General features: G+C 40.3%; 4 protein-coding genes and 1 pseudogene across 10 annotated transcripts; 2 read left to right on the forward strand and 3 right to left on the reverse strand.

Moving 5' to 3' along the window:
- Positions 1–8,176: 8,176 nt before the first annotated feature.
- Positions 8,177–32,250, reverse strand: C8H6orf52 (chromosome 8 C6orf52 homolog). The gene is made up of 7 exons (XM_077801551.1): positions 32,228–32,250; positions 31,914–32,022; positions 31,669–31,811; positions 29,925–30,020; positions 17,851–17,941; positions 13,774–13,819; positions 8,177–8,382 (listed from the first exon to the last, which is right to left on the reverse strand). The coding sequence occupies exons 1-7, from the start codon at positions 32,248–32,250 to the stop codon at positions 8,240–8,242; spliced, it is 651 nt and encodes a 216-aa protein (XP_077657677.1). The 3' UTR covers positions 8,177–8,239.
- A 12-nt stretch (positions 32,251–32,262) lies between these two features.
- Positions 32,263–44,336, forward strand: Pak1ip1 (PAK1 interacting protein 1). Of its 2 annotated transcripts, none has more exons than XM_026384600.2 (10): positions 32,263–32,395; positions 35,380–35,548; positions 38,020–38,140; positions 38,216–38,290; positions 38,773–38,825; positions 39,185–39,330; positions 39,415–39,512; positions 41,840–41,939; positions 42,854–42,977; positions 43,134–44,336. In XM_026384600.2, exons 1-10 carry the CDS (start codon positions 32,312–32,314, stop codon positions 43,328–43,330), a joined length of 1,167 nt encoding a protein of 388 aa, XP_026240385.2. In that variant the 5' UTR covers positions 32,263–32,311; the 3' UTR covers positions 43,331–44,336. The 2 variants fall into 2 exon arrangements, with proteins under 2 accessions (XP_026240385.2, XP_026240387.2); XM_026384602.2 differs by having other exon boundaries at positions 35,383–35,548.
- Positions 44,337–55,290: 10,954 nt separating this feature from the next.
- On the forward strand, positions 55,291–62,130 carry LOC113179854 (transmembrane protein 14C). The gene is made up of 6 exons (XM_026384607.2): positions 55,291–55,412; positions 56,391–56,456; positions 56,786–56,862; positions 57,788–57,889; positions 60,694–60,781; positions 61,665–62,130. The coding sequence occupies exons 2-6, from the start codon at positions 56,434–56,436 to the stop codon at positions 61,717–61,719; spliced, it is 345 nt and encodes a 114-aa protein (XP_026240392.1). The 5' UTR covers positions 55,291–55,412; positions 56,391–56,433; the 3' UTR covers positions 61,720–62,130.
- An 11,389-nt stretch (positions 62,131–73,519) lies between these two features.
- Positions 73,520–121,083, reverse strand: Mak (male germ cell associated kinase). Of its 6 annotated transcripts, none has more exons than XM_077801912.1 (16): positions 120,983–121,083; positions 110,919–110,973; positions 110,149–110,270; positions 107,882–107,961; positions 105,388–105,520; positions 98,126–98,297; positions 96,649–96,816; positions 94,943–95,254; positions 90,831–91,003; positions 90,502–90,525; positions 89,860–89,878; positions 87,082–87,187; positions 81,114–81,245; positions 78,088–78,090; positions 77,876–77,980; positions 73,520–73,674 (listed from the first exon to the last, which is right to left on the reverse strand). In XM_077801912.1, the coding sequence occupies exons 1-16, from the start codon at positions 121,081–121,083 to the stop codon at positions 73,520–73,522; spliced, it is 1,860 nt and encodes a 619-aa protein (XP_077658038.1). The 6 variants fall into 6 exon arrangements, with proteins under 6 accessions (XP_077658038.1, XP_077658037.1, XP_026240389.2 ...); XM_077801911.1 differs by lacking the exon at positions 78,088–78,090 and adding an exon at positions 79,328–79,402; XM_026384604.2 differs by lacking the exons at positions 78,088–78,090; positions 89,860–89,878; positions 90,502–90,525 and adding an exon at positions 79,328–79,402 and having other exon boundaries at positions 87,082–87,230.
- LOC113179840 (10 kDa heat shock protein, mitochondrial pseudogene) lies at positions 102,873–104,136 on the reverse strand (annotated as a pseudogene).
- Positions 121,084–144,179: the final 23,096 nt, after the last annotated feature.

Here is a 144,179-nt window from a genome sequence, read left to right on the forward strand (position 1 = left end):
AAAAAATATAAAAAAGACTGGGATGTAGCTCAGTGGGTAAAGTACCCCTGGGTTCAATCTCCCCAGTGCCAAAAATAAGTGAATTAATAAATACACATATGAATTATGATGATGCTTTCACTCATTCTTCACTGAGTAAATGCCTTATCTCTTTCTAAATCCAGATCATCTTGATCAAAGGGGGTTAAACTGCAGTTCCATAGGAGAAAGAAGCTCTGGCATGGGATTGCATGGTAGGGTGACTGCAGATAACAGCTATGTGCTGTATATCTCAGAATGCTGGAAGGATCTTGAACATTTTGATCATAAAAAAATGACAGATGTTTGAGGAGGTAGATATGTTTAACCTTATACAACATTAACATTATAAAACATGTACTTGCATCAAAACATCACATGGTACCCCATAAATATGTATATTTTTATTTTTATGTATCAGTTAAAATTATATATATATATATATATATATATATATATAATAATCAAGTGTCACCAAGTTCTGCATGTCATGTGACATATTGTCCCAACAAACCAAGATTAAATTATAATTTTGCCTAAATCTTTAGAAGCAAGCCCATCACTTGCCAACTTCTCACTATTCATTCTCATTAAGCCACATTAGGTGATAAAATATTTCTTAAAGATCGGACACTGTGTTTTATGGAATTCAAAATGCCACTAAGACCCATAATTTTTTGAATCACTAATACAAAGCTTTGCAAATTAATAAATTAATTAAACAATCACAATGCTTTTGTACCAATGCCTTTTTCAGTTCTTAGGTAAAATTGTATAATTTTTACATAAAACTCTTTAAAAGGGGATTTTCTGTACCAGGGGCTAGCAAGCTACTGAACATGGGCTATCCAATGTGTTCTTGTAAATAAAGTTTTATTGTAACACAGACAAGCTCATTCATCTACCTGTTGTCTATGGCAGCTTTTGCTCTTCAATATTGGAGTTGAACAGCTGGTACAAAGACAGGATGGTCTTCAGAGTCAAAAATATTTACCTGGGTAACTACTGTTCCAGCTTCATTTAGACACATTTGTTTGTTTGTTTTAGTTGTAGATGAACACAATGCCTTATTTAGTTTTTTTTTTTTTAATTTTTTTATGTGGTTCTGGGGATCAAACCCAGTGCATCATGCATGCTAAGCAAGTGCTCTACCACTGAGCCACAACCCCAGTCCTAGATATATTTTTTAAAAATCACCTTTTTTTTCACTTACACACAAGATTGATGTAAATGTGTGTAAATGGGTTGTTTCTTTTAGCATCTATGCAAGAAAAATGTCTTTTCTCTAATAACAAAGATTTGCTTCATTAAATTCAAATTTTTGTGCCACTGATTAGTTTGGGGATCCTTTTAGTTTCATTGCCAAATCATAGTGGAAACTTTTTGAAGATTTGTTAAATAGGATCAGCAATGAGAGCTGGGCTTCCTCAGGCACTACCACCCTTGGTCACCTGGGATCACTCTAGGGCTAGAGTCATTTGACAGTTATGAAAAGCAGCAAAAATAACTTTTCCTCTATCCTTCATAGTTTGTAGGTGGTCCTCCCTGGAATAATAGATTAACAAGAGAAAACAGTTTATTAACATGTATGACTGTGTATACATCCATAGGAGATATCTAGAGAAAAATGAGTATGTTTCAAAGACTCAGGATTCAGTCTTCAGTATCATCTTTAGTTCAAAGGAAGAAGGGTATGAGGATAGATCATGGGGAGGTAACCAGAGGAACAACAACACAGGTAAGGTTCATCATGCAGATTGAGGTACCTTCTCCACTGGAAAGAGAGACTCTTTCTATCCTTCTATTTCTGGTTCAGAAACAAAGATACTCTTATACATGTAGATTTTCTTTATAGTTGTACCATGTTAAAAAAAATAAAATAAATCAAGCCAGGCGCGGTGGCACATACCTGTCATCCCAGCGGCTTGCAAGTTCAAAGCCAGTCTCAGCAAAAGCAAGGCGCTAAGCAACTAAATGAGACCCTGTCTCTAAATAAAATACAAAATATGATTGGGAATGTGGCTCAGTGGTTCAGTGCCCCTGAGTTCAATCCCCAGCAACCCTCACCCCAATAAATAAATAAATTAATTAATTAATTAATTAAATGGAGTTCAGAGCCCATTATTAGTCAGATCTCAGATATACCTACAGCAATATACTGGGCTGCAAACATGCCCGCCCCTGGATGAGTTGACCTTTGAGAGGTTGTTAACTTTTGCTACCCTGTACAGCCACGGATCCCTTCTCCCAAACTACTCAGAGATGGAGACCCTACCTAATCCCTTCTCTACAAGACAGCTTAACTTCTGCCAGCACTAATCATGATTCTTCATTAACAAATGATATAATTACCACCCCCACCCCCACCCCTGTGCAGTTTAAACCTATAAATGCGGTCACATTTTGTACAACCTTGAAGCACATTTTCTCCTTTCCCTCTTTTTTATTTTTTCTTTTTGAGATAAAGGAAAAAAGAAGGTCTATACTTTGCTAGCAAGGGAGAAACACAAGGGACTCCTGTCCCAGAGGCTGTGATTCTGCACAACAGCAGGAAGAAGGGGCTTTTAAAGAGGTGATTCAAAGGCTACATTCTATGCGTTCTCTGTTGGAGTCGTAATTCACTTATTTCTTCATTTGGGAGATAGATAGTCATTTTTTAGAATGAAGCACATTTTTAATACTGCTCACATCAGTGTTTTCCCAATAACAAACCAATTAGCCCTGGAGAAATGCAATTTTCTTTGTTGTCAACCAGATTGATCTTATTCTCCGTCGACAGAAGACGGAGAATAACAGGTATCTTCTGTTTTTAGAGCTGCTTCTCTATCTGCTGTTTCACAAAATAATCATCTCAAAATAACCCTTTGGCCAAAAAGGCATCTTTGGGGTATTTTCTGGTCCCCTGCAGTTGCTGAGCTCTTCATTCACATGTCTATCAGTGATGCTGGCTGTCACCTCAGTTCTCCTCTATCTGGCCTCTCCTACTTCAGCTTTAAGGGGGCTTCCTTATGTGATGGCAAAGGATTGCAAAAGAGCAAACTCCAGTGTGAAAGAGTTCATCAACCCTCTGCTTGCGTCACATTTGCTGATGGCCCATTGGTTAAAACAAACCTCCTTGTCAAGCCCGGCATTAATGTGACAGGGGCATAGCCACTCAGAAGTGATTCATTTGGGGCCACTAACGTAACAATCTATAATAAGAACACTGGAGTAGGAGGTTCCATCCTTTTCTTTTTGGAGTAGGCCAAAGAGAATTTCAGCAAGAGAGTTTAGGTCTCCCATTAGTTGTTATAAAAACCGAATTAGACCAGGCACAGTGCACACACCTGGGATCTCAGCAAGTTGGGATGCTGAGGCAGGAGTATCACAAGTTCAAGGCCAGTCTTTTGACAATTTAGCAAGACCCTGTCTCAAATAAAAAATAAAAGGACTGGGGAGGTAGCTCATTGATAGAGTACTCCAGGGTTCAATTCTCAGCACCATTAATTAATTAATAAATTAATACTTAGGGGAACAGAACAAGCATAAACCATTACCTAGTTCTTGGTATATCCGTGTGTGTGTGTGTGTGTGTGTGTGTGTGTGTGTGTGTGTGTGTTATTTTTTCTTTAATATTAATACAAATACATCCCCATTGTTTTGGAACTTTGAACTTCAAGAACAAAGGTCTAGGCTAGGTGCAGTGCATAATTCCAGTTCCATGGGAGGCTGAGGTAGGAGGATCGCTTGAGCCTGGGAGTTTGAGACCAGCCTGGGCAACACAGTGTGACCCTGTCTCAAGAAAAATAAGTAAATAAATAAAAATAAAAATAAAGATACAGGACTGGGGTTGTGGCTCAGAGGTACAGCGCTTACCTAGCATGCATGAGGCACTGGGTTTGATCCTCAGCACCACATAAAGCAAAATAAAGACATTGTGTCCACCTATAACTAACTAACTAAATAATTAAATAAAGATACAAAGACCAGATAGTGTTAGTAAGATCCATATTCTTCATGGTGACCTAAAAGCCTTGTTTGAACTTATTTATGGCCATGATGCTGACGCATGCATTCTCAACAGGTGACAATAGCACCCCATGGAGGTGATAAATGGCTCTAGAGGGGATGAGATAAAAAAAATTCTGGCTCATTCTAATGTATAAAGGACATAGAGTAGATGTATCTATGCAATGAACATTTCGTGGAGGGAGGGGAAAATTAGGGGAAAAGTCTAAATAAAGGTTGAGAAATGAACCTAACTGTTCTCCTCCTAAGGGCACAGTTTTTATTGTATGACACTGGCCTGTGATAGAAATATTCTACAATCTGTGCTGCCTAATTTGGTCAAATATATGGCTATTAAAATACTGAAATATGGCAAGTGTAAATGAGGGAGCAGATTTTTCATTTTATTTTTATTTGTTTTAATTAGTTACACATGACAGTACAATGACCTTGACATATCATACATTAGATTTTTCATTTTAAATTTAGAAAGTTTCAACAATAGCCCACGTGGTTAGTAGCTGCCATGTTAGACAACACGCTCTGTCCATACTGATGGGCGTCTTTTGGACTTAAGGACATCAAATTCTTTACACATTTTATCTGTATCCATTAGGATACTTTTGCTACAAATAACAAAAATTCAGAGTGGCTTAAAGAGAAGATACAGACAGCCCCAACTTACAACAGTTCAACTTAACTGGACTTTTACAGTGGCGTGAAAGCAATACCCATTCAGTAGAACTGGACTTGGAATTTGGTACAATCCTCTCTTGTGATGCTGGACAGTGGCATCAAGCAACAGTTCCCAGCCAGCCACGTAATCCTGAAGGTAAACACTGATATTTTAAAGCGAACTATGTTGCCCAGCATTTTTTGGATGTTGTGTTTTAGCCTCTGTTATGGTTTGGATATGAGATTTTTCTCTAAAAAGTTCCAGTGTTAAGGAATTCAGGAATATTCCAAGGTGAAGTGATGTAATTGTGTGAGCTATAATATCATCAGAGGATTAATCCACTTGATGGGTTAATCATTTTTCTCATATTTTTATTGGTGTATCTAAATTATACATAGTAGTGCAATTCATTGTTACATATTTATACATGCACATGATACAACCATATAATTTGATCAATATTGGTTCCCCAGTACCTCCCTTTCCCTACTCCCTCACTCCCTTGTCCCTTTTTTTTTACTCTAAAACTGATCTGCCTTAGATTTTCATGAGCTACTCCCTTCACCTTTCTTTTTCTTTTTTCCCTCTCTTTTATATGTGAAAGAAAACATGGCCCTTAACCTTCTGTTTGACTTATTTCACTTAACATCATGCTCTCAAGTTCCATCCATTTTCCTGCAGATGACATAATTCCATTCTTTATGACTGAAGAACACGTCATTGTGTATATATGCCATATTTTCTTTAGATGGACTAGTAATTTGAATGGACTACCAGGAGGTGACTGTAGACAGGTGTGCCCTCGGGGATTAGATCTTGCCCTTGGATCCTGCACATCTGGCTTCCCAGCTGCCATGGGCTGAGCAATTTTCCTCCCCATGCCCTTCTGCCATGATGCTCTGCCTCACTCAGGCCCAGAGCCATGGAGCTGGCCAACCATGCACTGGACCTCTGAAACCATGAGCCCCAAGTAAACATTTCCTCTTTTAAGTTGCTCTGGTCAGATGAAATCAGTCACAGCAATGAAAAGCTAACACAGCTTCCCATCATATCTTCAAAATGCCCATCTGTGTGTATATACAACTATTGGACTATTATAAAATGGGCTTTGTGATAGACAATTTTACCCAGCTATAAGCCAAGTGTTCTGAGAATGTCTAAGGTAGGAGAGGCTAAGCTATGATGTTCAATAGGGTCATTGTGTTAAATACATTTCTGACTTAGCTTTTTTTTTTTAATGGACAGGATTTGTGGTGGCATAATCTCCACCGGAAGTCAAGGAACATCTGTAAATTATACACAACAAGTTTCAAGCAGAGAGACACTAGGGTTGGCTAATCAACAGCACAAGGCCACTATTATGATCATAGATGTCATCACTGTCTTAAGTGTACCAGCACTACCTTCAGGTTGTACCCTAATGGTTACTTGTTGGCTTCAGCTGGGCCAGGTATCACATCTAAACCTGATGCTCAGAAAGAGATAGAAGCTGCCTCTTGGTTTTCCTTTTTAAAAATTAGGAAAATTTGTCCTCAGAGCTCATGGCAGATTTTATCCTGTTTCCACCAAAACAAAGGTCTTACAAGAGGAATAGGATCACTACCCATGGCTCAGACTTTGCAAGAGCCACTCCCTGGAGATGGACCTGGTGCTGGTCCCTAAAACACGCAGCTGGAGAGGGGGAGTGGGTGCCTGAACAACTCAGGGCCCTGTGGGAAAGCAAGGGCCTTGTGCTGGGAGGGGAGTGAGAGGAATTCTTCACCCTTGGTTCCAGGAAGAACTAAACTGAAGCGGTTAGGAAAGTTCCTGAGCTGGTAGCTTTTAGAGGTGGTTATCTGTACCACCACCAGAAGTTTTACCTAGCAACTTCTTAGAGAATTCAAAATGTTCAGGCCTGATATGGTTTGAAGTATCCCCAAAGACTCGTGTTGAAGACTTGGTCCCCAGTATAGCAATGTTCAGAGGCAGGGCTTTTAGGAAATGATTGATTGGTTCATGAGACTCTAACCTCATCAGTGGATTAATCCATTTGGTGGATCAATCATTTGAATGAATTATTTTGAAGTGGTAGATGTTGGAGGTAGGACCTAGTTGCAGGAAGTAGGTCACTGGGGCTGCACCCTGGAAGGGTATACTTTGTCCCCAGCCCCTCCCTCTCCTACCTCTCTGAGCTGAGCTGCTTTCCTCTGCCTTGATGTCCTGCCCCACCTCTAGCCCAGAACAATGGAGTCAGCCAACAATGGACTGAAACCATGAGCCAAGAAAACCTTTCCTCCTCCGTTTTGTTCAGGTGTTTGTCACAGCAATGAGAAGCTAACTAACATAAAGTTCCACCCTGGATCTACTGAAATGGACTGAGGATGGTATACAAGAATTTGAATCTAAAATAGCCTACAGGCGACTCTGACAGACGTTACAATTGGAAAAACATTGCCCTTTCCTAGTGGTTCTAAATCAGGGCAATTTTGTTTCTGGAGCCATTTGACAATATTCAGAGACATCTGCGTTGTCCCAAGTGGGGTGCAAGGGTGCTGCAGGCATCTAGTGGTAGAGGGCAGGATAAGGCACAAGGCAGTCTCCCTAGCAAAGAAGTGTCCAGGACAAAGTGGCAATAGGACTGAGGTTGAGAAGCCCTGCCCCGGGAGAGGCAGTGCCTTCATCCCAGGCGCAGACTACCAGGCCTTCCACTGGGGATTCAGGTCTTTGAGCCTAGTTGGTATAAGACTTAGCATCTGTTAAACACCTCTAGAGTAGAAGGGATCTCAAATTCCCTTTGTCCATAGTCTGATCAACTCTCCTTCTACAGCATACACCTTCTGGCCTTCAGGTCAGCCACCTCAGTCCAAGGGGTCTCCGTGCAAGGTGGGAAGCAATAAAACAGGACACAATGTTCAACTTCAGGACAAAAAAATATTGTTTTAAATAAGGAGCACAGTCAAGACTCACTGAAGTTTCTGCACTGACTTTTATTTATTTATGTTTCAGAACTGGCTTTTACAAAGGCCCAATTCTTTCCTCTTAGAAAATCAACAATCTGAAAAAGGCAATTTTTTTTCCATGCTTAGGAATCTTTCTGTTCAGTTGAGCCAAGTTCATCTCCACTGTCTTCCACCATCACACCAGCTTTCTTACAGAGCACCCGAGGGTCAGTGGAGAACAAACATCTAGTTCTAATTGACATTTTCTAGACAAGATACAAATGAGAAACCTTGCATGAAAATTTAATGTTACAGGAAGTCCACAAAACAGAGTAGCTAATGTCACCATCAGTTAAATTTAAGCCCAACTTATATTAAACCTGTTTTCCTCTGTCTTGGAGAACAACTTGTTCTACCAAGATAGTCATAGCATCTCTTATGGCATTTATTTAAAGTAACACACTTTCAGGAATGGAGGTGATGATGAGTTAGTGTACCTCATAATCCATCATATCAATAACATTTAGGTACTATAAGTTTTTATTTACATCCAGAATCCAGAACATTCATGGAAGATGTTTTTTTTCTACAAAAACAAAAACAAATGCAGTTAATCTGGATAGATACTGAACACCTTGCTTCACTTTGGGGTCTCATTTGGGATGTCCGAGTGGACTGTGTCCAGAGGCTGCCAGTGACAATTCATGAGGGAGTCATAGAGTTCTTCACTTCTCAACATAAACTCCTTGTTTAATTCTTCAATATTCAAATGAAGATGTGAATCTGCAAGAAGACAATAATAGACACAAAGAAAATAGAGTTTTACAGAACACGTATTGGAAAGGGCTGGAAACTAGAGAGTTTGTAAAAAGCACAAGTAGGAAGAATTACACTAAAGGTTGACTTTTTAAAATTCCATGTGATCTTTCAGTAAGACGTGAAGATAGAAAGTTAAGTTATAGAAGCAGTAATATCATCAAACTCAACATAAACGGTGGAGGAGAAAAAGGGAGATTCAAGAGATATTCTAGAGATGAATTCCATTCGGAGAAACAGGGAAAGAGAAGGTCACGGGTAAGCCCCGAGTTCCTGGCCTAAGCACAGTGAGCCGAACCGAGGGTTCCTAGGATCCTGCTTTGAGATGCCACTTTATTTGCTTATTTCACAGATGAAGTGAATAAATTTTATATAGTAACTAATTGAAAAGCACATGAAGACCTGGGATGGCATGATGTTACCATGAAGGCATTAGATCTGGGTTTGCAGTCCAGGTTGTCAGATTTCCAAAGGTATCTAAGACTTTCAATGTTACAGATTTTTTTTTTTAACATTATCCTTGTTTTATTTTTTTGTCCTTGTACTAAATGTAACTAAAGAAGCCCTTTCTGTTTTCCTTTGTGCGTTTTGGAAGTCTAAATGCATTCCAGGACTATCCTTTGTGTGCCTGATAGGGACTGAATGCCTGTGTCCCCACTTCCTCCCCAATTCATATATTGAAGATTTAATCCTTGATAGGGTAGAATTTGGAGATGGGGCCTTGGAGAGATAATTAGCATTTGGTGAGGTCATAAGAGTAGAATCCTGGTCTAGTGCCATTAGTGCCTTTATATGGAAAGACACCAGAGAGCCTGCACGAAGCAGGGGTCATGTGAGAGGAGTGTCACCTGACAGCCAGAAGAGAGTCCTCACCAGAAACCAAACTGGCCAGAACCTGGACTTCCAGTTTGGAGAGCCGTGAGGGAGTGAACTTCTGTTGGTTAAGCCACCCAGCCTAGAGCTGTCCTTAGCTGTGATGCAGCGCCCTGAGTTATTAATCTTTTTATGACAGAGATCATCAAATAGGCATTGGTGACTGTGTTGTCTGATTCTTGATTTTGGGAGCTTCCTAACATTTTTGAGTCCTGTAACCTTCGAGAGTTTCTAGTTGTGAAATTATGCTTCTATTTTTAACCCCTGAACTTTCTGAAATTTTCTTTCTAAAAGTCATGCCTTAGGTTCCATTCCTTCAAGTTAAAGGCACTTCTCTCTCCCTCCCTCCCTCCCTGTCCCCACCCTCTTCCTCTCCCTCTCTCCCTCCCTCCCTCCTATAACCTGTGGACAAGAAAACAGACACAGTGTGGTCAGCTACAAACCCCATATTCTGTGGTCTAGGTGTTGGCCACAGCTCTAACAGAAGTCTATGAAAGCAAAATGCTTACATCTTCCCTAAACCCGTGGGCCTTCTAGACCTATGCTGCTGTGAGGGGGGTGGGAAGTAAAAAAAATTCCCTCTACTTCTGAGAATTTGATAATTGAACCTATGAAGGAAAACAACAGTAGGCAGATTAACAGGAGAAAAAGCATACAAACGGATCACGTGCATGTGTGGGGCATCATATCAAAGAAAAGTGAATACCTGAAAACACAGTGAGATCTAGAAGCTTTTTTATATGCTTTTTTTTTTTTTTTTTGGTACTGGGGATTGAACCCAGGGACACTTAACCACTGAGCCATATCACCATCCCTTTTTTATATTTTATTTTAAGACAGGGTCTTGCTGAGTTTCTTAGGGCCTCGCTAAATTACTGAGGCTGGCTTTGAACTCGTGATCTTCCTGCCTCAGCCTCCCAAGCTGCTGGGATTACAGGCGTGCACCATCTCACCCATCTATATACCTTCTTTATAGGGGAGAAAAAAGGAAGTAGACAACTTAGAGGAAATTAAATAATAACTGGGAAAGATAAATGGGCCCTTAGAAGAATGTCTGGGTATGGTGTCCGTCTTCAGCCTCCCTTCCTGTAAGCTTCTTTGGTTGATCAAATTCCTGGGGAGGGGGGTTTCAGGAAAACCTTTTCCTTTGGAGGATCTGTCCCCAAGCAGATAAAGGAAGTTCAAAGAAAGCCTTTCCCTGCACTTGCTGCTCCCCAGGTGCCCTTGGCTTGAAGTAACCAGCTCAACAAAGCAGCATATTTACCCAACTCCTTCAGTGTTCAACACAATAGCCACTAACAACAGGTGGCTACGGAATAAGGGACACAGCTATCCATGCATGGGATATGAGGATAAAATGCACACCTCGATGAAAGATGATAGTTTCCAGGGGTTAGGGGAAGGAGGAAAGAAAGATTATCATTGGATTTGCTTTCAGCTGTACAAGATGAAGAGAGCTCTAAAGATGCAAAGTAGTAATGGTTGCACAAGATAATTAATCCACTTAATGCTTAAGAATGTTTAAGGTGAAAAATGTAATGTTATGTGTGTTTTACCACTATAAAAATTTGGAAAAAAAATATATTACATTTCAAAGACTTGGCAGAAAAATGTAAAAGTCTCCTTAATTCTTTGTATTTTGACTACACATTGAAATAATATTTGGGATATTATCCTACTCAGTTTGAGCTGCTATAAAAGAACCATAAATATGGATGACTTATAAACAACAGAGACCGATTTCTCGCAGTTTTGGAGGCTGGAAGCCAAGATCAGGGTGCCAGAATGGTCAGGTTACGGAGAGGGTCCTCATCTTAGTGGCAGACTGCCAAGATGTCATGTCCTCCCATGGTGGAGAGCAAAGAGCCAGGACCCAGGCTCACTAGTGACTCTTATAGGGGCACTAACCACATGACCCCATCCAAACCTAACCACCCCTAGAAGGCCCTGTTCCCTAAAACCATCACATGGAGGGTTAGGGGTCCCTAAAAGAATTGGGAGGAGAGACACAAACATTCATTCCATGACATATGTTAAGTAAAAGAAATATCATTAGACTGGGTGTGGTGGCACACATTTAGAATTCCAGCGATTCGAGGGGGTGATGCAGGAAGATGGCAAGTTCGAGGACAGCCTCTGCAACTTCACAAGACCCTGTCTCAAGTAAAAAAAAGTTTTTTTAAAAAAAATGACTGGGGACACAGCTGAGTGGTAGAGTGCCCCTGAATTCAATCCCAAATAACAAAAGGAAAGAATAAAAAAAGAAATATTATTAAGTCTACCTGTCTCTTTAGTTTTCTTAAAAGTTCTAGGAGATTTTAAATTATCTATCTGGATGGCTTGATGTTTCGTGTTATATTTCTACTGAGGTAGAATAAGAAACCGGTATAAAGGAGACATAAAGGAAGGACAAGAAAATAGGATGTTTTAAAATATTTTTTTTAGTAATATCTTTTGATCAGATAACAAAGACCACTTCAGCCTGGGGACCCTGAGAACCTGTCTTGAGATCACTGGACTAATATCACTCCCACACACCTTTCCGTACCTACTCCTCATCGTTTCCTTTAAAGAACAGCTGGGAACCCCCAAACCTCACCTCTCTCTTGAAATAGCCCACAGTCTCACTTGCACATAGATTCCTTGCTTTAACCCAAAGGTCTTTCTCTCTCTTGACATTGCCCTTATTCTCTCTTAATTATATGTATCTGCTTTCCTAAAAAAACCTCTGTCTATGCCTTTGACTGGCACTTGCTGAAATGTTTTTCCATCAACTATGACAAGAACACTGCTATTTCTGAGTTGAGCTCCACCTTGTTTCTGAGAACTCTTTGGACCTTTCTTTAGAGACATTTCTTGTCTTTTTTTTTTTTCATATGACATCACTGAGCCATGCTACTTTAGATCTATGACTAGCTAACAGTTGGTCATTAGGTACCAGCTTCTGCTAAGACACGATTTAGATATCACACATAGTGCACGCCTATAATCCCAGCTGCTCAGGATGCTGAGGCAGGAGGATGGAGAGGTTAAAGCCAGCCTCAGCAATTTAGTGAGGCCCTAGATTATTTTGAGACAGAGTCTCATTAAGTTAAGAATAAAAAGGACTAGGGATGTGGCTCAGTGGTTAAGTGCCCCTGGGTTCAATCTCTGGTACAAAAAAAAAGAAAGAAAGAAAGAAAGAAAGAAACCACACTTAGCTACCCTATGAGAGGGGTATGAATGTCCCTGCTTTAAAATAGGGGAAACCCATACACTGGAGATTTGGGGGGATTACAGAGCTAATCAGTGGGATCTGAGTCCTGGCATTGTGGATTCAGAAAGCTCACTCTTCCTATAAGCTCTTCTGCTATTATTTTTAATGTCTGCATAGCTAACGAAGGCATGGAGAATAGCTCATACTTTAACCCCAAAGAGACCCCCAGCAAGCTAAATAAGTAAATATGTAAATTAAAGTACTAAAAGCTAGAACTGCCCAATAGCATGTAAAGATTTATTTTAAACAACTATTTCCTGTCCTTAAAATAAGTACTTTGAGTACCCACTCATCTGCAAATTCTGTTTGCTCCCATCTTTGATGGGGATCACAAAGGCAGTGTGTGGGTTTGTCAGGCAGCAGCTCACGTAGGAGAAAGGGACCAGAGAGACATGTGACAAGAATCGGGCAACAGCGTTCTCTGTATTTCTCCTCTATGTCTCTTTCCCATTACTTAAAATCCAAGCAAAATATTTTCTTTCCTTCCTCAAAAGGGACACATTCAGAAAACTGGGTCCTTCCCTGAGTAGAAAAACTTTGTTCTTTTCAAAGTAGAATGATAGAAACCATCACCTGCCTGTCATTTTAGAACCACCTGTCATGCTCCATTGTGTGCTGAGACTGGGTGATTTATAATCAACAGAAATGTATTTAGCTCATTTTCTGGTGACTGAAAAGTGCAGGATTGAGGGGCAGCACCTGGCCAGGCTCTGCTTGCAGCATCATCCCATGGCAGAAGGACAACAGGTGACAAGGATTGGCTCATCCTTTTGTCATGAATCCACTCCCACAGTAACTGCATCAATCTTTGCAGGAAGACAGAACCCTCAGGATCCGGTCACCTCTTAAAGGGCCCACCTCCCAACACTTGCTTTGGAATTTGGGTTGCCAATGCCTAAACTTTGGCAGACACCATTTGAACTCAGCAGAACGCAAAGTCTAAACATATGGAGGGAACAGATCTTAAACTACACACTGTTGTCTTAGTTTTTGGAAATGTCTCCATTCCCTCCATCCTTCAGAAACCCCCTCAGGGGTGGATCAGCTGACATTGCTCCTATAAAAACAGATTCTCCAAACATGACAAATTACTGAAGAGAAAGGCATCAGCAACTTGTGCTGGAATGTTCCAGGAAGATCTCACAGTTTCCGGCAAGCTGAGTGGGTGAAGAAGCAAGAGACATGGTTAAGTTTTGTTTTCAATCATGGTGACACAAGGTTCACATTACCTTCTAGTGGACCCTCATCTTGGTGTTCAGATGCAGCTGTGGTCTCCTACAAAGAAAAATGGGTATCTTAAGAAAAAAAGAAAATTATAAAGATTGAACATCAATACATGCTTTCTTGAGAAAAAATATTTAGCTCTCAAAAATAAAATTTAAAAGACTAAGCTCCACTAAGCACATTTAGGTTGAATTTTGATCAGAAAAATCTTTAAATATTGTAACACTACAATTATGAAATGAGTGAACTGAGCCAACAGAAGAAAAGTCACTAAGGAGGGACATGCCTGGCAGAGGCTTCTGGCCTGTCTGTAGCTTCTGAAAACTGACCTTTTAGGTCTTTGGCTGGATCCCTGGGCATCCTGACTTCTTATTCCTGAGCTAGATGGCACTCTCTGCACCTGTACCCCGACTTTTGTTCCAAAACACAACCTGCAGTCTCCACAAACACATTTTCCTCATGACCCAGACCCACGGTTCAGCTAAGTTTGGGGACATTAAAGTTTTCAAGGAAATGCAGAGGCTGCAGAAGAGCAGACCAATCAATCATGGTTTTTACCTGAGAGAAGTAAATTCCAGAAGCACTCCTGAAGTCAATCTCTGTTGGTTAACTCAGACTCTATTGGCGCTTCTGGAGCAGCACAAATGTTAATGACCCCTTCTACACACCTGCTGGGAACTTTCATTTTCAGGCACGTGCAGCTGTTCCAAGGAACTGTCCTAACCCAGAAATTAACTCCTGTAACAATGCTTAATGAAACCTCCCTTGCTAATAAGAAAAAGATGATATTGAGAGCCAAAGATCTCTCTCTTCAGTGCATGTGAAAGTATGTCACGTCTTCACTCTGAAATATGTCTTGGTTTGGAAAATAAAAGATATAGTTATCATAAATCTAATCACATGATCTGTGTCTTTTTTTCTTTTTGGAAATGGCCAATATCACCAAAATCTGCTTAAAGGAGGTCTTTCCTAAAATATAAGGTCCAGGTCTCACATGTCCTCCTTTTCAATGTGTGCTCTGGTAAACATGAATCCTAAATGGCCAGGGATAAGCAGAAACTACCTGGAGACAGAGCATTTTTCCCATCCAGGTCATCCTTAAAGAAAAATGCCTATATAAATGGTTGGATTGGGGCTGGGGATGTGGCTCGCCTGGCATGCGTGCGGCCCGGGTTCGATCCTCAGCACCACATACCAACAAAGATGTTGTGTCCGCCGAAAACTAAAAAAATTAAATATTAAAAATTCTCAAAAATAAATAAATAAATAAATAAATAGTTGGAGGTAGCCTAAAGATGTCATGCTGATGGACCCCAAAGACCTGAGAATCATTCTGAACACATTACTTCCTCTGATCTTGGGCAAGTCACCATGTCAAAATGTAAAGGAGGGGCCTCTTTGGGGTGTTGGACTAACCCATGAATTTGGGGGGCTAAGGACCAGGCAGAACATGGTGGGGAATAAAATTATAGCATCTCGTGGAGAATACATGTCATCAGACAAGACCAAAATAAGGTCTTGGGAGTGAGAAACCCACCGCAGAGCCTTCCAGCTTCCCCTCCAGGAATACCCACGAGGATGACTGGCAGATGGCAGTGTGGTAACTAGTCACTGACAGTATATTTATAATAATTAAAGGAACAAGTGCATTCTATAAGTAATAATTCAACTAGACAAAGGGATCAAAAAAATCCAGAAGGGGATCAAAAACTCTAAAATGGTTAGAAAAATGGAGGGAAGGGTTAGTAGGGTGAGAAAAAAAGGATGTTAATTTTTTTTTTTTAAAGTTCTCATGATTGGAAGAGAAATTTTTTAAAACAATTTCTGAAGCTGATGATATACTCATACCCAGATCTCCCTATTTAAAGATACAAAGGGTAACCATTAAGAGGAAAAGAAAGGAAGATGTGAAAGAAAGCGCACTACACTTAAAGTGATGATTTTTGTTTTTTTGTAAAAAGTGATGCAATACTGAACATCTGCTAAAAGGGAGAAACCCAAACTGAGGTTAAAAAAAGAGATGAGAAATCTAAAGAGAAAATTTTTACATAAGAGGCGCCTAAAACAGACTAAAAACAAAATTGAAAATGAGAGTTTGGGCAAAAAAGATGCAAAGCAAATGTAAATTTTAGAAACCAAGGGTCTAGATAGATGTTAAATTCAATTTTGATGTTAAGGCCAAGGCCATCACACAATCACCACAAACCCAGAAGGAAAGTCCATAACCTTTTGAGTGCAGAGTGTGAATTTCCCCAAGTAACTTATGCAATCAAGCAAAGGGGACACCCCTCAACCAGAAAAAATAGATAAAGGACAGCAACAAGGTCATGGGACACAGATACCAGTGAACATTATAAAAGATGTTGGCCCTGAACAGTAGGCCCTGTTTCCCTTGCCTGTGAGACTGGCTAATCATACACAGATCCAGGAGAAATAAGCACAGCCCACCACGGTAAGGGAAAGGGAAGGCTTTTTCATGGCTAATCTCCTGTTTAACATTTTGAATGTTATATCCTTTAGTCCAGCCCTTCCTCTTCCAGAGAAGTTATTCTTAGCGAAACAAAACATTCAGGCACATGTTTGAAGATAGGTTGAAGGAAATTTTTTGAAGCACTGAAAACATTTCCAAAGTCAGATAAAGGATGAGATAAAAACACAGAACATCTAAATGGGAGATTTTAGGGTTTTTTCTTGGTGCTGTAGATTGAATTGCATGGTAAACACAAGCTCTACCACTGAGCTGTACCCCAGCCCCACAAATGGGGATTTTTAGAAAATTTTAAAGAAAGCTCTCTGCAAACAACGTATAAACAGAAGCCAGAAACAAGCCAGATGTATACTGTATTCTTAACCAAAGCACCCCACCTGACCCCCAAACAGAAACAGGGCCTAACCTCACTGATTCAGCAAGAGTAAAGGGGAAAGATCCAAAAGACTTAGATCTACTCCAACAGGGCTTTTTTTTTTTTTTTCTTTTCTTTCCGAAGTGGAGGGAACGAAGAAGAGGGAGGGTATGGGGGGTATGGAGAAGATTGGGTAGAGTGGAGTGTGCTTGTAATTCCAGCAGCTCAACAGGCTGAAGCAAGAGGCAACTCTTGTGAGTTCAAGACCAGCCCCAGCAATTTAGTGAGGCCCTAAGAAATTTAGCAAGACCCTGTCTCAAAATTAAAAATAGAAAGGGCTGGGGATGTGGTAAGTGGTGAAGTGCCCCTGAGTTCAATCCCTGGTACAAAAAAAAAAAAAAAAAAAAATTACTCTAGTAATGGCAATATTAAAATGTTTCTAAAGGGTGCTCATGTTTTCTGTTATAGTCAAACAAATCCCAAAGCTACTTCTTATCCTTGTTTAAATGTGAAAAGAGTAAAAATCTATTTGGGGATGATAATATACAATTTAGAGGGCTTGGGTTGTATGTAGTTCAACGGTGGAGTACTTGCCTGGCATGTGCAAGGCCCTGGGTTCCAGCAACACACACACTTTAGTACCAAGAATTTAGGTCAAGAGTTCATCAGCTCATTATTTTGTTTCCAGAAAAGAGCTTTCTTTTCTCTTAAATCACTTGCAAGTCAAAATTTCTTAGGTTATGCATATGGCCAAATATATCAAATATATACAATTTGAGGAACATATACAGATCAATATGTGCAGAAGTTTTCAGGGGCCTTTTATATCAATTATACCTCAATAAGCCTGTTAATTTCTTTCCCCTTAGGTCATCAGCTTTACTGTCTGGTATTAAAACAGAGAGCCAGTCAGGCACCATAGCACGTCTATAATTCCAGCAAATTGGGGAGGCTGAGGCAAGAGGATTGCAAATCTGAAGCCAGCCTCAGCAACTTAGCAAGACCCCATCCCAAAGTAAAAATAATAAAAAGAACTGGGGATGTAGCTCAGTGGTAAAGTGTCCCTGGGTTCAAGTTCAAGTCCTAGCACCAAAACCAAACCAAAACAGAAAAAAACAAAAACAGAGAGCCAAAGTCATGGGTGTGAGACTTTGAGAGGACATGAATGTGTCAAGAAGGAAAAATGATGTTTACACCATTGCGCACACAAATGACAAGATCCATTTCAGGGAGGGTTACCTGAGGCATAAGTGAATTTCCAGCTGGGTGTTCAGGAATCTTGGGTGCAGGATAAAGGCTGGGTCCATTCCCCTTCACTGTGCAGCTGTAGCTGTAGCAGGAAAGAGGATAAGAGAGCTGTGGCTGCTCATATCAGTCACCAATATGGTAACCCTGGCCAGTGTGGGATTCTGGCTGCCCACTCTAATAGCAGAGGAATGACAACCATGCCAAACCTAGGCAGAATCACGCACAATGCCTTTTTCTTTCAAGGAAGTTTCAGGTAAGAATGATTTCTACTTCAATTGTTCAAAAACACCTAACGTTCAAAGCAATTAGTCTATCAGTGGCCAAAAGTATTATATTAGTTAGAACGTAAGGGCCTTCATTTCCATTTAAAGTAGGAGAGGGGAGAATCTCACTCACCTTTTCCAGCAGCAGTAATAGTTATTTTGTTGAGATATGGCAAAACTTGCAAAATTCTCCCATCTGGCCATTTATCTAAAAACTTGACAAAGGAAGATGGAAATCCACAGTTTGATTCCTGTGTCAAAAATGTCAGCATGTGCTAATCCTTACAAACAGTTTTTACAACCTATGAGTCATTACATTGAGTGGCAATTCCTGCAATTAATTGCTTGACTTTCCTGACAAGGGGGCAAGGGTGTGGTAGAGGCGGGGTGCACTGGTGTCAGCTGGGGATACTTCTGCAAACTTCCTCAATTCCAGCAATCAGCCCCCTTCCCAAATGGCAGGCCTGGGAAGCCAGCAAAAGTGTGAGTGGGGGGGGGGGGAGAGAGAGAGAGGGAGAGAACTATAGAGAACCTAGACGTCTCCACAGCACCCTTGCCATAGGTAAGAATCACTTTTAATAACTAAAACCTTAAGACAACTACCAGAATCTGATATTCTTTCCCCAAGTTATCTTCGATTAGAACTGGCACTAAATGATCTTTTTAATCCCCTGCAGGTTGAAATCATTATCCTAACCAGCTGCAAAATCAAGAGGCAGAGAAGTGTATATCACACACACACCCTACATTAATGCAGGGACAGGATAAAATTTTAAAGAGGCCAGTCATGGTGGTGCACACCTATAATCCCAGCAGCAACCCTGAGGCTGAGGCAGGAAGATCAAAAGTTTGAGGTCATCCCAGGGAATTTAGGGAGACCCTGTCTCAAAAGAAAAAATAAAAAGGGCAGAGGGTATAGTTCAGTGGTAGAACACCACTGGGTTCAATCCCAGAACTATTAAAATAAAAGGGTCTGGGGATGTAGCTTGGTGATAGCCTCTGAGTTCAGTCCCCAGTACTGCAAATTATTATTATTTTAAAAATTAGAGCAATATTTCTGTTGTTCAGTTTTTTTTTAGGGCTGAGGACTGAAGTCCAGGTCTTGTGCATATGAGGCAAGTGTTTGCCACTGAGCTAAACACAGCAATTTTTTTTTTTTTTTTGGTACGGGGGATTGGACTCAGGGGCACTCAATCTCTGAGCCACATCTCCAGCTGCTCATTGGGGGACTTTTTTTGGCTCTGCCCACACGACCCAGCCAATCGGCCTCAAGAGCAGGAGGGGTAGGGGAGGTTGAGAGGCTTGTGGGAAGCCGGTGGTGGCAGTTGGGCTCTGAGGGAATTCCTGAAGAGCTTGTGTGGTGTGGTGTGGTGTGGTGTGTGTGTGTGTGTGTGTGTGTGTTTTCTAAAAATAAAGTTTGTTTCTGCTTGACAAGTGGCTCGTGAATTGTGCCCAGCCAGACTGCAGCATCTCTCTGTCTTCAATATATTTTATTGATCAGCACCTGTGGCTGACATTGCTAGATAAAATGAGGTTTTCTTTCTTATTAAAAGAAAACTTGTTTTACTTGGGGCATAATAGATCCAAGAAATGCATATTCTTTCCTAGCTCCTGCCTTGAAGCTGGATATGGCCAGGTGGACTGAGGAAAACTATGTGGACAAAGGACATTTGCTTAGATGGGAAGTCTCTTTGTCCTCCATCCTATTCCCAGGCTTAATGCAGATATTACAGATATGAAGCTTGGAGCCAAAATACTTCTGTTTTGCTGTCTTGGGCCTTGAAGTGACACAAGGAGGAGTTATATTCAAGAACACTGGGTCCTAAAGGTTTATTATTATTATTTTTGGCTTAGTCAAACTTTACTCAGGCTTCTGGCCCTTCTCTTAGGCCTATTTGTACACACAATTATAAAATCCAGTGCTAGCAAAAGAACCCCACTAAAGCAGTTTAGCCAGAACCCCTCATCCTGGATATCTGATCATGTGCATTATCTGATCTGATTCCTCACCCTCCTCCATCTCCCAGATGATGTCTGATCACCCTGGCTTGTCTTCAGCTAGAATCCTGTTAGATGGGTTTAGCCAGAAGCCCCCTCACCCCTAATGCTTCATCTTAGTTGATTTTTCACCCACTGATCCTCACCTTGCTTCTTAACTATAAATTCCTACTTGCCAATGTTGAATTCAGAGTTCAGTCCAATCTTCTCTACTGCTAGACCAGGTTATAGGGGTCCCTATACTAAACACATAATCCTGAACAGTGTTTTTACAAGTATCAGTGAACATTACCTTTTAACAATCTGGAAGACATACAGGTCTGGCTCCCTAATGACTAAAACTGGTTTCTTCCACCATTGTTTTATAACATAATGATAAACAAAATCTCTTACTACAACAACTTAGATAACTAATAAAACATATTAAAGGTTCTTTCCTTAAAAAATTATTTTTCCTTATCATTTTAGGACTAGTCTTATTTTATAGAAAGAAAATCAGAAATGTGGCTATGAATGGTCAGAGTTGAGGCCACAGCTAGAATGTGGAAGTTGAACATTGATAAGGTGTAAGGAAGTTGAGGAAGGTAGAAGCCAACGTACAATGTTAAAACCACCCAAGATGACAGGAGCTGGGGAATAAATGACTGTGAGCAAGGTTCTATGATGAGAATAGGCATTTAGGGCCCCTGGAAGTGAGTGATAGAATACTCACAAATGTTTTACTCTTAAAATCCTCAACTGCAAACCCTGTGTACTCCCATGAAGCAGGTGAAATAAGGTTATATAGGGGTGGACAATAGACACTATTAAGTGTCCAGGGAAAGTTGGCTACTGTTATGGTTAGGATCTGCAATGTTCCTAAAGGCTCACATGTTGAAGATTTGGTCCCCAATGCAGTAATGTTCAGAAGTGGGACTTTGCGGAAGTGATTGGATCATGGGGCTCCGACCTCATCAATGGATGAATCCACTGATGGGTTCATAGCTGAATGGACTATTGAGAAGTGACAGAAATATAGGAAGTGAGACCTAGTTAAAGGGAGGTTCTTGGGGAGTCCTCACCCTGTTTTCTCTCTCTGCTTCCTGGCTGTCAGGAGGACAGCACCTTTCCTCCACCACACCCTTCTGCCAAGTTTCTGCCTTGCTATAGGATTAACAGCAATGAAGCCTGCTGATTATTGACCGAAACTCTGAATCCTCCCAAAATCTTTTCTCCTGTTTTCCACAAGTATATTGTCACAGCAATGAGAAGCTGACAGGCACTATCTCTGCTTCCTTTAGCTGTAAAATACAAAGATCAAAGTCCTCCGGAAATACAACCACAGGCAACCCCGAAGTCCTGCAATTTAAAATTACTACTTTTCACATCAAGAGAGGAAGGTATTTGAACAGGAATATTAGACTTTTGATATTTCTAAAAGAGCTGATTTTTCTCCACTCTATCCAGATTTTAGCCTAAGATATCCACCTTATCACCACCACCACCCCAAAAGGAAACTAGCTGGTTCCTTGCCAAATCAAAGCCAGGTGCTCAATATCTACCTGTTGAATGAATGATTGAACAAATCATTACATGACTCAAGTTGCAAAAAAACCTTTTTAATCAGTAATTTAAAATTTCGAAAAAATTTTTGTTGTTTTACTGTTGGTTACAGAACTTTCTATAGTTTGTTATTTTTTGGCAACTGGAAGCTTTCATGAGATTAGATTTTTTTTTTAACATCTTTTGGAAGAAAACAGGTTTTAAAGGAAATAAGCTCAGTTCAAATCCAGTTGAACAGATGTATAATTTTGCATTGTTCTTCTTCAGTGAATATTTTAACCTGAGCAAGTTATGAACATACTGCCATGGCTGTGGATGAAATGAAATGCTGCTGCTTTGTTCTCTGTGGAAGAGAATGTTCAAGAGAAGGACATGTAAAAAGCAGCAGCAGAAGCAATAGTGGCTGATACTTAGCTGTGAGGCCTTGAAAATGATTCTGGACATATTTCAGCATTTATCACCAAAGACTGAGTTAGGGTGTTTTACCCTTCAGGAGGCATATCTTTGAAAATGTGATGAAATTTTATCAATATTCTCCTCCTCAAATTTATAGGCACATTTTGCATTTAATTTCAAGGGATTCAAAACCCCTGAAATTTTTCCACAACCTCTTCCTGCCCACTATCTTTAGCATTGTGTTAAACACTAAGTTTTTTTTTTTTAATATTTATTTTTTGTTTGTAACTGGACACATATCTTTATTTTATTTATTTATTTCTACGTGGTGCTGAGGATCCAACCCAGGGCCTCCCCCTACCGCTGAGCCACAAACCCAGCCCAATGCTAAGTTTTTTGAACTGATAATTTTCATGATTCTCTAACAGTTTAAAGAGGAAAATCACTTTGTTGTGTTTATGATGCCTATGCTACAGTTTCCACTGTAGAACCAACTATATTCTAAGATTCCTGGTTGAAGCAAAAGTTGTTTTTTTTTTTTTTAAATATTTATTTATTTTTTTTGTTTTCGGTGGACACAACATCTTTGTTTGTATGTGGTGCTGAGGATCGAACCCGGGCCGCATGCATGCCAGGCGAGCGCGCTACCGCTTGAGCCACATCCCCAGCCCCGCAAAAGTTGTTTTTTGAGTTGTAACGTACTCTAAAACTTAACAAATATTTCTACAGGTAAAAATCTGACAGTAAAAGGTGCTACAATCTTAAAATTTGTGGGAGGCAATGGGTTTGAAGTGGGTACTTGCATTACGTCCCACAGACCAAACCAATAGAATTTAATCGCAGTAACCAAGTTTTGGTAATTGGAGGCCTTACAGTCAATCAACGGATTAAGTTAGGATAAACAGGCCAGTCAGTGGACGAACCTATAACTAATTAAGTTATTTTTCATGTCCCACAACCATTTTCCTATTATTGCTGTCTGATCACGTTGCTTGGAATTCTCAGAATTGCTCTAGTTTTGGGACCTGCCCTGCCGAAGCCAAGTGCCAATGACTCGGCTTGGCACAGAATCACGAGCCACCACACAGCTCTGTAGGTTCAAACAGCAATTCTTTATTCCGGATCTCACACCAGCCTCCACACACGTTCAGGGGCAGTCTCGTTCTGCCGCACACTTCACCTACTCCACGAGGCTTTTTCCAAAATCCCATTTGAATCTCACGAGAACTCAACGGGAACAAGCAACAGGAACACCCTAATCCCAGCAGCAATAATCTTCAACCTCAACTTCCCTAAAACCCATATTCTTAAACCGGGAAACGCCTTAAACCGGGAACACCCTAAGCCCAAGGACCGGGATACTTCCTCAAACCTGCAGGATACTTCCTCAAACCTGGATCCACCCTCGATCACCTTGAGCAGGGTCATCTTTCTCAAACACACAAGCAAGGTCGCAGCAAATTTCCAAGGCAAGTCCATTTAACATGGGGTACACTGGCAAGGATTACGATGCGTCAATACCTACTTGGTAATGGCCCTCAGCATCTCCCCCCTTCTGATTAATTAAACAACAAGCAATGTGGCTTAGGACCGTGCCTGGTAGGTTGTCCAATTCAACATGTGGTTCTTACCCGTCATGGGAGAGCTGACCTTTGGGCGTCAACTTCCTGTCTTAGGTTGAATCCACTGCAACCAGATCAACCCGTCACTGACTACCGGTCCAGCATTCAGCCATGCTTGTGGATAGGCCTAAGCACCAGTGGGGGGGTGAGGTTCTTGCCTCACCTCTGTTGGCCCCCAAATTTTAGACCATCACTAGTAGAAGGGAGGAAGACACAGAAATGCCAAGACACCAAGCCAATTGACGGCTCCTTTGGAAAAATTGCGTCACTGGTGACACCATCAGCAAAGATGCCAGTGTTACCACAATTAACATGGGGTGCGCTGGCAAGGAAATTGCATCACTGGTGACACCATCAGCAAAAATATGCCAGCAGTACCACAATTCGCTGCACCAGACGATAGTTCACAATGCATGCAACTGATATATAGTCCAGGCAAGTTCTGCAGGCAGTTCAAAGTGGAAGAGTCTATCAATATGTCCATTTCCTCCCAAAGTAAATCAAGTCCTTGATTGAGCATTACTTGTTGAGTTATATTCATTGATGCATCAGTTTATACAGTTTACTGTGATCATAGAAGCTGTAGTTTGGTTTTCTTAGTCTTCACAGGCACTGGGATGGAGATGGGAATTCTGGCAATGATGTTAAAGAGACATTATCCTGAACAGAATTATTAAATATAATGAAAAGGAAAAGTGAAAGTAAACAAACAGATCTGTTAATCACTTTTAAAAACAATAGCAAGCAAACAGATCTGTTAACCACCTTTGAAAACAATCATTAACAGCTGTTTACCTAATTTAGATTAAACCACTTAAATCACGTGAATAAAAAAAAAAAAATTCGGATCCATTTTTTCATGAGCGCTCCTCAAATAAAAATATGGACATACACACATACTGACATACAACACAAAACAGTACACACATAACATACAACACATAAGACAATAATAAGTAAAGGCCTTGTAGCTATACCTAAGTGAAATCTCCATTGCAATGTTTAAAAACTCCACAGTCAAAAAATAAAACACAGTCAAAAAACAAAACTGATCAGAAAAACATTAACCTAGGTTTGTATGAGCTCAAAAAATAAAATAGAACTTTATGATGTGGGAAAAATGCAATAATAAAATAGATATTGAAAAAAAGCACCGTGGTTAATCACTGTCGCAGATGTAAGAATAGCCAAGCTGGAGCTCTGGATATCAGCTGTTATGGATTTCAGTCAAATCATCTTCTTTTTCTGTAGAAATTGTTTTGGTTAACCTCTCTGGAATCCAAATCGGCTGCTGTTCTCCCTGTGGGAACACACAAACGGAACCCCGACTCCAGACAATAACTGGGTCGGGACCTTTCCATTGTCCTGTTAGAATATCTTTCCAAAGTACCTTAGGCTTATGTACATTTTTCGGATACATATGTCTTTCCGCAGCACTAAGTCCTGATGAATCCAAATTTAGAAAGTTTAGAGTAAAAAGGGTTATTTTAAGTTTATCTTTGGGGGATATATACCCCTTTCCAATTCCCTCTTTTTGCTTTAATAAGTACGTTTTAATAGTTTGATGAGCTCTTTCAACTATGCCTTGTCCCTGTGGGTTGTATGGGATTCCTGTTATATGAGTAATACCAAAAGATGAGCAAAATTGTTTAAAAGAGTTAGAAGTGTAACCAGGACCATTATCAGTTTTTAACTGTTTAGGAACACCCACAGTGGCAAAATTTTGTAAGCAATGAGCTATAACATCTTTAGTTTTTTCTCCGGCATGAAGGGAGCCCATCAAAAATCCGGAAGAAGTATCAACTGTAACATGTAAATATTTTAATTTTCCAAATTCTGGCAAGTGTGTGACGTCCATCTGCCAAATATGGTTAGGTATCAGTCCTCTAGGATTGACTCCAAGATTAACTTGTGGTAAAAAGGTCACACAATTTTGACATTGTTTTATTATATGCCTGGCTTGTTCCTTAGTTATTTTAAAACGCTTTTGTAAAGTATTAGCATTAACATGAAACCTTTTATGAAAATTTGTAGCTTCTTCTACAGTAGAAAAAATATGTATATCATGTGTAGTTTTATCTGCTAAATCATTGCCCAAACTAAGGGCTCCAGGCAATCCTGTATGTGCCCTGATATGTCCTATAAAGAATGGATCTTTTCTATCCCAGATTAGACTTTGTATAGTGGAAAACAAAGAGAAAACAGTAGAGGAAGGGGAAATCCTACCAGCATCTTCAAGGGATATAATAGCGTTAACTATATACTGACTATCAGAAAATAAATTAAATACAGAATCTTTGAACATCAGGAAAGCTTGTAAAACTGCATTAAGCTCTACCTTTTGAGCTGATTGTTTGGGAACTAAAAATGTAAAAGTTTGATCAGGGGTAACTACTGCAGCTGTACCATTATTAGACCCATCAGTGAATATATTTGGAGCATTCACGATAGGTGTTTTTCTTGTCATTTTAGGAAAAACTACAGGATGCTTAGACCAAAAAGACAACAAAGGATTAGATGGTAAATGATTATCAAATGAAACATTTGATTTACACATGATTATTGCCCATGTATTTAACTCATTAGCTAACTCATCAATTTGCTCCATAGTATATGGAGTAATAATTTTATTGGGAGAAATTCCAAACACTCCCTTTGCTGCTTTTATTCCTTTGAGTATTAATTGTCCTACAGCCTCAGGATACCTAGTAAGAATAGTGTTAGGAGAGTAAGATAAATGTATCCACAATAATGGACCTTCCTGCCAAAATACTCCTGTAGGAATATTTTGTTGGTAGTACGATAAATAATAAAGGCAAACTTATATCAATTCTATCTAAATGCATATTTTCCATATATGTTTCAATAATTTTTAATGCCTTTCTAGCTTTAGGAGTTAGCATTCGGGGTGAATTTGGATCTGATGGACCTTTTAGAATATCAAATAAAGGTCCCAACTCTCCTGTTGGTATGCCTAGATAAGGCCTTATCCAATTTATATCTCCCAACAACTTTTGAAAGTCATTAAGTGATTTGAGTTGATCTACTCGTATTTGAATTTTAGGTGGACGGACCATGGTTGAGGATAATAGAACTCCTAAATAATTAATTGGAAAATTTAATTGTACCTTATCTATTCCTATCTCTAGATTATAATTTTTTAACAAGTTTGTAAGTGTGGCATAACATTCCAGCAATGTGTTTTTATCTTTATGTGCTAATAATACATCATCCATATAGTGAAATATTTTTAGTTCAGGATTTTGATTTCTAAGTGGCTGGATTGCTTTATTAACATATATTTGACACATAGTCGGACTGTTAGCCATTCCTTGAGGGAGTACTTTCCATTCATATCTCTCATCAGGACCTTCATGATTTAATGCAGGGATAGTAAATGCAAAACGTGGACTATCCTCGGGATGAATTGGAATCGAAAAAAAGCAATCTTTAATGTCTATAGCTAAAACATGCCACGTTTTTGGTAAAGCAGACAATTGAGGAATCCCTGATTGAGCAGGTCCCATAATAACCATCTCATTATTAATTGCTCTTAAATCTTGTAATAATCTCCATTTACCCGATTTCTTTTTGATGACAAAAATGGGAGTATTATGGGGAGATACAGAAGGTTGTAAATGTCCTTCCGCTAATTGTTGTTTGACCAGATCATGGGCTACTTGTATCTTTTCTTTAGTCAGGGGCCACTGAGGAACCCACACTGGTCTTTCTGATTTCCAAGTAATTTTAATTGTCTCAGTGGCCCTTTCTGAAAATCCAACCCATGTCTGTCTGTTCCTTGATCTATTTGAATTGGTGCTGCTATACCTTGCTCTTGTTTTCCTAATCTTTTTTCTTTCCTGATACCTTGTCTAGCCCTAGTAGTGGGCGCATTAGGATTGATGTTATTTGTTAACATCAAACCTAGTTGATCTAGGACATCTCGTCCCCATAAATTAATAGGAAGGTGATCCAAAACATATGGCTGTATAGTTCCTTCACATCCTTCAGGATCCTTCCAATCTAATACCATAGCACTTCTATGGGGATTAGTCGCCACTCCTAGGCCTCGAAGCGTTTGAGTGGCTTGTTGTAATGGCCAATGTTTTGGCCATTCTTGAAGAGATATGATGCTAAGGTCAGCACCTGTGTCCAGCAGGCCATTAAACTCACGACCCTGAATATTTAGTTTTAGCATTGGGCGAGAATCTAAATTTAAAGACAACATAGCCCAATCTACACCTGTGGAGCCTAATCCCCTGGAACCTCTTTCTACATTAAGACTAGAGAACTTATTATGTAGGCTGGGTATTATTAACAACTGTGCTATTCTATCTCCAGGTGAAATTACTGATATACCTCCTGGAGAACTAGCTATAATTTTTATTTCACCTACATAATCGGGATCAATTACCCCAGGACTTATCATAAGTCCTTTTAATGTAGATGAACTACGTCCCAATAATAAGCCTACTGTTCCTTGGGGAAGAGGTCCTTTTATTCCTGTAGGAATGATTTGAACTCCCATCTCTGGAGTTAATACTGCTCTGGCAGAGGCGCAGATGTCCAACCCTGCGCTCCCTCGGGTTTGTCTGATGAGGGATTTAATGGACAATGTGTCCTGGGCACCACCCTTATGGGGTTGCTGGGTTCCTCCACTGCCCCGTATATTTGTGGTTGTGGGCCCCGGAGCATTGGGCCCCCCTGTCCGTTTTTTGGCAATGAAGCCTGATGCCTTTCTCCACGATATCTTGGGTAAATACCTGATCCTTCTCCGTTTTTTGATAAGGGAGTACCTTCTATGGTGGTTTGAGAACGGCATTCATTAGCCCAATGTCTCCCTCTACGGCATCGTGGGCAAATACCCGGTATTCTATTCCTTTGATTTCTAGTTTTGTTAAAACCTCCTCTTATGGGGCAACTCCTTTTAAAATGTCCTGTTTGTTCACAATTATAGCATGTTTCTGGCCTGGCATCTAAAGCCTGTTTTACTGCAGCTGCCATGACTTGCCCTTGTTCATTAACATCTCTACATAATTTAATATATGTGTTTAAATCTTCATGCCTCCATGGTCTAATAACCTCTCTGCAGCAACGATTTGCTTGGTCATAAGCCAATTGTTTTATTAATGGCATTGCTTGTTCTGTGTCACCAAAAATTTTGGCGGCCGTTTGAATAAGCCTATCTACAAAGTCAGCGTAAGGTTCATTAGGTCTCTGTAATACCTTAGATAGCTGACCTTGTAAATCTCCATGTCCTTGTAAAGTCTTCCATGCCCTAACTGCGTCTGCAGCAATCTGTGCATATACAGCAGGATCATATTCCATTTGTTGCCGCTGACCCTCATAATCTCCTTTTCCTAGCAGCATCTCTAGATTTCTTTGAGGGTAACCGGCTGCTGCATTTCGTCTAGCTGTCTCCCTGCAAAATTCCTCATTGGCAACCTTCCATAGCAAATATTGTCCTCCATTTAGCACAGATTTACACATGCTAGCCCAATCTGCTGGCGTCATGTCCAAGTTAGTAATGGACTCCACCATGCTTACTGTGAAAGGGGCTTGAGGACCATAGGTTGTTACAGCCTCCTTTAACTGCTTCACTGTTTTAAATTCTAAAGCACGGTGAATTCGCTGCCCTCCTACCTGTTCAAATACAGGGCATGCTAATCTTTGAGGTCCTGTCTCAGGATCCCATCTATCAACTACGATGGGGTTTGAGGGCCATTCAGCTGTCTCCATCGGCGGGGCTGATGGTTGAATTACACCCTCTGGTAATAAAACGGAGTTAGTAACAGCCTTTTGTTGTGGCCTTTTTCCTAATAACCCCTTTTCCTTTAAATTTTCTTCCTCTCTCTGACTAGCTCGAGAGACCTTCTCTTTTCCTTGATCTAAAATGTCTTTCTCCATGGTCTGAACCTCTAACAATTTACTTAACAACTTTTCGGTTTCTTTTTTACTAATTTCTAATCTTCTATAAAGATAACGCAACCCAATAAGATAACATAAGAAAAAACCGCAACTGAATGAAACAAAAACTGAATAAAAATTCGCTGTATCAATTTTCTCTTTCTCGGGGCTAACAAACTTCAAACCTTGAGCGAACCATTTTTCCCAGTTTGCCTGAGAAATTTCTAGGGACAGGCAACTTGAAACAAAAACGAAATAAATCAAAACAAGAACACATTGTTTTTGGAAATGGTCACCCATTCTCTCGCCTTCCCTCAGGGGCGAGCAATTTACTCACCTCCAAATTTCAGATGTTCCCCGTACGGGCCACCAAATGCCGAAGCCAAGTGCCAATGACTCGGCTTGGCACAGAATCACGAGCCACCACACAGCTCTGTAGGTTCAAACAGCAATTCTTTATTCCGGATCTCACACCAGCCTCCACACACGTTCAGGGGCAGTCTCGTTCTGCCGCACACTTCACCTACTCCACGAGGCTTTTTCCAAAATCCCATTTGAATCTCACGAGAACTCAACGGGAACAAGCAACAGGAACACCCTAATCCCAGCAGCAATAATCTTCAACCTCAACTTCCCTAAAACCCATATTCTTAAACCGGGAAACGCCTTAAACCGGGAACACCCTAAGCCCAAGGACCGGGATACTTCCTCAAACCTGCAGGATACTTCCTCAAACCTGGATCCACCCTCGATCACCTTGAGCAGGGTCATCTTTCTCAAACACACAAGCAAGGTCGCAGCAAATTTCCAAGGCAAGTCCATTTAACATGGGGTACACTGGCAAGGATTACGATGCGTCAATACCTACTTGGTAATGGCCCTCAGCACTGCCCAATCTGCTAATCACATAAACTACTACACTTATTGGTCTAAATAATTTTCCTTTTAACAACAGTAATTATCCTGTGTGCTAACTTAGTTTCAATAAATATTAAGGAGTACCATTACTTCTCAAAAAGCAGTTGAGACTTCTTTGGGGGAAATAAGGCAGGGTGAGGGACATTCTAGAAGCAACACTATAAAGTATGTGATATTGAAAATTTTATTAAAAGTTTCTTTTCCCTTTTAGAATGGGAGACTACTACTATTGCATTAACTGCCATAGAGTAAGATGCCAAAAGTCATGTTTAAGATAAAATGAGACTTCAAAGAAACATCCTTACTCATTATCTGTCCCATGTCAAAGAGACACTTTCCCATTCCTGGGATTCTAGTGGTGTTCTGGAGGATGTCATTACAGTAAATAGAAACTAAAGTCAAATAATTTGACTTTTTGTAACAGTAACATTAGTATCAACTCAAGGAAATGCTCTGTAACAGTGAACAGATTAGTTTGTTTATAGCATTTCAGTGTCTTGAGTGCTTACAGGTGGAGTAGCCAAAGTTGGCAGAATACAGGCCCTTCCTGGCCCTGCCATGACAAAGCATCTAAGCGAAATCGTTCCCACAAGACCCAAACATGCATCACTTAAGATTATGTACTGAGTTAAATAGGTATGGGCAATTCAGAACACCAGAGAAAACAAACACATTAGGAAACAAAAGGCTCTAAGCACTGAAGGATTTATTACCATGCAAAGGGGGTGGGGTTGAAGATTAGAAATGGACTTATGCAAGAACCCCTGTCAAATGAACCTGATATGGGAGTTAGGAGAACTGTATGATCTAAGATTTCCGCTAATGGGAGCTCGTGAGAAAGCTGCAATTCCCAACACATCCCTAAATCCTACTTAAACCTTACGATTTAAAACCTTAAATGTAAAATGCTTTTGTAAAACGTTTGCCCTTAAACTGGAAACAGGTGGGAGAGGGAGGTGGTAATTGAAATAAACGTCAGATTTCCTTCTTGACTCTTCACCAACAATGACTGTGCCCTTCTCCCTCAAGTCATCTGTTCTTGGTACCCTTCAGGTGCGGGGTCATCCACCCTCTCCAAGATGCGCCATAACGTTGGCCGATCTGACCCCGGGGTGAAGACGCGCGAAACAAGCTAGAAGGAAAGGTGTGCCTCGCGGCAGGACCCGGCCAGGGCCGGCAGGAACCCCGGAGGCCGACTTCTAGGGCCCCAAACTGAGTCCTGCTCGCTCACGCCTGTGGCTACGACCCCGGCGCTGGCACCGCCAGCTCCGGGAACCGCGAAGCTCAAGTCCCACTCTTTCTCGTCCTGTAACGACAAAAAAAAACCTCCCTCCACCGCTGCCTGCACAAAAACAAAACCTAACATCTAATCACAGCCCGTGAGGAAGCACCGAGATACTGATCACACCACAACATCTAACACGCGATCCCAGTCGCCCTCCCGCCCTGCAGGAACCGACTCCGCCCCTTCCTGAGAGTTGCGGAAGTGAGGGGCTTGCGCAGGGTACGCCCCGACCCTACTCCCCTAAGATAAGCCGGGTTCAAAGCTTCTTAGAATTGGCCTGCTTGCTCCTATTATTTTTATCCTTGCAATGAGAACAGTAGCACATGGCATCCTCCTTTATTCGTCGCTTGGAAAGGTCACGTGATCTCTAAACACGTCCAAGGATACAGGCGCTTAACAGGCAGCCCTACCATGTGACGTGTAATTGGAGCGCCTACGCAGGGAGGACCTCGCTTCGCATCCGGTTCCGCCAGCTTTCTAACGCCGCGCAGGGTTCCCGGGAAAGGCACGTGCGCGGCTGAATGGAGCTGGTCGCCGGTAGCTATGAGCAAGTCCTTTTCGGATTCACAGTACATCCGGAGCCTCGGGCGAGTGGCGACAAAGAGGTGAGATTCGGCTAGTGGAGAGACTGCGGGAGAGGGGGCGGGGAAGGCCAGGTTCCCACACGGCCGAGGTAAACATGCCCGCGCTTCTGTTGATCGTCTGATTTTCACGGATGGAAGCTTGAATAAAAGCCCATCTTTTAAAACAAAATAGACATCTTGCAACATAAAATAGCATTTTGTTATTATAGTAGATAATATGGCTAAGGGGGAAAGTAAAAAAGTTGATTTCAAAGAAACCGACAGTGGTTACCAGAGGCTGGGAATGGTTAGGGAGGGTATCGGGGCGGTGCAGGGGTGCGGTTGGGTGGGAGAAATGCCTTCCAATGTTTTTTGGTGTAGCAGGATAAATATAATTGACAACAATTGTGTACTTTAAAGCAACTAGTAGAGAGGATTTCGAATATTCCCAACACAAATACGTGATGCTTGATTTGGAGTATGCCATTTACCCTGATTTTATCATTACACAATGTATTCAGTATTGAAATGTCACACTAAGTTTTCTAAATTTAAAATAAAGACAGAATCCACAAAGGAAGGAAGCTGGTGTTTCTGTACGTGGTGAGTTGTAGTTTGTAGATTTAAGTTGACAACCAGTGTATGTATTCAGGATCCAGTGAAAGAATATTCTGCTCTTTCATGAACTTTCCTGATATTTTAGAAAATGTTAGGTCTGTGGGCTGGGGTTGTGGCTCGATGGCTCACAGCGCTTGCCTCCAATGTGTGAGCACCAGATGTTAATAAAAATAAAGGTCCATCAACAACTAAAATGACTAAGTAAATGAAATTTTAAAAAAATGTTAGGGCTGGATCAGGATCAGCTCTTCGTAGATTTTTTTTAAAAAAAGTAATACCAATTCCTTCATTTATTGGGTACTGTTATGCCAGTTTCATGGGACCCTAGTAGACCTCCAGGAGCTGAATCCAATGCAAGCACACAAGAGTCTTTATTGCAAGCCTGATCAATCATTCCCAACGCATTGGTCCCAGGGAGTGAGTCCTGGTCCTTTGTTCAGTGAGATTTTATAGGTTTTGGGGGAATACTCTGTGCATCACAACATCACACAGCAAATCATTCCATACCCAGGGAAAGTCAAACAACAACTCTTAACATTGATTAGCACATTCAATGGCGGGAACAATTTGGGTAGGGGTGATTGGTTAATACAAGAGAGGGATTCCTTTGAACTGATTGGTTTAGGCCACGAGGGGTGTATGTGGTTTCCCAACGTGTTATCAACCACTATAAACTTGGGGGTCATCTGGCATTCCAGGTATTTTCCCTGTCTCCTGCTGATTGGAGGTTGCTAGGGGGGTTGCTATGGGTCCTCACCTAGCCTAACTGAGTTAGGGACACCTGGTGCCTCAGATCTCTCCTGTTATTTACAGACAAACAACTCAGCAGGGTGGGTATGTGCTTAGGAGTGCTCTGTGGGTTTTTCCAAGGACAAGGGTCACACCCCCTTCCTTAGGACAGGCCTTGAGGTAGAAGCTGCTGTTATTTATTCATTTTTAAAAATGAAGTCACATTAGTTTCTCAGTACTTAAAGTAGGTAAGGAGGCAGTTGAAAAGATGCCAGAGGTCCAGATCCTGCTTTAGGGACCTTCCTGACAAGGAATGATAGAGGAGGGAGACAAATACATGGAGAGAAATTGTAGCAGATATATTTTAATAGATGTAGGAATAAAGAATTGCTAACACAGTAGTCAAACAGGTAGATAGGACTATGCCTGGGACTAGAAATCTGATGTCCTAACTTCTAGTCCAGAACTATTTTATTCCTGATGCAATTCCAGGTATCTCCTGGAACCCGTATCACCGAGTACTTCTTTCCTGTGTTTTCTTTGTAGTAAAATTGTTTACTATGTTCCAAATACATAATAGTCCTCACAGCAACCCTCAGAGGCAGATAGAGTTATTCTCATTTTAAGGGAAAGTTCCTTATAGATAGGTTAAGTGATTATTCAGGGCTACACAGCTAGTATGGCAGAGTTGACACAAAATGTCAGAGACCTCTATATGTATGATCCTGCATCAATCCCCTAATGGGGATTAATGATTCTAAATCTAGATAGTAGCCTATATAACTAGTATAATTTGTGTGATGCAAATAAATAAAGGTTATTTGATTTAAAGCCATAGTAGCTCCTCCTGGAGTCAGAAAAGGCCCCTTGGCCCTGACTCATGGAAGGAGTATCTGTTCCTTTAGGTCTTTAGGACTGATTTTGCAGTAATACATCTTAATCATGTACAAAGAAGTTTGGTGGCTTCCCCCCTCCCCCTTTGATTTGTTTTGCTAATAACCTTTTTTTTTCCCCCCTGATGTGACTCCTTTAAGAAGCATGTGTATTCTATCATTCTTTGATTCAACCAGCCACACTTCTCAACCCAACACATACATGGCAGGAGGCAATAAGTTCCTGAGACCTCATCACTGGCGATTCTCTAGGGCTTGGGCTGGTATTAATGGAAATGTACTCATACTGTTTTTCTCTTTCTAGGACTTGTTATGGTACTTATCTTTATGTAAAGTTGTATTAACGTGTTTACGTCTCTCCCACTGAGGTAGAAGCTCTTTAGTGTAGGGACTTTTGTTCACTGCTAAGTTAACTACCTAAAGTAGTACCAAGCATATGGTAGATAATCATTATTTGAATAAATAAATTCAAATAAAATTTTAAATATTTGAATAAATGAGTGATATGGAAGGCTCGCATGTAGATATAATAAGAGTTTAAGATTTGGGTGACATTTTAAAGTACCCAATTCTGTCACCATTATTGGGTTCTGGAGTCGTGGTACTCAGTATTGCTTCTCACCTACTTGTATTTCTCATTCACTTCTCAGGATCTTTGTTTTAATCCACATGTCATTGTGTAATTTTTCCCCATTTGTAGGATCCATTGGTAGTTTTTATGGATGGAGGAACCTGTGTTTCTAGAGAACTGTGATGTGACTGGTATTGATCTCCTGTTTTACTCAGCAGCAGCAATGGACTCCTGTGGCTGACTTCACTCATCATGCTCACACGGCCTCCTTGTCAGCAGTGGCTGTGAATAGTCGTTTTGTTGTCACTGGGAGCAAAGATGAAACAATTCACATTTATGATATGAAAAAGAAGATAGAACATGGAGCCCTAGTACATCACAATGGTGAGAAGTTGTATCCTTTAAGATAATGTGGAGGTTTTATTACTGTATAGACTTCTGTTGGACTGTTTGTTATATATCAGCAGATTCTATTCTAGGAGATAGAGAATTGGGATAAAAAAGGTTGCTCACAGTCCTATTGGAGTAGGTTACAGTTGTCCTATTGGGAGGTAGATGGTCTCTTCTGTATTTTAGTCCTGTACACCTAGAGCACCACACTGTTCCCATTGACTGTTGTAGGTGTATGAAACTAAAATAGAGGAGGCAGACTTCCCTGCACTGGAGTTGAGGTTAAGGATTAGTATTTAACCATTCATGGTTGGATTTACCACACTGACGGTGAAGATGCCTGGGAGAGTGGCAAGATCCGAGGGTAGAGAGACTGAATAGGTAAATTTTTTTTTCCCCTCAGTTCCAAACATTTTACATTGTAGTCACTGAGTTTTCCAGGGGAAAAAGATAAGGGACTTATTGTGTGTTCAGGAGGGAAAAGTAAAGGTGAAACTCAAAATAGTAGAATTGGTTAGCTATATATTAGTTTGGGGAAACTCAGCCAATGAGGTTGGGTTTCCTGCCAAGAAAGATAGAATGTGTTCCCCTTTTCCTCACCTCACTTTGATATATTTCAGAGGTCACTGGGCATTGATTTTTAGCACTTAATTTGGAGTGATAAATGTTTGCCTTCTTCTGCACATTCCTCACCCTTTGACAGGTGTCATGCTCCTCAACAGAAGCTAGGGTTTGAGTGATTTCAACATAAATTCCTTTTTCCCTGTGTCTCCCAATCCCAGTTCAAACAAGGAAGGCTTCTTTCTTAGGCTTAGAAGAAATAAGCTAAACAAATCTGATCTGTTCAAATCAATATTCAGAATAAAAAAAAGATTTACTTGCAGTTAGATGGGGGAAGAATGAAGTAGGATTCCTGGTTTCCTCTCTTCCTTGCCTAATTCCTTGAAACTCCTTTTTCTAACATTTAGTATTAGATAAGCTCTTTTCTAGGGAGCATATGAGTCATGGGCAGAAGGAGCAGAAGAAGATGTGGGAGAGCAGCATTTCCAAAGAAGAAATAGCATGACAGGGAGAGAGGAAAGTGGTTAATGGCTTCTACTTTTAGAAGAAGGTATACATGAACCCACATATTAGTGCTTCTGTCACGTGCAAAATTATTCATTGGAGGTCTCTGGTTCTTTTCAATATAAAGTGTATAAAGAATTGACCGGCAGGTATATAGATGGGAAATGTGACCCACAGGTTTTCATTTGAATTCTGTAAAGAACCGAATAGTAAATATTTGTGGACCATACAGCTTGTGTTGCTGCTGTGCAGAAGCAGCCCCATATGCTCTAACTGAATGAACTGGGGCTGTTTTCTATTAAAATTACATTTGCAGAGCCAGAATACCAGCCACAGTTGGCCTACAGGCAGCAAGTTTTTGACCCTGAGCTATAGAGCAGCAATAGAGTGAGGTGAGGTGACACAAATGTCAAAGGAATATAGGATGTTACTTGAGGATAAAGCTGTAAAGATATGGACTACTTTGGGACTAGAATTTGATCTAACATGTGCATACGATTTCTGGAATTTAAAAGATGGTGGAAATGTGTGGGAGATCCAGGCTTCAGTTTTGGTGGAGGGAAGAAAGTGTTGTTAATAGGTTGAAATGGTGATGGAAAATTTATTTACCCTGGGAAGGAGTTTCCAGAAGAATAGCTGGAAAATGATCTTTTTATAAAATTGTTCTAAAATATTCTCATGGCAGTGAATGAGCAGAGAATAAAGTCAAATCATGATAATTCTAGGTCAATAATGATTGAATTATAGCTGATATAGATAACTCATTATTTAGAAAGTGAGAATCATGGCTGTAAATTTTTTTTCTTAGTTCTTTCCTCTAAATTAGCTGGTTAGGCAGTTGGTTTTGTTTTATTTCTGCTAAAATTATCTTGGCTAGCCATCATGATTATGGAGACAAAAGTAAGAAAATGAACCAGTCCAGTTAGCTTAAATCTGTAACTAAAGCTGAAAGAATCTCAGATTAGTTGCATAGACTTAAAACTGTATGTCCTTGAGCTGGGGTGTTTTCTCAGTGGTAGAGTGCTTGCTTGGCACGAGTAAGGCCTTGGGTTCAATCCCTAGCACTAGGAAAACCAAAACAAGCCAACAAACAAAAAAACTGTATGTTCTGGAATGAAACAATTGAGCTATTTCACCTAACACTTGAAGATTATTACTAAGTAATACTTCAAGTATTACTCAACTAAGTTTAGGTAAGATGAAGTTTACTTTATGGTCTAAATAATACTAGGACATTGTATGGTTCTTCCCGCCCCTGCAGTGCTGGGGATCTGGGGCTTTGTACCTGTTAGGTAAGCACTTACCATTTACCTACATCCCCAGCCCACTGTTGTACTTAACTGGAAATAAAGTTTGTATTAAAAATGAAGATAATTTTGCCCATCTTGGTTTTTCGACAGGTACAATAACTTGCCTGAAATTCTATGGCAGCAGGCACTTAATCAGTGGAGCAGAAGATGGACTCATTTGTGTCTGGGATGCAAAGAAATGGGAATGCCTCAAGTCAATCAGAGCTCACAAGTGAGTTGGCTCTTTTCCATTGGCATTCTCACTATGCCAGTCAAGTTGGAGCCTAACTTGTTGGTTTCATTTTAGAGGACATGTGACCTTCCTTTCTATACATCCATCTGGCAAGTTGGCCCTGTCTGTTGGTACAGATAAGACATTAAGGTAAGTCATTAATTCTCAAAAGCATCTTTATGTATCTTTTACTATGTCAGTTGGCTGTTGTTTCTGTATTGTTCCACAGTTTCACCCATTAAAAGATACTGAGATACAAAGAAAAGGTAGAAAGTTAGTGAACTGTTTCATGATAATGGGATAAAAATGGTCCATATTAAAACATGCTGTTATGCTTCAATTGTCAATAGCTGTGAAGTGAAGAGCAAGGTGCTCCCAAAGAGGAATGTTTGTAGAGGTGAAACCTTTTGAAAATAACAATTGATATGAAATAGTAAACAGCTATGAGAATGGAATGAACTTTAATCCTGCTTGATAAAAAAAAATTGAAGATGTTGCTAAACTAAAGTTGCTAAACTGGCCCTTTAAATTGCCAGTTTTTAATAAATTTGATCAAAGCTTTATCATGCTTATGCTTTTCTTTTAGTATGTTAGTTGATATTCATACCATAAGCAAGTTTCTTATTTTGCAGAACTTGGAATCTTGTGGAGGGAAGATCAGCCTTCATAAAAAATATAAAACAAAGTGAGTATTTTTGTTTGAAATATATTTTACAGTTACTTGATAGGTATGAACACATGCGCATGTGTATACATTTATTTCCTGCATTATTATAGTTGCCTCTGAAAACAAATGTTAACAAAGGTTACTTCTACCATTTTAGATCTGAGTTCTTGTAGCTCTGTCATGCACCAGCTGTATTATCTCAATAATTCTTTGAATTCACTTCATTGTCTAAAATTTAACTTTCACAATGTATTCCTTAAGTTTCTTGGGAAGATCAAATAGGAAAATGAGTGTGAAAATACAGTACAAATACTTACTATTTTTACTATTTCTCATTATTTTTAAAATAAGTAAATTTGGCTTTTTTTAACTTACAGATGCTCACATAGTAGAATGGTCCCCAAGGGGAGAGAAGTATGTAGTTGTTATACTGAATAAAATAGACGTCTATCAGCTTGACACTGCATCCATTAGTGGCACCATCACAAATGAAAGAAGGATTTCTTCTGTTACCTTTCTTTCAGTAAGTTATCAGAAATCAGTGATGGAAGTTTATGGAGATGGTCAGAACTGCTTATGACTTTCTGGATATTATTTTCTGTCCTAGGACTCTGTCCTTGCAGTGGCTGGAGATGAAGAGGTTGTCAGGTTTTTTGACTGTGATTCACTAGCGTGCCTCTGTGAATTTAAAGCACATGAAAACAGGTATTTTTTTCCCCCAACCTGTGTGTATATGTGTAGTCTCAGTAAATGTTACACATGGAATCATTTTATGAAGCAGAATGTTTTTTATGAACAACCACAGAGATAATCAGACATGTGTATACAATTTTTGGAGTTTAAAAAGATAGTGGAAAATGTTATCTTCCTGGATTTTGTAATGCAAAAGTGGAGAAGTTGTGATCAGAACTAGTCATTTGCACTTATTTCAGATAAGTCTGTTAGACTTGGAGCCTGAAATAAGCATATTTGAAAAATCATAAACTAAGTAGTCTTCAACTTTGTCCCTGGCCACTCTTGTCCTTTTACTTAGTCCCCCTTGTCCAATTTCTCCTTTCCATGCTATATTTTTCTCCTAAAGGAAAAAATGAAATACCATCATTGAATTCTATCTCTTAATGCAATAGATATTGAGTCTCAGAGTAAGTAGTTCATTAACTTGGTGAGATTACCCCAGAGGTAAGGAGCTAGTCCAAACCCAGTTCATCTGACTTGTGTCCCTGCTTTTTCCACTGTAATTTTGAAAAATTGATGATAAAAGTGAAAAGGTGATAATATTATATATTAATGTGGTCCATCTGCATTTCTGCATGTTCTTCTACTTCTCAAGTTTTAATTCTCATTTTTGATTGTTTTTAGAAATCCATCTTAGTACTCAGAGTCCTGCAATCAATGTATAGGCCTTACTTTTTCCCTGTACTGGAAATAAACCACATTCAAGGAAGCCATTTCAAATGTATTTCTAAAAGAATATTTAGCCATTTGTTTGTTCATTTGTTTCCACAAGTATTCATTGAACATACAATTTGTAGTACTATACTAGGATTGTTTTGTTTGTTTTTTTGTGGTGCTTGAGGTGGAAACAAGGGTTTCATGCATGTTAGGCAAGCACTCTACCACTGAGTTATAGCTCAGTTCTGCACTAGGTATTTAAAGATAAACAAAAATGACAAGACCTTACACTCTTATGGCTCTTCTATTGTATGAGGCAATAGGTTTTAAACAAGTAGATCTTTATAACAAGGGTAATTTACTTAGGCTGATGAGGGGAGAATTTCAAGGGTTAAATAAGTCCTTAAGGATTATAAAAGAGGGGCTGGAGATGTGGCTCAAGCGGTAGCGCGCTCGCCTGGCATGTGTGCGACCCGGGTTCGATCCTCAGCACCACATACCAACAAAGATGTTATGTCCGCCGAGAACTAAAAAAAAATAAATATTAAAAATTCTCTCTCTTTCTCTCCTCTCTCACTCTCTCTTAAAAAAAAAAAAAAGGATTATAAAAGAATGAGATATTTTTGTTTTTTGTTTATTTTCCCCATGGTCCCGAGAATGGAACCCAGGGCCTCATGCATACTGATGCTAAGATATACTCCCCAGCTCCAAGGAACTGAGGGAGGAAAGAACTTAATGTATTTTAGGAACAAGTAGAAGACCTGCATGACTCCATCAGAGTGAGCAAGGGAGAGGATTTTGGGGATCAAATGGTGCTTGGGTTCATTGGCAGAGTGAGGAATTTGAATTTTATGCTGTGTCTTTGCAGATTTTATTCTATTTATTTTGTGGGGGGTGTGGAGTGCTGGGGATCAAACCCAGGGCCTCTTGCGAGTGAGGCAGGCAAGTGTTCAGTCACTGGGCTATTTTGCAGCCCGTTTTGTGTGCTTCTTAAGGAAAATTATAGGCAAGCAAACTAGTTTAAAGAGCCAACTCATAGGCTCACTACCAGCTTTAGCAGTTGTCCCTTTAGGGCCATTATGGCTTCTTTCATATCAACAGCTACTTCCTCCTCTCCCATATTCTTCTAAAGCAGATTTCAGTTTTTGGGGTCTTTAAGCCTGAGAGTAATAAGATTTGATTTCATTAAAAGAAAAAAATAATAAAGAAAACTTACGGGAAAGAAATGGAAGCAGAAAGGCCAAATAGGTGACCTCCATAATATAGAAGAAAAAAGCAGTTTGGAAGTAGTGGCACTGGAGATGAAGGAACTGGGTGCATCAAAGGGAACCTTGATCATCCTTCCTATTGTCTCCTCACTGCACTTCTCAGAGGTGCTTGAGGTGAGGGTTTTGTTATCATTACTTCCTGAGATTGTTTACAGTTATCATTTTGGTTAATTCTTAATCAAACAGTCCATTTTAGCCTATAGTTGGCCTGAAAACAACTCACTGACCAGTGGGAATGTGTGGCAAAGTTACATTTTAGGGCTTCATTGAGCAGTTTGCAAATACTGAAGCAAGAGACTAGCTTATAAGTTTTATAATGATGATCACACTCTGGAGAAAAGATCTTTTATGGCATTAATATTTCTATCCTAGGGTAAAAGACATTTTCAGTTTTGAAATTCCTGAGCATCATGTTCTTGTTACAGCATCAAGTGATGGTTTCATCAAAATGTGGAAGCTAAAGCAAGATAAGGTCAGTATCTTAGTACAATAGAACATAAATACACTGTAATGCAAGTCTTGCTGCTAGTGCCATTTTAAGTTGAGCGAGGTGGAATTTTTTTAAGGATAAAGACCATAGATGTAAATTTTATAAATTTCTTCCAGGAATGATTGATATTTATACTTTTAGAGTTAGGTTCCCACAGAGCTGCCTTAGGCTGGCATTTGTGATTCTGAGCTCAGGATCTCAGACCTCCCTCTGCATTCCATCTATTTGGTCTTTTTTTTTTTTTTTTTTTTTTTAATAGGGTCCTCTGTAAGGTATTAGGTACGAAGACTGCCACTACTGAAAACAATTGGGAAGGTTCTAGTCTATTATGGAACTAACAATAGCTTAGAACCAAATAACTAAAAAAATCAATTTCCTTCTGTAGATCTAGTTTATTATTTTTCATTCTTTGATATCCATTCTGTGGATACGGTTTATCAAGTGTGAGCACTGTGCAAGCCTCTCTGTTAAATCTAGAAATGAATAAGATATAGTCTGTTTCCTTAGAATCTGTAATTTCTGGATACTTCTCAGAAATTGGCTCTGTGAACAACAGAGTTGAACCACTCATGAATCAAAACAGTAGATTATTTCTAAATAGCATGTTTTATGCTCAAGGAAATACTGGCATACATCTTGTAATGGTGGGGTTATATTCCACAAAGTGCGTTGTAGATGATTTTAGCATTTTGTGAACTTCATGGAGTATATACAAACCTGAACTGTAGAGCCAACTACAGAGCTAGGCCCTGTGGCATGTACCATTGTATATGTAGTCTGTCATTGATTGCTGTGTATGATTGCACAATAAATTTTAAATTAAGGTAACTTGGTTCTTTAAAATAATTATTCAGAATTCCTCTGTTAGATATGAGTTTTCCCCCCTTCTGTTTTAGAAAGATCCCCCATCTTTACTCTGTGGAGTGAACACAAATGCCAGGCTGACGTGTCTTGGAATATGGTTAGACAGAGGAACAGACACAAAAGAGAGGCCTCCTCCAGCAGCAGAGCCTTCTTCTGGTAAGTGAAATTGGTCATTTAAAAAATTCAAATTCTGTTACCTTTTGAATTGTTGAAGTGGCGGATATCCACACAATGTCACTTTATTGTTATCCTGTTTAATTCATTAATAAACGGGGAAAACAGTCTTTAAATGTGTTGTCTCTTGTGTTTTAGTTGATACAGAACAGTCCAAGATCAGCAAAAAGGAATCTGGTGACATGGTGCAGCAAGAAGACACATTAAAACCTAACTCAAAGAAATGTGGTTTAAGTGGTGACAGTAATAAGCCAGTGAAAGGAAATAGCCTGTCAGCCAGGAAGAGGAAGATGGTAGAAATGCAAGAAAAGAAGAAGAGAAAAAAGAAAATATAACTGATGCACTGAATCCCAGATTGATTGAGTCCCAAAAGAACTCCTTTTTTAATGGAATCATCTTTTAAATATATCTAAATATTATTTTTTTCTGAGTAAAGGCAAGGAATTTCTTTTTCTGGAGAAAATGTACAGCTTGGAAAACCACTTTTAGGTGTTTTTTTTTTTTTTAATGTGCTAAAATTATTTTTGGCACCTTTGGCCTACATGTTATTAATTATATAGAGGTATAGATATTAATTATAATATGTAATTTTTATTGTGTATAAAATAAAGATCTTTCCCCAAATATGGCAATTTAAAATAATGCGAAATCTTGAACATAGTGTTGGAGATCCAGTCCAGGGCTTTGAGCATGTTAGGCAAGCACTCACTGTACCTCTTAAGCTGCTGCACCCCCAGTCATCTGAACACATTCTTTACTAGAGATAAATAAAGGTTATTTTTCAAACTATTCTTCCAAGCAGTGAGTGGCAAGAAAATTTAAGGGCAGGAAAATGACATTTCCCATAATTTTTGCGTCCCTTTCAGGTATCAAAACTTGACTTGGCTAATCTAACCAAAGTGGTCTTAGAAAACTAAATGTGCGGTTTACTTTCAGATTCTGTACTAAGGCACATTTATTTCAGTCCAGCTGTAGTGTCACATAGTCTTGGTTACTTTAACTTTGTAGTAAACTTTGGAATCCAGGAGTGTGATTCCTACAACTTTGTTTTTGAAAATTATTCTGTGCCTATTTCATCCATTGGATTTCTATAGGGATTTTGAGATCACCTTGTCATTTCTGTAAAAAATCTTGATAGCATTTCGACAGGAATTGTATTCAATCTATTGATCAAGTTTGGGCATATTGCATGTCAAAACCTGGCCAAAGGACATCATTTATTTAAGTCTTCCTTGTTATCTTTCAAGAATGATTTCAGCTTCTAAGTTTTGTATTTTTGTTAAACTCTTTTTTTTATGCTATTGCAAATTGAATCTTTTTTGTGATTTCATTTTCAGATCATTTGTGCTAGTTGTCTCATTTTAATATGCTGTATTTTCATTCAGTTCAATGTATTTTTTTCTGTTGCATTTTTCTCTATGATGCATAGATTATTTTAAAGTTCTCAATTTCCTGTTATTTTTCTGCTTATTGATTTAATTTGATTCCATTGTGGTTTGAGAACATACTTGATATGACTGCAGTTCTTTTAAATTGGTTTCATGGCCCAGGATGTTATCTGTCATGGTAGATATTTTGAACCTGTATCCTGCTGTTGTTGGCCAGTGTGTTCTGTAATGTCATGAGATCGTACTGTTGATGGGGTTAGGTTTTTCTATGTCCTTGCTGATTTTCTGTCTACTTGTTCTGTCTTTACAAAGGGAGGCGTGTCAATGACTCCAACTTTAGCAGTTGTGGATTTGCTGATTTCTTCTGCCAAGTTCCACTGGTTTTTGCTTCACATTTTGTGCATCTCTAGGGATATATAGCACATTTAGAATTTTTACTGTGTTGGCGTTTTGATTCTTTTTTCATTATGTAATATCACTGTCTGATATTTCTTGGCTCTCATGTCTACTTCAGCTGATATTTTCCAAACTTTACTTTCAGCTGGCCTATACTTTTACATCTGAAGTTTCATAGGCAGCAAATAGTTGTCTCCCTCTACCCACTTCCCTTTTGGAGAAATGGTTTTGGTGTTATCCAGGCTGATCTTGAACTCCTGGGCTTGAATGATTTCTTTTGCCTCATACTCCTGAGTCGCTGAGACTGTAATTGTATGCCACCACACCCAGTTTGAGTCATTTATTAATGCATTTTGATAGTATGCCTTTTAATTGTTATATTTTTACCATTTATATTTGTGTTATTAATAATGTGTTTAGACTTAAGACTGCCATTTTAATTTTGTTCTTTTTTTTTTTTTTTTATTGACTGCGCCCTACCCCACACACCCAGCCTGCACCACCCCAACTGAGGATTGTACCCAGGGACACTCTCCCACTGAGTCATATCTGCAGTCTTTTTTAATTTTGTTTTGAGGCATAGTCGCTGAGTTGAGCAGAGGCTGGCCTCCAGCTTGTGATAACTCCTGCCTCCACATCTCATGTTGATGGGATTACAGATGTGTGCCACTGTACCTGGCCTTTTCTCTGTTTTTACTTTCCAGTAAGTTACTTGAGCAATTTTTAGAATTCCATTTTTGTTTATCAATATGGGAGGTTTTTTGGTGGGGGATGCTGGGTATTAATTGAACCCAGGGTCTTGTGTATGCTAAGCATGTACTCTGCCACTCAGCTACCTCCTTACCCAGTATCCAATGTGGTATTGAGTATATCTCATTTTAGAGTTTTTTGTCCCCCTAACACTCACGGATAGTACACAGCTAACTTATCACAGTATACTAGTGTTATCATTTTATCAGTTAAGTAAAAAAATGTTGCCTCTTTTTTAAAAAAATTATTATTAGTTGTTCAAAACATTACAAAGCTCTTGACATCATATTTCATATATTTGATTCAAGTGGATTATGAACTCTCATTTTTACCCTGTATACAGATTGCGGAATCACATCGGTTACACATCCACGTTTTTACATACTGCTATACTAGTGTATGTTGTATTCTGCTGCCCTTCCTGTCCTCTACTATCCTCCCTCCCCTCCCCTCCCATCCTCTCTCTCTACCACATCTAGTGTAATTCATTTCTCTCCCTTGTTTTAACAATGAGGTTCTTCCATTTCCATGCAATTTCCCTTCTCCCTTTCCCTCCTACCTCTCGTCCCTGTTTAATGGTAATCTTCTCATGCTCTTCCTCCCTGCTCTGTTCTTAGTTGTCCTCCTTATATCAAAGAAAACATTTGGCATTTGTTTTTTAGGGATTGGCTAGCTTCACTTAGCATAATCTGCTCTAATGCCATCCATTTCCCTGCAAATGCCATGATTTTGTCATTTTTTTTTAGTACTGAGTAATACTCCATTGTGTATAAATGCCATATTTTTTTTATCCATTCATCTATTGAAGGGCATCTAGGTTGGTTCCACAGTCTAGCTATTGTGAATTGTGCTGCTATGAACATCGATGTAGCTGTATCCCTATAATACGCTCTTTTAAGGTCTTTGGGGAATAGTCCGAGAAGGGGAATAGCTGGGTCAAATGGTGGTTCCATTCCCAGTTTTCTGAGGAATTTCCATACTGCTTTCCAAATTGGCCGCACCAATTTGCAGTCCCACCAGCAATGTACAAGTGTACCCCTTTCCCCACATCCTCGCCAGCACTTTGACTTCATAATGGCTGCAATTCTTACTGGAGTGAGATGGTATCTTAGAGTGGTTTTAATTTGCATTTCTCTGACTACTAAAGATGGTGAGCATTTTCGTGTACTTGTTGATTGATAGTATGTCCTCCTCTGAGAAGTGTCTGTTCAGGTCCTTGGCCCATTTGTTGATTGGGTTATTTGTTTCCTTATTGTTTAATTTTTTGAGTTCTTTGTGTACTCTAGATATTAGGGCGTTGCCTCCTTTTATACCCTGTATGTTACTCATAAATTGTCTTAAACGTTTAGAATTGCATTAGTGCCATAATTTTGCTTTTAAAAAGCTCGAGAGGAGAAGAAGACCTATTGTACTTACACGATTTTACCATGTTCTTCCTTCCTGATGTTCCAAGATGCCTTCTTTTATCACTTCGTATTTGGAGAACTCCCTTTAGCCATCCTTAGGGTAAGTCAGCTGATGTGAAATTGTCTTAATTTTCCTTTATCTAAGTATGCTTTGATTTCCTTTTAACACTGGAGACATTTTTGCTGGATGTAGGATTCTGAGTTGACAGTTCTTAAGCTGTTCCCTCTTGCCTTCATGGTTTCTGAAAAAAATAATTTTAATTGTTTTTCTTCTGTATTTTCCTCCTATTGCTGCTTTCAAGGTCTTTCCCTTGTCTTTAATTTTCAAAAGTTTAATTAATTGGTGTTTTGCTCTGGATTTCTTTGGATTTACTTATTTTGTATTTTTTAAGACAAGGGCTCACTATGTTGCCTACGCTGGTCTCAAACTTGGGAGATCAAGAGATTTTCCTGCTTCAGCCTCTTAGGTAATTGGGACTGTAGGTGTGTACCCTGCCCCTTTTATCCTTTAACAAGTTTTGCTTATCTTCTTAAATCCATAGATTTGTGTCTCTTGCCAAATTTGGGAATTTTTAGGCATTGGTTTAAGTACCTTTTCTACTCTGCCTTTGTTCTTTTGGGGACTTTGACATAATAAATAGACCTTTCCTTGTGGTCCCTCAGGTTCTTAAGACTCTGCTCATGTTTTTTCCCCAGGCTCTCTTTTCTGTGTTGTTCAGATTGGGTGATTTCTGTTGTTCTATTTTCTCTATTGCTGATTCTGTTCTTTGTAAACCCCCCCCCCCTGCCGCCCCCGTACTGTTATTGAGCCCATCCAATGAGATTTTTATTTTGGTTATTGTATTTTTCAATTTTAAAATTTCTACATGGTTCTGTTTCTTTGCTAACACTTTGTATTTCTCTGCTGATGTGTCTGTTATTACTGTTGTTTCGAGCATGCTCGTAATTGCTTGTTGATGTATTTATCATGGCTGCTTTGAAGTCTTTGTGAGATGATAGTATGTGGTTTTCACATTGGTATCTGTTGATTGTCTTTGGTTCTAGGCATATTGAGTGATTTCTGTGGAAATCTGGACATTTTTGAATTGTGTTTTATATATCTTATTGAAACTTTTTGTGTTAATTGATTTCCTCTGACATTGCTTAGGAAGGGCAAGAGACATACTGCCGGCTGCCGGTGGAAGTGAACCTTTGGTGACAGCTGAGCTTTCTTCTCTAACCTTCACTGCCCCCTGGAGGTAGAGAGATTCCTCACTTAGTTTCTGAGTGGGGCATAGGGCTTGGGCTTCACTTTGGTTTCTACTGATACCACAGTCATGAGGGGGTCTTTATCAGTTACTGGGAATGGAAGGATGAACCAGCTCTCTGCTTGGTCTTCTGACAGGCAGGCACCAGTTGACATGCGTGGGTAGAAGTCTAGAGCCTCTCCTCCCCGCCCCACACACCCACCTTTGCTAGAAGTTGATGTTGATCCATGAACTCTTTGTTAATTGAAATGCCTACATCCACAGGGTGGAGAAAGGTAGTGTGTTTGCTGCTGCTTTAACAAAATACTTGAGACCTCATAATTCCACCCCCCCAATCCCATGCTGGGGATTGAACCCTGCTGAGTAATTTTTAAAGAACAGAGATTGGCCAAATCTGTTGATTCTGGAGTCCAGGAGGTCCAAGAGCATGACAGTGAGGTGCTCATGCTGCCTCTTGGTAGAAAGCAGGAAGCCAGTGTGTGTGCTGAGGAAAACCAGGAGGCTGCCTTGCTTTAAAGCAGCCCACTCTTGAGGTAACTAACCCAGGCCAGAGAGAGTGAAGGCAATTTCACAAAGACCTAATCACATTTTAAAAGCCACATCTCCCAGCACCACCAACCACAGTGGCAGTCAAATTTCAGCACTGACTTGCCTCTTGGTTTATATGGTAAAGTCAGCTTAATTTTTGAAAATGAATTATTCTGTTAATCATTGGCCTTTAAAATTTCTGATAGTTTCAAGATAGGTTCAAGATTTGGGGAAAACAGGATTGGAAGAGGTCGTTTTTTGCATTTTTTGGGAAACAGTTCTTTGAGAATTGGAAAGTTGCTGCTTTGGAATCTCTGTTTTCATGCCCAATTTCTGGTTCAGAACATGGGCTATAGAACAAGTTGCAAAGTTGGGTGCAGGAGTCCTGGAGCAAGAGAGCCTGGGTGCAGCCCTGAGCTCTTTTTCTTATTTGCCTCAGTTTGACCAACTATGGCAATGACAATCTCTCTCTGCTTTGCGGGATTGTTCTTGGGATTAAACATATCAGTATGTGTGAAGCCCTTAGAATAGGGCTTGGCACATTGTCAATACTCAACAAAGGCTGCCCTTTTACTACCATTATCATTATAGTAATGGTATATTTTGTCATTTGGAAAAAATGACTCCTCAGTAGGTGTTAAGTACCTGTATGTCTGAGATACCAAAGGGTGAGGAGCTGCAATGGGGGTGGTATGATTAGAAATCAAAAAGAGGTAACATGATAAAAGTTCGGTATTGTTATAAAAGGTGAGTATGATTTTGAAAGAGGTTCTGTAGACTTAGGGATTTTTAGTATGTAAATAACAATGTAAATTGGAATCTGTTGTGTCAAAAGATTTTGTAGCAATTCTGAACGCCAATTTCCTGCCATTTGATTACAACTTTAAGCCCTTTCCTGGTGCAGAGAAGTGAGTTGCACCTACCTTCAGGTCCCAGTTTATTTAGGGGGCCCTTTTGTTCCAGTCTTCCAGAATCTTGGTGGACTCAACCATAATCATATCCATAATGATAGAGGGATGGTCTCATTGGAAATGGGAATTATCACTACACCCTGAACTATTAAGAGTACAACTCACTGACATTAATCATCAGTGTTGAACAACAATTACGACAACCATTTCCAAATTCCCATCACCACAGGCAGCAGTTCTGTAATCATTAGGTAACCATTCCCATTCCCCTCTCCACCAAGTACTAGTAACCTCTGTCCTGCTTTCTGTCTCTGGAGTTGCCTTTTGCGACTGCTTCATATAAATAGGATGATGCAGTATTTGTCATTAGCATTATTTCAAGGTTTATCCATGTTGTAGCATGTCTCAGAACTTGGTTCTTTTTATGCTGAATTATTTTTCATTGTATGTAAATGGACACTTGTAATGTTTTTTGGCTTTTGGAAATTATGAATAATGTAATGAACATTGCCATAAAAATATCTGAGTCCCAGCTTTCAAGTCTGTTGGATATATACTGAAGAGTGGAATTGCTGGGTCACATGGCAATCTTATATCAAAATGTTTTGAGAAATTGCCAGTTTTCTGGAGTGGCAGTACAATTTTACTCTTTGACCAGTCATGTGTTGAGAGCTACAATTTCTCTACATCCTCACTGGCACTTTTTTTCACTTAAAAAAAAATTATTATAGCCATCTTACTAGGTGTGAATTGGAATCTCAGTGTGGTTTTGATTTGCATTTCCCTAATGTCTAGTAATGTTGAGCATCTTTTCATGTGCTTGTTGGCCATTTATATATCTTTTCTGAAGAATCATCTGTTGAAGTTCTTTGCCCATTTTTTTTTTTAACCTGGGTTGTTGTCTTTTCATTTTTGAGTTATAGAAGCCCTTTATTCTGTACACGGCTTTTAAGAGCTATGATTTACAGATATTTTCTTCTCTATTACCTGCCTTTTAATGCAACCCATCTATAATTGTTCACATTCTTTTTAAACACTTCTTGACAAGATAGCCCACTGTCATTGCTTTCTCATGCACATTGTAACTAGTACATAGCTAGTCTAATGAAACTAGACTGACGTCACGCCAGTAGACTTGTGAAGGACAGGACTAGGTTCTCTTCCCAGGCCTCATATTTGATGACAGCTTGTCTCTTACTATTTTACAAGTCACCAGCATAAAATCTAGTTACTAAATGTATTTGTTCCTCTCTTCTGCCTTAATGCATTCATTAGGATTTCTCCTTTGCTCCTGAATAGGAGTTGATAATCCAATTATGTGGCTCAGATTGCATTATTTAACTTAGGCTTTGACAGGTAATAGGATTTAGGTGTTTTTTGTTTTTTTAATGATGCATTTAAAAAACATTAGTGCATTTGCTTTTGAGAAAATTAGGTTCTAGTAAAGCTTAATATGTTTGTAAAATACATAGGAAAGCTTTTAGGATGTGTTAAGCATAAATAGATAAATGGGTAGAAAATGAAGCCTGTGGTATACATAAGTAAGACTAAGTCTAAGATACCCAGTACTCCTAGGTACTCAATATATGTGAGATATCCAAGCACTCAAGATTTATGACATTACTATTCAAGAGGCACTGAATAGTCAGATAACATAAAAGGTGAGTACACAATAGTCTTGATGTCTTAATTAGATCTCTCATTTTGTCCCCATGTGTCCTGTGTAAAAAAATAACTAAATAAAGCCCATGGCTGCTCCATAGGCCATCAGACAAAGGGCAGCTGTTTGCCAGTCTTATTCTCTGATCAGCAAGTGTGTGTGGTTGGCTTGGGGCACCTGAGGGTCTGCTCAAATCCCCTGGTCTTCAGATCTGTCTTCAGAAAAGCTGATGATACAGAGCCATGCTGGGGAAGGGGTGTGAGGAGAATGGAGGTCCAAAGACATTGAGGAACTCAGGATTTAGATAACAGGCCTCTTTCACCAGGCTTGCAAACACACTGATGGCATTTGCTTATACTAGTTTTTCCATAGTTGCTTCTCCCTGTTTTTGGCTTTTTTTTTTTCCTTTTTTTTCTTTCTTTCCTTTTTTTTTTTTTTGTATTGGTGATTGAAACTTTTCCACCACTGAGCTACATCCCCAGTCCTTTCTATTTTTAGAAATAAAAAATGAGACATTTTAGATAATGTCTCACTATATTGCCCAGGCTGGCCTCGAACTTGCAATCCTGCCTCAGCGAACTTGCGTTCCTGCCTCAGCGTCTGAGTCACTTGAGCTCCCTTTTTGTTTTAAATTGATTTAATAAACCATGTGATTTAAACTTCTCAATCTAGTCTGTAAGTCTTTGTATTCAGTGGCCTCTGGGGAGCCTGCCTGGTAGTGTACTTGAAGGCCTCTGTTGCATTTCCCATGTGACAGTTCATGTCAAAGTACAGAATTCATGTTGGGGGTGTCAGGTCTCTGTCAGGCATGTATGGTTTGCATTTATTCCTAACCATCTACTTCAATATTTATGTAGAAGCAAATTTTCATCATAAATCCTCTCCCTGATATTATAATGTCCCATATGCCATCTCCATCTTCCTCTTCCGGTGTTAATTCAGTAGCCATATGATGAGTATTCACCAGGAGTGCCAGGAACTATCCTAGATCCTGGGAGCTGAAAGGAAAAATAAGATCCTTGCCCAAAGGTCAAAAGCTATGGGATAGCATTAATGTATTCTATGCAATGGCCTGGGGTGATCAGGAGCAGCTTGATTTTTTTTTTGTAAATGATGAGATTGTAAGTTTTCATATTAAAAGGCATGTATAATTATATATATTTGGTATTGAGGATTGAACTTAGGGGCACTTGACCACTGAGCCACATCCCCAGCCCTTTTTTTGTGTTTTTATATTAGAGACAGGGTCTCACTGAGTTGCTTAGCACCTTGCTTTTTGCTGAGGTTGGCTTTGAACTCATGATCCTCTGCCTCAACCTCCCGAGCCAAGGGATTATAGGCCTGTGCCACCAAGCCTGGCATATTAAAGAGCATCTTTGATAGAAGGCACACAGTGGTTTTCTCAGTTCTGAAAGACTCAGCTCAAGAAATTAAAGCCCTCTGGCTATCCTAGACTTCAACAAAGCGTGGCAGTGGATCTGTAGAAGCCACAGGTGTGTGACCAAGACCAGGGAAGTGCTAAGAATTCTGAGATGTCCTCAATTAAGTTGCAGGGAGAAGAGAAATAAGGTCATTTTAACTCACAGCTTCAAGTCAAATAAACACTACTACACATTTTTTCCCCCTGTATCCTGAATATTGCCCAACAAGGCCACATCTCATTCTACTTTTGGAACTAACCAAGGAGTAGCAAAACTATTCTTTATGGACCAACCTTCTATCCTAGGACTTGGCACACTTTGTTATCCTGTCCCTCTTATGTCTAGCCAATGTGGGTTCAATGTAAATGACTTATGTTTCTTCTCAAAATTTTATCATAAAACACCCTGACCCTTTAGGTGCCGTGAACATTTTCCCAGAGGCTGTTTGGACATGTTGCTGGTGGGTTAGGGAATTTTTTCCAGGAGGTCCAAAAACCTTTTGCCTACCATTTGTGTAGCTCACTTATTTATTTTCAGAGACTTCTTAGTATCAAAAGTTTAAAGCAGGAAAAGGCAGGGAGAGGGTGCAGCCAGGGTAATCTCTCCCTCTTGTCCCTGTCTTTGCAGGTTATCTTGGTTCTTCCCTCTGCTGACTACCCCTTCTCACTCTGCATCTCCTTGTCTGTCTGGTGCATGTTTATCGAACACTCATTCTGTGCCAAGCCCTACATTAAACGCTGCATACCAGTTTTCCCTCTCATGGAGTGGGGAGGTGAATTTTGCCATGAGTAAGTCAGCATGTTAGGAGGTCTGTGCCATGAAGAAAAATATACTGTGGAGGGAAATGCAATTGAGTTGAAGGTTTGTTTTTATGTTGTTGGGGATAAATGCCAGCTCGACACGTGCTCTGCTACTAAGCTACAACCCCATCCCTCAAGTTGCATTTTTATTTTTAGTATTTTTTAAAATTCTTTTATTTCCTAAGTAGCATTTTAATTTTTATTATTTTTTCTTTTATTTCCAAAGTTGCATTTTTTTTTTTTTTAATAGACGATCAGGAAGGGGCTCTGCTGAGAAGGTGACAGTAGAGATTTAAAGTGGATGAGGGAATGAGCAGGGAAGTTACCTGGGGAGAGGATTCTGGGCAGATGAATCCTCCAGGAGCCAGAAGGCTGGGGCAGCAGGAGCAAGAAGGAGAGAGAAGATAGGGCTGAGTCATGCTCAGGGCTTCCTAGGCCATGGCATAAGATAAATGACCTACTGAAGAGTTTTAAGCTCAGGAATGACACAGTCAGACTTATAACACGAATACTGTGGACACTACTGCAAACACACTAAAGAAGTTAGGACTGCTCTGTCATTTAACAGTGTGACTTTGTACTATCTGCCTCAATTTCCTCCAAGAAGAAAAGCAGGAGCTAATCCTAGTCCTTACTGCATAGGGTTAGTGTTAAATGAGTTAATCTATATAAAGCATAGATTAGCATGGCATGTGCATATGCTGATATTACATGGCTTCAACATTAGATCAAGAAGCATGTGCCAGACAGGTAGATTGAAAAAATAGGTGATTTTTTTTTTCATACTCTTTACTAATTTATTGGAGCAAAGTTTATTGAATGGATCATTTTGCTTTTCAAACAAAGCTCTAAACTACTTCTAAAAATGTAGAAATTGAAACTGTAGATACTTGATAGCCATGAACCAATTTGAAACATTGCAATTTGGGACTTATTTTGGATTTTTTTTTTTTGGGGGGGGGGAGCTGTTAATCTGTAAAGTCAACATATTCAAGGCTTCAAAAATGATAATGCTTAAATTGAAGGTTATGAGATTATGCATATCAATAATGGTAAGGGATGAAGGAGGGAGAAGTCATGGAAGACACTAAATTTGGGTGTACAGTAAATGAGTGAATGAGTGTGCAGGAAACGCAGAGAAGGAAATCTGTAGTAGGAATAAATCGAAAGCCATGCTGTGGACTCGTGACCCACAGATGTATTTAACTTACTCGGTTTCCCTCTTAGAGAGGTTTCTTGCGTGACCTCACTCCCTAAAACAAACAGAAACACTGCTGCGAGCCTCGTTTCTCAGCCCGAGGCCACCATGTTCTCTGCTGGTTGAAAGCGGCCCCTCACGGTTATCAGTTCTCCCCGATACCCGCATCTGGATCACACCTCCGTTAATGGGACCTTCAGAGTCCAGCCTCTGCTCTTCTCCTGCCTCCACCTTCAGCCCTGCCCAGCGTACTTGGCCTGGCGCAACACGCGTGTTAAACGCTCAGTCTCCAGTCTCCGGCTTTAGTCCACTATAGTTTGTAGCTGGGTACTGGCCTTCACTTGCCCGGCGCAAACCCAACTCGCCAAGCTCCAATCCAACTCCCCAGCACAGCGAGAGCCTTCATGCCCCGCCCATGCCCCGCCCCCTTGACTCCTCCCCCTGGACTCCTCCCTCTGCGGTCCCCGAACACTGCGCGCGCAGCCACTTCAGGCTTCAAACCCTGCCCCGCCTCCGGGAGACGGCGCGCGCGCAGAGTTCTGGCCTCAAGCCCCGCCCCTTCCCGGGACTCGCCCTAGGCCCCGCCCCACCCCGCCCCCGGACGCCTAGTGGGCGCAGCGACGTCCGGAGACCTTGGTTGGGACCTGCGTCGACTGTCCCTGCTGTTCGTGCGCCTCGTCCGCCGGTGCAGACCTTCGCGAGAGCTGCTCGGGTACTCGGGGATTATTCTTTTTTATTCCAGTTTTAAGTTTTGGGAAGACGCTCTGCTGCCAGCTGCTTGTCGTCCCCACCATCCTGGCGAGAGCTTTAGGCCACGTCTCGGTGCTTTTCTCCTCGTGCATTTCCTGCTTTCCTTAAGATGGGTTGGGAGTCCTCCGGTCTCCTGAGCTCGGAGCAAATGCTCACCTGTGTAGCGCTGAATTGTTTCGTTTCCTGGAGATTCCCCCCGTCCCCGCATTTCTTAAAAAAGTGCCACTTTAAACCCATGTCACGGCCTGACCCTGAGGCCTCCCCTTTCTGTGGAAACTTAATTCTTTAAACAGGACAAGAGGGGTATGCGTTGCTTTCAGTCTGGTTAGGCTCCATGAATGCCAAAAGTTTAAGAAAGGTAGGAGTTAACTTTTTTAAGGGCGCAGCGTTAAAAGGTAATTATGGCTCGAATTTCCTTCTTTTATCTTCCCCTCCCCACAGTCTAAGGAGCAGTGAGTTAGATCCAAAGTTTCCAAGTTTTACAAGCCTTGAGTATTGAAGTTCTTGAGGGCAGAGACGAAAAGTAGCATCCCACTTGTCCGCTAAAGAGATTAAAAAAATAGTTGAACTTTAGGCTCAGAGTATTTGCTTTCTGATTTAATAAAAATGGTTAACTCATGAAAATGGTTAAATCCGGTATCTGTCCAGAGCTCTCAGTGAATCTTGCTCACTTTCTTGTGGGCCTGTTAGAAACGAGCTTGTTGCAAAAATGGTTGGCATTGAGGTAGCGTTTACTGTGTGTCGGACATGTGCAGTGCTCACAACAGCTTTAGGAAATTAGTGCCATTGTTATCTTCATTGGAACTGAGGCTTGGAGAGGTGTAGCCTGAGGGCCCAGTTAATTCTTAGCTACCAAGATCTTGAGCTGGAACTTGTACCTCCTTCTGACTGTTGGAGATCCAGGCTTTTAACCACCTCTGACCAAGCCCTTTCTTCACAGGTGCAGGCCTGGTGTAGTCTTGGCTGATTGCCTTGAGAGTGCAATGCAGAAGAACACTGGCCCAATGTAAGTGCACAGTCCACGACAGTGGAATAGCCAGGGCCTTCTAAAACCAGAGTTCCATCTGAAAAGAGCCCTAGAGTGGACTGCCTGAGAGCAGTAGGGGGTATGAGCGGGTCACTGAACACATGGTTGGGAGCCTGGATTTGAGTCCTAGCACTGCCACTGACTAGTTGTGTTGACTCCGTGAGTCATTCACCTCTCTGAGCTTTACTTTGACTTATATAGTAGTAAGATTTGTCTGGAACCATGACTTTAATGATTTACGTGGGGTTTTTTTGTTGTTCATTTGTTTTAAACATAGTTGACACTCATTTCTCCCTCTTTGTTTTCAGGGTGCCTTTACATTATTTTGGCTTTGGCTATGCAGCACTGGTCGCTACTGGTGGAATCATTGGCTATGCAAAAGCAGGTAAGAACTGTCACGTAGCTGCTTAAATTCTTCTCGTTGTTTCATAGGAGAGTGAGCCCCTAGGCTCTCAAAGCAGCAATGTTGTGGGGCCACTTTGCCTTAGGCCCCAAAGTTTGCGTGCAACCAAAGGAGTCAGACTTCTGTACTTTCCTTTTGTTTATCTGGCCAAGCTGAGCCAGGCCTCTTGTTTTTGCATCTTTATCTAAAGATAAAGGCAGGGGTGGTATGGGTTGTTATTATCGTTGCCTGCCATACATCAGCCTTGACCCCAGAATGCCATCTCTGCTCCTTTCGAGTAGGATGAGACCTCTGGTCTTCACTTACTCTTTTAAGTTTTGTGCTGGGGCCAGACCCAGGGCTTTCTTGGCTCATGGTAGGCACATACTCTTCCTCTAAGCTGCAGTCCTCACATAATCATTTTTGAAGTCTCCTCATTAATCTACATGGGGGGTATCAGTATGCTTGTTTGCCTGTGTCCCCACTCGGCAAGCATGCACTAGGATTCCTGTTCTCTCATTCTCATTCTCTCTCGTTTATAGTTGATTGACCCTGTTACCCTTTTGTGATTCTCATAAAGTCCCACCTGTGCACAGCCTGTAGTGGGTTGATCAGCCCGTATTGGCTGGTTAAGAAAAAGCCTAACCACAGATCCACCTAGGAGGGATCCATCCTTTCTTGGATGGAGATGACCATTTCTCCTTAGATTGGAAGAGCCCTACTGTTAAAGGAGAGCAGAATGGGGCTTGAGACCCTGACTTCTCTGGTAAGATGGACGTTTTCCTGCCTAAGGTCTCCTTGGTTAAGAACCATGTGAAGAAAGCTTCTCTTCGCTCTGCTCCCCTAGAGGCCAGGGGCGTCTGGTTGATTTGGCAGATGAACCAAATGCCAGACATCATAATATAGCCTTGTGTTTGCTTCCCTCCAGGTAGTGTGCCGTCCCTGGCAGCGGGGCTCTTCTTTGGAAGTTTAGCAGGCCTGGGTGCATATCAGCTGTCTCAGGATCCCAGGAACATTTGGGTTTTCCTAGGTATGTCTGCCCTGATGTCTCCATAGAGCATGTCTGTATCCACCCTTCCTTTTACCAGAAGGCCCTGGTTTGGTGGGATGTGGCAGGTTCTTCACACTCACAAGTTTCCTGCCTCTGCCAAGGCCTAGGCAAATTTTAAAATGGGGATTTGTGCTGGTTTCTGTTTATCTTTCATGTATGGAATATGGAGAGCGTTTCATGTCTGTCTTCCCTGAGAGATTAATTTTAAACTTGCACAAGGCAGTATGTATCTATTACTCATTGCAGCTGGGTATTAACCACGGTCTGCTTGAGCATGATTGAATTGTCTGAGTTAGCTTTGCATCCATGTTGCGTTTTCCTATTTGAAAATCGCCTTGCTCTTTAGCGGTCGGCTAATTGTGTAAGACAAAGGCCTTGCCTTCAGGAAGCTCTCGGATCTAAGGAAGTCAGACACAGATGTAGAACTGTGGAACTGTGAGTAGCCCAGGCAGGGAGGAGTGTGGGGAAAGGGAAGATTACTTATCAGGGTGGCTTTGGACACTTATTTGTTGGGCTCCACCCAGGTGTAGACACTGCCAGGGTGCGAGTGCCTCCACAAGCCAAAGTGTATCAGGTGTTGCTCTGGCCCTTATGAGGGTGGGAGGGAGGACAGGCATGTTCACACAGTGGTCTGTGCACATCTCCCTGGGAAGCTCCCTTCTCAGCAATGGCTGGCTGGAGACAGGCTGGGAAAGGAGGATGTGCCTGGGCTCGGCTCTGCTGAACAGCTTCCTCATTCATGCTCTGGACTGACTGCTCTGCTCCATCTCATCCTCCCCTCCCAGCACTCACCTCCTACCTACTTAAGGGAAAAACCAGTGGCCTCCATGAGCCTCCAGGCCACCCTTGCCCTGTTCCCCTCCTCTCCAGGGCAGTCCCTCCACCTGGGCTCTGATCTCCTCCCTACTTTCCTCAGACTGTGTACTATCAAGAGTCCCTCCTGTTATTTGTGTTCCCCCTTTTTGGTGGATCCCTCTTATTGGTGCTCAAATGTGCTCATCTCTCCCCCATTTAAAAAAGCAAAAGGACCTCTGGTGACCCACTTCCCTTTACAGTTGCTGGCTTTTCCTTCTCTTTCAGAAACTTCTCTAAAAATCCATTTGTACTCCATCTTCATTTCTTTCCATCTCATACGTTGTCAGCCTGCTTCAGTCCCCATTTTTATCCCCCTTGTCCGTGGAAAGGTATCCCTGAGGCTGCCAGTGACCTGCATTTGTGCAGACCCCACTGTCAGTCCTCGTTTTACATGGGCTGTTGGCCGTTCCCAGCACGTGTGACCTGTCATTTTCTGTTCCTGATTTTTCCTTTTGATCTTCTCATTCTCCTGTGTACCCCTCTTCCTTTCTATCCATTAAATACTGATTCCTAAGACCTGGCTCATTTTGTCTTCTTCATACTCTCTTGACTTGACAATGTCAAGATGGTTCATAACCACCAAAGACTCACAGGGAGTCACCAGTGACTCCCTCCTAGCTGTTCTCCCATGTGAGCAGCTGGCTGGCTGAGTGGTCTGTAGCTGTCTCAGGGCTCTGCCTACACCTGGCTGCATGATCTCACTCACTAGGTCTTCTCTTCCTTCATTTGGGTCTTGGTTCCTCTCTTCCCACAGCCTGTCTGGTATTTACTGGCAAGTCCTATCAATACCAGCAGTACCCTAAAATGTCCCCTACTCTGTCTCCACGGCTACCTGCTTACCCCCAGTTCTTCCCACCTCTTGCCTGCATTCCTGAAGGAGTTGCTTCATTGATACCCGTGTCTACCTTCTGGTTTCTCTACGGTTTGTTCTCTGGACACAGCTAGAATTATATTTTGGGGCTACACCTCTGCTCACATGTCCCTCTGCTTAATAGCCTTGAAGGGCTGCTTGCTGCTAGGAGGAGGACCACAGTCTGGTGTGGCCTTCAGGGCTGCAGGTGGTCAGGCCCCTCCTCCTCACTAGCCGTGTCTTCATGGGTGCCACAGCCACTTTTTGTTTCCTTGAGTGCACCGCGTTCCTCCTCCCCACAGTGCCTGTGACGTGCTCTTCCCTCTGCCTTGCCTGAGCTCCCTGAAAGCCTGGTCCCCCACTATGTTATGTGTGTAGCATTAATTGTACCCAGAATACAAATTTTACTTACTTTTTATATGATTCTTGAGTGTGTGTGTGTGTGGGGGGGTACTGAGGGCTGAACCCAGAGGCCCTCTACCTTTGAGCTACGTCCTCAGCCCTTTATTTTTTTGAGACAAGGTCTTGTTAAGTGGCCGAGGTTGTGCTCCCTGTGCTTCAGCCTTCCTAGTAGCAGGAGTTCCAGGTGTGCGATGGCTGTTACGTGGCTGGCTTGTGTGATTCTTTACCCTGGTTACCCCTGCAGACTTGAGACTCTCTGAAAGGGTAGAGACCCTGTTGATTCGGTTGTCTTCTCAAGCACCCAGTGCTATGCTTAGCAGTTGTCGGTGTTTGGATAGATCCCCAGCAGCAAGATGGAGAGGGAAGAAACACAAGGCATAAAAAAATACTGTAACATTTTGAACAAAACTAAGGCATTTATGGCTAAAGTGTGAGTTTTGCAGAAGAGTATTGGGAAATTGAGGCCAGAAAGGCAGGCTGGGCCCAGGTTGTGAAGGGTCTTCTTTGGCCAGAATTTGTGCCTAGACCTTTAGACTGTGGGCAGCCATGGAGCTGGCCCCGCCTGAGGCAGGAGGAGGAAGTCCAGGATGGAGTCAGGGCTTGAAAGCATGGTGGGACTCTTGGCACTCCAATGCTCTTCTAGAAGATGCAAAGACTTTTGACTCTCTTTCACCAGCTACCTCTGGAACCTTGGCTGGCATCATGGGGATGAGATTCTACCATTCTGGGAAGTTCATGCCTGCGGGTTTAATCGCAGGGGCCAGGTATGTTGCCTTCTGTTGCTCTTACTTACCAGGACGCTGTTCAGTTTATTGCCAGAGCTACTTTATACATTCAGAAATTTACATGTTTGAGTAAATTTTACCTGATCCTAGATGTCAACTCAAATTAATTCATACATAAATAGGACAGGCTTCAAGAGCAGTTATTGATTTATATGTCACAACAGTCTGAGGATCTTCATTCACTATGGAAATGGTTTTGCTTTTAAATTGCTCTCTGGTGGTCTAGGTGCCTTCCCACGGTGCAGAAGCCTCAGGGTAAAGCTGTGACTGTGGCTGCCACATGGCTTTCAGCCAAGGCTCCACATTTCTTGGTTGTATACTTGTTCTTTGATACTGAAAATACTGCTAAAAGGAAATTCTGATGGACTCCTCTGTTTTGTAATCAACTTTTATTATCAAAAACAAACACAACTGTCTTAAATATTATAGTCCTTATATATAATAAAGACATCCTGAAGGCAAGGGAAATTTTAAAATCTGATTCAGAAAAAGTTATGGTCCCCATCTTTGGTCGTAGTATACTGTCTGTCAAGCAAGGGCTGTAAACTGACTGGAGATTTTGCACTAATTAGCTCTGTGACCTGGGAGGCCTTGATCTCTCTCATCTTCAATTTCTTCATCTCTTCATGTTATTGGCAGTTGGATTGGAACCACATGCTGTTCTCAGACCTAAGTGCAGTGTTGCTGTGTGGTGCTGTTTTCTTTTTCTGGTTTCTTCCCAGGGAAGATTGTTCCACCTTGGTACCTCCCTTCCTGTGCAGCTGTGAGGGAGAGCTGTGACCTGCAGAGTACCAGTCCCTTAAAAATGGTCACCTGTTCTGTCCTTTTCCTGATGTTTTTTGTTTGTGTTTCTTTTGAACAGTTTGCTGATGGTTGCCAAACTTGGAATTAGTATGTTGAATAGACCCGAACCATAGGGTCACATCCCAGCTTCGACTCATGAAGAATTAAAAATCTCCAGACTTCCACTGTTCTCAGTGTATTGAGGGAAAGAAGTGCAGCATATTTACATGCTCTGACATTTTACTTCAAAAATCAAACCAAAACAACACCGAATTCATTGGGGGGAAAACATTAGTCATTATTGTCACAGCCCTTCAGAGGTGGCAAGGACATAGCACAACCATACTGGCTCCTTTGTATGGTTCAATTCAGTGATGAGATCATGGTGTAAAATGTGAAGTGTTAACCTTGGGAGTCCTGAAACAGTGTGAAAAAGTGTCATGGTGAGATTTCAGATGTGTGTTCTTTTTTCATTTTACAGCACAGACCTACTCTGAGATTATATAAAAGGAAATATCAGTGAAAATAAATTTTACTATAAATAACATTTTCTTGGTGTCTTCTTTACCAGAGCTGTCAGAAACATAGAAGGAGATTGGATAGAAATATAGAAGGAGATTGGATAGAAATATAGAAGGATATTGGAAATATAAAAGGAGGTAAATGTGAAAGTTTTTTAATTGCCCATTTTGAATAAGGACCAAGGATAGTTATTTTGGTATACATTGCCTGGGAATTTGTTTTAATAATGATCTCTGAGGATTTCTAAGATAAGAACTATCAGAAGGAAAAAGAGAAAAAGAAAGAAATTTTGCTTAAGTAGTTCATCTGTACATGTGGAACTGAAAGACCTCTCCAGAGCTTGAATTACCTAGCATTGTACACAGTGGCTGGATACTGGCACATTTTATTTTGCTTTATTTGAATATGTTCATTATTGAGAATTAACCTAGTAACCTTATACCCTGTTTGGTTTTCTTTCTTTCTTTTTTTTTTTTTTTTTTTACAGTTTGTTTTTTTAATTACAGTGCTGGGAATTGAACCCAGGAACATTCTACCTTTGAGCTACTTCCTCAGCTCTTTTCATTTGAGACAGGGTCTTGCTAAATTGCCCACGTTGGCCTTGAACTTGCAATCCTCCTGCCTCAGCCTCCTGAGTAGCTGGGATTATAGTCACACACCACCAGGTAGTTTTTCCCTCTTTAAAAAAGGAAAGGCTAGCCAGGCATGGAGGCACACACCTAATCCTGGCAACTTGGGAAGCTGAGGCAGGAGGATCACAAGGTTGAGGCCAGCTATAACAATTGTGCAAGACTCTCAGCATCTTAGACCATCTCAGAAAATTTATAAAGGGACTAGAGATGTAGCTCAGTGGTAAAGTGCCCATGGATTCAGTCCTCAGTACCAATAAAAGGGGGGGTGGGTACTTACTTCTCTCTTACATTGGTTGAATTGAGTGTGTAATTCAGGTACTTAGATATTTGCTTAAACTTTTTTTTCTTTTTTTGTGATACTGAACCCAGGGATTTGGGCATGCAAGGCAAGTGTTCTATTGCTGAGCCACCTCGAGCCTGAAAGTGGCCCCAGTTCCCTCATCCTTTTTTAATGTGACAACCTTTTTTAATGTGTACCTTCACCTTCCGGCTCTCCAGACAGGATGCTGCTTGACAAGGCCGTCCTTAAACCACAGTGCCTAGAACTTTGTGAGGGATGTGACCAGGGTACCGTATTCTGGATATACAGTTCTGTTAATGTAGCCAAGAACAAAATGAGAATTTGGGCAGCCCCATCACAACACTGACTCATTAAGCTTTTGGTCTCCTGGGACCCCAGGTTCTATGGACAGTGGCCACTATAGTGAAATGATTGATGGTTGATGGCAAACACTTGCAAATACTTTAAATTAGAAATGATTCCACAGTTTCTAATTTGAATTGCCTTTCATCATATAGTTAGTTGTACCAAATTCATGGTTTAATGTGGGAGCCATTCTGAATGATTTGCGCCTTCCATCCTGAAGCCAGAGGCTTTGACCAGTCACTACATTTTGTAGTGACCTGGATGCTGTCCCCATCCAGGAAGTTGAAGGCTGAGGGTGTGTCTTTAGATGTGGGCGTGTCACCCATGGAGTTGAGCTACATGCACTGTTCCTTTGTAATACTACCCCTTTGCCCTGTTTGGGATAGAAGTTTCCATGGAAATGCCCATTGGGTGTCCCCTTCTCTTGCTCTGCCTTTGGGTGTGGCCTTCCTAGATGTCAGTCAACCTGTTGACAGCAGACATCAGGAAGCTAGACTCAATCCCCTGAAACCTGACCCCTTGCTTCATTTGAATGGCTTCTTTTCAATAAAAGGGTTCAGCACGTGGTGCTCTCTTGCTCTCTTTCTGTGGACCCTTAAGGTCAGAGGAGCCCTCACAGGACCCCAAAGGAAAAGGTATCTCTGCTTCTTGTGTGGTTATTTCGTGCAGCTCAGTTCTGGAGTGACCCTGAGTGTTTTAGTCGTAGGAACACGGCAGTTTAAATAAAGACAAGGGCTGGGATTGTAACTCAGTGGTAAAGGGCTTGCCTAACATGTGTAAGGGCCTGTGTTTCATCCCGAGCAACACACACACATATACACACATACCTCACACACACACATTGATTTGTAAACAGTTCAGTGGTGTGAGTTCAGCTTCCTGCCCTGGAGAGTCAGATTACTTGGGTAATGTGATAGGTCGCTCTTGCCCAAAACAATGGAACCATTTGATTTTCGACTAGAACTTCCAGATCCATGAGCCAGGCAAGATACACCTTTTCTCTAAATGTTGGTCCTGTGTAGAATAAAGGAAAAGGGGCAGAAGAAGTCAGGCAAATGCCTCATTGTCCTTTGGATATTTTAAAAATAGATTTTTATGGACATGTATTTGGGAGGAAGGAAACAACTGGTTGAGATCCTGAGTATCACAATGGTGGGGACACCTGGAGGTGGCACAGGTGTTCCTGAGTGGTATGGGCTGGGCGTGTAGGGGGCGGCGTGGGAAGGTGGTCTTCATCTTTACACGTGTATCCCCAGACACTTTCCACTGTGTGCAGACCAAGGGGAGGTGACTCAGGTGTGACTTACTGCCCTCTGCCAGAATTTGGATGTGTCCCCAAAGGCCATGTGTTAAAGGCCTGGCCCTAGTGGTGGTGCTATTAGGAGGCGATGGAACTTTTAATAAGTGAGGTCCAGTGGAAGTCCTTAGGTCACTGGGGGAGTGCCCCTAAAAATGGACTGTGGCATCATAGGACCTTGGCCTCTTCCTCCTTTTCCTGGTTCATGAGGTGAGAGGTCTCTTCCACCACATGCTCCTGCATGATGTGCTACTCTCACCAAAGGCATAGAGAAATGAAACTACTTGATTTTGGACTGGAACTTCTGGATGGTGAGTCAGCTTGGGCAACTTAGCAAGACCCTGTCTTGAAATGAAAATTGCTGGGGACGTGGCTACGTGGTAGAGTGTTCCTGAGTGCAGTTGCCAGTACTGCAAGAAACAGCTGTTTCTACCTGTATATTCTTGTAGTTCACCAAACTTACTTATGTTTCACATGGAAAGAAAGCTTATTTATTTGGACACGATATATAGTTGCAGGCATTTAAAGCATATTCAGTTCTTCATCATGACTCCTTTACAATTTATTCCTTTTTTTTTTTTGGAGATGGAGCCCAGGGGAGCTTAACCACTGAACCACATCCCCAGCCCTTTTTATATTTTCCACAGGGTCTCTAAGCTGTTTAGGGCCTCACTAAGTAGCTTAGGCTGGCTTTGAACTTGAGATCCTCCTGCCTCAGCCTCCCGAGCTACTGGAATTACAGGTGTGCACCACCATGCATGACTTAATTGTATTTTCAGTAGATATTTTTAATCTGTTACAATATTAAATGATTACTGAATTTCAATCATGTCATAGACCTCCATTTCTTTTGCATTCATTGTTGGTGTTTTATTGGTTTCTTCAGGAGATATTGCGATTCCCTCATTGCTTATAATCCTTATTATGTTCATGCATTTTTGTCTGTGCATTTGCCCTGTCTTGGCCTTTACAGGTGCTCTGTGGCAGGGATAGATCTCATTTAGTGAGCCTGGAAGGACCACTTGGTGACAATCCCTAACAGGCAGAGCCTATTGTGAATTCCGTAGTTGGCTGAGCCACTAACTTCGCTCTGATGCTGGGTGAGATCGTTGGCTGGGCTTTGCTTTGAGGCAGAGCTGGGTACGGAGATGGTTCTGGGATAGATTCCCTGGCAGGGCATCTTGCTGTTGGGACCTGCAGTTGGGCAGGGCTGCAGGCTGGACTCCAAGGTTAGGTTGAGTTGTTTCTTTGGATGGGCAGGGCCAGAAGCTGTGCTCCTTAGAACTGTGCAGTCCAGGATTGCCTCCTGGGTAGAGCCCAGGTGTACAGGCTTTTGACTGAATAGCAGTTTGACCTCCTGGATCAAGCTGGCCTCGCCTCCTCCTTCTCTGAAATACATGGTGGCAGAAGTCTCCTTGCCTGGGTGGGCTCACTGAGGAGGCTTTTTGGCTAAGTGAAGCTGTTGCGTGACTTCCTGGATCCAGCTGGTCTGTCCCCTTCATTTTCTTGAAATGCACAGGGATGGGCATCTCTTTGCTTGGGTCATTGGAGAGGGCTCTGAGGCTAGGCAAGGAGACAAGCAGTCTAGACACTTAAGCTAGGTTGGAATTCCCATTGTGCTCTGAAGCTCAGCTTCACAGGAGATGCTGGGCTGTGAGGTTCCCGGTTTCTCTAACCTGGCACCACAGCTGGCAGGAACTGGTAGGCATGAGCAAGATGCACACACGGGTCACCTTGCCCACTGTGACCCTGGTGGTCTAGTCATGTCCTTTCCTGTAGTATTTCCTAATGAGGGGGGCTGGAGTGGGCTTCTTGGGAGGCATCTCAATGCCAGGGACACTGCAGGACTGGTTTTGCTTCTCCTTTTCCCCTGTGGAAACAGTGGCCCGAGGACATCTGCCTGGTGGTGTGTTGATACCAGGCTTCAAAGTCAGGATCATTCCCCCCAGTGCTGAAGATGAAGGCCAAGGCAAGGGCGGAGAGTAACAGGAGAAAGAGACACACACTCTCCTCTGGAGAGGAGGGAGCCCAGAGCTGGTGCCCAAGGGAGTGGGGATGTTTTGCCCCTTTATAGCTTTTAGGTTTCCTTTCTTCTCCTGCCTATGTGATCAAAAGGCAGGAAGAGAGCCTTCCAGCGGGTGGTTGCTTGTGTTGGAAAGTGCTGGACCCTTCCCCTCCCCTGGAGGCTGTTAGCAAGGGTTGGTGGGAAGTGCTGTCTACCTGTTGCCTCTCCTTTGATAATGAGCTACCTCTCCTTTGCCCTGGTCTCACTGACATGAGGCACAGGGAGCTGTGGAGTAGGCAGGGTAAGGCTTCTGATGTGGATTTTGCCCTGTTCTGCAGGCCCTGTGGTGTCTCAGGCATGTTTACTCGTAGTGGGGTTTTCAAAATGACGTTCTGGATGATTGCTACTTGAACCTTCTGAGAGGTGCTGGGGAGCCTGAGACGTCCTAGTTCAACACCTTGCTGATCCTGCTCGCTTAGGATTTTATTAGCTATGCTTTACTGAGTCCTCTGGATTTACATTAAACTTAGAAATAATGGGGTTTTTGTTGTCACTGTTGAGAATTGCCATTGTCCTTGAGACATGAGACAAAAGCAATAAAATGAGAACTAATTGAGAGGTACAACTGAACAGTAGGAAAAAAGATGTTTTGTTTTTTTAAGTAGATTGTTCATTATCTGCTAGAAAATCCAAGACAAACAACTAAAAATCTATAAGAATAATAAAGTTCTGTAAAACAGCAAGGAACAGTGGCAACACCAAAAACTAATAGCTTTCCTTCAGAAGCCTCAACATAAGCCTCACTCTGACTACTCCTGCAGCACTGTAGCACCCAAGTTCAAGCCTCTCCGTGGTTTACTTGTTTTTGTTTGTTTGCTTAGAGCTCTATAGTTATACACAGTAGTTGGGATTTTCTACTTAGGTCTTAAATAAGCTTCTAATAGGACTCCTTATTTTCAAGCTTTGGCCCTATGATCATTCTTTTCACAGGCAGAGGTGTATGTGAAGTCTAATTAGACCCCTGCCCTTAGAGCCATTCAGAGGCCTCTCAGTCTGTGACATCCCTCCTCTAGTCTCTCTATAACATCCTGTTTTCTTGGGGCTGGGTTGTTGCTCAGCGGTAGAGCGCTCGCCTCCCATGTGCGAGACCCTGGCTTCCATCCTCAGCACCACATAAAAATAAATAAGTGAAATAAAGGTATTGTGTCCAACTACTACTAAAAAATATTAGGAAAAAGTCCTGTTTTCTTCCTAGCACTCTGGTAATTTGTAAATATGCAGCTTCTGTGTGTTTAATTCCTGCCTGAGGATATGTTCCATGTGGACCCACCTTCTTGTTATTCCCATACATACTACGTTAGGAGAAAGCCACATCAGTAAATATTTGCTGAACAGGTTGTTTAAATCTTTTTAAAATGACAATTTTTGAATAGCTATAGATTTACTGAATACCTGAGACAATTTATACAGAGCTCCCAGGTACTTTGCACCTATTTCCCATTGTGAACATCTTACATTATAGTATGTTGCGTGTTACAGTTAATGACAAGTCCTTTTTATCTGGAGTCTATGTTTCATTCAGATTTCCTTAAACTAATACTTTCCCTTGTATGTACTAAGCACCTGCTCTCCCGCTGACCTACACCCCAGGCCTAATGCCCTGCTTCTCCTCAGGATCTGCTTCAGGGCACCATGTTGTATTAGTTTCTGTTTCCCTAGGCTCCTCTTGGCCTTCTCAGGCTGTGTGTGTCTGTGTGTGTGTGTGTGTGTGTGCAAGCACGGCGTTTACTTCTGGTTTGAAATCCACCTTTAAAGTTGTTTTATTTTAGGGCTGGGGTTGTGGCTCAGTGGTAGAGCGCTCACCTCTCACATGCGAGGCCCTGGGTTTGAACCTCAGCACCACATAAAAAATAATAAAATAAAGGTATTTTGTACAACTACAACTAAAAAATAAATATTTTAAAAAATAAACATTTGAAAAAAATTTTAGACTTTAATCTTTTTACTTTTTTTTTTTTTTTTTGTATCAGGGATTGAACCCAAGGTGCTTAACCAGTGAGCTTCATCCTCAACCCTTTTTATTTTTTGAGACAGGACCTTGCTAAGTTTGAATTTGTGATTTTTCCTGCCTCAGCCTCCCAAGCCTAACTTTTTACTGTTTGTTAACTCTATTTGAGAAAAAAGCTCAAATTTAACATATTCAGTATGCCTATTTTTCCACAAATGAATCAAGTGTGTAATTTTTTATCTCAGACCTGTTTGGCTACACTTACATGTTTTAATATAGAGATCTGTCATTGTCCATTTTGAAGAGGTTTTCATTCCATCTTTTATTTTTTCATTTTAAATAATCGAGTGCTTAGAATATTGTTGACTTTTAAGTCAATTATATGTTATTACATTCTAGTTTGGTAATATTGTGGAAAGAAAATGTGGCCACTTTGGAGAATTCAGTTGTTGTGGCTCACTGTAGGGCCACATTTTTGTGAATGCTTCACGTGTGAGAGAAGAGGGTGACTGGGTGAGGGTTTGTACGCCGCATGCCTTGGACATGCTTTGCTCTGTTGTTCATGTTCAGGTGACTGAGATTAGGTCACCAGCTCTGTTCTCTGGGACAATCCCCCCATTCTGATCATGGTCATACAGTTTTTTCCCAAACTTATGAGATCTTTGCCTTATATATTTTTATTGCTTTAGTATTTTATTTTGGAAATTTTCAAATTGGCTGAAAAGTCTCAGCAGTTCTCATAAACACCCTTATGCCTTTCCCTTATTTCACCAACTCACCAATAACATTGCCACATTCATTCATTCTCTCTCTCTCTCTCTCTCTTTCCATCTATAAACCAAATCTTCCAACATAATATTAGCAAATCTGAGCCTATAGTGTTTATAAAAAGAATTGCATACCATGACCAAGTGGGATTTTACCAGGCATGTGAGGTACATTTGAGAGTAAATTAATGTAACCCAACATATAACAACAGATTAAAGACGAAAATCACATCAATAGATGCAGAAAAAAGGATCTGGCAAAATTGCACATCTTATTCATAACAAGCTCCCCTCCCCCACCGCCAAAAATGAGGAATAGAGGAGAACTTTCTCAATTTGATAGAACATGTCTGCAAAAATTCTACAGCCAACGTCATACTTAATAGGGAGAAATGAGATGTTTTCCTGCTAAAATAAGAAACAAGGCAAGGATGTCCAGTCTTACCATTTCTACTCAGTACTCACACCAGAAATCCTAGCTAATGCAACAAGACAAGAAAGGGAAATAAAAGGTGTACTGACTGGAGTGGAAGTAATAAAACACTTTTTTCTTGTAGATGATATGATCATCTGTAGAAAGTTCCAAAGAAACAACAAAGAAACTCCTGGAACTAATAATTATTAGAATATAAGATTAATATAAAAAATCAGTTGCTCCTACATCCCAGCAATGAACAATTGAAATCCGAATTTAAAAATGGAACACCATTTACATTAGCACCAAGAACTCCCACATACACACCTATGTATAAATCTAACAAAACATGTACAAGATCCGTATGAGAAATACTACAAAACTGATGAAAGGTATCAAAGAAGACCCAGATAACGGAGAGAGATTCCATGTACATGGCTAGGAAGACACAAGGTGAAGATGTCGGTTCTTAACCAAGTTGATAGACTCAACCCAATGCCAGTCAATATTCCAAGTAAGTTTTATCTTCTTGATGTTGATAAACTGATTCTAGAGGTTATACGGAGAGGCAAAAATCCCATGATTATCAATATAATATCAAAGGAGAGAAACAAGGTCAGAGAACTGACAGTATGGTGTGGTATTAATGAGAAGAAAGACAGGCAGATCAGAACAGAATGAAAGGGGTCAGAAACAGACAATTACTCTTTAACAACAGAGCAAACTAATTCAATCGGGAAAGAATAGGCTTTTCAACAAATGATGCTGGAACCAGACATTGATATAAAAAAGAAGACACAGAAACTTACATTATTTATAAAAATTAACTTAGAATGAATCAGAGATCTATTTATATAAATGTAAAATACACATCTATAAAAATACCAGATGATAACATCACAGAAAAATCATAAGTGACCTTGAGTTTGGTGAATGACACTTTTTTTTTTTTTTTTTTTTTGGTAGTGCTGGGGATTGAACCCAGGGCTTTGTGCATTCAAGACAAGCACTCTACTAACTGAGCTGTATCCCCAGCCCTGGTGGTGATATTTTAAATATAGCATCAAAAGTACTTGTCCATGAAAAAAAAAATTGAACTTTACTAAAAATAAAAACTTCCTTTTTACAAAAGACACTGTCAAGAAAGAAAAGCCACAGACTTAAGAGAAAAAAATTGCAAAAGACATATCTGATAAATGACTATTTCCCAAAATATAAAGAGAACTTGAACAGAAAATGAACAACCCAGTTTAAAAACTAACCAGAAGATCTGAACAGACACTTCATCAAAGAAGATATATAGATGGCATGTAAGCATGTGAACAGATGCTTCAAAACATGTTATTAGGGAATTGTGAATTAAAATGAGACACCACTGTATACCTATTAAAATGACCAAAATCCAGAAAAATGACACCACCAAATGCTGTTGAGGATGTAAAGCAACAGGAACTCTCATTGTTAGCAGGAATGTAGAATATCATAGTCATATTGGAGGAGATTTTAGCAGTTTCTTACAAAACTAAACATAGTCTTACCACATAATCTAGCATTCATGCTCCTTGATATTTCCCCCAATGAGCTGAAAATGGATGTCCACGCAAAAAACGTGCATGTAAGTGTTTATAACATCTTTATCCAAAATTGCCCAAATCTGGAAGCAACCAAGATATCCTCCAGTAGGTGAATGAATAAACTGTGGTACATTTGTTCATTGAAATATGATTCAGTGATAAGCAGAAATAAGCTCTCAAGCTTATTGGAGGAACTTTAAATGCATATTGCTAAGTGAAAGAAGCCGATCTAAAAAAGTTAACATAGGATTCCAACTATATGGCCTTCTGAAAATGGAATGGTTACTAGAGACAGTAAATAGATCAGTGGTTGCCAGGGATTTGGGGGGAGGTAGGGAGGGATGATTGGGTAGAACACTGGAGTGTTTTAGGGCAGTAAACCATCTATGATGGTGGACACATAACATTATACGTTTTGTCAAAACACTTAAGAATGTGCAACATGAAGAGCTGATACAAAATATGGATTTCAATGATTGTATCAATATTGGCTCATCAGTGTAACACGTATCACGGTGACATAGAGGTTACTAGGGCATATCTGAGTCAGGAGGAGGAAGAGGGGAAACATGGGCACTCCTTTGTACTTTCTGATGAATTTTTCTATAAAGAAAACTGCCCCCCCAAAGGCTACTAATAAAAACAACAACATTTAGGTCTCAGGGTATAAAATTTAAAAATATAAAGAAAACACTAGTTAGCCATATTTATTTAAATATCTATTCAGAGTTTTAGTTTTTCAGAAACAAAATAATTTTTATTAGCTTTGGGGACATTAAAACTTTACATATAACCATTACTGACAGGTATGTTGTCCTTTCGATTTCAGCATGTGAAACCTGAACAGTTGAATCTTCTATACAAAAATATCATTATTTTATAATGCCTTTGGATAATGCCCACAATATTATACCAGTTACATTAACATTTGTTACAAAGCCATAAAATACATAAAAATGTCAGCAGCTGATAACATTATTTTTGAAAAGGAATATACAGTACTAATGTCCAGTCCATAAGGTGGCAGGTTTAAATAGAATAGCCCCCTAAGTTCAAAATGTCTGTTTTATATACCAATTTGAGAATAAAACTAAGAAAAAAGCTGTACTAAGTGAAACCACTGCTATGGCAACCGAATGCATCTGCTCTGTCGAGCGAACACGAAGGTCAAAGCCAACTCAGTGGCCTGTGGTGGCAAACGCTGCTTTGGGGACCGGCTGGCCCACTTCATCTTTGCCTGTGGTAGGAACATGGAAAAAAAGTATTCTGCAAGTCAAATGAACAAGCATCAGACACAGTTTCAAAAACTTTCTTGATGCGATGACAAGAGAACCTTGACGTGTTCAATGTGAAGTCATTAAGCCACTGGGTCAGACAGGCCACCAACTCACAGCCCTTGTGTTGGTCAAGTTCAAACAATGGGCTTTTTCTCCACTAAGATCTAGTGGAGAAGACATCTTCTATGTTAAGTGGAAATTTATTTCCAAGGAAACATACTGCTCAAGATTGGAATTGCCATTGAGCTCATAGTGTCAAAGTAGAATAAAAATTTTACAGTCCTGCCATTGCCAAAGTGGGAGAGCAGAGCAGTAGCCAAGCAAGACCCAGAACTCACAGCTCACAGCAGTCTGCCTCACCACCAGGAAAAAACAAAACAAAAAACCTCTCAGCTGAATCACTGCAAAGTGATATCACATTGCGAGGCCAATATACAACAAAGGAAAATCAACACTTGAAACACTTATTTTCTGGAGGCATTTTTAAAAAAGAAGCTTCTTATTGTACTTACTATCTGTTAATTTGTAGATCAAATACTTGATACTTTGGCAAATAGTTTATTCAATACTTTGTAAAGTCCTACCCACACATCAGCACTGTGGGCAACGATGCTAAGAAAATGCATTTCGTTTCCAGGAAAGAAAATAGGAGATGATTTTTGCTTTTTGAAGTACCCACTATTGCATATTTCTTCCAGATCTCAGTAGAAATAGACATCTGTAGACATTTCCCAAGGTCAGGGACTTGCACATACTCTGTGGAGCAATGCTAAGGGTTCCCACCAGAGGTCCTACCGGTGGCCTCCGTACTTCGCCACCCAGTCTGTCCTCCCATGCACTGAAGGGACTGGCTGTGCACGATTCAAGATATTTAGATTTTTTGCTGTAGGATTGTAGGTAGGTCCTGAAAATGGCCCCCGGCCAGTTTTTGTGTTCCAAGCATATTCTGAAAGAAATCAGAATCAGAAATTAGAATGTTATTCATTTGATTATCAAATTAAAAACAAGTCAGTTCATCTTCTCATTTTATGGGAGAAATTCAAATTTACCTTTAAAAGATTTAAGATCTGAGATTTTTTTTCTAATTTTAAAAGCAAAAATTATAGTAGTACAGTGGCACTATTAGGATTTTCGGTAGTTTGAGAGCTAACGTTTCTGATTTATCATTCTGCTGCTGCTCTATTTCCAATAGTTCACATTAAGACAGGCAACATTCAAGAAAGAAAAGAGATTCCTGGTTCAAAGTCAGTGAGCAGTACCCACAATGCAATATTCAAATGGAGTATCATTACAGAAAATATATTTGGAATTGTGGGTCCTATAAAACCTTGGCTTCATGGAAGTACCCATATAGGGTCCTATTATAGATTTTTTTTAAATATGATTTCTAGAATTAAGAAACTTCATTTTTCTTTTTTTGGGTTTCTCTCTGTTGCCCAAGCTGGCTTCCAACTTAAGATTCTCCTGCCTTAGCTTCCCAAGTAGATGGGATTATAGGTGTGCACCACCATGCCTAGCAAAAAACTTCATTTTTTTTTAAACTGGGAAAATTATGGGTCATAACACAACTCCCTTAAGTGATGACATTTTCTAGAATCCCAGACCTTTAATCACAAGTTTTATTTATGAATTTGACTGCTTAAAATTTGCAAAAAAATTCAAATCTGCTAAATACTTGTTATCTCAACAATTGATAAAGTAAAATTGCTTAAACATCTCAAATAAGTGACAAAACAGTAAGTCAATTTTTACAGAGAACATTCTTCTCTTACCCCTTCCTTACTTCAAATTAGGAGCCAGTTTTCATAGGCATTTTACCTGCGGGATGCTCAGTCTTTCCATTTGGGATTGAACCTTCTCACACTGACTAGTAGCTGCCATTCTGGGAGTACACTGAAATGAATCTAAGCATTTGACACCCCTCACGTGAGCAATATTAGACCTACTGGCATGGTTCCCTTGTTTTTCTTACACTTTACTGTAACACTGGGTAGCAGGAGCAAACCATGTGAGTACGTGGCTCTAACCTCAGTTTACAGTGAACAAAGCATGAGTGCAGAATGCCCTGGACCAAAAGCTGCCCTGACTGCTGTGTAGACTGGCTGGGGCCGGAGGCCAACAGCTCTTAAATGAATGGGCTGTCGGGTATTTCATCCCACTCTTAGGAAGCCTAAATCTCTCAAAGTCATTCAGAAGCTGGCTAAAAAAAGCAGGGAAATATGTAAGGCACCGTGTTTTCCAAGAAAAGCCCTTTCATTGTAATCAGTGGAACATAAAAAACATCAATCAGTTAAATGATCAAACTCACCCAAGAGGGCCACAGGTCAAAATGGCACCGTGGGCAGAGCAGAGAGGATGTGAGGCTGGGAGCAGAGGGAAAGGGGGAGAGGATAAGCCTGCCCGATTCAGGGAAGGGGAAAGGGAACGTGGTCTAAAGATAGTGGGAGAGGTTCCTGGGTTAGAAGTGAGGGGTCTGAGAAGTGCCAAAAAGAAAAGCCTTCTTCCAGGTCTCGACAGCCTGTCAAGTCCTAAATGCACTTAAGTCCAACTGTGTCCAGGCCAACGTTTTTTAAAAACTTCTTAGAAAAGGAAAGCGTTTTGCCAAGAAACTGGAAGTGCTGAGACTTAGGGTTCCTTTTCTAGAAATTACAGTGTTTTGGGACTCAAGCACCCTTCAAGAAGAACCTAGTAGCTGACAACAGAGCCCAGCTATCACCGCAGGGCCAGAAATGCCTCGATGCCCAGCTGGACCATGACCTGCACGTCAGGGTCTCCCAGGAGCCGGGCAGTCAGCCCCATCATGTCGGGCTGTATGTTTATTATAAAAATTGCATTTGTTCTACCAAGGGCATTTAACTGTTTGTAGAAAATGCTAAAGGGGTTACAAAGAATTTTATCAATGCCATGATATAAATCAGATATAAAACTTCTGTATGGTGGAGACCATGAGCCTTTGGTAACAGAGTTAGTGTACACAGAGTGCTTAGCCCAGGCCCTGGGCACCCACTGGTGCCTGTATAAGAAGTCACTCCTCGCCATTCCTGTTGCTACTTTCAAAGCAGGGGATGAGGAGGTATGAGGAAGTTTTCGGGGAGAGATTAGTATGATTTTTATTCTCAAAACTTGATGGTGAGGAAGAAAAGCAGAGAGGGAGACTATGAGAGGAGAGAAAAAAGTCGAATAAATATGGTAATGACCTGGTTTTACTTTCTTGTGGGAAACTGCCACCCAACGGGCAGACTGGAAGACACATCTCCTACAGAACAGTGTCTTCCTAAGTATTTGCCTGGACCACTTGAGAGTGATTAATATTTACTTCTTTTTGTTTTACCTCTCCTCCTATCACCGTCTTTAGGAAAATAGGATAAGCAGAGTAAATGAAGAGAGGAAAAATTATGAGAAAGTATTTACTTTAAAAATGAAAACAGGAATACACATGCTAATCTGAGAATTAATAAATATATAAAGGCCTTGAATATCTTGTAGGTTTTTTTAAGACCCTCTCAATTTCTAAGAGCAGGTATCCAGATAACAGAATGCTTTGACATGATTTTCTGCTTTTATATTAAAAATTGCTGCTAAGTCATGGTGAATGACTCATTGAAAGGCTGACTTAAATTATTTGAGGGATTCTAAAAATGACTGCTATATAGAAAATGTTTACTTATATAGATAGATTTTGTTTCAGCAGAGAGGTAATGGAACAATTATTTTTACAGATAAAGCAACCGAGTACTATTTAAGACTTTACAGTATGGTAAGAAAAAGTTAAAATGATTCAGTGTTTTTTTTTTTTTTTTTTACATTTTGAGCTGTAATAGTATGAACTTTAAAGACTGGAAATTTGTATCCATAGTTTCAATATATGATCCTAGTTAGTTTAGGCTGAGAATACTCTGGGGGTCAAATTGTAAATGAAAAGACAACTTTTTTTTTTTTTTTTTTTTTTTGTTCCAGGGATTGAACTTACTTAGGGGCACTTGACCTCTGAGCCACATCCCCAGCCATATTTTGTATTTTCTTTAGAGCCAGGGTCTCATCGAGTTGCTTAGCGCCTCACTTTTGCTGAGGCTGGCTATGAACTTGTGATTCTCCTGCCTCAGCCTTCCAAGCCACTGAGATTATAGGTGACATCTAGTATCTTTACCCAACTTCTGATTATCTCTTATGCTTATTTTAGGTGCTTCACTAAGGATATCTATTTTAGATTAAAATAATTTAGAGAACACTCACAGCCAGACCTGGGGAGGCTCAGGTACAGATTTCAAGAGTGAACCTCTGCACATGGCTGTCATATGCCATGCCACCAGTGCACACGTGACTCAGTTAGCTGTGACATTGGAGAATGGAGGAACAAACCCTCCTTCACCTAACACTGCCATCCAACAAAGGCCAGGTGGGAAGGTTCTGCCACGTGGACTCTGTCCTTTGAGGGAGCTGCAGAGACGCCCTGACGCCCAAGGCAAGCGCACGCTACTGACCAAGCCTTTGCCCTGCGCCAGGGGCGTGCGGCAGGAGAGCGCTGACACAGGCCTCCTCTCACATCCTGGCGTGTGGCAAAGCCCGCTCTTCGCAAATGGACAAGCCCACTTGTTTCTCTTCTTTCTTTTTGTGTGTCTGCATGGTACTAAGGATTTAACCTGGAGCACCACCTCTGAACTACACCCCAGCCCTGTTTTTTATTTTATATTGAGACGGGGTCTTTGCTAAGTTGCAGAGGCCAGCTTCCTGTTTGCAGTGCCCTTCCCTCAGCCTCCCAAGTCGCTGGAATGATAGGTGACAAGCCCAGTTTCTGTGCTGGCTCCACAGCGGTGTGACCTTGGGTAAGTAGCTTAGGTCAATTTCCTCATCCATAAAGAGAGCACCCCCCCCCCCCCCCGGTGGCTTTGGGGACTAAATGACAATTCCACAGAGCCCTCTGTGGCTGGCAGACAGTAACCACTTAATGAGAGGCAGCTCTTCTTTTAATTATTAGACTTTCAAACCGTATTGTTAGAAGAAAAACAGAACATTTTGACAGAACCAGCTGGAACTCCGTTAATAAGGCGACAGTGGTTAAACAGTCTCATTCAGAACAAGTGACTGTATGAACTTTTAAAAGCTCTGCTCTGCTCAGAAATCTCAAACCACCTCTGAGTCGCTCTTACCTGAGGCTGTGGCACCAAGAGGTGCTAAGTGGATCCTCTGGCCAGCCGACCCCACTTCTTTTTTGAGAAAGGAAGGATTGTAAGTACTGTAACTTCCAAGATTTCCTAGTGGCGTATCCAAAGTTTCAGAGTCAGAAGGTGAATATTTTAGGGTGCCAGAGAATAACTTTGACTACTACCCCCATTACTTCTAAATGTTATTTTCTGAGCACCTGCTATGTTCTAGGCACTGTGCTGCACTTGCCAGAGACTTATTCACTCCCTAGAACAACCCTCTCGGACGAATAGTAGACACGCTGTGGGTTCTGCAGTGCTAAGAGACTTGCCTGGGTTCCCACAGTTAGTAAGGGGATGAGCTAGAAGCCCAAGTCAAGGCCAAGGTATGTCCAGTTCACCCCAAACACACCAGGCTTTATGATGCTGGTTCTTAACATGGGGCTGCATCTCCTGCCAGGAAGCCCTGTCCCTGATGTGTTCTCCCCCTTTTTTCATTTTGTAAGTCTGTTGGAAGTGGACTTATGCTCCTAAGGTTGTTGTAGGGACTGAATAAGATGCATGCAAAGCATTTAGCACAGAATCTGGTATTCAGTGTTCGTCCTCCACATCGTGGTGCCCATCACCACTGTGGACCTTTCTTTTCACCTCCGGTACACATTTTGAATCACATTGTCTTTCACTTTTAGAAGAGAAGTTCGAAGCCATGATGGTATTCAGTAGTACCATCAGGACACATCAATTGTTCTCATTCTCACCATTGAACACTTCCTAAGTCCTTACTGTGTGACAAAATTCTATGTGTAGTTATATCATAATGCCTAAGTAAACAGGCTTTCCTCCATTTTATAGATGGGGAAACTAGCTTAAATCACTTGTCCAAAAGCAGAAAAGCGTGTGAGAGACAAAAGAGGGACACATCAGACACTAAAAGCAACACAGGAGCAGTTACACAATGCAGAAAGAAGCTGCTGAGGAAAAAAATGAACAGAAAGTTAAGTCTTCTTAAATTATTTTGGCTTATTATTTGAAGTCCTGTGAGCCACAGAGTTTTGAGTTGGAGTTAGGGGTTGGCATTGTTGAAAACAGTGACATCAGCTCCCTATGAAATCCACCATCTCCATTAACTTGACTGAAATGGTTGCTAATGCCCAAGATAGGAATGTCAGAATCAAAAAAATATTAAAGGAATACTGGTCGCAAGATTAGAAAATGTTCTTTTAATTCTTTTCAATAGAATTATCTACTTGATTTCTATAAATTGCCATAGTTAATTTAAGAAGACAAGCATAGAGCTTTTTCAGAGTGAGTCAGTCTTAAAATCCCAACTACTAAAGGAGGATAATACAGACGAGAGGAAATGCTGAAAGCTGGTCACCTTGGCCTGTCCTGATGGGATCAGGTGGAGGATGAGAGGGAAACTAGGCAACAGAGTCAAAGAATAAGCCCAGAAATTACCTTGTGGCTCCTCTAATTTTTCAGGAAAACTTTCATTGCATGATAGTTTTTCAATTGGTTTAATTATGCTTTCTTCTAAAGAGAAGGCAGGTGGAAAGAAAGAGCGAATGGTAAGGAGAATGTTACAGGAAAAGCAGGGAAAATGAATCAGGTGATTAATGAAAAGATCCAGAATGAGCCCTTGAAATGGGAAGACACTCCCCTGTGTCATCACAGCTTTCGTTTGATGCCAGGTGAGTATTTCCCTGAAACTCAAGCTTCATTCTAACTGATCTGGTTCTGTGAATGTCACTTTATATACCCGAGAAAAAATAAGTTAATTACAGGCCCCCAGTGTAAGACACCTCAGCTTTATCAGACAGGTGAGTCTTTTCAGAGTCTAAAAACATTGTGGAAAGTCTAGGTGTGAAAATGTCCAACCAGAACACCTCATTGGACTGCTCCCTCATGAAAACTGCAGTCATCAAACTTGTTTGGCCAATGCCACCCACGTTTTTAAGGGTTCCATACCTCTTCACACACTTGTTGATATGTAAAACTTTTCATCCTAAGTTTAGGAAGAGGATGTTCTTTTTCTTCCTTTTAAAAAATGTTTTTACTTTTGAGACAGGGTCTCACTAAGTTGCCCCAGCTGGCCTTGAATTCTCAATCCTCCTGCCTCAACCTCCTGAGAGTCAGGATTACAGGCAAGAGGATGTCACCGCCGGCATATTGTAATTGTCAATATCCACATAAAATCAGTGTATTTCTCCTTTAAATATAACCAATGAAATCTAAAGACCATAGTGATTTCATGCCCATATTATTGATGTAAAAATACATGAGCAAGTTCTTTTTTCACATTTTATATTTTCATTCATACTTCAGCTTCCAGTTTTTATCCAAATATAATTTAGTTTTAAAAGTCTTTAAATTGATCACTCAAAAATCCATATAAACTTGAAACAAAGTCTGATTTAGGTTAGTTATAATCATAATGATTCATTGTACGTAATTACTAAAAAAGATGAGTATTATAAATTTTGATAACTAAATAAGAAAAGTTTTCTTAGAAACATCTCTTAATAAGAAAGATGAGACTTTTTCCAAATAGCTTATGTTTCAGCAAATGAATACTTGCTGTTGGGACTTTGCGGGCTCCAATACCAGTGCTACTTCTCTGTCTCTGTCTCTCTCTTTGTCTCTGTCATTTATGGAGACAGAATCACTGAGAAACCTTTTAACTCAAAAGGGAATAAAGGGTGTTTTGTGACAGCCTTGTCGTTATATTCTTTGTACTCTCTTCAAATTTATGGACCAAGAATCATAGCTCAGATAAAAGGATTTAACTACCTGTCAACTAACAACCCAATTAGATTCTCCTTTAATTTTTAGAAAGCTCAAAACTAGAAACCCCCTGCCATTAGAAAGGATTTGCTTCACAGGTACCTGGGATACTTACTTTCTTAACTCTGACCTCAACATATCAAAGTGTCCCTTTGATTGGCACCCAGATATTTTACATTGGGGGAAATATAAAAGTCAAAATCTTTTCCCTTGTAAAGCAGAATTCAGAAACACCCCACAATAAGGAAGATCCATTTAGGAAGGAACCCAGATGGAAGATGAGGATCTGGCAAATGATTCCCTTGGCACTCTTTGTGCTCAATAGTCCATAAGCTTTGTGTACCCCTTGCACGGCCACACCCATCTCCATTGGAAGAAGGTAGGTGCAGTGTATTTAAAAGCAAACATCTGTAGAAGGCAGACTACGTACATTTACATTTTAAATCTATTCTTGCATTACCTGCATTACTCCTTTTGAAAGCAAATTCACTGCCAATGGGTCCCAGAGACTTAGGAAATAGCTGATTATTCCAAGCATATGGGTTTATATTCTTTCCACTAGCTACGAAGGATACATGCTTGGGATTCACACCTTAGAAGAACAAAACAGTCATTTCAAAGATTAGCATGTGATCATAAACTTGAAGGAAAAATACACATGTTCAAACAAAGACTAAACATACTATGCAGAGAGAGAAATTTAGGTTCACGTGTAGCTTTCGATGAACCCTAACATGACCCCAAGCGCTTGGCACACATCTGAGCACGGACAGAACATGCTTGCTATAGTGCAAGTAATAATGAACATTTGGCCTTCTTGCCGAATGAACTCATAAAAATTGAGGGGGCATAAACATTTTTCTTCAAAACCAAGACAGTTCCATGTCACTCACTCGCTTCTGTACACTAGGGCAGACCCTGGGGGACAGACATAAAGCTGGAGCTCAGGGCAATCCAGGGACTTCCAAAGCAGACATGAATGGAGCCTGCTAGATGCTTCTGTGTCCATGGGATGTCATCAGACCCACAGTTTATCACCTGTGGACTGGGAGCAGGTGTTAGAAATGTCCTCTGAAAAGAGGGAAGTTGACATTAGTCGTGAATTGCTGAATCTATGAAGTGTCAAGACAACCTTGGGCTTTGGTACTAGAAGTCAAAGGGGGTTGGTTGGAGTCTGCAGTGGCACTCTCAAGATGCTGAGGACCTCGCGCTGCCCACCGCCTTAGGTGCCCACGGTGCTGTCACCAGCCAGTGTAGACATCAACTCTGAGGACTCCGTGATTTAGGACGTGGTGACTCTCCAGGCAGTACAAGCTTTTGCTTTTCACAAACGGAGTTCCTGGGAAGGCTTCACAGTTATGAAGAAGATACACGATAATTCTGTTTTGAAATCAGAAATACTGAGCCTCAAAAGCCACCTGTCATTGGTTCTCCAAGGAAGCACTCCTGGTGGCCAAATCATGTCCCTTTCTTATAGGATATAATGCCTGTGGATTCTGGCTTCTAATAAAACACTTACAAACAGAACTATAATAAGAAATTACCCAATAAATAAGGATGCAGTAGGTAGCAGTGAGTCATATTCAAAAACCTTTACTCAAAAAGACAAGTGCAAGGTAGAAAAAAATATAAAATCTCTTTAAGTGAACCCGGTATACATAAATATAGTTCCATAAAGAATGGATCCTGAATATTTATTTTTTTAATCCAGTTAAACTTTTTAATATCCCTAAATAGGTTTTTAAAAAAGTAGATACATACACTATTGAAGATAATTGGTTTAATTAAGATAAAGATTACAACTTTATTGGAAATATATCCTCGAATTGTAAATTATTTATCAGTGTATTGGCTTTTATTGGACACCTATATACCTAACAAGAAGAGGCAGACATTAAGATAATTTGATATTACATTGATGCATATCACATGATGACCATCTCTTGCCTCTCAGGAGATTTTACAATCAGTTAGCAAATATTTACTTAGTACCCGCCACATGCCAGGCAGTGTGTGTGGCATTAGGGAAAAAGCAATGAACAGAATGGACCAGTTCCTACTCTCTGGGCTCTTACAACCTAGTGAGGGAGACGTGTATGGTCATAATTAAATAGGGAGTTAGCAGTATGCAGATTGTCTGGAAGGATCTGGGGTGAGGGAGGTAAATAAGAGGACAACTGAGTCTTTCTTCTAAAAAAGCAACTTTAAGCTGAACTGTGAATCCTGACCCAGGGGTGGGGAGGTCAGGGAGAGGTGGCAGAGAACTCAAGAGACAGTGTAGCCTGGGCGCAGCAAGAACAGGGTGTGGAACGACAGGAGGCTGGAGAGCAGAACAGGGACAGGTCACACAGACTGTGTGTCATGTTAAGAGGCAAACACAGAGGTGCCACAGGACACTGAATGAACAGGTGGAGGGAAGAAGGTAAGTGATATGTGGGGGGAGACAAGGATCCTCCAGCCAGGGTTTTAATCATCACCCTAGGCACGTGTATGACTGCACACGTGGTGCGGTGCGACTCTACATCATGTACAGCCAGAGAAATGAAAAGCTGTGCTCCGTTTGTGGACAATGGGTACAGATGCATTAGCTGTCATAATTAGAACAACCACAACAACAAAAGTGCTATGGAGTAAACTGCTCTGCTGGACAGCAGTGGTGACATCAACTGGATCTAGGAGCAGGGGGTGACACCAGAAGGTACCACTGAGACTATTCCATTGCATATTCTATTTGCAACTCCCTTGTGATAATGAAGTACCTAAGGCTTACAAGGTAAACCGGTGGATGACTGCAGTCCCACTGAAAGAAACAGAGAACTGAATCTCAAAAGTCTTGTTCCAAGTACACAGCTGGTCAGCAGCAGCTCAGTAACGATGACACATGCTTGTGTTCTTTCCCTGAAGGCCAGTGTCACAGATCTGCCAGTCCTTGTGCTACAGTATCATGCTGTCCTGTAATCATACGGTACATTTCTAGAGCTCTCATAGTCCTAAAGGTCAGTGCTTAATAAGACCTTTTATACTTGGTTTTAGGGTAAAGAAGAGTCCACAATGATATTTTTATCCCTGAAGACATTCACTTGTGAAATTAACTGTGGATTTAAAATGTCAAGGATTGCTTCTTATCTGGGTTTTATCTTCTGCATGGTTACTGCTTCACAACAGGTGCTCAGTAAATGTTTCTCCAAGTGACTGAACTGAGCCCAATTCTAGTTTCTAACCTCTTCCAGCTTCCGACAGGCCATCTTCAAGGTAAAGAATGCAGCCGGGTGACAGGACAGCTCAAGTTTAGATTCAAAGCAATTTTTTGTAATTTTGAGTCTAGTTTTTAAGTGTCAATTACAGCCATACTTCTGACCCCAGGGAATTTGCAGAATTTGTTAGATTTTTTTTAGTTAAAAAAATAAATGATCAGACAGGTCTTAGATACCATGAAATATATTCCTGAAAATCCCATTAGGAAGCAGAATATGAAAATGTGTGCTTTGGGTCCACTTACCCTCTGCCAACAATTTATAGTAGTCACCCTTCGATAAGTCAGAAGACTGATTTGTAAATTTCAGTCAGAGAAGTGGACTATCTTATTTAAACAGAGTGTATTTCCATGAGACTCTCATATCCCTGCCCATCCAGGCTGAGTAGAATTCTCACGGTTTCAACACCAAACTTTACAAATCTACCGGTACCCAGAGATTGCAACACAAGTGTTTTTGCTGCTTTTGAAAGTGCACCCCAAGCCTTGTGGCCTTCAGTCTGAGGCCTCTGCCTTCCTAAGGGCTTCCATCCCTGGCTCAGCCCCTCCTCCAGCACATTAGCACTCCTCCCTCTGGAGGGAGCATCTCCAGCCACCTGCAGACCTGCTCTAGGTCTCCACTGTTGATGCCCCTGCAGTCCATCCTAGGTTCATCTCTAAATGCCACACCTCCCTTCTAACCTCATCCAGTGCAGAGGGGCCATCGTCAAGACAAAGCATGCCATCCGTGTGACAGGTTTAGATTTCAAACAGTTCTTTGTACTTTTGGGTCTAACTTCCAGATTGAAACTAACTCAAGCTCACCAGGGACCTCTCTCTCCACTGTCAAATTTAATTAGACATTTCTATCCCTCCTTATCCAGCTGCTCAGCAGCAAACTACTCTTTCTGATGAATTTCCCCCTTTTGGCCTCTGGAAACCACCTTCTCTGGCTTTCCGACCCTCATCTGGCTGGCTGTTTTCTTCCTCCTCTACCTCCCCAGGAAAGCCCATGTCCCCCCTAGTCTCTGGGTGGGTGACCGATCCTGTCTGGGTCTGTGGATGTACAGACTGCCTGCCTGCTGGTGATTCCCAAATCTGTTTTTCTGGGACCTTTTCCAGGCTCTTCTATTCCACTCCCATCCACCTCTCCTTGGTCTGTTTCCCAGGCATCTCAACTGCAATTCCCCACAAATGGGAGGCGCAGCCTCTTCCCTACCCAAACTGTTCCTCCTGAGTCCTTCCCATCTCAGTACCTGGCTCCGCCATCCACCCAAGATTCAAGCTCCAGACCAGCTCCTTTCCTCTCACTGTCCACCTCCAATCCACCAGCAAGTCCATTTCCACTCTTGAAGTCATCATTCTCTTTCTCTAGGTGACTGCAGGAGCCTCCCAACCCAGCTCCCTGCTGCTTTCCTTGTCCCTGGGTAGTCTATTATTTATACAGCAGACAGTCTTTTTAACACATACATCAGGTGCCACTCACCTCCTGCAGTGGATCAGGGATAAAATGCAAATTCCTTCCCCTGCCCTAAAGGCTGAATTCTGCTCTCCCCTCAGCTCAGGGAACTTCAGATGTTAAACCTTCTGTTCTTAAATAAACTCTGTCTTTCAGACCCCCTCCTCCCCAGCCTGCAGTCAACTTTGGTTCCCCTCCTCTGCACCATCACTCCATCACTGTTTCTTACAGTGTATGTTCACACACACCCACACCTGTCTCACACACACACACACACACACACACACACACACACAAGATGGTGAGCTCTATGAGAGTAGTGTTTATTTCTCCATCACTGGGAATCCCCAGCACTACAATATACACTGCTTGAATGAGTAAGCCACATAATGTCTGCAACACAGGTATTTTTAAGAGGCACAGTTAAAAGGGACGCTAACAAAAAAGAAATGGGGAAAGTCAGGAAATGTCTTAGTCATCCAATAAGTACATTTATAAAACAGCTGATAAATGCTATACTTGGCTAAGTGGGAAATCTGTATCCAGCTTTGGGGAGCTTGCAGAGAAGACTCCTTCTGGGGCTTTAATCCTCTTCCAGAAAATCCTGAATAAGAAACTAACAATAAAGCTATCCTGAGACCAGAGTGGGGTTCTGGAAGCTTTTGTACAGTATCTGCCCATGAGAGAACCATGACTTTCTTGGACTCTTTAGGAACCTAAGATGAAGAAGCATCCTGAGTGATGACTGACAGTTTTAGTCTGATTACAATGGCATAGTGGGCAAATTCTCATCTCATAACGGAATGACATGAAGATTTTCTATGCAGAAAATTAGAACTCCAAAACCCTTTTCTCAGTTCGAGGACCAAAATAGAAGGTCATAAATTGCAGTCTTTCTCAAATTTTGACTTAATGAGAATGAATAGGGATTTTAGGTCAAGAATATATTTCCTAAAAAGAGTTTCCAATTTTTCTTTTTTTTTTTTTTTTTTTTTTAGAGAGAGAGAGAGAGAGAGAGAGAGAGAGAGAGAGAGAGAGAGAGAGAATTTTTAATATTTATTTTCTAGTTCTCGGCAGACACAACATCTTTTGTTGGTATGTGGTGCTGAGGATCGAACCCGGGCCGCACGCATGCCAGACGGGCGCGCTACCGCCTGAGCCACATCCCCAGCCCCTCCAATTTTTCAAAAGGGATCAATCAGGTAATGAATAGTAAAAACCTAGCAAATACCATGTTCATGTCTTACATTGATAAAAATTTTACTATAGAGTAAATTTTCTTTTTTGAGGGAGGGGGATACTTGGGATTGAACTCTGGGGTGCTTGACCACTGAGCCACATCCCTAGCCCTATTTTATATTTTATTTGGAGACAGGGTCTCACTGAGTTGCTAAGCACCTTGCCTTTGCTGAGGCTGACTTTGAACTCACAGTCCTCCTATCTCAGCCTCCAAAGCCACTGGGATTACTTGGGATTGAACTCTGGGGTGCTTGACCACTGGGCCACATCCCTAGCCCTATTTTGGGTCTCACTGAGTTGCTAAGCACCTTGCTTTTGCTGAGGCTGACTTTGAACTCACAGTCCTCCTATCTCAGCCTCCAAAGCCACTGGGATTGCACACGTGTGCCACCGTGCCTGGGAGGAGTGAATTTTCTAATCCCATCCTTACAAGAATCAGACTATTTTGATGAGACACTTTTTTTTACAAGTAATACTCGTTTTATTTTCTCTACTTACCTGGAAGGTATCTTGATTGTTTCAAGTAGTACTGTTTAGCCACTGACGCGGATGACAGCTGGGAATCAGACTTTAGGTGAACGGCAGCCGGTAAGCTCTTGTTTTCCTCTGTGGAGTGGTGGAAGCCTGAGGGTACTGCCTCTGAGAGCCTTGAAAGTCAACAGAAGGTGGCTATAACGCCCAAATCAAGAAGTCCTCCCCTACCTCTCTGCATCCTTTCAAATCAGCCAAAGCGACTCACTTTGAAGGCTGCGCCCAGTCCTCTGGCTGAAGGAATGCTGAGGACAGCCCCCCGCTGTGTAGAGACTAAGTGGCACACAGAACTGTTTCTGATACTGGATGGTATGTGACACAAAGCTTTACAACTGAGCAGCAACTTGCTTGTGTGTGATATGTACCTATATTTACTGAAATTGCTGCACTTTCAAAATGTGGGACAGTGGTGAGCTGGACAGGAAGGCAGTAAAAGCCACTTTTCCATGTGGAAATTGAGGATTTTCAGCTCCCAGGCTTAGCTCTGCCTCGTTCCCAAGGCCATCTTGACCACACAGCAGTACACAAGGCAGCCGTCACTACCTGAGGACGGGCTGTCATTTGTTTTGAGACGCACACTCCGGGTTGTGAGGAGCCTCAGGACTGACCTCTTCCCCCCCCCACCCGACTGACTTCTTCCTTTGCCAGGACCTGCATGTACTCCCAGCCGGTCCCCACCTCCAAGCATCTCTGGCTACTCTCTAGAAATCCACACTGCTACAACCTACTCATCCAGCCACCCATGGGCAAGGGACACTGACTTGGATGGCCTTTGAACTTGGGCCACCCCCTGTGTGGGGCACTAGACACAGGCAGGACTGCAGTGGAAACACCTCCCTCAGCCACTCTGGCTATGCCATCTAGGAAAGTTCTCCTATTCTCAAATCTGCTTGTCGGAGACCTGTTCACAGGCAGAACTGTGGAGCTCCTGTGGCTGCCTCACAGTGGCACCCAGGACACTCCTGCCTTGTCCTACAGGCCTTGAAGGTCTTGTTCTGCTGTGGTGTATTTGATGGGTTGAGGACAGGCTAAGTCATGTTTAGACCTTTGCTTAGTACCTACTACATATTCAATAAAAGTTTACCAAGTATACATGTCTACAGGTACAAATAGAAATATCTTGCTTTTATTCACTTTTAAAAAGACAACTGTTAAACAAAAGGTGTACACTTTAGTATTTGGCACTCTGTATTCTTGCTGGGGAAGCCCTGGCTGTCTGAGACTCTGAGCAGGGAACAGCAAGGCTGTTCACTTCACCAGGTATGTGGGCTCCATTGTGTAAGAGGTGGTGTGGCATCAGTGAGGGAAAACCTTGGGTTTGAATTAAGCCTCATCTGATCTTTGGTAAGTTACTCAACCTATCTGAATATCAGTGCCCTCTTCTGCAGAGATTTTTAGTGGAGCAAATAAATTATGAATAACCCAATGCAGTAGTGCATGCCTATAATCCCAGCTACTCGGGAGGCTGAGGCAGGAGAATTGCAAATTTGAGGCCCATTTCAGCATTTTAGGAAACCCTGTCTCAAAATAAAAAAAGATGTAGCTCAGTGGTTGAGTGTCCCTGGGTTCAATCCCCCCCAAAAAAAAATTATGAAAAAAGTTTAGGGAAATGGTATCATATTATTAATAATAACCATATGCCTAAAGTTGTATAGGACCACTGAAAGGTACCAGAAAATAAAAATGTGGAAGAAATGCCCACATGAGCATTTTATTGTCATACAGTTTTTATTTTACTAAAGAATTTCAAGAGAAAAGGTTCACTGATGTTGAGAAAATTAACCAATTGTTCCCTTACAAGAATCAGGCAGATTCTAGATGTTAGCTTAGGTCTTGCTTCAGACCTTTACCACCCTCAAAAAACATGAAGAAGTTCAGTAAAATTAAAATGAAGTGGGTTTAAAAGGTTTTCAGGTCATCTACATGCACCACCTATGTTCTTCAAACTCTTGGGCTCCCAGATACAACTAATTAAAAAAGAGAACTATGCAAATCACTGCACATTTTCAAGATTTGATCTCTATCTATACTATCTGATTTTCATCATAAATGAAATAAATTTATTTTCTTGTTCCTTGCCAATAGTAGATAGAAAATTATACATAGAAGATGGAACGTTGGGAGGGTGTACTACAGTTAAAGTATTTCACGGAGTGACTTGATTAACTAATCTTTTTTTTAATATTTATTTTTTAGTCATAGGTAGACACAATATTTTATTTTTATGTGGTGCTGAGGATCGAACCCGGTGCCTCACGCATGGTAGGTGAGCGCTCTACCTCTGAGCCACAACCCAGCCCCATTAACTAAATTTTAACCACCTTGGTCCATAAAACACACTCTGAATCATCCAAAAAATTATGCAAAATTTTTATCTTTGGGTTTTGCAAAATCAGATAGTCCTACAGAACATTCTAGTACATCTAAAAGAATAGTCAACACTAACCCCTCATGCTCTAGGGTTTTCAAATCACTATGCTTTCCAACAAAAGCTAAAATTCTCTCTCCCTCTCCCTCTCCCTCTCCCTCTCCCTCTCCCCCCCCTTCTCTCTGAGTCTAATTTTTTGCACAGGCTGGTTTCAAGGGGTCTCCTGTCTCAGACTCCCAAGTACCTGGGATTATAGGTATGCACGACTGAGCGCTGCCTCTATTTCTAACGCAGGGGACAACATTAGGAGCATAAGGAACAACGGAAAGCCTCTTGAACTGAAGGCACCAGGCTTCTGGTTTCTCCCTTTGTTTAACACCCCAAAAGTTGTTACATCTTAATGCCCGTGCAAGACCGGAAATATTGTAGGGGGGCAAACTTTCTTGCCTAAAGTTGGAGAGGGCTTAAATGTAAATGTTTTTCCCTCAACTTTGTGTATTTTAGGGAAGAGGACCTATGGAACCTGAGGATCTGGAAATTGATTAAGAATGATCCCAGCATACATAATATCCTTTAGAGATTCATTATCCATCGCTTTGGGACATGTGTACCCCCTGCCCCAGGTGAAGAATTCAGCACTGCACAGTGCTAAGAAGCTATTACATAATAGGTGACTCGGGATACTTTCTCCCTATTCCTCTTCTGGTCCAAAGATGAAGAAAACAAAGTATTTTCCCAAAATGTTCCCTAAAATTTAACCCAGACTAACTTCAAAGATCACGTAAATAATAATGACATAAATCATAGAAAGAAAAGGAACTGCTAGAGACGTGTAACTCTCAGAAAAGGTTCAGAAAATGGTCAAAAGATATTTGAACACAAAGGAAACTGAGAACTCATCTGAACACCATCAGAGGCAACCATCAACTCTGTGCACGGTGTTCTGCGTCTGCACACTGGCGTGGGAATGTCAAATGGGTGTAATGATGACCAAGAGTGAGCTGGGCCTGCTGGCGGGCACGGGTAGCCCCAGCTCTGGGAGGCTGAGCCCAGGAGCTGGAGACCAGCCTGGGCAACACGGCGAGACCCTGTCTCAAAAAAATAAATGCACCAGAGCATCATGAAAGCTGAAGAGTAACCCTTCCCTACACACATGCAAATCATCTTCCATTACTGTGAAAACCTAAGTTTTGTAGCTTTTCAGAGGTAAGCTGAAAGATTCGTGTTTCAGAGAAGAGAATGTTAAGCTACCTTTTTGTCCTTTATGGTATAGTTCATAAAAGGAAATGAGTAAAATAAAGTTGATGCATGGTAAAAATATCTTTTCCTGAGAAAACTGAAATCTTACCGAAGTGGAGAATCTTTTTTCCTCTTTTCTTTGAAAACACCCATGCTTGGCTTCTTGGAATGGGAGGCTCCAAAATCACAGTCCTCAAACTCTTCCCAGCTGTCTCCAGCCTTGAGGATAGTCTGACCCCAACGCCTTCTAGCACTTTTATGAGCCAGTGGACCATTTGGCTTCTGTGGGAAAATCAGTCGTCATAATCCTCAGTCCTTTGTGAACGCCTTTTACACCAGCTAGTCTATCAGGCACTAAGAGTCACATTCTCAAGGAGCCTTCATCCAGTCCTGTGTCTTCTAAGACCGGGAACCCATTCTGAGAAACGCACCCTGAGGTGATTCTGTCATTGTGCAAACATCACAGAAAGGACTTACACAAATCTAGATGGTCTAGCCTACGACACAGGTAGGCTGTAAGGTGTAGCCCATTGCTCTTAGGCTACGAGTACAGCACACTACTGTACTGAGTACTGTGGGCAGCTGTAGCATAATGGTTAGTACTTGTGTATCTACATACATCTCAACATAGGAAAAGTATAGTAGAGGGGTTCAAACCCCAGCACCAAAAAAAGGGGTGTGGTGAGACAAAAATATAGTATAAAAAATGATACAGGGCTAGGGAACAGTGCTTGCCTAGCACATGTGAGGCCCTGGGTTCCGATCCTCAGTACCACATAAAAATAAATAAAGATTATTGTGTCTATCTACAACTAAAAAGTTTATTTTGAAAAATGATACAAATGATACACAGGTTCAGGACACTTACCATGAGCAGAGGCTGCAGGACAGCAAGCTGCTCTGGGTGAGTGAGTGGTGAGTCAATGTGAAGACTGGGACATTACTGCACATGACCGTTGACATTTTAGACACTGTATACTTGGGCGATGCTAAATTTATAAAACATATTTTTCTTTCTTCAGTAATAAATTCACCTTAGCTGACTATAACATTTTTAACTTTAAAATCTTTAAACTCTTTTGATTCTTTGCAATAATACTTAGCTTAAAACACAAACACATTCTAAATTAATAGGGATTTTTTGGCTTCATTATAATCTTCCGGGGCCACCATCATACTGTGGTGCATTGTTGACCGAGACATCGCCATGCAGTACGTGAATGTATTTAAGGAAATAATGTGCACATTTAAAAACATTAACAAAAATATGTAGCACCTGCCAAAAATATGACATGAATTCAGAGGGAGGAGAAATCTGAATTTAGGAGGAGGAAAGACTTCCATATTTAGGATCTGGATGACTTTTTATTGATGTAAAGGATCCAGAAAACCAAGACTTGACTGTGTCTCTTTGGGCAAGTGACTTCACTTTCCAAAGCCTTAATGGCCTTCTCAAGTGGGGACAGCCTTAAGGAGGGGGACATGGAGACAGATATTTTCTAGTGTCCTTCATGATTCCCTCTCCCAAGGGCAGAGGCACACTTGAAAGAGCAACAGTCATCTTGCCACCAGAGGCATGAAAGCCACCTGCTAAGGGGTGGAGCTTCTTTGGAAGCTGCAGGAGCTCTGGGTTGCTGCCTCCCAACTTCAAATTATGTGAGAAAGACAATCCCTACGGGTTAAGGCACAGCGTTCAGGTTTGTGTTAAAAGGCCCTGAATATAATCGTAATGTACAGAGGGAAATGGGAGGGATAGCTTTAAAAGCCTGAGTCTGAGTGTCTCAGAATAGTGGCACCACTAACAGAAAGATGGAATGAGGAATAAGTCCTGGTTTGGGGCAGACAATGAACTGGTTTCATACAAATTTAAAGAGACACATATGAACTGAAAAATCCCAAAGGCAATTGAAAACTGGGGAACAGAGCTCGGAAGGAAGGGCAGCTATGCTGGGAGGGGATGGGCGGGCTGCTGCGTGAACCGATAGCACCACGTGATGATGGCAAGCAGTGGAACTTGCCAATTTCTATTCTGTTATTTTCGTGGCCAGGGAGAACAATCTCCAGACTGCAGAGAATAAAACATCTAAAGTCCAGATGAGTGGAGTTAAGGAAGATTACAATTAGTTGCATTCTGGGCTCCTTTCATTTGAACTCTGTGTTAGGTACCAGTGCTGAATGGGGTCAGCGACACCCAAGTGATCCTGTATGTCTGACAAGACTGCAAAGGGGCAAATATAAACAGTTTTCATTTCAGTTTTCAAAGTAGAAGGTATATTTTTGCAAATATCACATCAGTAAGTTTGATATAGAACGAGGGCAAAGATTTTAAAGTCATCTGTTTGTGAGCACTAAGGAAAAAACCTGGTGGATCTGTAGGCCACCGTTTTCATAAAAAGCAAGCAATGAATTCATTAGATGGGTATGTGTGGACTTCATTCAACTTGGGGACAGAATGTTTCATATCTTTACTAATACAATGTAGTAGTGAAGCAAAGGTGGGTCAGGACAAGGGTCAATCATTGGACGAGTACCATTTCAAGGATCAGTGTCAATCTAGAAGGTTCTAGTGGCCTGTATCTTCATCATGAAGATACAGGAGGAAAATAAAAAACAAATCTGTAGCTGGCAACAGGTTACATAGAATGGTTAGACAGAAAAGTAAAAGTAAGGGTTCAAGCATAATTAGAAAATTGGGAGGTAAAAGCGAGGTCCTGCAACTTTCTCAATCCTAAAGATCAAATGCCCAAGTAAAGGTATTTAACATGTTTTGCAGAAGCGTGTATATATAAAAAAAAAATAGATTTAAAAGTTTTAGTTGAAACAATGCTCAAATCCAGTTCTGGAACTTGTTAGCTATGTAAAAATTTAGGGTTAGGTTATTATCGGTACTTGAACTTGTGTGAGAAGGCACACACAGGGGCTTAGCATCATGCCTGGCTTGTAGCTACTTCTACATGTAGCTGCTCAACATATCCGCTTCCTTCCTTCCCTCTCAGATTGCATCCATGTTTGATTTGTCTTCTAAGAAAATAAAACAACAATAACAACAACAAAGAATGTAACCCTTAGTGGCACCAGTGGACCCGTGATTCCAGACAACCTGTTTTTCCTCCCTATCCATCCTTGCTCTAGCTCGGGCAGGAAAAGATGGGAGGGGACTTGGAGGCTTGTCAGTGAATGGACATCACATGCAGAGCTCATGAGGGAACCAGGGCTATTTCTCCTGGAGAAAGGGAAGGTCATGTAAGGGCTATTTCGGCTCTACCTAAAAGACAGCCTTTCTAGAAGAGTGTTTAGCTTTTATTAAAAGCCAGGGAAAACCAGAGTTCAAGTCAGTATAATAGGCAGAAGTTTCTAAAGTTCAGTACTTTCTCAAAGATGAAGAGGACTCCTCAGGACCTTTGAGGTAGTTGTTTTTTTTTTTTTTTTGTTTTGTTTTTAATTTTCAATTGATCTTTTATTTTATTTATTTAGGAAGTGGTTTTAAAATAGCATGGTAATCACTCTTTCCTTCAACAAATATTGAGAATGTACCACGTGGCAGGCAGCACATTAGGTTCTGGGCTGTATTGATCATAAAACATTCCCGATCTCAAAGAGCTTGCACACTAGGAGGAAGGGCCAGGTAATACACAATAAACACACCAAACAAGTAATAGTATGTTAGAAATGATCAGTGCCGTGGGGGATGGGAGGCTCTCACTTACTTGAGGATGGTGAACTGATAAGGAATTAGATAAAGTGTTGTTCAGATTTTTCAGTCCTAACCAAATGCAAATGCATGTGGGGGTGCACACCTGAGTGGGCAACTAAAACCTTCCCGCACCTAATGAGCTCTGGAGCTGCCTGGAAGTGGGAAGAGGAAGTTTTATACTATGCCTGACACTTAAAACCCATTCAAGTGCAATAGAACTTAAAAGCAGCGCAAAATTCTCGTTAAAATTCCTGAAATTTAGAATCAGGACTCTTGAGTACCCAACTATTTTCAGTTCTTCTTTGAGTTCTTTTGTACCAATGTAATTATTCAAGGAAAACTATAGCATGCAAACTTTTTAACTTTCATTCAGAAAGTCTTTCTTTCTTACATATAAAATGTTCTCTCACGTCATGCACCTCACAGAGGAGGCAGGAGCTTTAACACAGGATGATCTTTTATATCTTCCCAAATGTTATTAGAGCTGCCTGGCACTCAATGCATTGGCTCAATCATATGCCACTTACAGTTGGCAGGTTTTTGACGATGCTAGGAAACAGTGTTTGTGGCGGTCTTGGTTGACTCTGTTGCTTTGGTGGCTGCTGGAGGTCCCCGTCCTGTGGCGGCTGAATGGACTGCAGTGGTAGGTGGCTGTGCTTTGGCTGGGGCTGTCCGACAGTCTGGTCGGTTACGTCTGGCAGAGGCTTGGGGTCTAGGTCAACAGGAGCTGGCTTGCATTCTAATGACTGCAGCTGCTTATTTAAAGTCTGTTTTGATTCCAGAAGATGTGAGGAAGGGCCTAACACCTGTCCCACTTGAAAATATGGGTGTTTCAATGCCTATAACAGAAATATTAAATGACATTAACATTTAGTTCATCAAAGTGTTTCCAAATCTAAATTATGTACATCCTTAGCTTGAAATATGTTGTCCACCCTTAACAATGCATTCCTAGTGCTGTCTTAAAAAAAAAAAAAGTGTGGGGGGGATGAGGATGGATGTAGCTAAGTTGCCCCCAGGCTCTCTTCGAACTTGTGATCAGCCTCCTGAGTCACTGGGATAACAGGTGGGCACCACCACCCTGGCTAAGTCCTCCAGATTTTAATTCTTAAGTAATCAAATCTTATGTGTGTTCCCCTTTGTGATTTCTCCTATTACTTTAATATCCATGCTCTTCTTACCCTGAGATCAAATGCATATCCTTTCTTTTAGTTTTTAATGACTTAGTTAAAACACACACACACACACACACACACACAGTGATTTATTTGTGAAGTATGGTGAGAGGTAAGAACCTAAATTCACTTTTCCTGAAGAGTTAGCAAACTGTCCCAGTGAACTGTCATTCACTGAACAGTCCCACCCTCTCCCTGCCATTTCTGACACTGTGTTTATCTTATCCTGACTTAAACGTTTTGCAACAGGAGTTATTTGTCAATTCTTATGCAGTACTTTCACTACTGTCATTATGATCACTTCAAGGACCATTTTTAATAACTGCAGGGCAGGTGTCCACCTACATGCTCTCTAATTGCTTATTCTTGTTCAATTGTGCCTTGACTTTCTTTCCCATTTGTTCTTCCAGATGGCCTTCAGAAAACATATTCTTAGTTTTTTTTCAAATTTAAAAGAGAAAAGTAATTCTTAGGTAATTTTCACATATGATTTATGTTTAATCATTAGAACATAATGAAACTCATCCATTTTTTAACTTATTTGCAAATAAAAACTTGTAAAGATTCTGAAACTTGCAACAGTCACAGAGGAACAAGGGTGTGCCCCAGTGCTGCCCTCTTGTGGGAGCTGGAGGCTGAACACTGTTACTCCATCCTCTGGAGTGTGAAGGGAACGAGAATCCCAAGCCTCAGCCAAAAGAGAGTAGAAAAGTCTAAAATGACAAATGATTGAAGAGATGCCTTTTTTGCTACCCATGACAAGGTCTTCCAAACTTATCCATAGCATGCCTGAATTGTCTTTAGAGATCCATCCCTTTCAGACTCAACCTCCTAGGAGCTTCCTCATTTGAATCCCCAAACAAAATCACCTTCGTGCTATCTTTGCAATTCTCCCAAGGATCTTCCCTGTTGAGAAGCTGATCGACTATACTAACTGGATGCCCTAGGGATGCATTCTCTCGGTAAGCCCTGGTTAAGCGTGTCTGTGCAGATGAAAAGATCCCTGACATTGATAAAACTCAAAAGTTTAAAAGTTGTAACAGAGAGATTTGCCTCACCTGGCTTGCTGTTGGTCGTTTCTTTGGATCCCAATTCAACATTTCAGTCATTAGCTGAATGGCTTCATTACTGGCATTGGGAATAAGGGTTTTTAAGTTTATAGGAACACACTGAGGAAAGCGGAAATTCATAGAGGATGCAAGCTGGTATCCTTCTGGCCAGTCACTCTGTTGAAAGAATATATATGTGGAGGTGGGGAGCAAAAAGAAAATTGTTTTAGTAATCAATTTAAAGACACAAAAGTAATTCAGGTATGAAAATTTGAATACTGATTCATATAAATGAATGTGAAATAAAATATCAGCCTTTATTTCTGATTAGGTTCTACCAATCACATAGAAAAAAAGAACATTGAGTTGAGAGGGAAAAAATGAGAAAGCTCCACGTTTCACAATATTACACTCTTGTCTGGTTTTGGATCTTGATGATGACATTGGTGACTTTGAACACATAGGACAATACTTTACAAACACTTGACCCTATAGAGATCCTCATTATATATTATATATTGCGTCTAATGTGAAGAATTACATAGCTGGAAAATAATAACTTTGTTAGAGCTTAAATATGTACATTTACCTCTCTAATATTAACTACAAGGCACGAACTGATTTATTTAGGATGTAATCATACATAATTACACTACTAAGTACATCCCAGAAAGTAAGGTTCACCTGAAATGCAATATTAATTAAAAAGTGCCAACTACCCCTGGCCAAGGTATGTAAATGGAAACAAGAAAGGGTTAAAAGGAAGTAAGTCCAGGGCCCCAGGGATGTTGGTTGATGCCTGGGGACCTTCACAGAGCAAGGAGGAGTCTCAGCCAGTCACCAACCCCAAGTCACACTCTAAAGAGAACTGTCCCTTAGTTCTTTTTTTTAATATGTATTTTTTATTTTATAAGAAGCAATATCTCAATTACCATGTATAAAAGGAAGGAGAAAGGAACATTACAGTGATTATGATTGACTTCCTTTTTTATTTGAGATGGGCTAGTTTGAGTGAGGTTACTTCCATTTAGTAAGTATTATGGTGTTGTCTGCTTCTGAGTTTTCAGAAACTTTCTTAAAAGCAAAGTTTTGCAAACAAAACCAAGAATCTTAAATAGAGCCATTCTGAAAATTTCTTTTTTAAAATTTTTTATTTGTTTTAATTAGTTACACATGACAGTACAATGACTTTGACATATCATACATTTGAATCAGATGTGATATAATTTCTCATTTTTCTGAGTGTAAAGAAAGGCAGCAACCTCTTACTCCGTCTTGGTGGGATTCTGGCTTCTGGTGATCCTCATCCTACTCCATTTTAAAAATGATAGGATTGTGATAAAATCACTGAAGTATAAAACTATTTGAAAATGAAAAAAGTCAGGTACCTAGCCAAAAGTGATAATCAAAAAGTTATAAAATTCAAAGCAAAGTAGCAAGTTGGAAATAATGTAAAGTTAGATCAAATAAGAGTTACTTTACTTACTTTCTTGGGAGTCCCTAAAACTTGGCAGATTTTGAAGATTTCATCAATTTCACTTGTCCCTGGGAACAGAGGTCTTAGGGTATAGAGTTCGGCCATGATGCTTCCCACAGCCCACACGTCAATGGGAGAACTGTACACTGACGATCTTAGTAAAACTTCAGGAGCACGGTACCTTTGAAAAACAAGACAAAAACCAAAAAGGCTGTTTGGAGTACAACCTCACAGGTGGATGGGCAGTAGACTCTAGTCATTAGTTTCAATCAAGGGATACTTATTTTCTCCCGTGTGCCAGGCATGTGTACGTGTGTTGGGATGGGCTGGACATGACACGAGGGGTGGGGCTCTACAGGAACCTATGAAATGCCCATGGAGCCTGAGATAGGAACTCAAATGAGTAACAGGGAAATAAGTACTCTCTGATATTTTAAGAAAAAAAAAAAAACATTCCCCAAGCATCATGTGCAGCATATATTCACATGAAGGGTAGGAAATGAAAGATTAACAAAGATTATCCCTGAGTAGTACATTTTTTCTTTCTTTTTATCAGTTTTAAAGTGCTCATACCAAACTGGGAATGGAACCACCATTTGACCCAGCTGTCCCACTCCTCAGTTTAGACCCAAAGGACTTAAAAACAGCATACTTTAATGTTTATAGCAGCACAATTCACAATAGCTAAACTGTGGAACCAACCTAGCTGCCCTTCAGTAGAGAATGGATAAAGAAACTGTGGTATATATACACAAGGGAATATTACTCAGCATTAAAAGAGAATAGAATTATGACATTTGCAGGTAAATGGATGGAGTTGGAGAATATAATGCTAAGTGAAGTTAGCCAATCCCAAAAAAACCCAATGCTGAATGTTTTCTCTGATCTAAGGATGCTGATTCATAATGGGGATGGGGGGGCAGCGTGGGAGGAATGGAGGAACTTTAGATAAGGCAAAGGGGAGGGAGGGGAAGGGAGGGGGCATGGTGGTAGGAAAGGCAGTGGAAGGAGATGAATACCATTATCAAAGTTCATGTATGAAAACACGAATGGTGTGACTCTACTTTGTGTACAACCAGAGACGTGAAAAACTGTGCTCCATTTGTGTACTACCAACTGAATTGAATTCTGCTGTCATAGATAACAAATTAGAATAAAATTTAAAACGTGCTCATACCATCAATCCAATCTTTTCTGTAGACAATAATATTTTTAAAAAAATTTTTTTAGTTGTAGGTGGACACAATACCTTTATTTTATTTATTTATTTTTATGTAGTGCTGAGGATCGAACCTAGTGCCTTACACATGCTAAGTGAACATTCTACTGCTGAGCCACAACCCCAGCCTAATAATAATATCTTTAATTGAGGAAAATATGTATAAGACCAAAGGTACCTGGTAAGCCCAGCACAAAGTCTGCTAACTGGACAATATTTTCAATTCTAACTTTTTTTCTCCACATTGAAACATGAAAATATTGCAGTACAAATGTTTTGTAGCAGTCTTTTTGTTTTCACCTAGAGTTCTTTGACAAATATTTTTAACAGCTTTCCTGAGAGATGATTCATATAATATACAAGTCACCCTTTAAGCTATGCAATTCAATAGCTTTTAGTATATTCACGATCAATTTTAAGACATTTTCTCTATCTTTCTTATCCACCTCTCCCTTGATATCCTGTACCCGGCCCTAAGTAGCCACTAATCAAACTTCTGTCTCCACTTGCCTACTGTGTACTAATTTCCTAACAACGGAGTCGTACATGATTGTAACTAGCTCCTTTCACTAAGCATAACATTTTCAGGGTCTGTCCATATTGTAGCATGTATCAGCCCTTCATTTTTTAAAATATCTTTAGTTGTATATGGACATAATACCTCCATTATTTTATTTATTTTTATGTGGTGCTGAGGATTGAACTCAGTGCCTTACACGTACAAGGCAAGTGCTCTACCATTGAGCTACAACCCTGGCCCAGCCCTATATTTTTATTGCTGAAAAATATTCTATCAATTTGCCACATTTATTGACCCATCCATCAGTGGAAGGATGTTTGGGTTATTTCTGGTTTTGGCTGTAATGGATAATGCTGCCATGAACATCCATGCAATAGCTTTTGTGTGGATATCTTTTCTCCTGGGTATACAGCTAGGTGTGGAATTTCTAGACCACATAGTGCCCATGTTTAACCACTGAGGAACTGTGGCCTTTTCCAAAGCCTCTCTATCATTTTATATCCCAGCAGCAGTTTATTAGGATTTTGCTAATTTTGTACATTCGTATCAACACCTGTTGTTATGTTTTGACAAATATTTTTTGTGAGACAAAATTGATTTATGTTTTGCCAAACTTAGACACAGAAACACTTAAGTATTCTCACTTCCATTCCATGTCAATATAGAATTTATCCAATTAAGAATAGGATCTCATTCCAAAGAATCTTCCCTCAAGAGATTTTCCAAATGTAATTACACATTTAACAAAATACAGCTACTACATTATTTGAACTTTTATCATTTCTTCAATTCCGCCCTTGCTTTTGTAGATAAACATTGACTTCCTGTCTTCAGACTTTGTTTTCAGTAACTGCAAGTTGCTATAAGCTTGGATTTTTGGTCCTCTGTTTATTGAAAATTCTGATTAAAAATTTCCAAGTGATTTGAAACACAACGCAACCAAAATTTAAAGGACTTGTTTACGAAGAAGCTAAAATGCCGTTGTCAAATCACCTAAATTGGGTTACACAGTAATTCTTCAGGGTCAAGGACAGACAGCAAGGAGAGAAAGCACATGCTGCCATGCTCCAGTTCTTATTAGTGAACTTCAGTATCCTCAAGACTTTGTAGTTCAGTTATTCTCCCTCAGCATGTGTGCGGATGATTGGTAAATTCTGGGGATGGTTTATATGTTGACTGGCAGCTTGTGTGGATGCATTTCCAAACCAGACCCACATCATAAGCAATCCTTGCCGCTTCCTCGGTTCCATCTTCATTTGGTAAGAACATTGTTCTTATAAAGTTAGGCTTGTGGAAATGTGTATTTGTATTATCAATTTAAAAACAATACTTTCATTTTCAATGAAGAATTTTTAAGTTGAAATTAAGGTAGCATTCACAGTAATGTCAGATTTTTCCCCTTTCACAGAATGAGCCTATTAAAAGTTTCATTTTGATTCTATGAATCATAATAAAAACTTAGAAGTCGTTGCTAGAAATAAAGTAACTGAGTTTTTCCTTTGAAGCATTTCCACTTGTTTTAAAATGGCATCATTTAACTATGACATCCTTCCTCCAATAAAGCACGTGTACACGCACAGCCAATCACTTCACCTTTCTACTTGAAACAAGATGGACCCAAAGTGGAGAGAAATTAACTCAGTATTTCGTCCTAGAATAATATGAATTCATCCGAAGCTGCACGTGCTAACGCTGTCCTTAACAGTCTTCTAAAATGCTACTAACTTTTCAAACTGATGCTAACACTGCCTGGGGAGAGTTACTTTACTCCAGCTCAGTGACTATGTCCCCTGTGGACGGCAAATGTCACTGAATGTTTTGTGTAAATTCATCAGCAATTTCTCTTTTAAGAAACAAAAAAAGACTTTTTAAAAAAACTAAATATGCAGTTTTCTTTTGGAAAATTACTGATGATAAAAAGATTTCAGTGCAAAACGATTTCTTAAGAAAGCATCACCAAATGTATTCCTCACCTCAGGGTAGTTTGAACAAAGTACCACAACCCAGGAAAAAAACAGGAATTTACCCCTTGTGTCTGGAGGCTTGGTAGGGCCATGGTCTATAGGGGCAGATCTGTTCCAGGAAACTCTTCCCCCAGCTCCTGGTGTTGCTTTGGGCCATCCTTGGCTCAGGACATACCACTGGACCTCTGCGCCCGACTGCTTTCCTGGGAGCCTTCCCTTCTCCTCCCCCCTGTGCATGGCTGTCTCTGTGTATCTTCTTATGAGGACACCAGTAAGACTGGATTAAGGCCCACCTGACCCCACCAAGACCTCAGCTTGACCCAGTTTAGAATGAGATTACATGCACATGTACCAGGATTAGGACTTCAATATATCTTTTAGGGAGACAATTCAAACTAGAACAACGAACAAGAAAATAATGTAGATTTATACTTTGTAATAATCACCGTAGAAAGAATATTCAATTTTTTTTGCGTCTGTGTATATGTGTGTGTGTGTGTGTGTGTGTGGTTTGAGGATTGAATTAAATAGTGCTCTACCATTGAGCTATATCCCTAACCTTTTTATCTTTTTTGAGACAGGATCTTGCTAAAATGCCCAAGCTGGCCTTGAACTTGTGATCCTCCTGCCTCAGCCTCCTGAGTCACTGGGGGTACAGGTGTGCACCACCCTGTGGGCTTCAAACCACTTTTTTCTTCTTTTTTAAAAAAAATATTTATTTAATTTATTTTTAGTTGTAGTTGGACACAATATTGTTATTTTATTTATTTATTTTTATATGGTGCTGAGGATCAAACCCAGGGCCTCCCATGTGCTAGGCAAGTGCTCTGCCACTGAGCCACAATCCCAGCCCCCACTTATTTTTTCATTACATATTTTATTTGGAGATGTTTACACAAGTACAGGGAAGCTAAATTTTTGAGACAGTGGATGCTATTAGATAATCGTCAGTTTATTACAAAAGAGACGTGGAAATTCTTTACATGATGAAAGATTTCAGAACTTCAGTGGAATGGACAGCTTCACAGGATGCCATTTCAACAGTGATTTGTTTCAGTCTCCATGCTTTCCAAGAATGTCACCGTGTCTAAATAAGAAATGATCCTTGTCATCTAGAACACTTTGGTGCCTCCATACTCTGGGAGAAGACCTTCATCTCCAACCTTCACGCTAAGTGGCTCAATCTCCCACCCTTTCCTTTAGAGCCTGACCCACAGCTACTACCGTTGCTTACAATACTTTTCCTTGAGATTTTTCTGGAAGCATAATGCCTCCTTTGGTTACAGTTTCGGGGGCACTCCTTTCAACCAATACTCGGTTAAAAAGTGGAAGAAACTTTCTAAATGCTTGTCCAGCTATGACTCCCGCTGCTGAAGTTTGGACTCTGCTCTCGTGCTGCTGCCCCAAAGAGACCCCTTCTGATATGCCCTACAGGTATACAGAGGAGTGACGACCTCCTACACCTCCTGTGCATCCATGATGCCACCAAGTGGCACCTCAAAGCTATGGCTTAGGCCGTGGCACAAGTGGCTGGCCAGCAGAGGGAACAGTGTCAAATACTTCTGTTGCCACCCACCATGGAAGAGGTGGCTGAGGACCACTCCTGGCTAACACATTTGTCACACTCTTCAGGAAAGGCATAAAGAAAGATGGGAAATAACTGGCCATCTTTCGTATTTTGCCATGTGTCAAGATGCAAACTTGGCTCACTGATCACATGTCTCTAAGTTTATGGAAAAGAGCCCAGAGGAAACAGGAAGTGTGTTGATAATGGCACCAGCTGGGACTGTCCTGGGCAAAAGAGACACACAGTCACTCTCTCCAGGCTCATCCTCAGACCTCTCCTCTAACTATACTGCTCCTTTGGTGATCTCAGCCAATCCTGAGAGTTGAAATACTGGGGTCTTCTGAACTGATGTCTCCATCCCAGCCTTTGCCCTTGAGCTCTGGATCACACATCTAACCATCGCTTTGGCATCCACTGGCTGTCATCTCACTCAACCCCAAACAGGACTGTGCTTTTCCTGCCAAGGCCTCCGTAGCATTCCACAGCTCAACGAGTGGTGGCTTCATCCTTCCAGATAATCTGGACAAAAACCTTGGAGTGTTTGATTCCTTCCTCTTATCCCGCACCCTGCTTCATGGGGAAACGCACCCAGAATCCCACAATTCTCACCATCCACACAGCCAGCAGGTTCAGGTCACCATCTTTCCCTGCCCAAATTATCTGTCTCCCTGCTTCTGCCCTTGATCCCCTAAAACATGCTTTCAACATGGCGGCCGGGGTGATGCCTGTAAAGCTGGTAGGTCCTGGCATCTCTTCACACAATCTTCCTGGAGCAGCCCCACTGGCTCAGATTCAAAAGCTAGTCCCGACAGTGACCTACCAAGCCCTGTGTGATCGGGCCGCCCTGCAAACTCTCTGCCCTCATTTCCTACTGCTGTGCTCCCCACTCATCCTGTACTTTACAGAACTTACTAGGGGCACATTTCTGTCCCAGAGCCTTTACTTTCACAGCATGGGTTCAGTCTGAAAGCTCCCACTTGCCCCAGCACCTCCTCCAGGCCTATTCTCAGTGAGACCCTCCATTAAATTAGCAATACTCCCCCTCTCCCCCCATCTCCCCCCAACTCCCTGTGGCCTCTTCATATTTTACCTCTCCATAATCATGTATATCACTATTATATATATCACTTATACATATATATGTGCACATATATATTCATTCTTATTTTTACTGAAATATAATATACATACAGGAAAATGCACTTATTATGAGAGGACAGCTTGATGAATTTCCACAAATCGAACACACCCATGGACCCAGCATCAAGGTCAGGAGGCCTGTTATCAACCTCCCAGAGGACCTGTCACGCACTCATCCCGACACTTCTGCCCCCTCACCTCTGCCCCTTTGGGTGATACACTTTACTACTGTGGATGGATATGCAGGTAGTTTGCTATTACAGGTCATTTGGTAAACAGGTGGGTCTTCCTGTTGGGACTCATGATATTTTTAGCTTGTTTCTAAAAAGAAGCTGTAGTGTGAGCAGTATGAAGCAGACATTTTTCTTTTCTGTTTTGTTCATGTCTGTATTCCCAGTGCTTAACATAATATTTGGCACATAGTAGGTATTCAATAATATTTGCTGAATGAACAAATGAGATTCTTTTTCTTTTTCTTTCTTTTGTAGTGGTTCTGAGGACTGAACCCAGGGCTTGGCCCGTGATAGGCAAGTACTCTACACGGAACTATATCTAACCTAACCTAGCTTTATAAATCTACTTTGAGACAAGATCTTGCTAAGTTATCTAGCCTGGCCTCCAACTTGCAATCCTCCTGCCTCATCCTCCTGAGTAGCTAGGATGAAATCCTTTTTCTTTCTCTGATTTTACTGATCAGAATATATGAACCACTGCTTCCCTCTTTCTAAACAATACAAAATTCATTTCTATATATTGTTTTAAATACCCAATATGGAGCCTCCAGAAAGATAGATAACAATTAATCACAGGAAAACTTCAATATAAACTTGAGCCTCAGGAGAGTTGTACAGAACTACGTACCATCTGGTAGATACATAATCAGTATATGGTGGCTGTGACCTCAATTCTCTTGCAAGTCCAAAATCAGCAATTTTCACAAGTTCTGGGCCCATGCAAAGCAAGTTTTCTGGTTTCATGTCCCTATGGAAAAAGCCTTGGCAAAATAGAGAAGAAAAACATAATAAACCCTCATGTTCAAACAGTTTTATTTGATTCACAAACAAAACACAACGGAATCTCTCTACTATAATTAAACATGGTGCTGGAAAAACGACCACATTTATTGATTAAAATGATGAGATGCAGGGATGCTGCTTTCAAAGTGATCTGGCAGGATCTGCACTGTCTCCACTAATGGGACAACCTTAATGAAAGCTATTGCTGTCACTACTGGGTAAGAGATGAGGAGTCAAGGCCCAGAGGGAGGAGCCTAATTAACACCTGGGGTCACTTCCTCATCAGCCTTGAGTCTGCGTAGCTGGTCTCACCAGTCCTGTGACACAGTGCAGTGTAACACAAAATACCTTGAGAATAATCACTAATTTCAAAAAGCCATGGACAAAACACGTATTTTAACTTCTTTCTTCATTTAAAATTATTTTAGCTCAATTCGCCCCAGTAGCTTCAGTAATGAGAAGCCCAGTGTTTTTTATTACCAATTTAATACATAAGACAGCTCAGTGCAGTGGTGCACTCCTGTAACCCCAGTGGCACAGGAGGCTGAGGCAGGAGGATCATGAGTTCAAAGCCAGCCTCAACAACAGCGAGGCACTAAGCAACTCAGTGAGATCCCGTCTCTAAATAAAACACAAAATAGGGCTGGGGATGTGGCTCAGTGGTCTGGTACTCCAAGTTCAATCCCTGGTACAAAAAAAAAAAAGAAGAAGAAAGGAAATATAGATAGATGGTTAGTTACCCAGGATGATGGGCAGCCCAAAGAAAATGAAGCAGGAAACCCAAAGAACACGAAAGCCCTCCTAGTAGGTCAGAGTTGCAGGGAGTCCTTTCCTAAGAGCCACCTCAGGTTTGGACACCGATGGCTTGGACTCTGAGGCCAGGCCAGTTGGAAGAACTGTAGGTGATTTTTATGAGAGGATTGTGTGCAGCTTTGGGGCTAGGATTTTAAAGCCTAAACATTTTTAATCACTTCAAAGCCAGTGACATTAATCCATGAAATCTTAGCAAACTAACCAATTACATATTTATATAACTGAGATTTTCCTCCATGCATTCTAATCTACTGGAAATATTGTCCTGTTTTAACAAATTATTGGTCTTGTTCTTAAACAGGTACTATTAAAATATCTCTTTTATCACAAAGTATTACATCTGAGTTGCTTCACTATAGCAAAAAAAAAATTGGCTTTTATAAAAATGTCTATTGTCCTTAGAACTTTACTTCTCAAATCACTGTGTAGTCAACTATATTAGTCAACTCTGATTATTCAGCCACAATTTTTAAATCCTAAGCTAACTGCCTCCTTAAATCCTTTATGTTAGGTTATAGTTAATAATGCATAAATAAAGTCAGGCATATCAAGAGTTAATTGAGCAGAGTTTAAAATGTACTGAAAATTAGCAATTCATTATGAACAATTAAAATAGCATGTCATCCTGTATTTCTATGTACTTAAGAAATAACTGACCTTTACCAATGAATCATACTATATTATTATCAGACAAGACATGAAGGGAGACTGGGATGGCTGTGTCTGCCTGCAGCAATGATATGATATACACTTTTCCAACTTAATACCTAAATATCTAGTGTTTCTAAACAAATATTCTTTAAAAATAAACATGTTAGATTTTTGAACTAATGATTATTCTGGTTTGATAGATATGCAAAAAACCCTACATAAATTAAAATTACATAAATAAGCAATTCATAGAAAACAGGAACAAGCACCTGCTTTAATTTCACTCAGAGAATAATGTAAATCCTAACAATAATCATGAAACATCACACCACACGGGCTATATGCTACTTAAAAGTTAGTGACTAGTAGAGGATAGGAAAGACAGCAGAATACAACAGACACTAGTATGACAGTATGTAAAAATGTGGATGTGTAACCGATATGATTCTGCAATCTGTGTACGGGGTAAAAATGGGAGTTCATAACCCACTTGAATCAAATGTATGAAATATGATATGTCAAGAACTTTGTAATGTTTTGAACAACTAATAAAAAATAAATAAATAAATAAAAGTTAGTGACTGCTGACGCTAGAACAAAGAATCCCAGTCTTTCCCAAAAGATCTTCTCACTGTTAATGTTTGTTACAATCAGGGGGCACAGGTTGCAGGATGAGTTTATTATGATGACTAAGACAACAGGCTGATGAGCAAACTATTAGTTATAGAATACAGATACTCCATATAGGATTATGATATTATAAAGTCTGTGTGCATAGATAGGCACGTATCCCATTACTGAACAGTTGGCATACAATTCTTGTGTGTGACCTTGACAATACAGAGACAGGGAGATCAGACTGAAAAGACACCTACCATGTTTATGGATAAACGCCAGCCCTTGCAATATCTGATACATAATATTTCTGATGACTGACTCAGGGAACAATTTGTTTCTGGAAGAAATGAATACACAGTCATGAAATTCTGTTAGCCTTTCTTGGCCTTAAGATACTGGCTAATGGTGTAATTTATAGATTCATAGTGTTAAAGGTCATAAATTTAAAGTGTGTTCTGATATTTCATAAAAACGCAAATCCAACAGTGAACGTATTTCATATACATTCAATAGTTAAATTCTTTTTTTATTGGTTCCTTTTAGTTATACATGACAGTAGAATCCATTTTGATAATATTATAAAGCATGGAATATTTCTTATTCTAATTAGAACTCCATTCTTGTGGGGGTACACAATAGTGGGATTCACTTAGGTATTTTCATATATGAAAATAGGAAAATTATGTCAGATTCATTCTACTGTCTTTCTTATTCCTATTTCCCTCCTTCCCTTCACTCCCCTTTGTCTAATCTACTGAATTTCTCTTCTTCCCCTCTGCCCCCACTTCCGCACTATATTGTAGTTTAGCTTCAGCATATCAGTGGAAACAGTCCACCTTTGGATTTTGGGGATTAGTTTATTTCACTTAGCATAATAGTCTCCAGATCCATCTATTTACTGGCAAATGTTATAAAGTCATTCATCTGTCTTTATCTATTCATCTGTTGTAGGGCACCTAGGTTGGCTTCATAGTTTAGCTTCAATAGCTAAATTCTAAACTGTCCCAAGAGGAACAAAGTAAATTGGAAAATTGAATCACTATCAGATAAACCAATGGTGTAAGAAATCTGTATTATGTAGGCTTTAAGAATTTTAAGGGGCATGCATATTTCAGTTTTATATTGCATATTAGTAACTATTACTGTACTTCTGAAGTCCAATAGAAATACACTAATAGTTACAAATGTAAGTCACTAATATACTTGGTTTTCTAGTAGCCACGTTTTTAAAAAAGCAAATGAAACAGATTAACTTTGAAATTTCTCTAAAAATTTTTATTTTTAACTTATTTTTAACTGATACACAAATACAAAAATTATACATATTAATTTATTTCAATATGCAATCAATGTAAAATGATTAATAAATTTCTTTTTTTTGTACCAAGTTCTCCAAACTTGGTGTGTAATTTATTGTATGTTAATACCACAGTTCAACTTAGGTGTTTCAAGAATTTTCAACTTAGGTATTTCAAGAATTCATTAGCTACATGTGACTAATGGCTACAGCATTAACAATGTGATTTTAATTGTGTTCACATAATGTCTATAGTAAGATTTTAATAAGGACTAAATTAAGGCTGCAAAATATGAATCTCTGCCAGGCCACCAACTGAAGTGACCAACAATTAATATTTTGACCTTTAGAGATTCTGTCTACAGGTGTAACAATTAAAATGAGAATTTCCTTGGGATTGGTAATTATCACTCACTTAGACTTTCTCACCAGTGATTTTATTAGGTCCTTTCTTGAGAGCTACTTCAGTCCTTTCTCCATTCTTTTTGGCAGAGCTGCATCGGGCATGGGGCATGCTGGGAAGCACTGAACCCCTGAGCTAGGTTAGCCCTAAGATTAGATGCTTTGATAAGATGCTTGAGAGGACAATAAAGATAATTTCCTTACTTTTGCCTAAGGCCAGATTTATTACTGAATATTATAGTATGGGTAGACTTTTTTTAAAAAAAAAAAAGCATATATATATTTTTTGAAAGAAGTACATATATTTATTTATATATAAATATTTTAATATTATTTATATAATATATAAACATAAAAATACACAAATCTCATACATTATATATTATTTAATATTATTTATTATTATGTTATTTATATAAATATATAATAATTATTTATATATAAATATTTTTACATAAATATATTTACCTTGACTTCTGTAGAAGGTGGCTATGTCCCAGCTGGTCCTTCAGTATAAAGAGCTACCGTTCAATAAAAATAATAACTAATGGGGCTGGGGTTGTGGCTCAGCAGTAGAGTGCTCACCTAGCCCTTGTGAGGCGCTGGGTTAGATCCTCAGCACCACATAAAAATAAACAAATAAAATAAAGGTATTGTGTCCAACTACAACTAAAAAAATATTTAAAAAATAATAACTCCAGTATTTAAATCCACCTCCTGGAGTGATAAATCTATATATCATAATGTATGGCATATTGAAAGGATCCAGGAAATTCATGGAAGAAATAATCTCCAAAACACAGTTTGTATAAAATAAAGACATACCTGTCTTTCATTAATTGATAGAGGTTTTCTTTCATATATTCAAATATAAAATAAAGATGGTCATTTTCTCTGATAACTTCTTTCAGTTTAATCACATTGGCATGATTAAGTTTCTTCAGAGACTGCAAAACAACAAAGCATTTAAATTCTTAAAGCAAATTTATAGAAGTTGGAAAAATCTTATCAATGCTAGGTATGTTAACTACCTTAAATAATTTTCCATTTCATTTAAATTAGTGAACTGTATTTTAATATCTCCATAATCTAAAAAGAATCTTAGAATATCTGCTTAAAGCAAGTAGCAAATATTTTAAATAATGAATGCAAAATAAACCAAGTCAATAATTTCCACCAAACATTTTCAATCTGTCACATTTTCTCAGTCTATTTAATAGGTCTAACTTTTTTTCCTGATTTAGCCATGTGAAACTCCATGTAAAAGTCTCCAAAAATTGTGCCAAGTTATACAGAAAAAATATAAGGAAATGGTATGTTATAGTTTGGAAAGTTGTCTTTCTTTTGATAATATGAATTTAAAATGCTCTTTTAAAAGTGAGAGAACTTTCAAATATGAAGATAGTTATTTTTTGTTCTCCACTAACATCAGAGCAAGAAGAAATGAGAAATGTCTCCAAGAAGGTAAAGGAAAAGCAGACACAATTGTCTTTGGAATGCTTCCCACAGAGAACAGACTGCTCTCCCAGCCACTGTCCCCAGGCCCACCCGAGAAGGAGTGAGGGCTTCAAATGCTTTCCGTCTCTGAGATTTACCTTCACTTCTCTCAAGTTCATACATTCGTCCCAAGAATAGAACTTTCTCTTCATCCTGAAATAAATAAAGGAAACGTTTAACATACAGGGTGGAGGAATCCAAGGTACAAATTTGGGTGAGCTGATAACTTCTCTTTTTGGTTTAGTTTCTTAAAGGAAATCAGCTCCTCTGGCCTCTCAAGGCTGTTGGTAAAGGCTCTTGCCTGTCTGGTCTGACATTCTGCTTTAGCACAAAGATGCATTACCATTAATCTTCCTTTCCGGTTGAGTCCTTAACATTTTCCTAATCAGTTTAGTTATGCTTTGCTCAAAGAGCCTCTTCCATATTTCCTTTCTTTTTTGGAACTTAAAAGATGAATAGAAGCAGGTGAGTGGTGCACTCCTATAATTCCAGTAACTCGAGAGGCTAAGGCAGGAAGATCACAAGTTCAAAGATAGCATCAGCAATATAGCAAGGCCCTAGGGAACTCTGTGAGACCCTATCTCAAAATAAAAAATAAAAAGAGCTGGAGATGTGGCTCGGTGGTAAAGCACCCTTGAGTTTACTGCCTAGTACCAAAAAAAAAAAAAAGAAAAGAAAAGAATAAGCAATACTGTACCCCAGAGAGGGACAGGGGAAGAATCAGTTTTGGTAGCAAATTAGTCAATAATTTGATCAAGCAACTTTTATATCATTACCTAGCTTTAGAAAAGAGGACCACAAAGTTAAATGGCTTAAGCAGTGAAGACTCAGAGCGAGAAGGCTTTAGAAGTAGTTTGCTTGCTTCCTTTAGTACTGGAGGCTGAACCAAGCCTTTCCTGGATTTTGTCCTTTTCTTTCCCTCTTCCATCCCAGTGTGGACACCATTAGAGATGCATACCAAGAGTGTATTTAGAGTAATCAAGCAATTCCATTATGTATACCATAGGTAGAAGCTGTGTTTGCATATGAATAGATTTGTAGTCTATTCAATATCAGATAGGAGATGTGTTCTAAAAACTGTTTCTTCAGGGATAGGAATTACACTTGCTGTCTTTTGAAAACTCAAAACCAAATAGGCCCTACTGCTTTAGTTTAGCATTATAATCTCCTACCAAGGTGTTCTAGAAGATCCCCAAGAAGCTTAGTGCTACATTATTAATTGGAATAAGTCTCATAATCCAGAGCCTCTACCAGGGTATAACACACAGTGGAGGAACTGGGGAAAGAGCCGGCAGCACATCACGGTTAAGGACACAGGATGTGAGCTGTGGAGTTGCATGGCCTCGCCGCAGACCTTGGCTCAGCAGCTCACTGACTGATGACCTTGGATGAGAGTGACCTCATGGCCCCTCTGTACCTCAAATTCCTTAGCCATAAAGTAGAAGCTATTGCACAAGAAAAAGTATATTGCAAAATGTTTAATTCAGGACTCAGTAAACAGTAAATATTCTTATTTTTACCAATTATCTATGATTGACTATAGGACATGTAGCTTATCACTGTTATAATCCCTAAAATACCCTTAATGAATCAGAAATTCAGCTCTAGTCAAGTACTAGAAATTTATGAAGAAATGAAATCAAGGGTTTATCAGTGTACTGAAATATACTTTTCAGTGTTACAGATTCATAAAATTTCTTGCTAAAATATAAAAGATGAATGTAGCATAATGCTGAATTTGTAATAAAAATCAGGGCTGTGTTTGTGGCTCAGTGGTAGAGTGCTCACTTAGCATGTGCGAGGCCCTGGGTTCAAAGATCCTCAGCACCACATTAAAATAAATAAATAAATAAATAAATGTATTGTGTCCAACTACAACTAAAAAATCAACTCAAAATATAGCTAGAAAAGAAAATTCACTTAGTAGAATGCTCACATCCATCCCAAACTGCATTTATTATCTGCTATGATTCTTAAAAAACAACTTTCTTTCTTTTTTTTTTTTAAAGAGAGAGAATTTTTTTTAATATTTACTTTTTAGTTTTTCGGCGGGGCACAACATCTTTGTTTGTATGTGGTGCTGAGGATGGAACCCGGGCCACACGCATGACAGGCTACAGCGCGACCGCTTGAGCCACATCCCCGGCCCAAAAAACAACTTTCTAAGATTAAAAAAGTATCTAATCTTTTAGAAACCAGATAAAAATATACTCAAAAACTTTTCATAATTCAGTAGTAATTGACACTTTGATTCTACTTGCAAAATCTGTATTCTTTTCGTCCATATTTACTAATATGGTTCTTTCTTTCCAGCAATTACTATTTCTCAGCAATGCTTCCTCTTAAGGTGACATATATATCTATCAATTACAAATACAGATAATTCCTTGCACAATAATTACCCCAAAGACAATCCAGCTTCTTGGTATAGCTAATAAGAGGCATTTCCTTTTAGGCTCCTGCTGTTTTCTCTCATTTTTCCATTTGTCTGCCTTCTACTACGTACCAGAAGAATGAGCCAGTCAGAGATGATTACTACGGAATTTCCTATCTGTTAGAACTAGACTTCAGACAAGTGAACACAAAGCAGAAGCAGAAATGAGTTATAGGGACCATGAGCGAGAACAGCAAGGGGATCTTTTAGATCAATGGTCAGGCCATCTTGATAAGAGAGTATGTCAGCTGAGACCTCAAAGATAGAAGGTACTTGCATACGAAGACAAAAAATAAGATTCAGGCAGACAGAAACAGCTAGGAAGAGCTGGCTGTTAAGGAGTGGGAGTCTAATCCAGACCAGTTGTTATTTCTTTAATGCCTTGAGCTAATTTTCATGGCTACTCCCAACAACTCCTGGTAGGAGAATGATAATGCTGCTCTCCTAGGTCACCCTTCCTGCTCTGCTGCTCCTGCACGGCGCTCGCCACCTGCGAACACCCTCTGTAATGTACCTACTAGGTTTAGTCCTCCTCTTTTCCCAAATATAAATTCCTTGGGGACACTCTTAGATGCCTACATCTGGTTGTGGTACATGACAGGTGCTCAATAAATATTTGCTAAACCACTAGATGCATTTCTGCACCCACAGGTGGCTCACTGAGGACATAAGTTCTCACACCCAGGAACACCTCAGAAATGGAGTTGCCTCCCAAGTCCTTAAGAGTGGAAGCTTCATGAACATTGATCTCAATGAGGTGAAGGAATCTTCCTCCCCTGCCTTGCATGCACTGAAGTGTCTTGGTTTCCCCCTTGTTGTTATTGTTTAGAGACAGGGTCTCTCTGTGTTGCCCAGACTGGCCTTGAACTCTGGTGCTCAGGAGATGCTCTTGCTTCAGCCTCCTGAGCAGCGGTGCCACTGTGCTCTGATGTTATAGTTTTTTTTGTTGTTGTTGTTTTTAATGGCAGCAGATACGCGGTGCCATAAATTAAAATCCCCCAAAGGGCATCTTCAGAAAAGAACGTTTTATTTTATTCTTTAAAGTCACTCGCCCTCAACACATGCAGTCAGTTCTGACTGCATCTCTAGATTGCTGAAAAGCTTTCCTTATGAAATTAAGTACAGTTGTGTGTGCTTAAGGGATAACTTCTGATAAGTGTGTCCTTCCGTCACTTTGTCCTTGTGCGTACGTCTTAGAGTGCTCTGACACAATCTAGATGATGGGGCCTCCTGTACACGATGCTCTTTGGTGCAGACTGTGTGACTGTGGTCCATACAGCGTGCTGTCATATATACGGTCCATCATTGAAAATGTCATGCGGCATAGAACTCCCATTTCTTCCCCACACTCATATTCTCAGATTGTCCCACCCCACTGGACATCCGCCATCGCCACACACACCCCCGCTTCTCCTGGCCACCTCTGTGGTGTGCTAGCCCTTGTCCTCCACTCTGCTTTTCAGCCTCGTGGATAACTGATCATGTCTCATTCTAACAGCACCCACCCCCACACCAATTCCTCGTTCCTCTGTAAAACGTTTTTAGAATGGAAAACTCCTCCCATATAAGCAACTTCTTCTCAAGGGGACACGCTTACTGTCTTCTTTGAAGACCAAGGACCGGCAGCTCTTCTCCATCTGCACATTCAGAATATATTCAGCATAGAATTTATTCTATTTGGGGGGGGGAATGGATAGATTTAAAATGTGTAAACCTAGAATTTTTATGGCCTAAATTGGGAGTGCTGAAATTTTTTATGCCATCAAGCATAAGATGATGGTCCTGATCGGATATTATGGGATGTGAGTGGTTTTGGTAAAAAATAGGGATGCATGGAGAACAGAAATCAAGGGGTCTGTCATCTACCATTTTCAGGTGAAGTTCATTCCTTTGCATAGGAATTTATGAGGAAATGCAAAGTCTTCTCAGTGGCTCTTGAAGCAACTCAAGGTGAGCTCCACCCCGAGTCTCCCTTCTGCAAACTGAGGAGCACCCACGTGGACAGTCCTGCCGTCGGCCTGGCTTCACAGTTCCCCACTCCAAAATGTTCTCTTCTGTCCTGTACAGTCACTCAGACACATTTGATCATCACAAGGGACAGTTCTTGAGTGGCTGCTCTCCAAGACCTCACCTTTAAAAATGTCAGACTCTGGCTGTAACCCCGCCCTTCCACCACCATTACCCCACGATGCGTTCACACTCCCCCTTTTCAAGCTTTGCTACTCCTGCAGTCGCCTGCGTGGCTCTGCTGGCCTCATCCAGCGGGCCCAGCCTTTCTTCACTGTCCTCTCAAGGCCCCGCCCTCTCCCAGCTTCCTGCCACTCTCGCTGGGCATCCTCTGGTCTCCGCCTTCCCTACAGCTGGTGGAGCGGGGGCGGGGTAAGTCACCCCAGTGCTCGCAGAGGCTCCGCTTCCACGTCTGTCCACGGAATCTCAGGGGGACTCTCACTGGTATCTGGCAATTCTTCTGTGACTTCAGTTACCTGGTTACACATTCTTCCCAACTATCCAAAGCCCAGTACCGCTGTCACCATCCTTCCTTCTATTCTTTGCTCTACTGCAGTCTAGCTGATCTCTTCTACAGTTTCATAGGACTGACATTTACTGTAGCCACCAGCTATGTCATAGTCCCCCAATCCAAGGAACAACACAGGAGATAATATGGTGTGGATACCAAAAGGCCATTTCTAGCACTTTACTTTTTTTTGCCTTCCACTATAGAGGCTGGAAGAGTAAAAACTGTCCCCTTGCAGGTCCTTGGGAGACCAAGACGCAATTCTGGCCAATAACATGAGAGGGAAGTCCTTAGGGCTCTGAGAAAGAAATAATCCTTTCTTAAAGGATAAGAGAAGAGTTTGCTGGTATTATTCTTCCTCCTTCCCATCTTGAACATAGGTGTAATGCCTGGAGGTGAAGTAGCCATAATGTGGTCATTAGGTGACATATTTGAACAACAACAAAAAGTGTTAACTGCTCAGTATGAAGAAGATAGAAAAGATCTATATTCTTTGGGCACCCTGTTGCATCATTAAAAGAGTTCTGGAATCAATACTTCAGATATGTCAGAAAAACAGATCACTTATCTAAGTCATCATTTTTTAACTTATGTGTTTGTTACTTGCAGCAAGAGGCATTCTTAAACAATACAGATGCATTTCAGTCACTAGTTATTACTTATCTTCCAGTTGAATACGTCTCCTTTTAAAAAATCTTTCCCCTGGGATTAGTTATTTTCTACACTCTCTGGCTTCCCCCTATTCTCTCAGTGTTCTTTGTAAAACCCTCTTCCAGAGCCCACCCTTTATATGCTGGGGTTTGTCAGTCATCTGTGTGAGGACTTCTTTGCATCTCCCTCTATAGAGTTTCAATTACCATTTGCAGACTAATTCAGGTTAGTATACCTTATCTGAAATGTTTGAGACAAGAAGTATTTCAGATTTTGGATTTTGGAATATTTGTCTATCTATGATGAGATATCTTGAGGATGAGACCTAAGTCTAAATATGAAATTCATTTATGTTTCATATACACTTCATACATACAGACTGAAGGCAATCTTATAAAACCTTTTTAGTGTGCCTGCATTTTAGCTGTGATCTCATGTAACTCCACGCATGAAGTGACTGTGGAATTTTCCACCATCATATCCTATTGGTGCTCAAAAATTTCATATATGGGATCATTTGAATTTCAGATATGTGGATTAGGAATGCTCAACTGATAATTCCAAATAACCAAGCTAGAGCTTTGAGCTTTTAAATGCAAATATGAAATTTGGTTTGCAAATCTGGTTACCTCTATTCATTTTAATAATCTTTTCCCTCCAAAATTTCATACACACTATTCTTACTGACTGGATCATTCTCCCTCGTCCCACCTTTTTTTTTCATGTACATGCACATGCTGGGGCTTAAATCCAGGGCCTCGTGCATGCTGGGTGAGTACTCTACCAACCCATCCCCCTCCTGTTTTTTTGTAATTGTTTTCTCATTCTTGATGTCTCACTTTCTATGGGAAACCTTTTATATTACTTTTCTAGCATCACTTCTCTGTGTTCCCCAGGACCCAACATCCCCCCATCATAGGATTTAACATACTTTATGTTGTTGGCTTCTTCAATATGCACAGTAATGTGTCTCCCTTGTCTTTATTTTATCCTGAGCACCAAGTAAAATAAGAGTTTAGCAATTGTGTGCTGTGTGAATTTTTAAATTTTCTCAACTCTCACAAGACTCACTCATTTCTGCTCTATCCTTGCTTCAGAACGCTGGTGGACAGGGGATACTTAATGTGGCAGACACCCTGAGCTAACTATCCAAGAACCCTTCTTCAAATCCTCTTTACTGACAGAGGTCAGCTTTGCCTCAGGGATACAAAATGTCCAGCCAAGTACTCAGTTTCCCAGGCTCCCTTATAGCTAGGTGTGTCATGTGACACAGTCTGGCCAATGGGAAGTAACCAGAACTCCTCTGGTTAGGACCATGGGAAAGATTTTGCTTCTCAAATTTTAAAAAATAACTAACTGGCCTCAGCCCTTCCCATTTCTTCTTCCTTAGAACTCATACTTAATGCCTGGAGCAGCTACAGCTATTTTTGGAAGACAGAGGAGCCTATGTCGGTGATGATATCATTGAGACAGGGTACTAGCCTGAGCTGCCTACTCAAGACTTAAAAAAGAAAATAACAGCAGGTTGAGATCTAATTCACATATTAGAGAAGTCATTCACTTAAAATATATAACTCAATGGCTGACCTGTGCCAAGACTTTATTATGTGAGAAAAATAAACCCCTATTTAAGTTACTTGTGGCTGAAGCTTTTAATATTTCAACAGCCAAAGCATTCCTCACTTACCCCTTATGACCTCTTCTTATCCCTCAACCTATTTGACTTCTTAGACTATTGGTCTCCTCATTGCTCCCAACACTTCACCTATGTCCATGCAAGTGAGACCAGTTCCTCGTTTTATGAAAATGAAGCTTAAAACAAACACCATGTTTTTACCACACGAACAAAATAATGAGCATTTTGTCATAGAGATCCGAATGGTGGAGACCTTCCAGGATACCACAAGACCCAACCCCTATCCTTTCTCCTGCCTTCTTCGCCAGAAGCCACAGTTGTCAGGAATTTTGTGTGTATCTTCCAGGCCTTTAAAAGTATTTTTCTAAAAAAATCTACTGTGTATTAAAAAGTACTTCTTTGTGGGTTTTTACATAATCATTTTAATCTATAAATGAGGAGAATTTCATCTCATTTCTCTGACATGTCCATTTCTTTGGTTTCTGCCCAAATGGTCCAGTCAGGAGCTCCAGGGCAAGACGGATCAGCACAGGGACATGGCTCACCTGGGCTTAAGGCCAGCTTTCCTGGCCCTACTTCTGCTGAATCATACAGCTTTTCTCAGGTTAGGAAAGTCTCTTTTTATTCCTATTTGCTGAGAATTTTTCTTTAAATCATGAATAGGTGCTGAATTTTATTAAGTCGCACTGATACATCTTTCTTTTATATTATTGTACACTGCATACTTACTTATTTATTAATAAGAACCATCTGAAAATATAGTTTCCTATTCATGTAATGTTTTGTATAATGATATTTTGTTTTTTAATTAACTTTTTTATTTATATATGACAGAGGAATGCATTAGGATTCTTTGTGTGTGTGTCTTCATACATGTACTTTGGACAATGATGACCATCACATTCCACCATCCTTGCTAACCCCCTGCCCCCTCCCTTCCCCTCCCACCCCTCTGCCCTATCTAGAGTTCCTCTATTCCTCCCATGCTCCCCCTCCCTACCCCACTATAGGATAATGATATTTTAAAATATTTGTTTAGCATTTCAATTTTAGATCGTCATACTTCTGGGGACATGGTGATCAGTCTCATCCTGGTGGAAGCCAACTGCCATGTCGTAAGAGGCCCATGTGAAGAGGAATGGAAGCCTCTTGCCATTGACCTGTACAAACTCACCAACCCCGTGAGTGAGGGTCATGGGTCAAATCGTGTCCTTCAAATATTCCTAGGTTGAAGACTGAATCCCCGGAACCCCAGTGTCACTCTATTTGAATATAGTCACAGTCTTTATAGAGGAAATCAAGTTAAAATGAAGTCATTAGGTTGGTTCCTAATCCAGTATAACCAGTGCCCTTATAAGAAGGGGAAACTTGGACGCAGAGATAGGGATAGGGAGATGATGATGCCAAGGAGCACAGAAACAAGACGGCCTCCGAGAGCCGGGGAGAGAGGCCTGGAACAGATCCTTCCCTCCCGGCCTTCAGAAGGGACCACCCCGGCAACACTCTGACTCTAGACTTTCAGTCTCCAGAATGGTAAGAAAATTACTGTGTTGTTGAAGGCCATCCAGTCTGTGATTTTGTTACAGTAGCCCTTTATGGTATGGAATGACTTGTGTCCCCATTCACCTCCCCAAAAATTCACATGTTGAAGTCCTCACCCCTAGCCCCTCAGAGTGTGACTGTATTTGGGGCTAGGGTCTTTAAAGAGGTATTTAAATGAGATTCTTAGGAAGGGCCGTTAATCTGATCTGACTGGTGTCCTTATAAAAAGGAGGTTATGACTTAGACACACACAGAGGGAAGAACCTACGAAGACACAGAAAGACAGCCATCTGCAAGTCAAGGGGAAAGACCTCAGAAGAATGCAATCCTGCCAGCACCTTGATCTCAGACTTCCAGCCTCTACAACTACCAAGAAATCAATGGAAACAAATTTCTGATATTTGGCTGGGCATGGTGATTCCCACCTATAATCCCACCTAATTGGGAGGCTGAGGCAGGAGGACTGAAAGTTTGAGGCCAGCCTGGGTAACTCAATAAGACCCTGTCTCCAAATAAAATTTAAAATAGAGCCGAGGGTATAGCTCAGTGGTAGAAGCCCTGCATTGGATCCCTAATAAAATTCTGTTTTTCAAGCCAATCAGACTGGCACAGAGCCCTAGCAGACTAATATAGTGAGCCTCACTGAGAGTTGATAGTCCAGCTCCACTCAAGCCTTCAGATGACTGCAAGCTTGGTCAATATCTCAGTGCCAATTCATGAGAAGCCCCAAGCCAGAACTACCCAGTTAAGTCACCTCTGGAGTCCTGACCCTCAGAAACCGTGTGAATTAATAAAATTTGTTATTTTAAATCACTAAGTTTTATGGTATTTTGTTATGCACCAACAGATAAATACAACAGATTAAAAAGAAAAAATTAGCAATAATTAATGCTATTCAATTGGCATACTCAGGAAAATATCTTATGCCATTCCGAAGTCAATTTCACACTGAAATACCACCTTACATTGAAGCTTATTGTTTTAAAAATAATAAAAAGCTCTACGCTGTATTCAACTTAATTTTTTTTATTATGGTGCTGGGATTGAACCCAGAGCAGTCACTGCACACTCTACCACTGAGCAACACCATTGGTCATCAACTGATGAAATGAAAATTACTCATTATTTTTAGGTTGAGTCTAAATGTATTATTCATAAAGAGAAGAGCACTTCATGCTTTTCATTTATCAGAATATCTGGAAAAAGCAGAGAATTAAAGAAATGTATAATAGGCTCCACAGAATATTCCCTTTTTCCAGAGTAGCATCACTCACTAGTCAAACAAGCATGGGATCTGAACTAGACTGCTCTAGGTGCTTGTTGGCAATCTCAAGCAAGCAAAGGAGAGCAAGACCAGAGCTGCACACGTAAGAATGGCACATACCTCTTGATGGCCACCAGCTCCCCAGACTCGTTACTCTTGCCCATCAGCACACTCCCGTAGGTGCCGTCCCCCAACTGTCTCATGGTCGTGTATCGGTTCATCTTGGAAAAATTATGCAGCAGACGTTGTGGACTGAAATGAGTTCCTTGTTGAATATCAATTTAAACACTTCTTTATCTTTACTCGCTTTTGCCCTCACTCTGTTGTTGTTACAGTGGTGACAGGTTTGTCATCCTTAAATTTAGGCTCTGCCTCAGGATTATGTAGATTCATGAGATGCAGCAATAAGGAATCTGGCAAAGAAACACTGCTTCCATTCTTATGAACACCCTATAAAAAACAAGAGGAAAATGAGTTTTAACTCAAGTGTCTTGCAAAACATGTACTGCAACCTAGAGCACAGAGAGAAATCATCAATAATGACAGTACCATTTGTCAGCAAGTCAGTTGTGTTATGTGGAAGAAAGATCACTGGCAACATCCATTCGTTGAATGCTTCATTCACACTGTACTGCGCTATTTATCTTATGATTGTGCAATATTGGTTAATGATTTATTTGATTCCTTTTTAATGGATATAACCTATCTTATTCTCCAAATAAGACCCTGAAAAAAGTGACATCTAAACAGTGTCCAGGGCTGGGGACAGAGCAGAGTTGGTAGAGTGCTTGCCTCACATGCACAAGACCCTGGAGGTTCGATCCTCAGCACCACAAAAAAAAAAAAAAAAAAGAAAGAAATAAATAAAATAAATAATATCTATTTTTTAAATTAATTTTTGCATCATTTTAAATTTAGCAAATTAATTTAAAATTATACCCTTTGTAAAAATATTTCCAGATGATCAGCTACCCCAATTAGGAAAGGTAAAAATAAAGCAAACTTGTTTTATTATTAAAGAACTTCATATTTCATTAAGGTAAAATGCCACTTTTATATTAAACCAAGAAAAATTTATGTGCTAATTAGGAATTTGTATCACACTTGGTTCATATCAAGAAATGAGAAATAGAAAACTCTGAAGACTGAGGTTTGAATCTCAGCCAGCTTTCAAATCCCTGCATCACAGGCAAAACTTTCAATCTACTGGACTTGAATTTACATAACAAGGTCATTTCAACACTAAAAGACCCCATGAAACTATAAACATATTTTCTAAACACTTTGAGCCACCCCCTTCAAACTCAAGCTTAGTAAAACAGCTTTCTTTTTTTTAAACCATTATTTCATTATTACAATGACACTTTGCTCCAGTGACACACATGAGTGGCCCTTAGATGGCAAGAGCCAGGTAAAAATGATTTGCTTATGTTATTGCTTGTGAGCTGTGATCAATAATGAAGTCAGCAGAGCATAGGCTATATCACTTCTTATTTTTTTATATAATTTTCTCCTATTTTCCAGACCTTTAATTTAACTTTAAAAAGCCTTTTATTTGGAAATAAGTTCAAGTTTACAGATAAGGTGTAAGAAAGAACAATACAAAGAGTCTAGATTTACCCATTATGAATGTTTTGTCCCATTTCCCTTATTATTTGAGCACCTTGCAACCTTTTTTTTCCTGAACCATTTAGGTTTAACTTGCATGCATCGTGACCCTGTACCCCTACTAAAGATGAACACAATACTTACATAAATCAATCCTACTCCAGTTTTCTCAGTTGATTCAATCATACTCTTTATAGCACTGTCCCCCTCTAGATCAGGATAGAATCTATGATCAGTTTTTACATTTCATTGTCATCTGGCTATAAAATTTTGTGGGGGAGGGGGTTAGTTATATAATTGCATGATTTATTTGTCTACAAGTTAGGAAATTTTGTGTGTACATTGATCGATTATTTGGTGGCTATAAAGTCTGATAGTGCATGACCAATTACAGATTTAAAGTAGAACATAAAACAATACCAATCTTAAGTGCATGGAAATTATATTTGATTTTTCATTATAATTTGAATGACAGAAATTTACTTTTAAATATTTTTGAGAGTAAATAAATTTGGAAAGAACTTCTTTATATCATCTTTTTGAATTTTAAAAATAAGAAATTTATTATTAAAAGAACAAGGGACAGGGTCTAGATTCAAACCAGGTATCCTGCAAGTGCAAGTTTCCTTGAAGGTGGATCCGGAGAGTGAATTTGGAACAGTCCTTTGGACAGCGCTTTATCAAATGTAAAGCTTCCACTTCCTGGCTTATTTTCCAGTTTGTATCCTACCATCAGGAATGTCATTATCCGACTGAGCAGGAAAGATTTTGGGCTGGAAGAGTTTGGAATTTTGAATGTTTTGGGAATTTGGGAATATTTACATCTTCATAATGAAATATCTTGGGAATGGGACCCAAGTCTAAACAAAAAATTCACTTATGTTCCCTATGCAGAGCCTAAAGGTAATTATATGCCATTTCAGGATGCTTGTGTCTTGACCATGACTAGTAACGTGTGGTCAGGTGTGGAATTTTCGATTTGCATTGTTAATACTCAAAATGTGCTTCAGATTTTGGAGCATTCTGGATTTTGGGTTTTTAGATTAGCAATGCTCAACCTGTATTTATGAAGCAGTTAGCGCAGTATTGACATACACTATCCAGTAAAGACTCATGAACCCTATGTGAAACTCCTGGGGGAGATGAATTTTGGAATCCAGAAGTTTCCATATTTCAGAAAAGTAATATCGTACATATACCAGTGTTATGATATATTTTCAAGCCATATCTTAATATACCTGAAAAAAACTACATGAAACATATACTAAATAAAATAGGTAAAGACTATAAATGGCCTCATGCCATTTAGTCTTGCTTTCTTATGAATGAATTTACTCAATTTTATTTTATTATTTTTTAGTTGTAGATGGACATAATATCTTTATTTTATTTATTTATTCTTATGTGGTGCTTAGAACCCAGTGCCTCATACATGCTAGGCAAGTGTTCTACCACTGAGCTATAAAATCCCAGCCCCTACACAATTTTATTTTAAACATTTTAATTTTCAGAGTTTTGTGGATTTCAAAATCACAGATAAGAAATTACAGATCTGTACATATTAGAAGGTAGAGGTATCTTTCAGGTTTTACTAGGTCCTAATTTTATTACTTCCTTAAACAAAGCACACACCTAGTATCTACCTCACTGCAATAACTAATCAGTTTTCTCCCACTGTTTGATTTTAGTTCTTCATTTTAAGGAAATATTTTCAATACATTCCTATTTATCATTCCTGTTTTATGTTTAGAAATCTCTTATTCTTTTTAAAAATGCTTTGCTTTGTTAAAAATTACTTGTATTCCTCATTGAATTTTAAAATTTATGCTCTTTATCCATTTTATTTTAATTATGATTATTAGTGCATACTAATTGTGGCATTTTCATGCTTGCATATAACATACTTTTATTCTACTGAAATCTCTTGTTCTAAGACTTTGTGATTAGTTGCACATGGTTAATATCAAAATATAAGCACCATTAAAAGAAATCACTGATTTTATAATGCCTTTTATAATTTGGTACTTCATTTAAAGATATTTTTTCTCTCACTGCAGCACTTTTACTTCCACAAAATAAAATTAAAGAAATTGCTTCTCTATTACATGTGGGAATTTAGGTGCAACAAGGATATGTTGTAGTTGTCAAAGTACCTAAAGCTTTCGAACTCAGGCTTTCTTGAGAAAGATATACATGTACAGATAAGTAAAACAACACTGTTTTTCCTGTTCACAGGAAATTGATGGAAGAATTCTGTGGGACCTTTAAATGGCAGAGAGTTTGTATTAATTTAATACATATCCTACTTCACATAGAGAATAATCTCTTCAAAGGCACACGGAAAATAATTTAAGCTATGCTAACTCTGAAGCCAGGATCTTAGAAAAACAAAACAAAAAATGAAAACAAAACCACAACAGTAGATTCCATTCCTATGTAAGGGTTACTTCATTTTTCTTAACTTAAACCTAAACTAAATATCATAACAAATGCCAGCAAATGATTTGCTATTTGCCTTTGAAAAAGCAAAGTTTTTATAAGTGGTCTTTATTTATATATAGACACTGATTCAAAATATTAAGTTGTTAATATGGAAAAAGGTAAAAATCTTTGTATGTTATTCCAAACTAAAACACATGTTTTTCTTAATTTGCCCTGTATTTATGAAGCAGTTAGAGCAGTATTGACATACACTATCCAGTAAAGACTCATGAACCCTATGTGAAACTCCTGGGGGAGATGTAATTGTACTATGTGCTATGATTTAACAAAAACTGAATTAAAACTTATTTCTTATCATTTAAGAGTTTGTTAAATCAGCATTTTGCAGGTTATCACCAGCACATTAGATTGCTAACCACTCTTGCTAAGGTGACATACACCTGTACCTTTTGTAGAAATGTGCTCTTTGTAGGCTTACTGGTCCTTTCTGGTTAGATAGCAATATAGAGAATATATATCATATTCCTCATGTCAGTAATATAGTGAAATAAAACCATGGAAGGATAAATGACCTGTCTATGATCAATCAGAGAATCATTGATGGAATTGGCTTAATTCTTGCATTAGATTTGAAGCTGTTTTTTTTTTTTAGTCACCAATTATAACAACTGGTTCTTATGCAGTTATGATCACTGATGCAGCGGAAGGAACCAAACCATCCATGCTCTAAAACCCCACAACTTAACATTAAGATCCCTAACCCAGCTCCTCACCCTGAACCACCACCATACTGCTGGCCAGTGGGCAAGCGCAAGGGTTCGACTCCCTACCCTGAAGCCTGGGGCTGTACCTGGGTCTTCCAGATACCTGGAAAGACACTGAAAAATCTCAGAAACAATAAAGGGAAAGTGTGAGATGTTAGAACTTGGAAGGTTAAGGGAGAAGGAGTCATGTAGAACTCCCCTCATAAAAATAATTCAGAACTGAAGTCACATGACAGCATCATCTCTTCTTTTAACCAAATGATTTTCATGGTAATGCTTACTCAAGTAAGGTCCTGAGAGGCAGAAGGTAACTAGGCAATTCTGAGAGAGGACATGCTGCTTGAAAAGGAATGGAAGAGGAGCTACTCCCAGAAGATGATTATGGTGGTCACCAAGATGGGGTGGGGGTTGTTATCCAGGAAGTGGAAACAAGTGCAGAGGTAAGAGGGCCACCAGAAACAATCAGCATGTGCCCAACAACCTGAAGAAAAGGAATTAACTGTCTCTCTCTTTCACCCAGTGAGAGCATCAGTCACCATCACCACCACTACCTTGAGGTGAGAGGGTGACCCTAAATCTGCACCAGGACATCAGTAAAACAGAACACTGAGTCACTGATGACTTTCTGCATTGGCCTGGAAGCCCCACCATTGTGGGAGGGGCTGTTAGGGAAACTTCATCCTGCCTACCTAACATGGTTTATCTGAAGTAACGAAGGTTACTTCAATTGAGGAGAGCTATAGGTCAGAGAATACTTAAGAATTAGGGAAGAATAAATATGGAACCCAACTGTTTCCCAGCTTCTTTCTTTTGAGGAGTGAGTGGGGAACATTATGGATATGACATGGATTTTTATTTATTTATTTGTTTTTGCAGTGCTAGGGATTGAAACCAGGGCTTTATGCATGCTAGGCAAGCACACGACCACTGAGTCACATCCCTAGCCCTGTCACATCAATTTTCTAAAATGTTTTGATTTGTAGGTCTGGAAGAATCTGCCCAGTTTAAGCCCTATCTAACCTTTAAAAACAACTTTGTATACTGTGCTCTCAAATATAAACTCTAGAAAGGCATCTGCTGAGCCATTATAATTAACAAATAAACAGCTCTTCAGGGTAAGAAGCCGATTACTTCAGCTTTCCTTTCAATCCTCTGAAATATAGGGACAATGGCCTCGTGTTAAGAGGCATGGACATAGCCAGGCACAGTGCTGCATGCCTATAATCCCAGCTACTGAGAAGGCTAAGGTGGGAGGATTACAAGCAGAGGTCAGTCTGGGCAATTTACTAAGAGCCTCATCTCAAAAAAAAAGCCAGCAGGAAGGTGGGGCATGGATATGAAGGCAGTTTAAAAAATAAATAAATATTTCCATGTACTTACTCACTGATAGCACATATACAACTGCTTTTATCAGTGCAATATTGCAAGGTCCTAAGCTTATTACTAGTTAAAACTAGTATATGTAACTAGTATATATAACTCAAAACAGATCGCTGTGGTTCTCCACTTCACACATAATACTGCTCTACAAGTTATATCTATTCTTATTTGTTGAGCAATAGAAAGCTAGTTCTGCAAAATAAGGATGTACTAACATGATTGCTTATGTACTTGAATATATGAAATATATATGCAAAAAAACCCTAAGAAAATGTAATACAACTATGATCCTCAATTAAGTTAACAGAATTGTTAGCAACTCAGAATTTTCTACAAGAGAGCTACAATATCTATAGACTTTTCTACAAGTTAAATGCTTGTGATTTTTTAAAAAGACACTTATTTAAAGAGTCTCAATTATAGACTTCCACTAATAAATACCCTCATAATTTACCCCTTATTCTAGTTTTCTTATTTTTATCTAAGTGTACAATTACAGTTTAAATGCACAATTAGTGTAAACTTGGCCTTTATTCTCAACAGCTTTGTCCAGCTAATAAGGGATTAGATAAGATTAAAGAAGATCAGCACAGAGGGCAAATGGAGGTTAAAACCTGTGTCTGCTAATCACAAAATAGACAAGGTTTAGATGTGTTCAATTTGTCATGGAAAACATATTATTATGGTACCATTTCAATACTGGCATTAATGGTTGTAAAACAGAACTGGAATTAGCATTTTAAAAAAGACCAACTTTGTTAATAAGCCAAAAAGATGTCAATTAACTACGTTATAAGTTTAAGAAATTCGATGCTGGGTTATTATAATGGGAAACAAAGACTCTGTCCTAAAAAAATAAAAGCATAGTGTTCTGTATGAACATTTACAAATTATTTAAAAACTAAAAGAAACAAACCCACACCAAGCAAGAGATCAAGCATCCTGCCCAAAGCCAGCTGTGTGTAGCCTTAGTGAAGGTGGCCTCCTTCAGGTGAAGCTTCTCCCTCCCCCACCGCGATTTTGACTCAAGGGGTTGGGTCTTTTTCTGGTCAAAATTAGTCTGATAACTTCCAGTTCCCTCTATGAGAATTCCGTTATCATTAGAATAAATGCTCATTTTAAAAGATTAAACACAACTACATAAATCTCTTTGTAGAGTTGTAATTATAACCACTAAAACCGCCCCCAGACCCTCACCGCTTGCCTGCCCCTAAATTAAAATGTCTTGTTTGCAGTATTGGGACAGTTCTGCTCACACACACTGATCTCTCTCCGCAAACCAGAGCCCTTAAAGGCTCCTGAGGCCGGTGTCACGCGGTTTGCAGCGAGGGCGTCGTCCAGACAGCCCTGGGCGGGGGCTCCCCGGGCACCTGCACCTGCTCCAGGACCCTCCCAGAGGAGGGCTTGGCGGGACGCCCCCCAGGGTCTCCAGGTGCCAGGATTCCGCTTTTACCAGCACGTCATTTAGGATGCACATGCGAGGGCCGGATTTGGACCCCGTTTCTTTCTTCTCCCTCCTTTTAAATTCTGTAACAGCTCTGAACTCACTTTGGCTTCCATCCCGAGGCGCAGACCCACTCCTCACTCCCAAAGGTAGTGTCCCCTCCATCCCAAGGCTGCAGGGCAAGAGAAGGAAATGGGGTTCTGGAGAAGTTCGGGTCGGGGGTCTCTTGCACTGAGGACAGCCCACCGTAATCCTCCACTCCGCACCGTCCCCCGCAGCGTAGACGGCGGGAAAGTGGTCCCGGGGCCTGCCTGGGAAGCCTCGCTTGCAATCCGCGCCGGCCGACCCTCCCCGGCCGCTCCGCCCTCCCGGGACCCTCCTCCCGCCACTCCTTCCCCTACCGGCGTCCAGGTCCGGTCTCTCGGCAGAGATTGGCCCCGATAAGACTGGGCGCCGAGGGGGCATGCCGGGCGGCCGCGCAGGACGAGCTTGGGCTGGGTTGGATAGAGGATGGTGGCCCCACAGCCCGCTCGGGATTACCCGCCCGCGCTGGCCGCTTACCTCTTTCGCTCTCTTGTGAAGCTCTGGCGTCCTGTGTGTTTCATCTCCTAGGAAACCGCGGGGGCACGGCTGCCCGCGCGCTGCCGGCCGCTTACACCCCGCCCACAGAGGGCGTGTCCCATCTGGGTAGGCACCGCCCTATCAGAGCAAGCCCCGCCCCAAGAGGGGCGTGGCCCAGAGACCACCTGGACTGTCCTTTAAGCTTCTGTTCTTGTCTGTTTAAGGGTTTGAAAGAGTCTGCCTTCTCAGCCAGTTCTTTACTAGAGTTTGGTTTTGGTATTGCTCAGATTCATTCTAAAAAGTCTTGATTCTTTAAATCTGGTTCCCAGTCTGGGCACAGTTTGCCTCCTACTGTACTTTATTTGTATACTTTCTGGAGAAACCTGCTCTTCTATTGCAGTTCCTTATATTGGTCAGTTTCTCAGGTATATAGTTTCTCCTGGCTTGCATTCTGAGTTTGTTTTCATTTATTCATTTAGAGAACCCACTCAGTACCAATCACAGGGTTAGCAGCAATAGCAAGGTAAATGGATGAATGTGTGAATAAATGAGTAAATAGTAACTAGAGTTGTGCAAAGAGAGAACACTGTATTGCTGAAAAAAAAAATCATATGGCTGGCAGAAAGGTCCCATGAATCAGAAGCATGGGAGTTGAGACCATGGTGTATTTATTTAGTGATTTTTTTAAGGTATCAGGCTTGGATTTGGCACTAGACTAGTGTCAAGGTACAGCAGACAGACACAGTCTTGGCCCTCTCACATCATGAGTGAAGTGGGCAGGCAAAATAAAAGAACAGGTTCAATTTAGAGACCTCTATGTCCATTTAGTCAGCCTAAGCCTTAATGTGCACGAATGAAAGGAACCAATTTCCCACAGAAAAAAAGAATTTCCCTCAGGAAAAAAAGGAAAAGGGCTATTGCTACTGATTGGGAAGAAATGGCAAGGATCCAACTTACCAGTGGTGATGGAAACAGGACAAAGAGGGACACAATTCGAGGGACACAATGTCAGAGTTAAAATGGGCAGGACCATCTGGCTCAGATGAGTGGTAGAAAGTGAGGTTCATGAACAAGCTGAGATATGTTGAGATGTATATTGACAAAGCTATATTGGAAGAGGAGAAGTTGGGGATGGAGGGCATGAGAAATTACAAGCCCAGTTTTGAAAATGTTGAATTTGAGGAAAACCCATTGGAAGTTACAAAAAAGGTAGTTTAAAATATAAATTTGTAACTTAGGTTCTGTTAGAGGTGGAAATATAGGTATATTGGGATATTGTAAACAAAGTCATAAATATGGATGAGATAAATGGCAAGAAGAAAAGAGGGCCAGGATTCTGGAAAATGTCATCTTTTAAAAGTAGTGAAAGAGGGCTGGGGATGTGGCTCAAGAGGTAGCGCGCTCGCCTGGCATGCGTGCGGCCCGGGTTCGATCCCCAGCACCACATACAAACAAAGATGTTGTGTCCTCCGATAACTAAAAAAAAAAAAAAAAATATTAAAATTCTCTCTCTTCTCTCACTCTCTCTTTTAAAAAAAAGTAGTGAAAGAAGAGTAGGGATGAGAGAGAGAAAGAATGAAAAAGAAAAGAGAAGTGAAAGGAATTATCTGATACATATGGCATTTCAGAATGAGGAAAATTAGATTTAAAAAAAAGATTGAAAGAAATGAGGAAAATAAAAAGAAAATGGATGGTAGACTAGATAATCTGAAGAGTTTTCTGGCTCCAAAACAACTAGTTCATAAAGCATATTTTTTTTCATATTGTTGTGATAGGGAAAAATAGAAAGTCTCTAAATACTCCCAACCCCTTCTACAAGAAATATGATACGAATCAGGAGCAATAATTTGTATATAAATGGCAAATGTGGTCTAAAGACAAATCCCATTTCTGCATAGCAACCAGTGGACCAAGTCTTAGGCTAGTAGCTGAGTTAAACAAAAAACTAGAAAATTAATCAAGAGACCTAATTGGAATCATTGCAGCAATCCATTATCTACAATGTCTACTATGTAAAGTTCAATATTTCTTTGCAGAAGTTTCACATGTCTTTAAAATACATCCCACTGAAGGTGTACTATAAAGAACAGTTTTCAAAAGTTACTTCCATTGGGGCTGTGTTATGGATCAGTGGTAGAGTGCTGGTCTCACATGTGTGAGTACTGGCTTCCATCCTCAGCACCACATAAAAATAAATAAAATAAAATAAAGGTATTGTGTCAATCTACAACCAAGAATTATTTTTTTAAAAAAGTTACTCTCATTTATGTTTGTGTTTGGTCTATATAGTTAGGGTGAACATATAGTTAGGTACCCATTTCTAATTATATTCAATTTTAAAGCCCTCTCCATTCATGTAGTAGAACAAATATGGTAGGAAGTTTAAAAGAAAAAAAATTACAGGGAGAGCAATAGCATGTTTCTGCGTGAGAAGGCCTAATACCTTAAAGATGCTAATTCACCTGAACTGATCTGTAGATTCAGTCAATTCCAATCAAAAGCCCAACAAGGGATTTCCCAAGAATTTATTAAGCTGGTTCAAATACTTAAAGAACACAGGCCCAAGAGGTATTAAACACTCCAGAAAGAATAAACTGGGTGAGTGAATGAGTGAGTGGCCAAACTGCCCTATTGGACATCAAATTTATTGTAAAGAAATAAATCGGTGTAGATGCAGGGATAGAGAAATTCTCCAAAGGAACAGAACAAAGAGTTCACATATAAACTCAGGCACATAGGGCAATTTGATGTGTTTTGGAGAGGGACTCGCAGCTCAAGGGAGAAAATAGACTACTCAACAAATGACAGAATAAGTAACCCATGTGGAAGAACTGGTATATACACACAATGGAGTATTACTTAGACATAAAAAAAGAGTGACTTTATGACATTTTCCAGTAAATGGATGAATCTGGAGACTATCATGCAAGTGGAATAAGCCAATCTCAAAAAAAAAAAAAAACAAAGGTTGAATGGTTTCTCTGATATGTGGAAGGTAACCCACAATAAGTGGAGAGGATAGAAGAGAAGTTCAGTGGAGCAGACAAAGGGGAATAAAGGCAAGGAAGAGGGAGTAGGAATACATACATATCCACACAGGTACACATAGGAATACACTACAGTGGATCTCACCATCGTGCACATCCACAAGAAATTAATTTTAAAAAAACTATGGGTAAATAGCAGAAAGATCAATAGAGGGAAGAGAGGGGTGAAGTGAGGGATGTGGAGAGGGAAGGAGAGGTACTGGAATCTGAATTAGAACAAGATATAGCCCATCATTTTATAGTTATGTTAAAGAGGATAATAGTGTCATATATAATTCAAAAGAACCAATTAAAGAACCTGGAATTTGTTCTCTATTTCACATCTAAGCTTAAAGATGCTTGTACTAACTGAATTTGAAATAATTCAAGATCAGAAATAGTAATAAATTATGCCACATTTAAATGTGAGAAGAATTTAATTGATAAGGAAATATTGTATGTTTTATGGGGTACAACATAGCTGTTGAACATGTGCATTACTTTACATGTTTCTTGTCTATTCTTTTAGCACTTTTCAAGTACAAAGTGATGTACAATGAATCTCTTGAACTTTGTCCTCTTATCTATAGGAATTAGGCATCCTTTGACAAATGTCCCCATAATCCTCTCACCTCCAAACTCTGGTAACTACCATCTTACTCTCTGTTTCTGTGAATCCAGCTTTTTCACACTAAATTCATAAGTGAAAGCATATGACATTTGTTTTTCTGTGCCTGGCTTATTTTACTTAATGGACATCCTACAGTTGATCCATGTTGTTGCAGATCTCACACACACACATACACACACACCATGCAATATTATTCAGCCTTAAGTTATATATTGAGGGGAAAGGAGGGCACATGGAGGTAGGAAAGACGGTGGAATGTGATGGACATCAATTCCCTCGGTACATCTATAAAGACACAAATGCGTGACTCTACTTTGTGTACAACCAAAGACATGAAAAATTGTGCTCCATTTGTGTACTACAAATTGAAATGCATTTTGCTGTCATATAAACAAATTAGAACAAATAAACAAATTAATTAATTAAAAATATTCATTGATTCCTAATGCATAAATACTTAACAAAGGGAAAAGCTTTATAAATGTTTAAACAAATATACTGAAAAATATATTTCTGGCTTTTGGATAGAGAGTGATTTATTAAACAAGAAAAATGCCAACTCTAATAGAAAAGAAATGTTAGAGTATATTCAGGGGACAGGGCTGGGGATGTGGCTCTGTGGTAGAACACTTGCCAAATACGCACGAGGCCCTGAGTTCAATCCCCAGTATCAAAACAAACAAACAAAAGACTGTTAATTCAAAAGAAAAGTGAAAGAAAAATATGAATGTATATTTCATAGTAAATACTAAAGATGAATGCGTTAGTCAGCTTTCCATCACTGTGACCAAAATACCTGAATACTTAGAGGAGAGGGAAAATTTATCTGGGGCTCATGATTTCAGCAGTTTAATCCGTGGTCAGCCAACTCCATTGCTTCTGGGCCCAAGGTCACATAGCAGATGGAGGGCATCTGCTCCATTCATCACAGCCTGGGTGCACAGAGAAGAGAAGGGGTGAAAGGGGCCACAGGGATGAAGGACCCTCCCAGGGCAAGCCCCCAGGAACCCACCTCATCCAGCATTCCCCACCTGCCTACAGGCACCACCCAGTCAGCTTTTAGGGGACAGCTCATATCCAGACTGTAACAATGAATAAACCTAGTTGATTGACAGGCATGTGGGCAAGGATGTAGTGGATCAGGAACACTTACGTAGTGCTGGTGAATATAAATTGACACAAGTACATTTTTTCTTCCTTGCAGTACTGGGAACCACACTTAGGACCTGGCACATGCTAGGCAAGCCCCATACCACTGGGCTGTATCCCCAGGCACAGCCAATGTCAAAGTTAAATACTCAATTACTATTTGACCCAGAGAATCCACTTCCAGGGGAATTAAAAAAAAATCCTCAGGCCACACCTCAGATCAATTAAATCAAAGTTTATGAAAACAGAACACTGGCATCGATGTATTTAAATATCCCCATATGTTTCCAAAGTGCTATTAAGGTTGAGAATCAACTCTCTAAAGAATTCTCTTAGATATGTGCACGAGGAATCATGTACCAAAATGTTCATGTATACAGTATTAGTAGGAGCAAAAATGGAACACAACCCAACTGTCATCAACAGGAGAATGGATATATAAATGATGATGTAGTCACCCAAAGACTTATTACAGCAAAGAAAAAGAACACCACAGAGTCACCTTAGAGACAACATTGAGTGAAATATATAAGCTGCACAAAGCTACATGTAGTGTGCTAACATTTTTATAAGCCTAAAATACAAGGAAAATTAGATGAGATGTTATTTAGAGATTGGATCAGGAATTCATAGACCATCCCCAGATTTGGAGATTTGCTGGAAGGACATCTAGGACTCCACATAGAGTTGAACTCATTGCTAAGATGTGGAGAGGAGGCAGGGAGATGAGTTAGGGGCCATTTGTAATTGCACAGTTTAGTCTGATGATGGATTAGGGTGGACTGGAGTAGAAAATAGAGAGACAGCACGAGATATTTGTGGTGTTTTATTACAAATTAACCCTTAGATAGACTTGACTGATGGATATAAACCCTAGACATGCAAGTCTTTGTTTAGAACTTTATGAAAAAACTCATTACTTCCTCTAGTCCCAACTTGGGATGGTTTCAACTGGCCAAATTGTCGTCCTTTTGTTGAATGGCAACATGACATTTTGTAGTTCCTATTACTTTGAGTTTTATCCATTATGGTCTGTAGAGGACCTCTTGTTTTTACCTGTCCAGAATCTGCCCTGTTCAGTGTTTCCTCGATTTTCCTTTGGGCAGACTCCCCTGACCCATTTGTCTTGTGTGGCTCAGCTTCAAGGAAGGCATGTGAGCCCCTTACTCTCAGCAAGTGGCTTATTCAGATAGGACTTGATTCTGAGCTGCTGGGGAAGAGCTACTTCCTATCTGCTAGGAATATGAGGCCCACTGGTTGGAGGCTTTCTTTGCTGCATAAGGAATGGTCTTCCTGAGAATGAGCTCAGAGAAACTCAGAGCTCAGAAGAAGTGAGATTGTTTCTAGAGGTGGCTTTTGAGCGCCTGGACAGAGCTGGAATCAATCATTGCTCTTTTCAATGACGAGAGCCCCTGAAAATTCCTCTTTCTTCTTAGTTGTTATTGGTTAGTTATCAAGTGTCCCCGAAAAGCTCATGTATGAGACAATGCAAGAAAGTTCAGAGGTAAAATGATTGGGTTATGAAAGCCTTAACTGTATCATTGCATTAATGTGGCTGTAGGAGGTGGGTCTTTGGGGGGGCATGACTTTGGGTATATATTTTGATCTCTCTGCTTCTTGGTGGGCATGTCATGAGCTGTTTTCCTCCATCACATTCTTCTGCCCTGATGTTCTGCCTTATCTGGGGCCCAGAGCGATGGAGCCAGCCATCTATGGACTGAGACCTCTGTAACCACAAGCCCCCACATAAACTTTTCCTCCTCAAATTGTCATGTCTTTGGGCCACAGCAGCAAAAAAGCTTACTAAAACATTAGTTATTTGGCTTTTATTTCATTTTGCAGTTGTAAGTGTTCCTAACTTATACAGGTCCATAGAGAAAACGTTTTCCTCCCACATTTTAATTCTTCTAGAATTTGAAATTGTCCCATGTCTCCACACCTTCCCTCACACCCTATTACTACCTCAGAGTAAAGGGTCCTCTCTTCAGCCTGTACAGTCTTTCATCTCATGCTTGATTTTCTCCCCCAGTCTCAAAGGCAAGCATGTGACCTGATATTCAGACAGTGACTGAAGGTTCAGAAATTTCAAGTTCAGTACATTTTAAACTGTATTGTCTTGTCTTACTTTTTCCTCAACTTTCCACTCTGATGCAACTAACATCAAATGTTGTTTGTGGATTATCCTCTATCCTCAGGATTTAAATGAAATTTATTTTCTATTTAAGCTCATGATTAAATTTTAATTGTAAATTTAAACAAATGTTTACATGATGTGTTAGTCAGTTTTCCATTGCTATAATGAATGGCTGAGATAAATAAACTTAGAAAGAAGAAAGGTTGATTTTTGGCTCATGGTTCCAGAGGTTTCAGTACATGGACCTGTTGCCTTTGGGCCTGTGGCAGCAAAGGAGCATGTGATGAAGGAGTCCCGTTTACCTCATGGCAGCCACAAGGCAAAGGGGATACTAGCGTCTATAGCCCCTTCAAGGGCAGGCCCACCATAGTGACCCAACTTCTTCCCACTCAGCCCCGCCTATGAAAGGTTCCGCTACCTTGCAGTAATGTCACAGGCTGGGAACAAAGTCTTCAATACTTGGGCCTTCAGGGGAATTCAAGATCCAAACATACATGGTCATAATTTTTAAAATGATCGTCCTCATACTTACGCTTGCCTGAGCAAGAATGCTCACCCTTTTTGCCATCCTGTAGAGTAGCCAGCATTATTGTTTTCTTTTTTCTATTCTTGTCAGTCATTAGTTAGGGGATGTTGGTTTTAAGAAAGTAAAAGGAGGAGGATGGGGAGGAGAAGAATTGCACTATTTTTTACCTGCTAGATCAGCATTATTTTTTGCTTGTATGGGGAATTGTTCAATGGTATAAAGTTCCAAAACATATGCAGAGCTTATTTTAAAAAAAAAAAGAAAAACTACTTCATATCACCTTGTAAATAGGGTTTCTACTAAAGCAAGAATCGTGGATATGTTGATTTTTACCAGAGTTCATGGTTTGCTGCTTTTTTCCATTGCAAGAATGTCCAGGCCATTCGAAGACACACAACAGCACCTCGGCTAAGTGTCATTGCAGAACTGGGCCCCTCTGCACCTGCCTCATGGTGGTCCCAAGGTGTCAGGCAGAAGTCAGAGAGGGTCCATATCGAGAAGATCAAAAGGCAGCAAACCCCAAACACTAGCGACTGGAACTTCAGGACGAAACATCTGTATGGGTGACTCCTGGAGTCTCCCAGGGCCACCTGGCAGGCTGGGAACCTGAGACCTGTCCTGTCTGTCAATAGGCTGCTGCTTCCCTGGTGAGTTGACTTCATTCCTTTCGCAGATAAGTCTCCAGGTTGTCCTGCTTAGGAGGAAGTCATAAATTATGTCACCTCAAGTATGTTTGCTTCTGTCAAAACCACTGTGGAGCTGATCTTTATCATGTGTTCCTAAGTCCAGCAACTTTGTTGATAGGTCTTATTCACTGACTTAGAAGATTCTACCGTAATATGATATATCACCAAGTTATTGCCCAAAATGAAGTTCCAGGGCTCTGAAATAAGATTTAAGACCTACCACAGGGACATCATAAACACAAGTCACTAACGAAATTCTAATTTTCATTTCCAGTCTTACACTGCACGATATGATTCTTAAATTACGTCACAATAGGACATCTGCAGAAGATTGTGTTAAAACAACAACTCAGGAAATTCATGCAGCTTTTTTTTTCAATATAGAAGATAAATATGACCTTGATACTTTAAAAACTATACAGAAACATTTGGTAGATAGAGTTTTTAAATGGCTTCATACTGAGATTTTAGAGGAATTGATTAAGATGTGTATTTTTGTTCAGGGAGATAAATAGTCGTTTGCAGAAGAAAAGTTTGCTCTGTTAAATTTACCCGTCATGTAAATTTAAAAAAATGCATCTTTGAGAGTTCAGTGTTTATCACTAAAACACACTCTTAGTAGGATTAAAGGACATCTCTAAAGTTATTTCATTGCTGGAGGAATATTCATACAAAGGCTACTATTTTGTTCTGGGAGATCTAAAGAATTTACCTTTAAAAATTTTGAGATAAAGCTTGTTAGGAAACGCCAGATCTTATGTGTATGGCTCATTGGGTTTTCAATGAAGGTATACACTTAAATTACAGCCACCCTGACCGTGACATAGAGCCTCCCACACCCCAGGAAAGTCTCTCGTGTTGCTGACCAGCCTTCCTAGCCATCATCTAATCTCTGTTATCATAGATGAGTTTCACCTGCTCTTGAACTTAATGGACATGAAATCATAGCGCTCTTTTTATGCCTGACTGCATTGGCACAACACAAGATTTTGAAACTCATCTGAGCTGTTGTGTGACCAGTAGTTCATTTCTGAAATTGCTAAATAGTATTCTCTTGTCTGAGTTTACCAGTTCTAAGTGATGGTGTGCTATTTATCAATTTTTTTTCTATAACATTTAGTGTTATTTTGTGTCCTTGCTAAAAAAAAAATCTTTGTCTACCATAAGGTCACAAAGGTATCGTTGTAGTGAGCTTTTTTTTTGCTGCTGTGATGAAAAGGGCCCAACCAGAACAACTGTAGAGGAGGAAAAGTTTATTTGAGGGCTCATGGTTTCAGAGGTCTTAGTTCATAGAAGGCAGGCTCCATTGCTCAGGGGTAAAGTGAGACAGAACCTTCCGGCAAGAGAGTGTGGCAGAGGGAAGAAGCTCACATGATGATCAGGAAGGAGAGAGAGAGAGAAAGAGAGAGAGAGACTCCACTCTCCAGATACAAAGTATATACCCCATATCCACGCCCCCATGAACCTCCAGCCACACCCCTCCTGCCTCCAGTCACCACCCAGTTAATCCCATCAGGGATCACTTCACATGGGTTTATAGAAAGAGGGTCAAAAAAAAAAAAAAGGAATCACTTCACTGATTAGCTTTAGGCTATAGCCCAATCGTTTCTCCTCTAGACCTTCTTTCATTGTCTCCCACGTGAGCCTCTGGGGGACACCACATCTAAACCATAACAGGTATTCTATGTTTTCTTCTTGAAGCTTAATAGTTTTAGTGTTTACATTTAGGTTTATGGTTCATCACAAATTAATTTATATGGATAGTGTGATGTAGAAACAGAGTTCATTTTTTCTCCTGATGAATATCTGTCAAAGTACACTGAATTTTTTTTATTAGAGCATTATAGTTACAGATAGTAGCTGGCTTAATTTTGATAAGATCATACATGCATAGAATTTGATTTCAATCCCTGTTCCCCTCTCCTGTCCTCTCCTCCTCTCTCCTCTTATTCTCCCTCCTCTACTGATCTTCCTTTCACTCCCTTATTTATTTTTGATGGATATTTTCTACACACATGTAAAAGTGAGATTCCCTATGGTATAGTCATATATGCATATAACATGATTTTGTTGAATTCACTACATATTTCTTCTCCCTTTCCTTCCCTCCACCCTCCCTCTCATTCTCTTCCTTCTACTCCGATGATCTTCCCTGTCTATTTATGATATCTGATTCACCACCACCACCACCTTCTTTCCCTAATTTTGTTCTAACTTTCGTATATGAGAGGACAACAGTCGACCCTTAATTTTCTGAGTCTGGCTTATTTCACTTGGCATGTTCTCCATTTCCATCCATTTACCAAGAAGCCAAAATTTCATTCTTCTTTTTGGCTGAGTAAAACTCCATTTGTGTATATATATCCCATTTTATTTATCCATTCATCTCTTGACATGCGCCTGGGCTGGTTTGATAACTTGGCTATTGTGAACTGTGCAGCTATAAACATTGATTTGCCTGTATACTATAGTATTCTGATTTTCATTCTTTGGATAAATCCCAAGGAGTGGGAGAGCTGGGTCACATGGTGGTTCCACTACTGGGTTTGGGGGGAATCTCCATTCTGCTTCCCATAGTGGTTTTACTGATTTGTAGTCCCACCACTGAAGCATGAGAGCACCTTTTTTCCTACATCCTCACCAGCAATTAATTATTGTTTGTGTTCTTGATAACTGTGATTGTGACTGGAGTGAGGGAAAACCTTAGTGTAATTTTCATTTGCATTTCCCTGATTGCTAGAGATGTTGAACATTTTTTTCATATATTTGTTGTCCACTGTGTTTATTTTTTTTGAGAAATTTCCTTTTTAGTTCTTTTGCCTATTTATTCATGGGGTTGTTTTTGTTTTCTGCATTAAGTTTCTGGAGTTATTTTTATATTCTGGTTATTAATCCCCTTTCAGAGGAGCAGGTGGCAAACATTCTCTTCCATTCTCTAAGCTCTGCCTTCACCCTCTATTTTGGGGAGTGGGGTACTGGAGATTAATCCCAGGGTTCTTACCCACTGAGCCACACCCTCTCTTTTTATTTTATTTTGAGTTACTGAAGCTGGCTTTGAACTCACGATCCTCCTGCCTCAACCCCCACCCCCACCCCGCCCCAGCTGCTGGGATTACAGGTGTGTGCCATGGTACTTGGTACCTGGCTGCCTTCACATTCTTCAACATTTCCTTTGTTATGAAGAAGCTTTTAATTTAAAGCCATCCTGCTTATTGATTCTTGGTTTTATTTCTTGAGCTTTAGGGGTCTGGTTGAGGAAGTCTGTACCTGTACCTATATGATCAAGTGCTAACCCTATGTTTTCTTTAGTAGTTGCAAAGTTTCTGGACTAATTCCTAAGTCTTTGATCCATTTTGATTTGACTTTGTGAAGGTGCTTTTCTCTGTGAATAAGATTGGATAATTTGGAAAAAAAAAAAAGAACATCTTCAAATTTACAGACTCTTGTGCCATCTCCAAACTGCGATTAAACCCACTCTGTGGTTGGGTTTTTGTTTATTTTCATTTCAAATATGTTACTTTTCAGTTCTGCAATTTTTGTTTGTTTTTGCTCTCTTTAATTGCACATATTTCTGCAGTGTAGTATGATACTTGGATACATGTGAATGATGTGTAATAATCAAGTCAGGGTGATTAGCACTTCCATCTCCTCAAATGTGGATCATTTCATCGTATTGAAAACTGGTGAACTTCTCTCTTTTTGTTATTCTAAAATACGTAATAAATTGTTTAAAAACATAGTCACCCTGCTGTGCTGGAGAGGGTGAACCCTGATTTCTCCTATGAAGCTGTATTTTGGTAGCTGTTATTCCACGCTCCTCCAGGCTCTACCTCCCCAGCCCTTCTTCGCCTCTAATGACCACTTCACTCTCTACTTCTATGAAATCAACTTTTTAAAGCTTCTACTTGTCTTTCTGTGTCTGGCTTATTTCACTTACCATGTTGTGCTCTCGTTCTATCCATGTTGCTACAAATGACAGGACTTTGTTCTTTTAATGGCCAAATAACATTCCCCTGTGTATGTTTGGCACATTTTCTCTATTCATTCCTCCATGAGTGGCCCTTGATCGACTCCATATTTAGGCTTCTCTGAATAGTGCTATAATAAATATGGGTAGGTAGCTATCTCTCTGATGATAATTTCATTTTCTTTGAGTTAATACCCAATGTGGGACCACTGGATCATCCAGTAGTTCTATTTTTCACTTCAGTACCCCCTGAACTGTTTTCCACAACAGTTGTACTAGCTTACATCCTCACTCCCTGAAAGTGTCTCACAGTCTCTTCTCAGCATCCTTGCCAGCTCTTCTTATTTTGTTCTTGTTGCTGTATTTTGATGATAGCCATTCTAACTGGGTTGAGATGAAATCTCACTGTGGTTTTGATTGCATTACCCTGATAATTAGTGATACTGAGCATTTTTTCACATACATGTTGTTCATTTGTTTATTTTCTTTTGAGAAATTTCTGTTCAGCAGATCATCTGCACATTTGCAGTCAGATTTTTTTAAAATGTTGAGCTGTTTTAACTTCTTATATATTCTGGATATTAATCTCTTATTGGAGGAAAGGAATGGATGGCAAATATTTTTTCCTATTCTACAGGTGTGTCCTTGCACTTCATTCTGTTGGTTGGTTCCTCTCCAGGGCAGAAAGAAGCCTCTTAGTCTGATACAGTCCTACTTTTCTATTTTTGCTTTTGTTATTTGTGCTTTTGGGATTTTACCCCCACCCCTCCAAAAAAAGAAAAAAACAAATTCATGGCCTATGATGATGTCTTGTGTAATTGGGATCTTTTAAAGAATTTCCATTTTAGATAACTTCCCGATGAAATTCTCCATGTATTTACTCATTATGACAATATTTTTTGTTAGTCTTTGAATATCTATAATAGCTGTTTAAGATTAATTGTCTTCTACATCCAGCATCTGAGCCATCTCAGAGATTCTTCTATTGGTTGTTTTTCCTTCTATCCTTGTGATATTTTACCATTTATTCACATGTCTAGTCATTTTTTAGTCTGTTTACTATACATTATGCATAATATATTGAAGGATCTTTGGGTATTTATTCTCTCTCTTAATAGACTGTTGATTTTTACTACTAAAAAAAATCTTACTAAAGAAATCACCTTGAACTTGTCCATGCTTGGTATTATACTTTAAAACAATGAACTTTGGTTTTGCCATTAGTTTTAGGGCAAATTCCTTAGACTTAGAACCTAATCTTTACCCTCAGGCATGACCTTTCTGGGGTTTCTGTGGTGAGCCTATGGTATTCCCAGAATCCTTTCAACTGAGTCCTATGCAGACTCCAAATTGCAGTGGGCAGCAGGTGAGATTCCTGCTCTGTCTTTGCAGCTTTCCAACTGTTGGTTTACCCTGATATTCTTGGAGTCCTGTCTATTTAAGCATGCATGGTTCATGGATCAGCCAAAAATATAAAGTGAGTTCATATACATACAGATGTGGGGCCTCCTCTTTGTGGCTCCCTCTTTCCCAAGGTTCATCCCCTTGATTTCCCGCTACTTTGGTAGCCTCCCGACTCCACTCTCTGGTAAATCAAAAACACTGTGCTGTATGCTCCACAGGAGCTGGGGAGTGGGCAGGAGAGATGCCATAAAGGTAGTAACCTCAGCTATTGTGGTTCCTGCTCTCCAGGGTCAAATTCCCTGCAATTTCTACCTAACATTTGTAATTTCTCTGGAACCTTCAAAGAGTTTAAATGTATGTTCGACTAGAGTCTATAATACAGGAAGAAGGGCTAGTCCAATGCCAGCTACTCCATCATTTCCAGAACCAGAAATGCAAGAATTTACCTACAACTATGGTTACCCCAAATATTTTTAAAATATTTTAAGCATTTATGGCTTAAATATTTATATTTGTGTTTTTGTGGCTTGATATGCAGACAAATATGGAGATCGCTGGAGGAGGAGAAGCTTGGTGATGTGGGGAAGGAGAGGATCAGCAGAACCTCGGTTTTGAACCTATGAAGTTCTGACTATTAGATTTCTAAGTATTGACTAGGGTTGGATATATGAGACTCGAGTTCTAGACGGAGGCACAGACTTAGAGATTGCAAGAAGGCAAAATATATGTTCTCATTCTCTATATAACTTCAGTTTGCAGTTGGTTTCATATAAATAATATTCTTGGGGCTCCCCTGTATACATTCTCCTTTGTGTTTTTCATGAATTGCTTCAGGCTCAAATAATCAAATTTTCAGTGGTGAAATCTTAATAGAGTTTTCTTTCAATTCCCCCTGCAGCGTAGAGTGTTTATGTTTTAAAACCACCAGCATATTTCTTATCAAAGATTGCCGAATATCCCTCAGTACACGATTCTATCAAGACAGCGGCTGACCTAGCAGCTTCGCGCTGCTGCAAGACTATGCACTTCACGTTTGAGCTTTTCAATTTCTAGGAAGACAAGCGATCTCAAAGAAGATGTCACGACCCGGCTTCCTCAGAATTCCCGATTGAAAATGCTTTGCAAACCTATCATTGATTAAGAACCTCTGAACTTCTTTGTATTTAAGATCTGCAATAAATAGTTGAGAAGTAGAACAAGAAAAACTTAGCTTGTATATGCTCCCCGTGCTTAGAAAATAATGTGTTTTGCTAAAAATATCTTTTAAAAAGTAGCTTTGGTGTTCCAAACAGAGGGTTTAAGTGGGCCAGTGCTTGCTGTGTGTGGTATTCATGGGTAATTGCTACATAATGATATTTTATGTTTGAATAGCATCTGACAATCTACAAATGCCAAGTGTAGGTCGGTGCTTCCCGAATCTGTAAGTCTGTGCCTCCATCTAGAACTTGAGACTCTATATTCAACCCTACTCGATACTTCACTTAGAAATCTAACAGTTGGAACTTCATAGGTTCAAAACCAAGTTCCTACTGATGCTCTCCTTCCCTGCATCACCAAGCTTCTCCTCCTTCAGCGATCTCCATCTAAATTGATGG

The sequence above is a fragment of the Urocitellus parryii genome, chromosome 8, assembly GCF_045843805.1.
Source record: "Urocitellus parryii isolate mUroPar1 chromosome 8, mUroPar1.hap1, whole genome shotgun sequence".
Classification (NCBI taxonomy): domain Eukaryota; kingdom Metazoa; phylum Chordata; class Mammalia; order Rodentia; family Sciuridae; genus Urocitellus; species Urocitellus parryii.

Coding starts and splice junctions, on each gene's coding strand:
- C8H6orf52 (XM_077801551.1), bottom strand. CDS start 32,250: ATGCGAAGCGAGGTCCTCCCTGC. Junction 13,820..17,850: donor GAAATTCACTTATGCCTCAG/GTAACCCTCCCT, acceptor TTTTCTTTGTAG/GAGACCACAGCTGCATCTGA. Junction 8,383..13,773: donor AGATGAGGGTCCACTAGAAG/GTAATGTGAACC, acceptor GTCTTCTTGCAG/ATTCACATCTTCATTTGAAT.
- Pak1ip1 (XM_026384600.2), top strand. CDS start 32,312: ATGGAGCTGGTCGCCGGTAGCTATGAGCAAGTCCTTTTCGGATTCACA. Junction 32,396..35,379: donor GGGCGAGTGGCGACAAAGAG/GTGAGATTCGGC, acceptor TGTTTTACTCAG/CAGCAGCAATGGACTCCTGT. Junction 39,331..39,414: donor CTTCTGTTACCTTTCTTTCA/GTAAGTTATCAG, acceptor TTTCTGTCCTAG/GACTCTGTCCTTGCAGTGGC.
- LOC113179854 (XM_026384607.2), top strand. CDS start 56,434: ATGCAGAAGAACACTGGCCCAAT. Junction 56,457..56,785: donor CAGAAGAACACTGGCCCAAT/GTAAGTGCACAG, acceptor CTTTGTTTTCAG/GGTGCCTTTACATTATTTTG. Junction 56,863..57,787: donor CATTGGCTATGCAAAAGCAG/GTAAGAACTGTC, acceptor GCTTCCCTCCAG/GTAGTGTGCCGTCCCTGGCA.
- Mak (XM_026384604.2), bottom strand. CDS start 121,083: ATGAACCGATACACGACCATGAGACAGTTGGGGGACGGCACCTACGGG. Junction 110,271..110,918: donor TGAACTTGAGAGAAGTGAAG/GTAAATCTCAGA, acceptor GTTGTTTTGCAG/TCTCTGAAGAAACTTAATCA. Junction 87,231..90,830: donor AAAAAAGATTCTCCACTTCG/GTAAGATTTCAG, acceptor TTGACTTTCAAG/GCTCTCAGAGGCAGTACCCT.